The 144,179-nt window shown below is 39.4% G+C and overlaps 3 protein-coding genes and 1 pseudogene across 5 annotated transcripts; all 4 read right to left on the bottom strand.

Annotated features, from left to right (window-relative positions):
* Positions 1-5,964: 5,964 nt before the first annotated feature.
* On the bottom strand, positions 5,965-6,597 carry MBD3L1 (methyl-CpG binding domain protein 3 like 1). Its single transcript, XM_033104014.1, has one exon. The coding sequence runs from the start codon at positions 6,595-6,597 to the stop codon at positions 5,965-5,967; it is 633 nt and encodes a 210-aa protein (XP_032959905.1).
* Positions 6,598-21,790: 15,193 nt separating this feature from the next.
* GINS4 (GINS complex subunit 4) lies at positions 21,791-36,678 on the bottom strand. The gene is made up of 8 exons (XM_033103866.1): positions 36,529-36,678; positions 35,554-35,668; positions 30,584-30,670; positions 29,477-29,590; positions 27,128-27,225; positions 26,869-26,957; positions 24,683-24,773; positions 21,791-24,586 (listed from the first exon to the last, which is right to left on the bottom strand). Exons 2-8 carry the CDS (start codon positions 35,647-35,649, stop codon positions 24,490-24,492), a joined length of 672 nt encoding a protein of 223 aa, XP_032959757.1. The 5' UTR covers positions 35,650-35,668; positions 36,529-36,678; the 3' UTR covers positions 21,791-24,489.
* An 11,166-nt stretch (positions 36,679-47,844) lies between these two features.
* Positions 47,845-63,660, bottom strand: GOLGA7 (golgin A7). Of its 3 annotated transcripts, none has more exons than XM_033104713.1 (6): positions 63,542-63,660; positions 63,193-63,325; positions 57,860-58,012; positions 52,797-52,898; positions 51,693-51,755; positions 47,845-49,259 (listed from the first exon to the last, which is right to left on the bottom strand). In XM_033104713.1, exons 2-5 carry the CDS (start codon positions 63,301-63,303, stop codon positions 51,708-51,710), a joined length of 414 nt encoding a protein of 137 aa, XP_032960604.1. In that variant the 5' UTR covers positions 63,304-63,325; positions 63,542-63,660; the 3' UTR covers positions 47,845-49,259; positions 51,693-51,707. The 3 variants fall into 3 exon arrangements, with proteins under 3 accessions (XP_032960604.1, XP_032960605.1, XP_032960606.1); XM_033104715.1 differs by having other exon boundaries at positions 47,873-49,259; positions 51,693-51,760; XM_033104714.1 differs by lacking the exon at positions 63,542-63,660 and having other exon boundaries at positions 63,193-63,410.
* A 78,594-nt stretch (positions 63,661-142,254) lies between these two features.
* Positions 142,255-142,640, bottom strand: LOC117021658 (60S ribosomal protein L22-like; annotated as a pseudogene).
* Positions 142,641-144,179: the final 1,539 nt, after the last annotated feature.

Consider the following 144,179-nt stretch of genomic DNA (forward strand, 5'->3'; position numbering starts at 1 on the left):
CATTATTCCCCTCAATTCCCTCCCTCTTTCCCCTTCCACTTCTCAGGAAAAGCTCCTGAAAATTAAAAACGCTGAGCACCGAAGACCAGTAGGTGAGCATGTATAGAAGGAGGGGGAGAAAAAGGGGAAGAGAGACGGGCAGGACATGGTTTAGTTAGTCTCTTACTTAAAGCTTCTCTGAAAAATTCTAGTCTGTCTTGTCCCCGTTGACAGAAAGAGGGATGTAGTTGGTACATGGGAAGGTGGGGACGGTTTAGGGAGGCAGGACCTGGTCATGGGATATAAGGGTGTTGCTGAGCTGTTCCAGGAGGGTGAAGAACTGCCAAAATTAGCAGGTTGTGGTTTCCATGCTGGTCCGTCAGCTTGCACTCATCTGGGAACTGAGTGGATGGGGGTTCCTTTGTGCCCTAAATCAGCCGCTTCAAGAGCTGGGACATCATGCCCATCTTGGTGATGAGTGAACAGAGGCCCCGCCCGAGCCACCAGTCGAGTTTCCTGGGCTGGCCTGCTTGCAGAGCTGAGGAGGCTGTATCTGAGCTGCACTCAGACCTCCGTTAGGCCCTGCCTTCCAGGTCAGGAATGACATCTGTGGGTAAGCAGTCCTTCCTGCCTAAGGCCCAGCCTTTCCATCTGATATCAGAGAGGGTTGGATTGCAAAGTCTCTGGCCTCAGCTCCATGTCCCTCCTCGGGGTCTCAGAACCCGGGGACTCAGACAGCTGGAGTTCGGAATCCCAGTTCCCCTACCTACCAGTTCTGTGACTGGTGATTCATCTGACCTTTCTGGGACTCAGTTTCCTCCTCTGTGAAACGAGTGATGCTAAATGACTGCTCCCATGTCAGGGACAAATGGGGTGCAGTTGGTTGACTGAGCACCCAGCATAGGGCCTGGAGCACAAAATACAGTCGGGGTGGGGAGAGAGGCTGTGATTCTGAGGGAGGCCCCCCAAGATAACCTGACTCTTCTGTTCAGCCGCCAGGTCCCCAGCATAGAACCAGTGGCAGATCACACTCATGAGACCAGCTCAAGTGCAGCCCTTTCCTCAGCATCAGGACACAGCTGGGACACTCGGGGTGCGCTGGGTCATTTCCTCCCAACTCTAATGGGAAGGAGAAATTACGATTCTCCTGGTGTTCCCTGAAGCCCAAGAGGGAGGGGTGGACCCTGTCCCATTTCCCTAGTACCTATTACCACTGGGGAGAGGCAATGTTTACTTGTGGATAGTAAATGTTAGATTTCAGTATTATGTTAAAATCCTATTTCCTTTACAAATTGGGGGTTGTGGAATGCTTCTTTCACTTCCTATGCCATTGAAGTGAGATTCAGAATCTCACATTCCTCCTTGAATTAAGAAATCTTGCAAGGTCATCAGCTTATTGTATGTGGGAGAAGGGCCAGGCCCTCTCCCTGGCTCCTGAAGGACACCCCGAAGTCCCAGTTACTCAGAGGACAGGTTCATTTCAGCATCCTTAACCTGAACAAGGAGGAGAGACAGCCCCTCAGAACTCCTGGGACTTAGAGATTGAAGGTGCTTTCACAGGCTTTGACAAACCTCCTGAAATGTAGGTGCTTTAAAAATAACAATGGCCAAGACCACTTCCTGCCCCAGGAGAGTGGCTGCCTTTCTACAGCTCTAGAGGCAGCGGGAACAATTTCCTCTCCTGTTGAGGTTTCCTTTGACCAAATATTAGGAACTTGTGGTTTCTAGTTCAACCTCCGGAAGTGCATCAGCACAAGAACGGAAAATGATGTAAAAAGATCACAATGTGAACGTGAAGAGGGGGCCAGAGGAAGATCATTTGCAAATGGACTAAGGCCACAGTCTCAGGCTCCCTCTAGGGGCTCTGATTATCCTTTACCTAGATTTGAATCCTTTTGGGAGCCTTGTCCATGACTTCCAAATTCCTTTTCCTGCTTGTTTCTTAGCAGGGGAAAGCTTTGTAATACAGCTTTTAAGGCTACAGTGGGGACTTGTTCCATAAACATTACTGCTTCCTCTGACCTAGGATTCCTACCATTCCTGCACTTCCTTATACTTCCTCTTTAAGGCAGAAATTCCCTAGAAGGCCCCCAGCCTCTCCGTCTGGTATGGCCTCTCCTCCCTGGCTGGGCCTGATGGATCACCGGTGAGCTCTGGTTTGCCAGCATGAGACCATAATCCTGGCCAGTGAATGACCCCAAACTCTCCCTTGCTGCCCAGGGGGACTTCTGGGCCCTTAGGTCCATGGTTCTGAGGTCCATGGCCTTGGACAATCACCAATTTACACACTCAGTTGTGTTGTTACCAACGAGTCCTGAAGGGGCAGCTGAACGAGCGCCCAGTGTGGATGGAAAAGGGGCCACATATTAAACCTGACAAGCTCAGGAAACTGAAAATAACCACATAACATGGCATGAACATAAAAAATTTCATAACTAAGTGGGCCACGGTGAGAAGTCACATCTTTAGCTTCCTTCATAAAATTAATCTGTGCCCTTTAATTGGGCCTATTGTCGTTTTGCACCTAAGATGACATCCTTGTAATGTCAGTAATCCCTTTTTCCAGACCAGAGCAGGAAAGTACAGAATCCCTCATTATTGTTCTTGTCCCTTAACATGTCTATGTGGACTATTAACTATCCTGTACCCATCTATGTGAAAGAAGTACCTGTCTCTCCAATGTACTTTTATCCAATCCCAGAGATTTCCCCATTTTGCTTTCTCCCATCCCCTTAATCTATCACCAATGGATTTCATGTAACCTTCCTCCTTTGATTCTATGCATAAAATAAGCTTCAAACTGCCATTTTGCGGAGCATTTTCTCAATCCGTTGAGATTTTGCTTCCCAGCAAGTCATCAGTTTGGCTCAAATAAGCCCTTGTAAGCTTTCTCTTAGGCTGGATGTTTTCTGTCGACACCATAGAGCTTGTAGCCCCAGGGATGGCTGTGTTCTTTCCCAGTCTTGTATTGTGGGTATGTCATGGTGATACGGTGGGGGGCGGTTTGAACTTTTCCTGTTGGGAGTTTTGAAAGACATGGGATGAGAGGGGAGGATGTACGGAGGTCCATAAGGGGAATGCCATCTAACGTGTCATCTCTGAGCATGCATGGACACAGCTCTTACCAACTGAAATAAGGCTTTGGATCTGGGTGAAAAACACAGCCTGCTCTGAGCTCACCCCCAGTACCCACCCCAGGATCAGGAGCTAAAGGGTTCCCACCTGCATTTTCAACCTCATCCCTGGAAACATCCTGTAAGAGCAAGGGCCAGATGAATTTCTTGGCACTTCTTAGTTGCCTACCTCCTTTCTGACAGCTGCAAATGTTACCCAGACACTCAGCAGGTGGACTCTGCCAGGGAGGCCTTTTCAGGACAGCCAGAAGCTGAGGATAAATCCTGGTTCCTGGCAGCCCAGGCCCTTCCTGATATGGCACAGCCATGCAGGAGAGTGATTATCTAAAGCAGGGGTGTCAAAACTTTTTCAACGTTTTTCACCAAGGGCCATATGCGGTAAAATACACAAACAGCCGGGCCACTCACTCGAGGTGAAGTACGTATTGCCTCACCTGGTTTAAGTAAACTAAATATATTTTTGGAATTTGCTGCGGGCCAATTAACAATGGATTGCGGACCGCAGTTGGCCCATGGGCCGCAGTTTTGACACCCCTGATCTAAAGTAAAGAATGATAAGGTTATACTTTCCCTCCAAAGAGAAAGAGAAATGACAGTTCCCGGGCGAGTCCAGGCCAGAAGGAAGGCACAGTTGTCCAATGGATTTCTCCTGCAAGACTATGAGGCTCTTGAGAACCAATCCTACTTTTAGGAATATTTAATGTCTTGTGCCTACCATATGGTAGGGAGGGACAATTCATTGTATCTTTAGGCTTCCAATGGCCAAAAATGCACTGATAGTTAACAAGAAGGGACCCACATTTGCAGTAGGAGTCTAGCTCAGCAGTCTTTTTACTTTGATGTAAATGTTATATATAGATATATAAAATATTGCACTCAAACTTATTCACCACAGGATAAAGAAGAAACACTCATAACCATCAAATGTATGGTTTTTTAGAGCAGTTGACCTTTTCATAGCTGGTATTTACAACTACCTTTTTCCATTTCCCATTTCATATTCCCTTTGTCCTCATCAAGTATTTCTGCAGTCTGTGGTTGCTTGCCTAGTTGGGGGACCCTGAAGGGTCTGGGCCATTAGTCATTCTGCCTAGATTGGTTTCTTATAGTTTTCCATTGACATTAATCACAGGGCATGGTGATACTAAGAAATGTGCTCAAGAATCTCCTAAATCCCACACACAGTGGAACCTCCATTGCAGAGTAGCAGCAGGAAGCCTGAGTCCCCGAGTAATACCAAGGCTATAAAGACAGTGTCTGCTTTGGATGTAGACATGAATAAACCTCAGGGAGAAACACAGGAAGGAAAAACAGTTCAGTCTTGTTTTCATGTTTCTCTACACTGAATCCTACGAGACAGTTTTAGCAGAGGCTCCCCGACAAGCAGCCCAAAGCATCCCAGGCATGAGGCAGGTGTACTGTCCTGCTTTGGGCTTGTGGAAATAGACTGCATGATTTCTACACATTTTGCAGATGACTATAACTGAAGATACCTGAAGGCTAAGAGTTAAAATTACAGTAATGCTACCCATTCAAACATTTTTGGTGTGAGCTGCCCTTTCTCGGTCTTAAGCAGTCATTCTCCAAGAACGTACTCTTTAAAGGCTATAATAATGATAACAATAGCTATCATTCTGAGTACTTAATATCTGCTAAGCAACATGACTGGCAAGCTCCACATGTGTAATCTCAGTTATACTCACTGTCCTTGAGGGCTTTATTCCCATTTTATAGCTACAGATTTAGAAGCTCAGAAATATTAAATAACAAGGAAGGAAAGTAATTACTAAGAATCTAAATTAAATACCTAGCTAAATTATCTGTCAAAGAAAGAGATCAAGACATTTTTAGACATACGGACAGACGTAAAGTTCACCTCCCACAAGCCTTCAGTGAAAGAACCAGTAAAGAATGTACATCAGGAAGAAGAAATGAGAAACTAGGAAAATGTAACAAAAATAATGAGGAAAAGAAGAAAATTAGCATATCTAGATTAGTATTAGTTTTAAAATAAGACATTAAAACAAATTCTAACTAAAATTCCAGATGATTACCCCATGGGAGAATAGAGAAGATTCAATTAAAAATAACTTATTTTTAGGCACGTTATAATTATTATAGATACTCTATTATTGTTTAGTGCATCGCTCTCAGAAATTGATGTCAGACAAAAGTAAGTCTGACTTACTTTTATGATATATAGGATTTGATAATACAACATGCTTGATCAGGCAAATAGACAAATAAATCCCAATAAGCCATAGCTTATTGTTAGATCAGTGATGCTGAAAATGGTCTCTCTTGATATTATGATCCCCCAAAAGGCATGTCAATCTTCATGAATCAAATTTAAACACATATAGATTTTTTAAAAAATGAAAGAAAGCTGGTATTTCATTATATGCCACTTGGAATTAACATGCAACAAAGAACAGAAAAATAAAGACCTAGAAATATATATCTTATTTGAGAATATAAACGTAAAAGCTCTTTAATAAAATATTATTTTGGAATCTGCTAGAATATTACACAAAAGGAATAATTCATTCTGATTAGGTAGGTGTTACTCTGCGACTGTGAGGGCCAAACACTAAATAATCCCATGACTTTGATTACTCTGTTGAATTTATAATACAAATAAGTAACATACATAGTAAAGGAAAATGAGAGTACAACATGAAAAGGAAAGATCTCTTTTCTCTCTTCACCTAAAACCAAAATTGTCACCTCAAAAAAGATCACTGTCTACATATTCTATATCACACAAGAAAGTTTAATAAAGAAAAGTATTGATATATGTTAAAGTTTCACGAGCTCAAAGCAAGAAAACATTATGGACACTGCAGAGACATTAATAAAGTGCTGTGCTCCATTTCCTCTGCACCATCTTCTCTTTTTTGCCATCGTGTTTTCCAGAATGTTCTTCTTGGTCCCTCACTTTCTCTGCCTCACTTGCCAGTCTGTCTGCAATCAATACTATTGCCAGTCTCTCTCTTGCCATCTTCATTTTCCTTTCCTGCTTCCTGATATCTTTCTCAGTCACCAGAAACTGTTTGCAGAGGAGCTGTGGGATACCCAGGCCAGCTCCTGGAATCATCTCTGCCATATGTGAGGACCAGGCAGGGGTGGGCATGGAGCTGCAGTGCGGACCACCTGCGAGAACACCTGACAGGGATTCACTTGTGCAATGAGGCACAAGTTTGGGCAAGGCTTTGGCAAGATCGAAAGGACTTAACAGTTGTCCTGTGCTGCTGCAGGCCTGGAGTCCTTGCAGTCTCTTCTGCCAGCATACCTGCTGGGGCTTGTCCAAGGTTTCCTCCCATTGATGGCATCTGACCTCATTGCCAGGGTGGGATGTGATTCTAGTCACTGGACTCTTGAATATGTAACTGGACATTCTCAAAGGGATGGATATGCTTAAATCAGGCTTCGGTTTACATTGGTTTACCCAATCACGATGCTTCCTCTGTGAGGTCTTGACCATTATTCTTTTCCTTTTACTCTGTAACAATAAATCGTGAAATTGGATCCAAGTGATAAACGAAGCCTGCCTTCTTAGGATAATTACCTTGGCTGTCTTGTACTTCCACCCTACCTCTGTCCCTCTGATGGATATGACCTGCATCCTGGGACATCATCAAGCCGATTTAGGTCAGGAACAGAAAGCTTGAGGTCAAAACTCAGAACCGTCTTTAGATCATTTCTCCTCCAACATTTTGTAAGACCCTCTACTTTATGAGTATGATTTTATTTTATTTTGTTCTTGTCACTCAACTGCACAAGTCCTGGTACTCTCTCATGATACACAGTCCCTAGTCTTTTTCTAAATCCCAAATCCTACCATTTTTCTGCGTTACGTGGTTAACCCATTGACCACCTGGTTTTTATAGCTTCTTTAGAGCTTAAATCAAAAGCGACATTACCAACCAACCCAATCTTAGTAACTCACTCCCATTTCCCGGAAGTTGACATCAACCCAAAAGGTCATATTCAAAATAAATAATTCAGAAAACATATTCACCCACTACAAATTTCTGATTTCCAATGTTTTTTTTCAAACACTCATGTAATAGATACCTGTTCCTCAAGATTGCAAGTTATGCCAGATCACTGTATTCTTATCTTAATTTCTCCTCTCTTAATCTTAACAATGATAAGACAGGGTTCTTGGGAAAAGACAATACTGCTGGCAAAAATAGAAGGCAGCAGGAAAAAAGGAAGACCAAATTTGAGATGGATTGACTTCATGAAAGAAGCCATAGGCATGAGTCTCCAAGAGCTGAGCAGGGCTGTTGAGGACAGGACATCACTGGTGGACATCACTCATTCATAGGGTCGTCAGGAGCCGACTCAATGGCATGTAACACATTTGTAAAATCCTGGATTCCATGGACTATGATCTCAATAATCCCCCTGGAATCATCCAAAATTCCTTACCACTCATCATGTCTGCCTTGTAAAACTTCAAACCCAAAGATCCTGATTATCCGCCCTGCCATAGCTACTGCTGGTCTTATCATAACTGCATGATATTTGAGTACCCCTGTAAATACGAAATTATTTGTACCCCCTGGGAAGCATCCATAATGCCTGGAAATTGTCCTTTCTTTTTATGTGTTGGCATATTTACTTCTTGATTTTTCCCAAAGCCTGTTTCAAATTTTGTCCACTTTCCTTTTCCTTTCATATATATTCAGTATCCTTTAATTTGTCTGATATTTGACAGAGAAATTGTGAAATACTTCTAGACTGAAATTTTACTGCTGTAGATGCCAAATCTGCAAATATTTCTGATAAACTCCCATTGTTTCTCAACTCCTTCTAATCATATTTAAAGACATTTCTTTTATCCTCCACTGGTGATCCGGATCTCATCCCTTCTTCATTCTTATTAAGTTCATCTCCCCAATATTCCAGTATCACCCCTTTACTTTCAACCTCTTTATGAACTGAATCCTTCCTTCAGCATTTACATATCTAAAAGTCTTTCCTAACTACACAGAAATCTCTCACCTGGACCCCTCCTCAACTACTGTGTTCTACTCCCTCCCCTTGGTTGTGAACCATTGGGAATGGTCATCTGTATCATGTGTCCCTGTGGCCTCACCTTCAACCACCTCCTCAGACCATCCCACACTGCCATCTGCCTTCACCATTCTAGGGTAAGGTCACAATGACTCCTTTGTTACTAGGCCCAACAGGAACTTTCCATTGTTCATCTGACATGAGCTTTAAGAGGAAAACTTAAATATATTGGGACAACTTATTTATGTGAATACTATTTTACAGCTGTGAATATTATAGAATCTAAATACAGAGCAGGTATATATGATAAAATTCAACTTACAAAGCGAGAGTGAGCTGTAAGTGGAAAGTCCAAACTGGATTTCTGGAACTCAGTACAAAGAGAAAAGAATGTAAAATAACTCATTAATTTTTACATTGACTGTATTCAGAAATAAGATCTTGGTTCGAATGAGTTAAAATATACAATTAAAATTACTTTCATCCCCTTTATTTGATGTGGCTACTAAAAAAATTAAATTCCATAATAAAGAGTGCTTAATGCTTCTATTGGACAGTGCTGGTCAGGCCAGGAGTGAAAATAAAGCCCACAGAAAGTGGTCGGGGAAAATTTTTCCCAAGAAAAGGAGTCTCCAGTCTCCCTTGACCTCCACAGCTAGATGAAGCAAACACTCTCATATTCTCTCTCTCTCTCTAACAAAACCAACCCAACAGTATCCCACAGTCCCACTACTACTTCTCAAATGCCATGAAGCTGCACTCCTACATCGTCCTAACTGGACTGATCTCAAGAGAGAAGTCAGAAGTCTATATAATTTACCAATTAGGAAAAGCCAAAACCGGAGACTAAGGGTCAAGATTATTTGTGAACTCCCCTCTCTTTAGATTCTGTTAAACATTCAACACATTTGGAAAACTTTCTCAGGGAGGGTTGTTTTAAAAATCAATTTATCTTTTCTATGTATATACATGTATATACATCTTTTCTAAAAATGTACAAGATATGCAAGGAATAATCACTTTAGCCAATACATGAAAAGGAGGTGATAGAACACAAACATCATTATGTCTAAATCACTACTAGATTAGTGAATCAGTCAGGGGGCAGGTGATATTGGATTAATTTGGACCTTATCAGGCTGATCCTGATTAGAGACCATCGTATTGACTATTTTATGCTAGGACCTCTGAAACATGCCGGCCCCTCCTACTATTTAACCACCAAGGTCCAGCAACCAGACCAGTCACTGCTGACAAATCCCCTGGCTCCACCCCTTCTGATGACACCTGGAGGATTTTCCCAAATCCCACTTTGTGAAGGCACTCTTCTACTTGCCACGGGCCAGGGAAACATTTTCTCCACGGCTCATGCTCTGTGTGACACTTCTCCGTGGGTGAAGGGAAGATCAGGGTGCAGACCCTGTGAGCTGCAGGAATTAGCACAGGACTGTGGTTTACTGACAGAGAACCTTTAGTGCGCACAGCTACTAGGGTCCACGAAGCCCCAGTGATTCCTAGATAGCATCAAAGAACAGGATGCAGGACAGAGCAGTATGTTTGCAGGTGAGTGTGCTTGGGAATGCCTGTAGCATGACATATGTGACACTGGTAATGCATTCACCAATGTAGTTCCTTCACTGACTCACTCTATGTTATGGAGTGTTTTCTACATACATTTACGTGCTAAGTACCCACACTTTGGAGCCTATAATGTCAGAAGAATTTTTAAATTTGATTGTAATATATAGATACAGCATCTGTGGTATACCAGTTGTTCCAAGAATTTTTCAAACATTAGCTGCTGCTGCTTCTTTTTTTCTTTTTTTTTTAAAGATTTTATTGGGGAAGGGGAACAGGACTTTATTGGGGAACAGTGTGTACTCCCAGGACTTTTTCAAGTCAAGTTGTTGTCCTTTCAGTCTTAGTTGTGGAGGGTGCCGTTCAGCTTCAAGTTGTTGTCCTTTCAGTCCTAGTTGTGCAGGGCGCAGCTCAGCTCCAGGTCCAGTCGCCATGTTAGTTGCAGGGGGCACAGCCCACCATCCCTTGCGGGACTCGAGGAATCAAACTGGCAACCTTGTGGTTGAGAGCCCACTGGCCCATGTGGGAATCGAACCGGCAGCCTTCGGCATTAGGAGCATGGAGCTCCAACTGCCTCAGACACCAGGCCAGCCCCAAACATTAACTTCTTTAATACTCTGCATAACCTTATAAAGAAGGTACGCTTATTATAATATTATTGCCAACTGACAGAGAAATTGAGACACCATCAAGAGAAATAACTTGCCCAAGGTAAAGCATCTAGTAAGTGGTTGAGATGGAATTTGAACATCAGCTATAAGCTCCATATTCTATGCTCTTAACCATGATATTTACTCTCTAAAGACTTCACTTCAGTTTGGACTGAGAGTCTGAGTTCCTTTCTGTCTGTTGGCTGGGCACTCCCTCCCACATTGTTCTCTTCTGGGGCCTCTACATAGAGCAGTCCAAAATATCAGCATTCACTCTCCCAGTTCCAGCAATATGAGAGAGGAGGGAGAGAAAACAGTTGGAGAGTAAGAAAGAGAACACCAGAAAGTGAGTAAGATAAAAGTGACAGGTTTTTGTTAATGAAAACTTGGATGTGACATCCCGTCACGTGGCTGTATGCTGTTGTTCAGAAGCCAGTTACTAACCACTTAGTGGTTACACAAGATGTGTACACAGGAGGCTGGGACCACCGTGAAGGCTGCTCACCACACAGGCCGACATGAGGCACTGGGGTCTGATTCTGAGTATAACAGGAGACCACCGGAAGGTTTTATGCCAGTGCATAAAATATCTGAATTTCCTTTCATTTCAACCCCTTAAGGTGAAGACCTAAAAATGAGGCCAAGAGGAGCAGTGACTTTCCCAAGATCACATGCTGGAACCCAGGCCTGGTTTGAGTGGTATTCGATGCTACGTCCCACCAACTCCTTTTTGTAATTCATCCATCTTTGAGTTTGTGCATCAGACATATGACACCAGCCCACAGGTGTTGTAGGTATTATCTCATATAGAGTAGTTCCCCCCTTTATCCACCGTTTCACTTTCCACTGTTTAAGTTACCCATGGTCAATCATGATCGGAAAATATTAAATAGAAAATTCCAGAAATAATTCATAAGTTTTAAATCTCATGCCATTCTCAATCATGTTTTGAAATCTCCTGCCACTCTGCCCCCTCCACCCCAGGACGTGAATCATCCCTTAGTCCAGCATATCCACGCTGTATATGTTCCCTGCCTGTGGTTGTCTTGGTTCTCAGACCCACTGACTGTCATAGTATCGTAGCGCTTATGTTCAAGTGACCCTTAGTTTACTTAATAATGGCCCCAAAGAGCAAGAGTAGTGATCCTGGCAATTTGAATATGCCAAAGAGAAGCTGTAAAGTGCTTCCTTTACTGAGTTAACCACAACACCCAGGCGTAGGATGTTATCTTTCCTCAGAGATGGTTTTAGTTCTGCTAGGTGTCAGTAGTCTGGATTGCTTTAATCCGATTTTATGTATAAGTTTGAGATTTTCAGGATCATCCATCAACGTGATTCAAAGCCTGAAATCTGTGTGCGAGGGCTTGGCTGACTTCTAGTTCACTTTTACTCCTAGAGCCCCAATCGTGAATGCGGGGTTGTTTTCTAGAACTCTCACCCTTCAAAGGCACTGAACTCCAATTCTGTCCCACTGGTCCCACTAGGCCAGAGGTGCTTAACCTTGTGTTCCACACAGATCCCTCTGGCAGTCTGATGAAACTATGGACTCCCTTTCAGAATACTGCTTTTAAAAACATAAAATATATAGGATTACAAAGGAAACTTGTATTGAAATACAATTATCAAAACATTAAAAAAATTTTGTGATATAGTAATTCATGTGCTTCTTTATTAATGTATTAAATAGCAAGTTCTAGCAGTAGGACCAATAGCAACTGTAATTTAGAAAGTGATGAATGTAAATGACATTTTGAGATATCTGCGATAACTGTAAACGTGGTATGAAAATATCTGATTTCTGTTGGTGACAGAAAGTCACAAGTAGTACTGCTAATATTACTAGGGCTTGTGGCCTAGATTCTTGATAGAAGGAAAGTCTAAGCTTCATTTAGAGGTTAGTGAAAAAGGAAGATATAATTTTTTTCTCAACCAAGTTCACAGACACCCCTGAATTGAACAGTCTGTGAAACCCAGATTTAGGATTGCTGCATTTGGCTGTTGGAAGTGCTGCTCCATCTTGGCTACCACTTTGCCCGGGCAAATGCTGGACTCACTTCTCCTGAACTCCCTCTTCTCCTAGATCTTGGAGCAACAATTCCTCACTAGTTCATCAGCTCTTTGAAGTCTTTAGAAAAATGCTTTTTACATTTCATCGCATTTTTTAATTGTCTCCAGTGGAAGAGTTGACCTAAATTGCCTAGCCCCCCCATTACAGGAAGCGGCGGTGCCTGTCTGGTCCACGTTATCTCCACTTTTATGTTCATAAGGTCCTTATTTCTTCTCACCTGGATTGCCAGCATAGCCATTGGTTTCTAACCCTCTAGTCTGGCCTCCATTCTTCAGTCACCAAAGGGATTTTTCTAGATGTAAATCAGATTTCTAAAATGTAAATCTGACCGTATTAGATCTTAGCTCATTCAGAGGCTTCCAAATGTTTTAGTGCAAAATCCGAATTCTTTAGTAAACCAGTCTCCTATAAGACGTAAGTCTTGTAAGTCTGCTATAAGACTTACAAAATCCTTCCTCAAGATGGGAAGTGGCTCTCTTCCCACACCCCAAGACTCATCCTATGCTCCTGCCTTGCCCAACTCCTTGGAGTGCCCAGAATGCTGTATGCGTCCTATACCTTCTGTGCCTTCTTCGCACATGGTATTTCTGCCCCAAATAGCCATCCCCTTTTGCCTCCTTGGCCTGGTTAACTCCTCTAGTGTTTTAAGTGTCAGCTCAGGGACCACCCCCTTTGGGAAGCTTTTGTGAGTTCTTTGTCTTTGGAGTCCTTCCTAAGGTTCTTTCGGAACACCCCACGCCCATTCCTACTTTTATATTATAAAAGCATATTATTCTGTGATTTGAGTTCTTGTTGGTCTCCTTCACTAGACAATACACTGCTTCAAGTCAGAGGCTTTCTTCTTCTGAATGCCCAGCACATACCACAGTGCCTGACCCTCTATGTTCGTTTACAAGTTGAATGGAGCTATGCTTGGCATGCTATTTTTTAAAAATATACATATAAAGAATAAAAAGCATTTCTTTGAGCAAAAGGAACTGCAGACCACGAGACAGATTCAGGTAGTAATCCAAGTTGTGTTCCCACTACTATTTTTATTGTATTGTTTACTTGACATATTCATTCTTTTCAAAATGGTAGATAGGGCACAACCCTTGCCTTCATTACCACTTTTGTTTATGTGCCTCAGTTAGGAATTTGTATTCTGTGAAATGGCTCTTTCCCATACATGTTTTAAAAACTGGGAACTCCAGGTTACTAATATGTGTCCAAGTTTCTACTATATACTTATTTATCCTTTACTTAATTCTTACCAAAATGTGGGGTAGTTTTTCAAATTAAGACAAAATGAAATTGTAAAACTAGGATAAAGGAGGTCAGAGACTATTTAAGGAAAGCCCCAGGGCAATATTATAGGAGGCTGGGGTAAGGCAGTGAGCCTCGTAATTGGCTCTGAGCTCCCTTTTAGGAGCTAAACAGGGGAACAAATAGGGACTCATCCATCTGAGAAGATGACTCACAGAAGTTTGAAGAGACGAACTTGCACTAAATTCTGAGAAAAGTTTATTACATGGATCTTTATAAAGAAAACAATAGGTAATGCAATTGATAATGTCTTCAATTGTAATTTTTGGAAGACATGGAGATGTTATTTACATGGCTGTTTTTGCTAAAAGCAAGGAACTAATACATTTGTCCAGGGATACTGCTTTCTGGGATCAAGTTTGATACAGAAATAAAACTTGGGGAGACAAGAGAAATGGACTGATGATATACCCTCAGTTTTTCTCATTTCATTTATTTGCTATAGTTAGAAGCCTATTCATGACTGAGTTCACTGAAGTGTAGACATGTGATGTTGACTGGAGATCAGAAAGCTTGAGATACCACGAGATGGCAGAGTTGATGATCTATTATAAAAATGAAGGAGGCAGACTACAGTTTGACTTAGACTGAAAGTCAACTGACTGTCTGGAGGTTGAGGGGAGCCAGGCCTGCAAACACAGCCGAGTGGGGAGCAAACACGTTGCATTTGTTAACAAATGAAGTTAGATGTGGCATATGCCATTTTTCACTGTTGTTTTCATGATCTACTTTGGAAATTAGATTGCAGGCACACCCATATGACCTTGTTTGCTCTAGTGTTACAAATATGAAATTATGTAGTTTACTTAATTCTCCAATGAATTTTGATGGGGTATTAATCAAGATAAAATAGTAAAACTGTAAGTAAAATAGTAAAATAGTAAAACTGTAAGTATAAAAAGGAGATTAGAAGCCATTTAGGGAAAGAGAAAGGACAATGTGACCAAGAAGCTGGGGTAAATGGTGAGACTAGTGCTTCCCTGTTTTCTTATCTATAGGGTTGTTATGAGGATTAAACAAGATAATTCATGGAGAGCAATTTGCCTATTCATTGTCCAGGACAGAGATGCTTAATGAATATTAATCTCCTTTACCCCCTTAATTTTCTACAGGCAAAGGGTTGGCCACTGAAGCTTTTGAAGAGAGACAATGAAATGGTCAGGATTATACTTGAAAAAAACTGTAGGTTTAGCAATAACAGAAGCATCAATTAGAAGTTTTAAAAAATTTACATTTGAGGTGGAACAACTTTGGGACCCAAGGAGCACCCCACTTAAGAGGCTTAAAACATTCTCTCATACAAAGCTTTGAATCCAAGAAAAAAATTTCCTTTTGGCCTTCTTCGTCTAGCTGTTAAAAGACAATTTTTTAGTGAGCCAAACGATCTCATATTTTTAGATTTATACTTAGGGAGTCTTGTTAGGATTCACTGTAAATTCCTTTGAGGCAGTAGTTTTACTTGTGTTCTTATTCATAGAACCTAACAGCACTGGGCAAGAAGGAATGCTTAGGTAATTGTGTGCTGTATTTTGAAGGGTTTTCCTTGCCTTAACCAGTCAGGTATTATTTGTAAGCATTGTGGTATGCAGAGCATGATCTGTTTAAAGTAGAAAATACTCCTATGTTAAGAAAAATGTGACCTCCTCTAAAGTAATGTGAATGGTAGTGGTTACTTCCTCTAAGTCTTTTTGGAAGACCGGAACTTACTCCAGTGAAGCTGATCAAAACATTTCTGGATCTTTTTTCCTTTTGTGGTACTTACTTGCAGAGTACTACAAGGTAATCCAGAGGACGATTCTGGAGCTCTAGACTCATTGGGGTTTGAATCCCATCTCCTCTATCTAGTAGCTATATGGCCGTGAATAGATTAGTCTGTTTTCTTATCTATAAAATGAGGATATCAATATTAACTACCTTATAAATGTATCAAAAGTTTATTCGTAAACACCTATATGGTAGGAACTGTTGACTCTCATGCAGACATAAAATTAACACGTGCCAAAGATTTTATTTAACTTACTATTCAATGACAGAACCAGGAAAGTGTTAAAAGCAGTTCAAATGAAGATCTGGCTTTATTCTCTACAGGACAAAATTCATTTGCATTGCCCCCATGGATAGGAATCATTTAGAGTGACAGCCGGGAAATAGTCTCACTATTATCAGTTTTCTGTAAATTAACTTCTACCGCTAGAGTTGTAAAATATCCTTTTCAAGGACAGGGCACATACTCTACATGGATAAAGCATCCCATTGAAGTGATTACAGTAATCTTTTTCACTCATTCTAAGTCTTTCTTTAGTTTTTCCTTGCATAGGGTTGTTGTGAAGATCGATAAGCTTACCTACTTAAAGTATAGAACCGTCTATATTTTTTACCGAGTTCATAGCAAATACTCGGTAAACATTAGACATTATTATCATTGACTTCAGGATCTATAGTATGTTCCTTTGAATACCCTCAGTAGTTGTTTTCTAGCCAAGGAAGGGATATTCAATTTTTTAGAAACAGCTAAGTCATTTGAAATCAAAGCTGTTAAATAAGAATACTATTTTGCTTTCAAAAAAAATGAAGTTTTTTTGACAAGATGAGAGTACTTTCAGTTGATTAAATTAAAAAAAAAAAATTCTTGAGGATTCTGGGAAAATGGTAGAGTAGGAAGCACCAGGAATCTGTATCTATACCTAGACAACAATCACACTGGCAGAATCTGTCTGATATAACTATTTTGGAACTCTAGAGTCTGTTGAAAGCTTGCAACTTCCAGGGGGAAGATGTGGATGGCAAATTGCATTTAATTTTGGTCAATTTCAGCTCTTAGCCGAATAGCAGCTATCCATCCTCTACCCCTAACCATATGGCAAGTGTTCCTGAAGCAGCTTGTACACAGCTTGTGGGAGCCAGGCTGGGCATAAAGAACTCTGTCCTCCAAGTATTGGGGATCTATGCTCTGATTACTGACTGCTTCTAATCACAGAGGTGGGCAGCCGTCATTGCTGTGCCTCCCCCCACTGTTGCAAGCTGGTTCGCCTCTAGTTGAAGTGACTTCCAAGGGATTTAAAGGGCTGGTGTCCTTTTTCTCTCCTTTATTTTTCAATTTTTCCCCTTTCAGGAGCCAGACTGAAAGACTAGGACATTCAAAACCAACTGAATATAGAGAAAATTAGAGATTGACTGTGCATGCCCAGAGAAAGGCTCAGATAAGACCTGAGAAGACATTAAGTTCACACCTAAGGCTGACCTTGGCACTGAGATAGTATACAACAATCAGAAAAAACAAAAACAATAAACAACAACAACAAAAAAAACCCAAAACACAGCAAACACCAGAGAAGGGGGAGAATCTGATTTCCAGAGTTATTGTATTATTAAATTCAAATGTTCAGTGTTCAACACTTAATCACAAGGCATACAAACAGGAAACTGTGACCCATTCAAAGGAAAAAAAATCAACAGAAACTGTCTCTGAAAAAGAACTAATGGTAGATATGCCTGACAAAGACTTTAAAACAACTATATTAAAGATGCTCAAAGAAGTAAAGAAAGATGTGGAAAGTCAAGAAAATGATGTATGAACAAAATGGAAATATCAATATATGGAAAACCTAAAAAGAAACCAAAAAGAAATTCTGTCTTATACCATATACAAAAATAAACTCAAAATGGATTAAAGACTTAAATGTAAGACCTGAAACCATAAAACTCCTAGAAGAAAAAATAAGCAGCAAACTCTCTGACTTTGCCCTTAGTGATATTTTTTCATATACATATATGTGTGTGTGTATATATATATCCTTGGGTAAGGGTAATAAAAGAAAAAACAAACAAATGGCACTACATCAAACTAAAGTTTTTGCACAGGAAAGGAAATCATCAAAAAAATGAAAAGACAACCTACTGAATGGGAGAAGACATCTGCCAATGAAACATCTGATAAGGTTTAGTAAATTTATAAAGAACTCATACAACTCAACACACACAAAAAAACAATCAAATTTAAAAAATCGGCAGAGGACCTGGACAGATATTTCTCCAAAGAGGAACTACAAATGGCCAACAGACATATGAAAAGATGTTAAACATCACTAATCATCAGAGAAATGCAAATTAAAACCACAAGAGATATCACCTCACACCTGTCAGAATGGCTATCATCAATAAATCAAAAAACAACAAGTGTTGGCAAGGATGTGGAGAAAAGGGAACCTTTGTTCACTGTTAGTGGGATTACAAATTGGTGCAATCATTATGGAAAAGTTTGGAGGTTCCTCAAAAAATTAAAAAATAGAACTACCTCATGATCCAGCAATTCCACTGCTGGGTATTTATCTAAAGAAATCCAAAACACTAATTCCAAAAGATATATGCACCCCTCTGTTCACTGCAGCACTATTTACAATAGTCAAGATATGGAAGCAACCTAAGTGCCCATCAACAGATGACTGGGTAAAGACGTGGTACATATATACAATGGAATATTACTAGGCCATAAAAAGAAAAAAATGAAATGTTACCATTTGTGACAACATGGATAGACCTAGAGGGTATTATGCTAATGAAATAAGTCAGACAAAGACAAATACCATATGATTTCACTTACATGTGGAATCTAATGAACAAAACAAACATACAAAACAGAAACAAACTCAGATACAGAGAACAAACTGATGTCTGCCAGATGAAGGGGGGAGGGAGACTAGATGAAAAAGGTGAACGGATTAAGAAGTACAAACTGGTAGTTACAAAATAATCACAGGGATGTAAAGTATAGCATAGGGAATATAGTCAATAATATTGTAATAAATGTATAGTGCCAGGTGGGTACTAATCGGGGGGATCACTTTGTAAATTATATAAATGTCTAACCACTATGCTGTACATCTGAAAGTCATATAAAATAATACTGAATGTCAACTGTAATTGAAAAATAAAAAAAATTATTCAGGTTATAATTATTTTAAAATGTATCCTTTTATTTGCTTTAGGCACAGCAGAATCTCAAGAAAACTTAGAGCAATTAAGAGAGAATAATAATGCTTCAATAAGAAGTCAAATGGAACTCAGAATTAAAGATCTGGAATCTGAACTCTCCAAAATAAAAATTTCTCAAGAAGATTCTAATAAAATAGAATTGGAAAAATATAAGCAATTCTACCTAGAGGAATTAAAAGTTAGAAAGGCATTGGCAAACAAACTAAACAAGACTAATGAAAAACTAGCAGAGATCAGTACCAAACTTCTTGTGAAGAAACAACAGAACAAATCTTTACTCAGCACTCTTATTATGAGGCCAGTCTTGGAGCCACCTTATGTTGGAAACCTCAATAAAAATTCTGTGCTTAATAGAAATGTTGCTCCAAGAGAAAACTTGGTGATTCCTACCTCAATCCCATAGACTTCAAATAATAGCGTGGAGACTTACTTGACCAGGATGCAGCAGGAGTTGGAAAAAATGTACCTAGAGAACTAAAAGAAGTTGCTACTGAATTTGAATCTGAATCCTATAGAACTTCTCCTCCAGGTTCTATTAATAAGTCTATACCAAGATATAGTTTTGAAAATATCAGAATAATATGTATACAGTTTGAAGAAAAATTGTGTGATATGAAACATAAATAGTAAAAATTTGTTTACTGGAATGTATACATAACATTTTGTTTCCCATTAAACGTATGACATGTGAAATCTTTATTAAAGAAAAATATTTTTGTATCAAAAAAAGAAATTCTGGAGCTGAGAAGTTTAATAATTGAAATATAAAAATTCACTACTCAAAGACAGATTTCAGCAGGCAAAGGCAATATTCAGTGAACTTGAAGACAGAGCAATAAAAATTATCAAGGCTGAGTAACAGAAAGAAAAAAGGTTGAAGAAAAGTGAAGAGAGCCTCAGGGACCTGTGGGATTCAACACAATCAAGAGGACCAACATATTCATTGTGGGAGTCCTAGAGGAGAAGAGAGACAGAAAAGGGCAGAGAGAATATTTGAAGACATAATGGCTGAAACCTTCCCTAACTTGATGAAAGACATATAAATGTCCAAGAAGCTCAACAAACTCCAAAGATGAATTCAAAGAGAGCCACACTGAAGACACATTATGATCAAACTTTCAAAAGCCAAAGACAGAGAATCTTGAAAGCAGAAAAAGAGAAGGGCATTATAACATACAAGGGATCCTCAGTAAGATTATCATCAGATTTCTTATCAGAAACTTTGGAGGCCAGAAGGCACTGGGTCAATATAGTCAAAGTGCTAAAAGAAAACTGTCAACCAAGAATTCTATATCCAGCAGAACTGTTCATCAAGTAAGGGAGAAATGAAGACATTTCCAGATAAACAAAAGTTGAGGGAGTTCGTGATCACTAGACACGCCCTGCTAGAAATGTTCAAGGGACTCCTGCAAGGTAAAATGAAAGGACACTTGACAGTAACTTTGTACATAAACAATCTGAAAAGGAAATTACAAAAAGTTTCACTTATAATAGCATCAAAAAGAATAAAATACTTAGGAATTCACTTAACCAAGGAGATTAAAGACTTGTACAATGAAAGCTATTAAACATTGTTGGAAGACATTAAAGACATAAATAGATAAAACACATCCCATGTTCATGGACTAGAAGACTTAATATTGTCAAAACATTAATACTTCCCAAAGCAATCTACAGATTCAGTGCAACCTCTATCAAAATCCCAAGGACTTTTTTGCAGAAATAGAAGAAAACCCATCCTAAAATTCATGTGTAATATCAAGAGACCCCAAATAGCAAAATCTATCTTGAAAAAGAACAAAATTGGAGGACTCACACTTTCTGATTTCAAAATTTATTACGAAGCTTCGGTAATCAGAACAGTGATAAAGTGATAAAGACAGACCTAAAGACCAATGGAACAGAATAGAGAACTCATATACCTTCACGTATATGGTCAAATGATTTTTGACAAGGGTGTCAAGACCATTCAGTGGGGGAAACACAGTCTTTTCAACAAATGGTGCTAGGAAAACTGGATATCTACAGACAAATGAATGAAGTTGAACGCTTACCTAATACCACATACAAAAATTTACCCAAAATGCATCAAGGACTTAAAACAAAACTCTTAGAAGAAAACATTACTACAAAAACTTCACAACATTGGGTTTGTTAATTTCTCTTGGATATGACACCAAAGGCACACGTGACAAAAGAGAGGGTTGACAAAGTGGACTTTATGAAAGTTAAAAAAAAAAAAATTTGTGCATCAAAAGATACTATCCACTGAGTAAAAAGGCAATCCACAGAATGGGAGAAAATATTTGCAAATCATGTATCTGATAAGGGCTTAATGTCCAGAATATATAGAGAACTCCTAAAACTCAACAACAGCTACAAAACAACCCAATTAAAAAATGGGTAAAGGACTTGAATAGACATTTCTCCAAAGAGATACAGGAATAGCCAATAAGCACATGAAGAGATGCTCAACATCACTAACCATTACGGAAATGCAAATCAAAACTAGAATGAGATACAACCTCATACCCATCAGGATGGGTACTATCACAATAATAGAAAACAAGTGTAGTCAAGGATATAGAGGAACTGGAACCCATGTGCACTGTTTGTGGGAATATAAAATGGTACAGTTGCTGTGGAAAACAATATGATGGTTCCTCAAAAAACTAAAAATAGAATTACCATGTGATACAACAATTCTACTTCTGGGTATATACTTATAAGAATTAAAAACAGTCTTGAAGAGATACTTGTATACCTATGTGTATAGTAGCATTATTCACTAGAGCCAAAAGGTGGAAGCAACCCAAGTTTCCATTGACAGATGAATGGATACACAAAATGTGGTGTATATATATATATATATATACAATGTAATATTATTCAGCCTTAAAAAGGAAGGAAATTCTGACACATGCTACAACATGGATAAACCCTAAAGAGAATTGTGCTAAGGGAAATAAACCAATCACAAAGAGAAATCCTGTATGATTCCACTTATATGAGATATTTGTAGTATTCAAAATCATTAAGACAGAAAGAATGGTGGCTGGGGGTAGGGGAAATGGAAAATTGTTTAATAGGTAAAGAGTTTCAAATTTACAAGATGAAAAGAGTTATGGGGATGGATGGTGGTGATGGTTACACAACTGTGAATGTATTTAATACCACTGAACTGTACACTTAAAAATGGCTAAGATGGCACTTATCTCACAACACAAAAAAAGGAAAAAAATCAATTCTTGAAGAATTCCAAATGTTTGAAATGTTTAGCCTTCCATGATAAATTACTTAAAGAGCATTACATGAAAAATTGATAATGTGCTTGCTTAACAATTCACTCTGAAAGCTTTGACTCATGAAGATCACAGAAGGAAGTTCGATGCATACAAGGATGGCACTACAGCCTCAGTGCCTGCTGGGACCTGGGCACAGATTAAACACAAATCTGTGGGGTCTTGTTGCAAAGTCACAGCTGATACATGATTCCTGCAGCTCGGAAAACCCAGATATGAACCTGTAAGCATGTTTCAGGAATAGCCATTTGGGGCGACAAGCTTATGACAAAGTATGATGCAACTATGTGAAGAAAATGTGTTGTCATGCTTCCAGTGTTGAGTTTTTCACAATAAAACAAAATACCACAAACTGAAAAAGTTCACATCACACTAATCCACAGTACTTCCCTTTCTACTTGGTTTTGAAATTCAATTTCCCCTTTATTTTAAAATGACACACTAATACTTAAACCAGTCTTCCTTTGAAGAGGTGACCAGCAAATGGGACAATTTATTCTGTGGTTTTAGTAGAGACCCTGAACTCCTCCATGTAGCCTGGCATGCACAGGACAGGCGCTGGCAACATGAAGATGTGAGCCCGGCCACTTGAAGTGTGGTCCTTGGGTCAGCAGCAACTGCACAGCCTGGGATCTCTGCAGAATGCTGGGCCCAACCCAGAACTCCTGAATCAGAATCTGCACCTGAACAAGATCTCCAGGCAATTGGAGTGCACAGTAAGGCTTAGGAAGCACTTACAACAGCGTGATAGCCCTCATCCCTCTCCTGGCCGCTCAGCAGCACGATGGAGGAAATGCATGCGTACTTGTGACTAGGAGGAAGGAAATGGAGGCTCCAGTCTTAAGACTTGTCACTGAATATCCGCTTTGTTTCCCACTTATTACATACTACCAGCCCTGCCTACTGCTAGCACTGCTGTGAGGACCAAACGGGGTCCTTGCTAACAAAGCTGGAAGTGATCTGGGCTCAGCCCGCCTCTCAGACCTTATCCTGTACCATTTTCCAAGTTGCTCATTGCTTTCTAGCCACACTGACAGCAGGCAGAGCTCGTTTCTACTTCAGGGCCTTTGCACAGGCTGCTTTCTCTGCCTTGAATGCTCTTCCTTTTGATCTCTGTGTATCTCGCTCCTTCTTGGTTCTTCAGATCCCAGCCTAATACAGTGAGATTCACTGAACTCAGTGAGAACCTCTCAGACTACCCAATCTAGTCACTCCCCGGTGAGTCAACCTGTCCAAATTCTCTGCCAGGCACTTATCACCACGTGAGTAGGCACACTTATTATCTTACTCTGGGTTGGTGTCTCAGTGCCTTGAACTGTGCCTGTCACACTGAATGCTCAATACATATTTATTAGATGAATGGCTAAAGAAGGTAAAAGTACTCTTGAAAAAAAATGGTACTATATGAATATAAAATGCATAAAACCTTCCTTGCTTTCATCTAGCGATTTCTCTTGGAAATGACAACAATATTACATCAATTACTCTACAGCCTATGACGTGTAAGTGAAAATCTCCTGCCTTTTTATTAAGCAAGAAAAGACTGGAATCCAGGCTGCTTGTTATGTTTGAAAGAAAGATGGTTCATTCACTGTTCACATCCCTCCTTTGGGTATTGGTGATAGTCTCTATTCACACATTAGTTTAATTTCATCCATTTCCCTTGAGAAAGCGAAGTGCTTAAAAAAGAAAAGTTGCTACTGAGGTCACAATATAGGATATCAATGTTGCTGTGCTAAGAGCTCTGGAAAAGGATGGCCAGATGGCATGGAGGCTGGCTTGGCCACGCTCTGAGATTCAGGGAAGGCTGCAGGTCAGCAGCAGGGAGGACATACTGCATTAGACTACAAGTCAACAACTCTCCCGAGGTTTTTTCTGCCACAAAACTGAAACTTAATAATGGTTATTGGTTTAGTTGTGACTCCCAGTTAAGCATGAGAGGAGTTGGTTTTAAGTCCTATTCAGAACTTCCAAAAGGTTAGTTTACACAAGTTAGTGACACGGCATAGAAGAAGACTGCAGTTGTTTTCCTTAACCTATTTAGACTCTTCCTACTAGGATGGTTAAATGAACTCTCCTGCCAGTATCAGGTCAGGGCTAATGACTGTCTCCTAATCACAGGCAGTGATATCTCTGTATGAACTACCTTCGCCTCACTTTCCTTAGTTCAAAAAATAACCACCAAGGGGAGGCGCACAAAGCGAAAGTCTCCATGTAACCGCCCAGCGTGCAGAATCAACAGAGTAAGGGCCCCATCTGCTGGTTCTGGCTAAAACAGCGGAAAGTTAGGACACGCAGCCAGTTAGGAATCTGCCCTGAGCACCTTCTCAGGGCCCAAATGATCCACAGCACTGCTGAGAAAAGTCTCTTGTCTTTAGGCACAAAGTGATATGAGGGGTATCTAAATATTTTCTCTCAGGTTCCATGTCTTCATTCTTCCTTGTTCATTTTTGGTTTTAAATTAGCTGTACTGCTCCAGAAGCAACCAGAGGTGCAATGGTTTTATATCGGATCAAGTGCTGCGAGCCTTCCTCCAAGTCAATCACATAATCCCTGAAGAAGGAGGAAAAAAAAGGTATCTGCAGAGCTTAGCTGATGCTCTATCAGGATGAATTATTTCCCACTGCCAAAGACACAGATGTCACTCACCTCTGCTCGTCTGTTTCTGGCTCTACCAATATGTTTTCTTGTCGTTCTTTCACTCTCAAAAACACGTATGAATCTAGATCCGGCTTGGGAACTGCCAGAAAACAGTAACGTCATCAAAAAACGCTCAGCTAACAACATCAATATGCGAAAAGTTGCTGTTGTTAATTATGTTGAGCACTAGGGATCCCTGACATAAAAGCATTTTAGGGGTAAGGTGGTTTGAGGAGAGACCTGGCTCCTCCTTGAAACAGCATACTTCCCACCCAGGGTTTCACACAACAACCACTCATTCGACAAATGATGAGTTGTTCAGACATGCAGAGAACTCTGCTACACATTTCAGAGGATCCCCGGACTTTGGGCTAACTAAGTGAGACTCAGATTTCACTAGGGCAGGCTACTCCTGCCCCCTCCCCGGCCCGCCCCACCAGCTTCCAATTCCAGGAGCCCGGATGTTGTCTTTGTCGGGGATCCAGGACAAGTGATATGTGAGTGCTTTTTTGTTGTTGTTTTTGTTTTTTAAGGAGGGCGCAGCTCACAGTGGCCCATGTGGGGATCAAACCAGCAAACTTGGTGTTATTAGCATTAAATGTGAGTGTTTTAGGAGGTGTCCACCAGTGTCAAGTACAAGCTCTGAAACAATGTCCTAGATCCAGTTCCAGGAATTCAAATGCATGCCCGTGGCTGCTTTAATCAACTGGATACAACAGCACTGGACATGATTAGGGATACGGTGCTTGCTCTATTCCAATTCTTCTACGCTGCAGACAAAACTGGCTGAACTGGACATGGTTTCGGCCTTCTGTTTCCCTCAGGCAGGTTTGCCAAAATGACCAATTGAGAGTTCCACAAATCTGGTACGGGTTTGGCTTTGATTTGCTCCTGGTGTTGTAGGCTGCACTGGTACTCTTCCCCCACTCCTAGCCCCCAATTCATATATTGACACCCTAACTCCTAGTACTTTAGAAGGTATTGGAGGTAGGATGTTTAAAAAGGTAATTAAATTAAAATGAGGCTGTTAGGGCAAGGCCTACTCTGAATGGTGTCCTTATAAGAGGAAGAGACACTGAGATACTTGTGCACAGAGGGGCAACCATGTGAAAAGGCAGCAAGAGAGTGGCCATGTGCAAGCCAAGGAGGGAGGCCTCGGAAGAAACCAACCCTGCAGCACCTTGATCATGGACTTCTGGCGTCCAGAACTGTGAAAAAATAAATGCCTGCTATGTGAGCCCCCCAGTCTGTGGTACTTTGTTATGGCAGCCTGAGCTGACTAAGACACCTGGTGAACCACATCACCACCATCCTGTTCTAGCTCTTCCACCTGCCACAGGGGTCACAATTAGCTGGGGGGGGGAGATGAACTCTCAGGGCTCAGTTGTACTTGAACTTGTGGCTTCAGCACACTAAGCTTAGCTTGGGAACAAAGTGGATTCCAGTCCCTGGAGCATTGCTGGATTTGGTCTAGCAATCTTACCTGACAAGGTCCTGCTTGGATATGGCAAGCTGTGACAAGATCGTATGAGGGGTATGGACTTTAACCTATTTGCTTGGGGTCCCCATTTAGTTGATCCAATGTTAGGAGTTACCACCAGAAGTCCCTCCCCTCAGCTCAGCAGAATTTTAAGGGGACTCTGTGAAGAGGGTGAGAGGTGGAGGCACTGGCCATGCTTTTCTTCCCCCACACTCTCAGTCCTGTTCCCCCTTTCCATAATGAGAGAAACTCCTCACGACAAAAAGATCAGGAGCCCTTACTACAGGTAACAAGAAATCATTAAAGGTTTCCTTAGCCTCCTATATAAATCCTCCTTGGTAGCTAGTCTCCTGCACAGTCTGAAATCTGTGAAGAAAAGATTGCTCCCTACCTGAGAGCAGAGACTAGACAGAAGAGCCTGGCACGGTGCAGATGTCATAACTGCTGAAGGAACAAATGGCTGAACACCTGAATAAGTTTACATTTATAAGAATGTAAACCTAACCTGAAGAACAAATAGCTACCCTTACACCTACTTTTAATGATCTTTTGTTTTTAACTCAGAGCCCTTCCACTCTCTCTCTTTTTTCCCCTGCTTATCTACACACTTATTTCTTCATTTTTGAGAGAAAAAGAGTACAGACAAATATCTGAAGATTCTTGGGATGTAAACTATGGCCCCTCGGGATATCTGAAAAGAGAATGTTTTGCTTACCTGACCTCAAGAGGTCCACTTTTTGTAAATTAGGAGGCATGTGTTTTAAGGCAACATTCTTTAGGTAGGTCTCTGTGTTAGTCATGTACCTGAAATACATAAATTCAAATCGCTATGAGAACATGACCGGTACTAGGAGCCCCAGGATTCTCAGACAGACAACAATGGCTCTGAGATCGGCTTCATGAATACAACCACCAAACCTCATGCTGATGAGCCAGAGAGAGAAAGGCAGTTCCCACACTTACTGCTCACTTACTCTTTGGCAAAGGCAAACTCTTCCGGAGAAAGGCTAGAAGGGTCCCCCTCATGGCGTGTTTTCTCCTTCTCAAGGATATGAGGAAAAAACTTCTCTATCTGGGAGCATAAATAAAAACCATCATGAAAACATCTGTCAAGATTCAAGGGTCAAACATACTAGTTTTCGGAAATAGGTTGAGATTAATATAGAAATTGACTTCAAATATGGCAAGTCTTTGTGATCAAGACTGTTTTTTAATAACAACCTACACTGTGGACTTCAAGAAGGCAGGTTTCAAAGAATTCAGAGGAAAGGTCAGGGTCCTAAAAAGGAAGTTTAAAAAGGATGAGAGGCTTTCATAAAAGGTAATCTGAAAATACAACTGTAAATGATACTTAAGAGGAAGAGAAGGGGATATTAACATATCGATGTAATTGTACAGGGTGTTCTCCTATGAGATGAAACATACAGAAGCCAGAAAGATGCATACAGAATACAGAAGCAGATAGAATAGTGCACTTAATTGTAAGAATATAACCAGCAAGGACAAAGCCCAGAATGAGGTGAGGCTTGGAAAAAATGCTAAGAACTAACAGGGAAAAAAAGTTAAAAGCTACAAAAAGACAAAACGGTGTGTGATTAGAAACCTGGGAGGGATTGGTCTGTTGTTTGAAGTCAATGGTCATGGTTATCTCTGTCGGGGAAACGCTCCTTGTAAGCAGGGAAATGACACTAGTAAGGAGGAATTGAAGGCCAAGACAAAAGAACACTTACCTCCTTAAAGGAGTTTACGCCTTTTGGCTTGGCCTAATTATGTTCCAGCACAAATTGACATTTGTATGGAGTTTAAGTGTATGAAGCACTTTCTCCTCTTTTATGTAAACTGCTACTACTACACTATCACTTAGTGTATTAAAAATATATGTAGTTCCATAATCTCAGAAGAATTAGTTCAAAAGAGGTGTGAAAGATTAGAGATAGGCAAATTTCCCAATTTTCAAAAATACAGAAGGTAAGGAATCTTCAAATGCTGATTAGTTTCCTTAACATTGATATGTGGCATTAGAATAGATAATTTAAAAGATGGTTTGTGAACTCAAAGAAAAGTACATGGTTAACATGACAAGGATTTACGCTAACAACAACAAAAAATAATTGAGGGTGGGTGGAGAGGCATATCGTGTGTCTCAATTTTTTTCAAAACATTGGTAACGTCTTCATGACACCTTCATGGACATAAACGTGGGGCTGGGTGATAATATAGATTGGGAGACTCATAAACAGTTGAATAAAGCATAATGATTCAATGGATAGATGTCAATCTGTAGGGAAGTCTCTGGTGGAATAGTCTATCATTGGCCCAATCCTTTTGAACGAGTCAGCTAAGACCTTTGATGACACACTCATCAAACTTGCTGATGACATAAAGTCTTAAGAGACAGCTAATTATTAGGTGACAAGATCAGGAACCAGAGACCAGGAAAATGGCTCAATTTAATAGGATGAAGTTTAAGAGGGATAAATATCAAGCACTATACTTAGGGGTCAAAAATCCAGCCATACAAATACAGGATGGTAACAGGATGCGGTAATAACTTAAAAACTTCAGATAAGGTTAGAATTAACAGTGAGGGCAGAATGAGTTAGTGTGATGTGTCTGACAAATCCACTAAGGTGATGCTAGGTGGCCTTACTACCATTTTAATATCCAGAATAAGGGAAGTGATCATCCTATTTTCCACAAACATGACCAAACCACAACTGGAATATTGTATTCAGTTGAGGCGGTATAATTAAAGAAGGATATTGACAAACTAGAACCTTTGTAGGGAAGCGACCAGGAGAGTAAATAGAAATAAATGGTTGAAATGTTTAGCTGGGAGGACTTCAATGAGACTTAGGAGCTGTCTTCAGATATCTGAACTATTCTCACATAGAAGAAGGTATTTGTTTTGTAATAACTAAGGGACAAGTGGAATCAAATGAGAAGAAACTTCAAGGAAGTAAGAACTTTACAAGGCTAAAACAGATACCATACAAAATAGGAATGTCTTACAATTTCATTTTATAAGTTAGATGGCCACAGAGCTAGTTAAATGTCAAGTGAGCACTGCCACACTGTAACTCCAGGGGGCACCATTCACACAGCAAATAAATAGACTAAAAATGTGTTCCCAGAAGTGTGCAACATATGTTCCATCTACGCTTCTCCAGAACAATCTCTTGCCCTCCTGATATCGGGCCTCAGCAGCCCTCCCAGGACCCAGCCCAATGTCTCCCCAGGACCCAGCCCAATGTCTCCCCAAGACGCTCACACTATACTACAGACTGCATTGCTTAACGCCTACAGGTATCTCCATGTCAAACCTTCATGAGCCGACACCGCAAGTAGCTGCTAAGGACATAGCGGATCCTCTCCATCTCCATTCGATGGATACTGACCTTCAGATCCCCCTTCTTTGCTCTCTTGAGATTTTCTTCCTATTAAACGGAAAAATGAAGTTTATAAAAAAATATGATATTCAAATACTAAGAACCTTCTTTGTTTAACCTACACACTCCCCACAAAGACCACTATCATTGGCAACACCGAGGACTCAAACACTACAGTTAGGTCAAAGGAGAACAAAATACTCATCGCGTAAGAGTTCCCATTGTCTTTTAATTTCATAATTACACAAATATATGACTACAGTCTCATTATAGAAAGTTCAAACAATACTCACTTACAGGCATACCTCAGATATGTTGCGGGTTTTGTTCCAGACCACCGCAACAAAGCAAGTAGTAATCTTTTTGCTGGTGGAGGGTCTTGCTTTCAATTTGTAAAAAACACAACATCTGTGAAGCACAATAAAACGAGGTATGCCTGTACTTTTATAAAACGACCATTTGAATAGAATCTGAATATGACTGGTCAGAAGGGCCTAGAAGAACTCCAGCCTAATTATGAAGGAGGTAATACAGCACACAGAAGAAATGTCTACAGGGTCTAAAAAGTAGTATTAAAACACCCGTTGAGAAACTGTAAAATATCAATGTTTTTTAAAGCTACTCTGAGGCTGATAATGACTTAAGCCTAGCTCATTTAAAACAAGGGCCACAAACTCAAATGTCTGCGGGGACTAGGCAGGTAAAGACATATGAGAAAGGCGGGCAGTCAGGGACTGTGGGGAACTGGAGCACAGTGAAAGGGGGTGACCTTTACCCTGCTCTGGTCAACTGTTCTCATGTAAAACTGTGGGGCTGGGGATGACAGGGTTTTAGACTTTTCATGGGAAGCTGAGATCCAGATATTCACAGGAACTCTCATGCTTTGTAAATGTAGATAACTAATTCAATATTAAAAAACAAACAAACAAACAAAAACATAGTCTGGCCCAACAAAACAGATTTGCTCTCAGGCCTCTTACTACACTGACAAATCATTTTAATGTTCTCTTCCTTTGTAATCCTGGGATAAGCAACTCTTACCATGTGATCTAGTTGTTCCATGACACATTCTATAATTTCAGGCTTGCTTTCCAGCAGATCAGGGGCAAACTTTTCATTCATCCAGGCCTAAAAAACAATGCCCCCCCCCGCACCAAATTTATGTATCAATCACTCACAACAAAGCAAAATAACCCTGTAAGTCTGTACATACCCCATGAAAATCATAGCCATCTCAGACAAAGAAAACTGTTTGCCTACCAGTTGGAAATACTGCAAATGTGTTGAAGACAAGCTGTGTTTAATAATGGCTTTTCTATTTCTCAAATGTTTTCAGTTATGATACCTGTTGCTGAGAGTAACACCGCTGGTATTCAAACAGTACCTTTCACCAAGTAGCGTTAACACATTTCAACTTCTTTACGAGCTATTTCCCACCAGGGGGCACCAGCACCTTTTTATTTTGAGAGATGAAAGACCACTTTACGTAAGTCTATACATCTTTTCATTCCTGAAGCTCAGAGCACTTTACAAATACTTTTCCATTCATCATCATAATATCTGAGATGAAACGGATATAGTTATCCTCATTTTATTGATGAGAAAGCACAGATGAAGTTATTTACTAACTGCCCTAGAATATAAAGGATCACAATACAAGTGGACACTCATCTGTTAAACAGTTTTGGAACACGAGGTTAAATCCCTAATAAACGACACAGGCCCAGAGGCTTGATACATTTCAGAAATTATCAAAGTTTAGAAAACTGAAAATTCAACAGGTGACTAAGGAAAACTATACTCATCTTTCAGTAACAGAAAATTTAGTTTTAGCATAGCTCAGCACTACCTGCCAACCAGGCTCAAGTGATTCCTTCTGACATCCTTGACTGTCTGGTCTGCTTCTCCAATTATCACCATCAAGACATTATTAAATACTGGGTGTTGCTACTACATTAATTTTTTGAGGTGCTCAAGCTTCTGCACTAGTGTTGCAGAAATTAACGAGGAGAACTTGTAATTTCAAGTAGCATCATGAGTGAGAAAAGATTAAATTGTCATAGAGAACTTATAAAGCAGTTTTAACTGACATTATTAAATATTAATAGAAACAAAAATATTTATGAAATACATATTAACATGAAGAATAGTGACATAAATACCTGTGAACACATAACATCATTAACAAATATTAGCATTTTAAAAGTCCCCGTGTGTCTCTGCCTCCTCAGATATAATCATTAGCCTGAATTTAGTGTTAATTTTCTGTACAGTTTGGTCACTACATTTGTTTGTATCTCTATAATTGCTTCCGAACCTTTTCATGACAGGCATTCAAAGAAAATGACAGCATTTATATGGCACATGGAAATAAAATGGAGTAGATTTGGGGGGAATTTCTCATTTACATTATGCAATTATGATACAATATAAAAACACTAGGGGAAAACTTATACTAATATAAAACTTTCAAATAAAATCTTTTTAAAATAGATTTTGTGTTTAAATCTATGGTGTTTTTAAAATAATCATGTTCTATATTTGAAATGGCTACCTCTGGTTCCTGATCAAAATTTTTTTTTTTTTAATTTATTGGGGTGACAATGGTTAATAAAATTACATAGGTTTCAAGTGTACAATTCTGTAATACATCATTGATGTATCACATTGCTAATTAAAAGTTTTAATGACAATGTGTTTATCACATTACACGCTAAACTGTAATAGCCTGTAAACTGTGTCCCCCGCCACCCCGCAATTCATATTGAAGTTCTAATTCCTAGCACTTCAGGATGTGACTGTATTTGGAGAAAGGGTCTTCAAAGAGGTGATATTCGTCAAGTTAAAATGAGAGTAGGTGGGCCTTTGGCCAGTATGACTGGTGCCCTTATAAGAGGAAGAAATTTGAACACAGACACACAGAAAGACCATGTGAAGACACCGTGAGAACACGGTCATCTACAAGCCCAGGAAAGAGGCCTCGGAAGAAACCAAACTATGTTGGCACCTTCATTTCAGACTTCTAACCTCCAGAGTTGAAAAAATAAATTTCTGTTCTTTAAGCCACCCAGTCTTTGATATGCAGCCTTAACAAACTAATACAATCATTAAAATGAGGAACTTCGCACTGTAGGCAATAACTTCTAAATTAATTTTTATAGGCAATCAAGAATATCCTATATGTGCTTCTAGAGCTGTGTTTATCAGGGGCCCTTGTCAGGTTGCTCATCAGGCAGTCCCATGCAGCCCGAGTCTGTGTCCAGCTGCAGCAGCTGTCCAGGTGATAGACCAACTTCTTGGCTGCATTCAGGACACTGCAAGAGAGCATCAGGCACGAGATGCAACTCATGCTTACCCACTGCCAAGCTGAGGCTGTGCTGTCAGATCCTACTGTCTTCAGGCTGCCTTCCAAGGAGCCCCTGACGACACCCACAAAAGGCAATGAGTCTGGGGGCTCTGGCTGCCCCAGAGAGTGGAGGGTAAACATCACCGAGGCGTTTGCAGTGCACTAGTTTGTGCCGTATCACCCAAGCTGGCAAGCTCTGCCTTCACAATAGTTTTGCAAGTGTTTGAGCTTTACATAAATGGTTTCTTTAGAAACATATATTTTTTTGTTCTGCGTTATATTCCTGAGTTATCCATGCTGTTGCAGGAACTATCTTTTACTCATTTTATTGCTGTTCCCCACCCCTTGTGTGTATATGCCACCATTTTTTATCCGTTCTATTGTTGAAGGATATCTGAGTAGTTGCAGTTTTTAACTGTTGTGAACAATGCTCTGAACATTCTGTGCATGTCTCCTGGAGTACACGTGAACTTGAACGTGGGTGTGTACTGGGCAGTAGAATCACTGGGCCACAAGATGTGTATGCCTTCAACTTGACTAGACAATAACAAATTATTTTCTAAAGTGACTGAACCAATTACATGCCCCCCACAGTATACATGCTCTCCATCTCTACGTCCTTGCCAATACTTTATATTGTTCATCTTTTCCATTTCTGCCAATCTGATGGGTGGGTATGCAGTGCTATCTCATTGCGATTTAAATTTTCAGTTTCCTGATTAGCAAAAAGGTTGGATGTTATTTTGATATGGTGATGGGCCATCCTGGTTTCCACTTTTGGGAGATTCCTATTAAGACTTTCATTTTTCTCCTGGTCAATTTATAAAGTTTGTGTATTATGTATACTAATCTTTTGCCAGTTATATATTTTGCAAATATTTTCCCCCAGTTCTGTGGCACGTCTTTTTATTCTCAGGAAGATGTAAAAACAGAGTTCTTAATTTTAATGTAGTTGAATATATCAGTTTTGTCCTTCATGCTTTATGCTTTTTGATTTCCATTTAATAAACCCTCTCCTAATAAAGCAGGGGCTCTTAAACTAGGGTCCCCAGACTAGGTAGGCAGATTTCAGGGTGTCTGTGAAACTCCTGAAATTAGATGTAAAATTCTATATGGGTTGTTCCTTTGATTTTGTTAGTCTTGATGGCGTGTACGTTAGAAAAGAATGAAGAACACTAAAGTAACAAACATGAGAGAATTCTGGAAAGGGGCAGTTAAAGGGAGACAACAAGGGGCCGGCCCAGTGGCTCAGGTGGTTGGAGCGCCGTGCTCCTAATGCCGAAGTTGCCAGTTCGATTCCCACATGGGCCAGTGAGCTGCGCCCTCTACAGCTAAGATTGTGAACAACGGCTCTCCCTGGAGCTGGGCTGCCGTGGGCAGGGCTGCTGCGTGCTGCCCTGTGCTGCCAGGAGTGGCCAGTGGCCAGCGTGAGCAGCCGTGGGCTGCTGTGGGCCATGAGCAGCCGACAGACAACCAGCAACCGACAGCCTCAGCCGGGGGAGTGCAAGGCTCATTAATATCAGCGTGGGCAGGGAGCTGTGTCCTACACAACTAGACTGAGAAACAACGGCTTGAACTGGAGTGGGGGGGGGAGGCGAGAAAAAGTGGGGGATAAAAAGGGGAGACAACAAGAATAAGGCAGTAATGTGTAGTGGATTAAGAGCATGAGTTTTGGAGTCAAAGAAACCTGGTTCATATCCCAGCTCTGCTGCCATTGTGTGACCTTGGGCATGTTACTTTATATCTCTAAGCTTCAGTTTCCTCATCTGTAAAATGTAGATAACAATAATACTTGCCTCACTGGGTTGTTGTAAGGATTATTACTACTCACAGCTAACATTCAGTGAGTGCTTGTCATGTCAAACAATATGCTAAGCACTTTATATATATATATATATATATATATATATATATATATAAAATCTCACTTAATCCTCACAACTCTATGAGGTAGCCACTATTATTAACTTCATTTTATAGTCAAGAAAGTGCTTGAGACAAGCTATATAACTTGCCTAAGGTTGCATAACAGACTAGTGGCATGGAGGGGTTTAAATACAGAGTCTGAACTAACTACCAGAGCTTCACAGTTAATTGTAAATAACAGTTATTAGCACACAGGAAATACTCAAACCATAGCTCTTATGACTAAAAAGAGAGACAGCCTAGAAATGATTTTAGATAAGCAATGGAAATATAGAGAATAGTTGACAAAAGAAAGTACCTGGGAGGAAAAGGAAGAGTAAGACCAGTTTAATCCTAAAAAAGGTGTTTCAGCTCTTTCTTGCTAACCCAAGCATTCTATAAGTAAACAGCAGGTGTTTCAAGGGACTAAGGCATAAAATTTACAAGTCTCCACTACAACACTTCTGTAGTCCATGAAACTACCAAGTAGCAAATCTTTGCTCTGTGAACTGTTCTACTCAATGTATCCAAAGCTGTCCCTTACTGGCCCCACTGGAGAAGTTTGTGTTTGACATGAGTTCTCTAACAAAGACTGTTCCCCCCACTTCTTATTTCTGGGCAGATGGTAAGACCCAGTCACTCTTCTCTTGAAATAAGCCTTGAATCCCATTTCATCGTTTCCTGATTCCCGACATTTGCACAGTTGGACTAAATAAAAAGGCTAAGATTGGCGCAAGGGGATTCTATTTGGGACTCTTACCTGCTCCAGCTTTTCAATGAGCTCTGCAGGAGTTAGGACCACTTCTTCACTGCCCGCATCAGAGTCCTGTGCCGTGAGATCCAGTTCCTCTGTCATCTTACCTGAAACTGGGAACCTATTAAGAATAAAAGAACCCATACCTTTCTATATGTTTTCCATTTATTTGCAAGAATAGGCAACTACATACTACAACAGGTTGTAAAGGCTCATTGGCAGTGGCTAGAGAATTCATAGGCTTTGATATTTTCAATTCTTTGCCTCCTTCAAACCTTAGGTTAGGTTATCAGTTCTCACCTCTTGTGCTTCCAGGCACAACTCTAACTGAGCACCTGTCACACCATGCAATAATTATTCGTCTTTCTGGTAGAGATCCTCTCCTCAGGGTCCTTGTTCACTTCAGTTTAAAGATGAATTACTCTGTGCCTGGCACTTGTAAGAACTGGGGACATACCATGTTTCCTGAAAATAAGACCTAGCCGGATCATCAGCTCTACTGCGTCTTTTGCAGCAAATATTAATATAAGACCTGGTCTTATTTTAATATAAGACCCGGTATAATATAATATGTAATATAAGACCGGGTCTTATATTAATTTTTGCTCCAAAAGACACATTAGAACTGATGGTCCGGCTCGGTCTTATTTTCCGGGACACACGGTAATTGCCTGTGTAGTCCCTGCGCTTAGCACAGTGCTTAACTCATAGCAGGCACTTAAAATTGTTGGGAGAACCAATCAGTGTTGCAAGGCCCAGCAACATCAGACTAGACAGCGATCCCAAAGCCCTAAGAAGATGGGTGGCAGGGACGAGAAGTCGTCCCCGGAGCCTCAGGGAAACAGAGCATATTCCTCTCCCTCCTCTCCTCTCTCGGTGCCACGAGTCTGGGTAACCACCTCCTCTAACACACACACACACACACACACAGCGCACGCGCACACACATACACACTATCAAAGGTCACACTCGGATGCTCACCTGGTCACCTAGGAGGCAGAGAGGCACCCCAAAGTAGCAGGAGATTAGGACGGGAAGCTCGTGGGGGGAGCAGCACCACTCTCCCAAGGAGAACCTGGGGGCAATTTTCTCTCCCGGACGTAATCAACCCTTCACTTCTCAGCTCCCGCGCTCCTCTTAGAAACGTTCCACCTAGCTAAACGTCACCGCGCACGAGCGGCACTGACCAATCACGACCCGGTGTCCTGGTGGCCCCCCCCAGGGGGCGGGGACTCGAGGCACTGCCGGGTGTTTTCCCTCCTTAAGACGCGGCGGGAGGCTGGTCCGAGTTAGCTCCGCCCACCTCGGCTAGCCGCGCTTGTGTGCGGTCCCGGCTAACATCCCCGAGGGACGGTCGGGAGGGGGCGCCACGCTACCGCGGCTGAGGGGACGAGGCCGTGTCTGTCTTCCGGCCATCGGGGAGCATCATCACCCGAGTATGCCCTGTCCCGTAGGGGGGACAACAGAGAAATGGCCTCTGTTAAAATCAGGTCACTTAGTGTGCTGGGTCATCTTCACCCACCAATCTTGGGCCCTTCTGGTTCCTTCATCTTTGCCGGCGCTTCAGTTATGCTACTACTTCCACGTCTAAAAACTTTTAGGCTAGTGGTTCTTAAAGTGTAGTACCAGATCACCAGCATCAAGGTTGTCTTGGAACTCGTGAGCAATGCGGATTTTCAGGCCCCACCCAGACCTGCTGAATCAGAAACTATGGGAGGTGGTTAAACAGACTCTCCAGGTGAGTCTGAAACAGATGAGGTTGGAGAACCACTGCTTTAGGCAATGCTTCCATCTCAGCTACTTGAGTCTAGGTTATTTTGACATTTACTCTTTATGCCGTCTCTACTTTAATGTAGGGCAAAACTATATACTATCTTTATCTTTTTCTTTGTGTGATGTCAGTTTTTCTTCTCTTAATTGCTGATGCTTTTCTCTCTGCTGTCTGTTTTCTGGAGAAAGTGTCACCTCTGACTCTCCTCGAAATGTGTTTTCCCTATTAGTCTGAAGACTCTTTTCTTTGCGGTGTTTCCTATGCCATATTGTTTGATTAGAAAAAAAAGTTTGGCTAAATGATAGGTTGATAGTACCTGCCTGATTGCAATCATGGTATAAAAATAATTACAATAGAATATAACTGAGTGAGAGAGTGGGCATATTTGCAAAGGGCTATGGAAGCTGGAGGACATCAAAGATGGACTCCAAAAGGAAGAAACATTTGAGTTGTGCCTTGCAAAATGAGTTTTGTTAATGACAAATAGATGGTCTTTTAAGGTCTATTTCTTTCAGCTCTGCATTTCAGTGATTTGGTAATCCAACGGTTTTTAGTTGTGGCAGATTGTATTTTCCAAAGATAGCTACTCTTATAAAGATCTCACCCCAGTACTCTTCTTACAATATGGCGTTGACACTCCTACATCGAGAGGTGGGGTCTATGTTTTTGCCTCTTTAATCTGGGAAGATCTTGGTAACTGCCTCTACCAAGAGAAGGTGGCAGAAGTGATGCTGTGTGACTTTTGGAGCTAAGTCATGAAAGGTGGTGCAGCTTCAGCCTGGCTCTCTTTCTTGAGCTACACCCTTTGGAAGCAATGAGCTGATATGTAAGAAGTCTGGCTAGCCTGTAGCTGCCATGCTGAAGGGTCCATGTGGAAAGGTCACACAGAGATAGAAAGTGATGTTCAAGGAGCCCCAGCAGCCCCAACTGTTCTGTCTTTCAGATGTCTGAGTTGAATGCACCTTCAGATGATTCTAGCTCTCAGACTTTCAGCAATCCCAGCTAACATGGAGGGAGCTGTCCCTGCAGAACTCTACCCAGATTGCAGGTCGGTAAAATATTGTTGTTTTAAGCCCCTAAGTTTTGGGATGCTTTGTTATGCAGCATTAGATGATTGGAACATTAGTATTTGAGCACAGTCCCGTTCTGTAATTCTCATTACTATCTAGCTTTTCAATGGTCTTTATTAAGATTCTTTAAGTGTTGTAGATTTGAATCTAAGCACCAATAACTACTCCACACAAGTACCAGTTACTTAGTTTACTTACTCAAACTTCCTTTCTTTGGTGCTGTCTTCTCCAATCTCCCACTGCAACTTTCTTGGGGAGGTGGAGTCTAGCTTCTGCTTCCTTATTTAATAGAGGTGCTGCCTGACACAAGTCACTTGTCTGGGCTTCAGTTGCACTGCCTATTAAGTGAGAACAATATGTACCTTCCTGCAGGTCAAAAATTGGGGATGGTGGTCTTCTTTCACTTCTAAGATCATTGATTCCAACTAACATTCATCAGACAAAACCACTTGAGAGTAAAATGAGTTTGCAGAGAAGGATTTCTGCTAGGTAAGGAAGGAGAATTTAAGGCAATGTCCAAAAACAATATATAGAGCTACCTGGGGGAGGCAGCTCAAACTTTTTGTGAAACTGTTGGTCAAGTGGCACTGTAAAGTTCAGGAAGGTGGGAGAAAAGACAGGTCATAAGTTACATTATGTAGAATGAAGAGAAAAATCCAGAAGACCTGGTTGTTGTGCACTCACTGTTAAGAAGTTTTAGAAAATAATTACATGGCGATATAAATGGCCATTCATTAAAATAATCACATAGAAAAGAGAATTACATAGGTTATGATAGGAAGATGAAGTTTGATGGTGATAAATAAAACTGTAGGACAGAATTTGTAGGCAAGTTATGATGATTAAACGAGCAAAATGAACATGCTAACATGAATTCAAACAAGCAAAACATGAAGCTACAAACATAGCAAAAAGAAAAGGCTTCTGCCCAAAGTTGAAGAGGATACATAAAATAGGACCCTATGCAATTGAAGAAGGTGAAAAGTCAATGTAATTTCCAGATAATTCTCAATGAAGAAATTTATTTCCGTTAAAGATGCAGCAAATAGAAACAGCCAAAATATTTGTGGATAGCTATGGAAATATACAATAATAAGAATGAACGTATTTTTTTTCAATCACCAAGGATAAAGATAAAGTATACATATCCATATGATATTGTGAGTCTTTTTACAGAAAGATACTTTTGAAATACAAGATAATATCATCATTATTGTTTTCATATCATCACTGCCCTTGCTCATTTGGTCAACAGCTGTTTCTCACTGTTTCCTTTCTTTGACTTTCATCACATTTTTGGTTTCACTATCCTAAGAACCAAAGAATTAAGCTTTGGGGAGTGTAGTACTTAAGCAAAGTTTAACCCCAAGTTGTTCTGAAGGAATGAAAATTTGGACTAAAGATAGGAAACTAAGAGGGCAACTTGGATTTTTTAAGGAAGGCAGAAAAGTACTCTATGAATATTTTCTTTGGCCTCACAAGAAAAGCTATTGTCTGGTGAAATTGCAAGTATTTTTCTGGCCAGTGGTAAAACGCTATACTGCTCGTGTGCCTGAGATGCTGCGAAACTCAAGAGGTCAGGGCCAGGTTTGGGTCTCTCTGACAAATGCAATATCTGGGCAACTCCTGATAGTCCTCATTCCTTTTTTCCTTTCAGACTTTAGCTGCTCATCCCTTACTCAAAGCCCATCTTTATTTCAAGCACGTTTAATTAACCCATAAATGTCCCCCATAAAGATACAAACTTTACAAATCTAAGGTTTGAGATCATCGTTTCAAGAGAGTTTACAGGTAAAGGTGAATTATGTAGCTTTGTAATATTGTTTAACTAGAAAACGTCTGTCCAAATCTTTGGTACCATGTTCTCTATTTTCTCTACCTGCTCCTTTATAGGAACATAGTGTGACTCTCCTTCCCTAAGTTTGGTCTTAATATGTTCCTAGTTTCTGGCACAGACACATAAACCTGACCTCCACCTCTGTATTTTGTCTTCTCGTGGTTAATAGGAGGATGCTTTCTTCTCATGACTGCAGTATCAGCCTTGAGAATAACAAAAAAGAGTCAGTTTGCTATGGAGGGGTCCTCATATCTTCTGAAAAGAAAGCTGACCCAGACCCCTGACTTCAAACTCTGCTCTAACCAAAGCTTCCCGAGCCTGGACAAAGACTTGTAGATGCCGTCTCCCCTCTTTGCCTCAACTTTGTCAATAGGGAAGCAGAGGCACCGATACCTGCCAAAGGCGGCTGCCTCCTCGAGCAAAGAGTAAGATGATATTCTCTCATTCCAGTGTTATTATTTTACACTCTTGAGATTTTCCTTGGCAGAGAGTAAACAGAGCACCTGTAAGCTAGTACCTCATTGTCCTCAGGCTTAGACAGCTGCACTGAAGAAGGCTGTTGGAGGATGGAGTAAATTCCCTTAAGAGAAGTAGGGAGGACATCAGGTGCTGGGGTGATTTCAGTCACTCTCTGAAAACAGTGCTGCTGATTTTCTTGTAGTTTCGGGCTTCCTCCCTTACACTATCTGCTCCAGTCGTGTCAAACTACTTTAGGACACGAGGTGTTTTGTCTCCTTTCTTTGCACATGCTGTTCCCTCTTCCTAGGCTTCTCTCTTTCCATTGAACCACCTGATGAACTCCTATTCATCCTTCAAGACTCAGCCAAGGTAACTCTTCCTCTGTGAAACCATCCTTAACATACTACCCCTTATTTAGGTCACCAGTATACCTTATACTATTCTGATATAACGTTTATCACGCTATATTGCAGTTTTAACGTGTCTGTTTCTCCCATTAGATTATGAATTCCCCGAAGGTATCCTCCAAATTGATCGCAGTGCCTGTCATTCATGCACACATTTATTTCTTCATTCAACAAATATTTCTTGAGCATCTAGTGATATTTGAGTGTCTACTACCAGGTCCTGTGTAGGTGCTAAAAACAAAGCAGTTGATGGGAAATACACACCCTGTGGAGGGAGATAGATAATAAACACGTAACAATTCTTTGTCAGGTGGTGATAAAATAAAATTGGGTAACAGAGAGTGTTGGGGTTCGGGACATTTAAATGGTTGGGATAGGCACCTGTCTTCATCCATTCGGGCTGCTATAACAAAATGCTAGCGATTAGGTGATTTATAAACAACAGAAATTTATTTCTCCCAGTTTTGGAAGCTGGATGTGCAAGATCATGGCGCTGACGGAGTCAGGGTCTGGTGAGGCCCACTTCCTGGGTGGCTGTCTTTTCACTGTAACCTCACACTGTGGAAGGGGCAAGAGAGTTTCCTGGGTCAAGTTTATAAGGGCACTAATCTCATTCATGGGGGTTCCGCCTTCATGACTTAGTCACTTCCCAAAGGCCCCGCCTCCTAATACCATCAACTAGGGGGTTAGAATTTCGATACTACATGAATTGGGGGACACAAACATTCAGCCTATAGCAGCCTCCATGAGGAGGTGACATGTGACATAGTTTTCTGGAATAAATAAATATCCAAGAAAGGTGGATGTGAAACACTGAGGAGATACAAAAACTGTACTGTCATTTGCTCACCGCAGAATAAGCAATGAGCATGAATTCTCCTTTTTTTAAAAAAAATAATCTTCTGAAAAACTATGGCAATACAGCATTTAACAGGTTAAGTAAAATGATTTTCTTAATGATTTTCTGGGTAAGAGTCAAGTAAAGAGAAATGTGACCTTTCCGTCAAGAAATTCATGTGCCTTTATTTCATGAGCATCTGATGAAAAGCTCATGTGTCTAAGTGCTGGGCAGGTCTTCATGTTTATTAGGGTCCATGTAATTTACTCTAGGGAACTGTCTTTAGGTTTAAATGAAAACCAGGCCAAACTCGGTATTTCTAAATCCTTACAGGTTAGGGCAAGCTCTTTTTTGTTTTTAAATATATAGCCGTAGGGAACGGTTTGACTATACTCAGAGGAAAAGGATAAAGGATAGCCTTGCTCAACAGTGTATCAAAATTCCACTCATTGTTTTTCATTTTAATCCTTACCTTTCTTTGTGTTAGTGGATCATAGACATGTTTTGGGCACCATTTTGAGAATGTCATATAACTAATGAAATGGGTCATTCCACTTCAGACTAAAGTTTATTACGATAATTTTTCTGTGTAGGGACAACTCTTAGAATACAATCAAGATTCATCTATACCTAGGTGGTGGTTTCCTTGAGCTGACAGATACAATGAGATTTATTTTTAAATTTCTTAAATTCCAAGCTTTCTAATTAGAGGTAGAAATGGAATTGCATTGTAATTGTTCCCATTTTAATTTCTACACGGAGCATCTATAAATTATACATCTGTTGAGGTGTCCATACTTGGAGTAATACTGTGTTTTGCCATGTATAACGTGCACTTACTTCTTTGCCCAAATTTGTGAGGGAAAAATAAGGATGCACATTTTATACGGGAAGTACTAATTATGTATCTATATAAATGTTTTAATTCTTTTATTTATGCTTATGAGTTAAAAATGTAACTCTAGAAATCAATAACGATATCTGTATGCAAAATAATACCCTGGAATACAACAATCGGTTTTGTTGAACTTACGACAAACTTGCAACAACAAAGAGTTCTTGGCCTTCTATGATATGTGAATATCGTAAATTTGTTACCAGTACATAAAATTTCTGATACCTTGTATCTGCTCTTGTGTTTTGTAATTCGTTACATAAAATTTCTTGTACCATAATATGTTTAAAAATAAATGCTAAAATTCCTTTATAACAAGTACCTAAATGTAAACAAATAAAAATTTGAATTAAAAAATTAAAACAAAAGATTTTTCCCTGAAAATTTGGGCCAAAAATGTGGGTGCGCATTATACACAGCAAAATATGGTGATGAGGCATGGGTTAACATAAAAATGTGAAATTTAAAATTTTTTGACATCTTAAGAACTTCTGGCATTATGTCTAGGTTTCTTCATCTGAACACTTCTTACAGCTTTCTCACTGGTGAAACTAAACATCTTAATTGAATTAAATATTCACCCTCTACCAGAACGCTAAAGAATGGGATGGTTAATTATGTTCCATGTTACATAACATTATTTGGGTATTTTACTATAAAACTAACTAGAACAGATAATCCCCAAGTGACGGGAACTATTAAATTTGTTTATGTTCAATTCAGTTATGAAAATATTTTCAGCTGAAAATAGTGAAATCTGGTTATGAAATCATGTTAATTGGTATTTTTGAGCCAAGAACCAGAAACCTTGGGTCATTTGGTCTATCATAGCTGATCGTGCTGTGAGCAGCTGCCATTCTTTGAGTTGCTAACGCGTTAGAATCAGTAAGATTTGGATGTGACGCATGGAGCTCTGTGAAGGCTGAAATTTCTTTGGACTTTCCCCAGTTTGTGGGGAAGTGAGATCATAAGTTTCCCAGTTATCCTCTCTTTGTTTCATCTTAGACATGTTTACTCTAAATGAGAAATTCAGCTTGACCCTGAACTTTACCCTTGGCTATATGCTGCTTCTAAGCTGGAAGTTGATTCACTTATTTAGAGGTCTACTCACATACCTGAATGCAGGAATCCATTTGTTCACATTTTTCGTGTTTGTGTGTGTGTGTGTAATGAGAACAAGCAGAGCTCAGAGGCTAGTGCCTCTTGACAATCAATGAGACCAACAAGACAAATAGGCCTGAATGCTTAGAGGAAATTGAAAATAGAGACCTGAGTGAAATCCCAGGTGGTGGTGGGTATTGTGTCCGGATTGTCAAAGCTTGTCATAACATGCATAATATTTAGACATGGTCATTCATATTGACAAAGACATGTGGTTGTTTTTATAATAAAAAATTTTGGGGCATTTCAAAAAGCATGGGAAATAATAAGCCATTTATTCAATCTAAGCTGTGTGCTCCTCTTTCTGACCCCATTCCTCTTCCCCACTCTCCAGAGGTAACCACAACTTGGTGTTTATTGTTCCCGGGCATATTTACATATTTTACTACATATGTGTATGTCCAAAAATAATAAGATGGTAATAATATATGAATTGTGTGTATATGTGTGTATGTATATCAATTAGGATAACTCATGGAACGTAATCATAAGGCAACTTCATTTTTGTCTACAACTTTTTTTGTCCATTAACATTTATTTATTTATTGGGTATAGTTCTTCCTGTCTCAAGATGAAAACTGAGGAAGGTCCATGATTACTCTTGTCATTCTTTGGTTGGGAAAAAAAAAAAAAGTCCCATGAGCTCTTTAAGTTAGAAAACACAGTCCCAATTCAGTAATTAAAACATCCAGTTTTGTTATAATAAAAAAAAGAAACCTCTCTGGAGAATGGTGCCATATAGGTTGTCAATACGGTTGCTGTTGGGAATTCTGGGTACTTACAAGATGATTTTTTCTATCCTGAAGTAGTCCCGCCATATCATTAGATATTAAGTAAAGATATCTTTCTGCAATAAAAGTGCCCAAAACATGCTGTTAGGCCTTTCCTTTTCTAGTTGTTTAACTGAAGCATTCCTCATTTTAAAATTAGACAACATCTACATTATGTTGCTTTTTAAGCACATAATCCTTCGAACATCTAAATTAGGAACTGGACTAAATAAAACATTTGCACATTGTATGAGATGCACAAAGGATGTGCAGAAGTCATGTGCACCGATCCTTTAACTGGGAAAAGGTCATATGACATCTGTTTCTGAGTACTTGTATATCACAGAATCTGAGCTTCTACAGTTATGTTGTTTGGCATTTGGTTGTTCCAAAAAGACTAATTGCCAAAACATTTTGAATACAAATTATTATGTTCATTTCCTGGCAATAAACTTGTCTGTGAAAATATGAGGTAAGAGAATATATACATGAACAGGAACATTAAGATCAAGAACAGATCGCAACCAATGGACTGATTTTTAGCGCCACCTCTCTCATCATATTTTAAAGAAAAAACTCTATTGTAAGTGAAACAAAATTTTTCAAAGACAAGGTAATTTATTAATCTGAAGAGTAAAGATTTCACTACCAAGGTAGAAAGTGACCGCACAAAGTTAAATGAGTTCTGACAAGGTCAATACTTACATTGCTCAGATACTATTTTAAAAAATCAGAAAATTTTGTTGGCATAAAGTTGTTTTAATTTGACAATGACCCTTAACAAAAAATCTTTGGTTGTGTCTGATTTATAAAATTAGTTCTTTATGCAAAGAATTTTAGGCATAAAGTTTTTTGAAGTAGGTATTAAGTTCCTATAGAGCTGCGTGGTTTTAGGCAGAATTTCACATCTGCACCACTTGAAGTATATGGAAAGAACTTAGGATACAATATAGAAGAGCAATAACCTTTATTATGGTCATCTAATTCTATGTTTACTCATTTTGGAGCAAAATACATGTAAGGTTGTACTCCTAAACTATCTTAGAACTTAGGTGGTGTGGGACCTACATTTTGGCATTCACAACTCACAGCAAGTAAGACGTTCATCAGACGCTTGTTGTCTTCTCCATGTTTCTAGTTTTTGTGTACTGTGGAGTAATATTGTTAAACCATTTACTCCAGCTCTTGTGGGAGGAAGAATAAAACCCTTGACATCTTACACATTTGCAGATTAAAGTTGGTCACTGGTTAATGGGTATATTGATGTTTATCCTCCAACCAAGCACCAGTGAAGGTGGGGATCACTTTGGCTTATTTCCATTAGTATTCATACTATAAAATAGTCTCTGGTGATTAGCTTACAAGCCTGTTTGATTGATTTTAGCTGCTAAATGGGTGACAAATACATTTTCCACAGTATCTTGTAACTTTGTCCAGAGAAATCTAATAAGGACTTCAATGAGTACAAACTATCGTTCACACTTTATTAGGTCCTAGAGAACTTTGAAAAATGAAACTTTCTAAAAGTGAACTTCTATCTGAAGATTAAATGAGTCAACAAAATTAAAGGAGAAATATAGTTTAAAATGTTTCTTAGCTTTAATCATATCTAGATTTAATGTCACCTATTGGCAATGTCAGTCAGTGATACCCATTTGAATGAAAGGACAAAATATGCGTTAAGAAACTTATTCATTATTATTTATATTACCTACCTACTTCAGAGGTTTTGAATGCAATTCATTTCCTTTCTCTGGGAATTCCTGATCTAGAGAATGGTCATTTAAATACTCAATAGTTATCTGTAGGCAAAAATCCACTCTAATGGAGTTTGAGCCACAGATATCATCTCTTTCCAGTCTTAGAACAAGACTTTAAAAGGGGAGTATACAATTCACTATCTTATCAAGTCAAGCACCTGACTAATCAAGATGCAGTAAAGTAACTGTTACTGACCTGTCAACTTATATCTTATTTATTCACTTTACAAATATGTGAGTGCTAAATGTATGTAGTACCATGCATGATAATGCTTGGAATTAGGGATGGATGTAAGGACAAGTAGAAACAATCTCTGCTCTTATAGAATTCTCAGTTTCCATTGTTGGGCTGAGGGGTTGGGGTGGGAGAAGAGAGAAGCATGGCAAAGGGAAGGGGAGATAAGCATATAAATCAAATATAACACTAATACTCTCATCTCCTTTGTATGAAATTAAAACAAACAACAAAGCAAGAAACAAAGCATGTTTACTCCTGAGAAACTATAACTTGAGCTTTTGCTAGGAGCCAGGGCCAAGTGGAATATGGAAGGAACTTAATTCAGGTCTTACTACTTCTTTTTATTTGGGTAAGAAAAAAAAAGCTAAAAATCTTACAAAGAAAAATAATCTCACAAAAGAAAAGTTGGGGGGGGGGGGTTGCCGGATGGCTCAGTTGGTTAGAGTGCGAGTTCTTAACAGGGTTGCTGGTTCAATTCTGGCTTGGGATGGTGGGCTGTGTCCCCCGCAACTCGATTGAAAATGGTGACTGGACCACTTGGAGCTGAGCTGCGCCCTCCACAACCAGATTGAAGGACAACGACTTGGAGCTGATGGGCCCTGGAGAAACACACTGTTCCCCAATAAAAATTAAAAAAAAAAAAAAAAGTGCTCTGCAGCAGGAGCGAGGGGAAGAAGTTTAAAAAAAAAAGTTGGATTACAAACTGTGTTTTATAAGCTGTTAATATCTATAAATGCAATTCATTAAAAACAACAATGAAGTAATCAGATGATTCAAGACATTAACAATAACTGATCATTTTTTTCCTAATGAAACATCTCAATCTCTCATTTCTTTAATTGAATACATTTTTGACTGTTAGGGACTATTTCTTGGTTTTTATCTATTTAGCTAACATACCTGCTCTTATGAAATGAAGCATGTAAAACACTGAAAAGTGTGACACACTATATAAATGTGAGATAATCTGTTCAAAAATACAAAGCTATACTGCACCGGTAATTCTAGTACTGCATATTGTCTAACTGCCAAATTTAATGCCACATCATTTATCACATTACCGAATCACACCAAACATGACACAGAGACAATTTGTTTAAGAAAAGTTTTACTAATATGTTAATATTTCAGCAAAGTTATTGCAACCGGTTTAAAAGGCAGACAGACATTATTATTACAGGCTATAAAGTAACAAAGGAATTTTATACAATTAAAATATTACACAGACCTAAGGGATTTATTGAATAACTAACAGATCCATAAAAGAAATTAAATCTGAAAGATTAAACCAGTATTATTAGCACCTACAATATCTCTGAAAGTAAAACTTTTAACTGTTTCATTCTCTCCTAATATACTTAACTCTCCCAAATATGGTACTCTCAAACCCCATATATGAATGAAGGGCATAAGAAGCCCTGATACCAAGAACATACAACCAAAAGAACAACTAGAAATACTGACTCGGACTTGAGAGTTTTAGTTGGAAATTACTTAACTTACTGTACTTGAACCAATCATAAGATTTCTGTGCACTGAATACTGTATATGAGGAAAGTCTATGAATCATAAGGTTTGCCAGTAGGGATAGTCAAAAATTAGCAATATACAGTATTATTCCTATCAAATTTTTTTCTCGTAAGTTATATTTATAACAAAACTATAATTAAAATATTTGTTACACTTGCTTGTTACACTTTCAGGGACACAGCAGGGATATTTATGTGTTTGATGGTTTAGCATCCACTTTATTGTGCTTACTTATTTTTGTAAGGAACAAACAATAATACATACCACATTTTCCCAACATTTAAGGTAATACAATAATAATAAAATTCTCCAAAAAAAAAATAACTGGAAATTGCATTAAATACTGCTTTAATTAGGAATTGCTATAATAAAACAAGTAACATTGTACATTATTTTTCCAATGAACTTCAGTTTTGAACTGAACAGCAGAAACAGATCTTTAAGATAAAAATCATGGAAAAACTGGTAGTTCTTTGAAATTTGGGAGATGCATTAATAAAACCACAGACACAGTCTACCTTTCACCAAAACCCTGGAGAAAAGCATTTTATTAATTTGGGGGAATAAGACTGAATACTGGCTAACATCCCTTTGAAGTCTACAGCCACCTGGGAAGCTGGCCCTAGGAATGAAGAGAACCATTGGTACTGGTGGCAGATAAGAAATAAACTTTGCGTTGGGCTGACCAACTGCATTATTTTATTAATGGCTTTGAATAAAAAAAGTGAAATGCTTCACTGCATTTTCTCAGAAACTAATCAAAAGATTACAGAGTCCTGCATAATTTGGAGACACAAAGTGGATGCTGAGCGACTAGAGGTCACTCCAGGTGTGGAATTTTAGAAAGTTAGTCCTTGGAGTAAATGGCACCGTGGCTCTGGCAGCAGTTACAAAGGAATGATGCTCTGGAGAGGAGGTAGGGGACACTCTGCGATTGGCCAGTGGATAGATGAAGGGTCCCAGCTGGAGCTGGGATCTATAGTCAGAGGGGAAAAGTAAAGGTTTTAGAAAAGGATGCTAAAAATCACCTCTAAACCATCTCTCTTATACCAACTGATATGAGTGCCCAATATGTGGGCTACGTTCTATTACCCAGGATTCTATCTATAAAATACTTGAATCTGTACTACGTGCCTAAGTGAGTACATAGTTCAATAGTTATAGAGATCCAAGCCCTGTGTAGCTGGCTGTTTCACCAATCATGTCATGAGAGGTTGTATAGCACGGGGTTAAGAGGCAAATCTGGGGCCAGGCTGCCTTGATTTAGTTTTCAGCCTTGGACAAGTAACTTAAGTTCTCTATGCCCGAGTTTCCTCATCTGAAAAATTGGGATAACAGTATGTACCTCTTAGGGTTGTTGTGATGATTAAAATTAACCATTTACAACAGTGAAGGCACATAATAAATGCTAACAAATGCTAGCTATTTTTATTATCATGAAGGTATTGTGATAGAATAATGATATATCCCACAGAATGATATATTCCATTTTTTGAACTAAAGACGATCTTAATCCAAAAAAAGAAAAACACAATCATCAGTCTATTTAATAATAAAGATATTTAAAAAATTAAAAAGAGCAAAATATTTTTGTTTAAAGATCCTTTTTAAATAAAGACCATCTCCATGATTTGCGTCCTCTTTTGTTAAATCATTAGTTTAATTCTCATATAGTGCTTCAACCTGCAGACACCTTGTAGACTTAAGAAAAATGGTAGAATTGAATTTTAGTTTTCTCCCCTCCTCCAAGAGTTTAGCCCACACTGGATCCTGGGCCTGAGGAACATATAGCTCTGAAAATTAAATTGTGTTAAACAAAAATATTTGCATTCATGAAACTATCCAGAAGTCTCTAATGTAAATCTTTACCATTTCAAAATTTCACAGTTGTTTGAATATTGATAGATTAGTCTCTAGTGTGTAATTGCTTAAAACCCTACACCACTTCAGAAAAGCATTATATTTAGCAATAATAGCTGCAAAATGAGTCATGACAAATGTTGTGCCAAGTCAATGCAGCTGCAATTGATAAAACAAACTTATTCTAATGGCATAAAACAAAAACCACACATAAGGTTCCTGACTGCTCGTCTGAGAAATATCAGTTTGGAAACTGTACATGAGAAAGTGTATGGACAAATAATACTAAGTTTTCAAAAACAAAGCCTTTTTTAAAGAAATAAAAGATACGGCAGATGATGTCCTCATTTAGGTCTTTGGCTCTAGAGACAGGTGACACATTCACTTGTGCTTAAAGAAGACCGCTTTGGAATGTTACTTGGTCTGTAGGATTCAATAAATGGTACAGGAGCATACAGAATGTATTTTTTAAAAAGTATTGAGAAAGAAGAGAATAAATACTTAGAATAATCTGATGAACTCTTCCTATTCTCCATATTCTTATTGCTACAAGTACTTACAGGAATTATGGTATAAAAAAACAGAGGTTTTATGGTCAATCAGACTTGAGTTCATATTCCAATACTCATTAACTGTGTGACTTTGAGAACATCATTTAATCTATTTGTACCTTGGTTTGCACATCTGTAAAATGGAGAAATACTTGGCAGAATTCTTATAAGAACTCGAAGTACCATTTGTATAGTACCTGGCACATAGCAGGTAACCTGAGAGTAGCTATTATTATTGTTGCCCTAGGAAGGAATATGTTTGCTTTGGTAGATTCTATCTCTGTGCTGCCTGTTAATTAGTGATAGATACCTGTAAACAAAGTTAATTAGGAAAGCACAGCAGCAGAACATTATTTGTAGAAAGAGTAAATGACTGAAATTGGCAGAAACAGTAAAGTACAATTTTCTGTGACTATGCTAATGTATTATGGATTCTACATGATTTTGCCTATAGATTTCTATTAGTATTACCTAATTTATTTTTCACTTAAGATCATTTGATGAATATATAAGAACATAAACATTTGAAATAAAAGAATAAAATTTATGGTTCTGCCCACTAGAGGTAAGGTGTCTTTTACAGGGCTATGAAATATTCATAATTTCCCCACTCCACTATAAAATGTTTTTTTGTTTTTTAAAGCCATTTGTCATAAAGGCAGGGAAATATTTGAACTGATTCTTATATGCAAAACTCAACTATTTAAATGCCTATGATAGCTTTGAAATATAAAGATACCCCCCACAAAATAAGCAAAATCCAAAAAACAAAGTAACAAAAAAAAAAAAACCCAGTATGAAAACAATACAGGGGGAAAAAAATCCTGATTAAATTCTGTATCAACAAATAGAACTTGAGTTAAATACACACCTTAAATGTTAAGCCAATACAGAGAATATGCCACTATTTAACGGCTTATTTACCTTTCAGGGAAGAAAATTCATGCATCCTATAAAATTACAAAAATTTCATGTAAATCATATAATTTCACATTTACCTTTAATTCTATGGTTTATCTTCCACTGCTCATGCCTCTGTCTTCATAAATGGTAATTTCAATCTAAACAGCATGGCTGTTAAGAAAACACACTATAGAATATAACATAGAAACTGGGACTATGGCAAGATAATGTGCATGATCTGCACAGACTTTTCCTTCAATTGGCCTTGTTTATTTTTAAATTATGAAAAACTTCTACTTAAGTTAAATACGATGCTTTTCCCACATTGCTGAAAAATTTAAGAAACGTAATTGCTTGTAGTATTCTACCTGTAGCTCCTCCCTAAACATTATTTATTTTTTGAAAAAAAGTTCTTAAAAAGAATATTGTAGAACTAGGTGGTTCTTAACTGAGAATCTATGGAGGTAATAAATTCAGGGGTTCAAAATGCTCTGAAATTATATGCAAACTTTTTTTCTTGGGAAAGAGTTCATGACCTCCAAAAATGTTAAGAACCATCGCTGCAGAGTATAATAAAACTGCTGAAATTATCAACAGGAAGGCCTGGGATTATCTGACCTAGGTTTTTAAAAAAATTTATTTTATCCATTACTCCAGTTATCAAGCTAAATTAGCTTTTTGCAATTTTATTTACCAAATTCACTTAGTGATTTTCAAAGCTTACTGCCTCTAAAAATATGCACAGTATGTCAAAGGTAATGAAATTATACATCTGGCAGCTGCAACTGATTTCAACTAGTCAGATGAACCCATGGAACTGCAATTCATTTGGATGACAAGTCTCACCACACATTATGAGTTTATGCATTTCAAAGGGGCTTTAGGTTCAGAGTTTCTGCAGCTGAAATGCATTACTCATACCACCCCCATTATTACTACAAGATGCCCTCAAAACCACCAAGAAAGACAATAACCAGAATACTAAACAATCCACAGAGACCTGCACAGCGCAAAGGACAGAGAGACGCTTTAAGAAAAAATGTTGGCGATAGGAGGCTTATGGTCGCTATGCCATTCACAAAGACAATCCCTCCGGCAAACACAAGACAAGGGAGTTAAATTTAGCCAACGCCAAATAGCACCATTGAAATTTTCTCTTTATAGATATTTAGATCTTACGATCTGGTCTAAAAAGATACAACTCGAAGTCCTCTCTCAATAGGATCTGTCAGGAGGAGGCCTTGGGGAGCATATATCTTCTCATTCTGCTCTTGAATGTATTTGGAGACTTTTTTCAGAACCTGACAGAAAGAAACACCACCAGCTTGTTACAAATTTCATCAGATTCCCCTTTAGGTATCAGCTGAATCTCAAAATGTTCAGGCTGTGGAATTAGTTTTCAAAACAAGTCATAGCTATTCATATGGGGGGATACAGCTCTGATTATTTGGCTCACACCAGTCACATACAACATAGCACAGCATGACGGACTCTTTAGTCTCAAGTATTTTCAATGCAATGTAAGTACAAATGCAAACAAAATCATGAGAACCAATCCCCCTCCTTCTTACCTCCTAGTCACCTCAATCCTGCATATATAGACGATTATATACACAACACTTAGTTAAGCTTTTCTCTTTCCCTACTCATCAAGTGTTGTTCATGTGACATCCTCTAATATCAAGGGTACTCCTTGGCCTTCCCCTTTAATACTTAAGAACTGCTTCTTCTCTCCTTTGTACGTTCTCATTAATTTTAAGTAATGATACAAAGTGGGCTTATAACAAAAGGTAGCCCAGTTAATTTGAAAGTGAACAGTTTATTTCCTTTGTAAAGCATGTGGGCATTAGCTGCCGTGGAGTTTGTGATGACTACAAGCATCTTATATCATTTCCATGACTGCATGTAATGCTACTTGTAGTTTTCTCTTGTGTCCTAGACGGAACTTCAATTTATAAGTTTTGTATTCAGGTTGTAAAAGTCAAAGCAAATGTAGACAAAAACCAGATAGGATACAAAGGAACTTCTGGAAATTGCCAAATCTCCAGCTTTAATAAGGGCAATTCTGAGACAGATAAGCTAGAAGAAAATAAATCTTAATAACTATATACAAAATCAAAGAGTTACATGTTTTATTTCAGATTCAAAGTCATCAGAACCCTTTTCTGGCTCTAATGTTCAAAGAGGCTTTGATCCGGTTCTTTAATTACTATATATTTTCTTAAATTCACACTATCAGCATATGATAGTCACAGATAAATGTGATCACAACTTAAAGGGAAAAAAGAACTTATGAAAATAAAGTTGGAAATTAAGAAATGATTTAAGTGTGGGTCTATAATGTACCAGGCCAAACAATTTAGGATGTTACAATTTAGGTGCTTTAGTATAAACTGATTTAGAATTTAAAACTCTATTTGGTTTGTATAACAAATTTTCTTATTGAAGGAAAATAACTTAAATAGTTTATTCAGGTTACATCTTTGGGAGTAATACAGTCTCATATTTTAAGCTTTTTAAAAAGAGCATGATGTTATTAAAAGAGCAAGCTGCAGGGTTCTTACGTAAAAAATTAAGAATGCTATTTCTAAAGAAAAGATTTTTTTTCACCCAATTAACTGAAGTAATACACATATCGTTCTCCTACATTCAACTCTCAAAGAATTTGAGCAGTGCTTGGTCTTTATGGACAAACAACAACAACAACAAAAACCTTCAGGCACTATCTGAGTTTGTCAATCATGCTAAAATAATGAATTTCAGAAGGATGTAGCCCCTAAACTCAGGACTCTCAATCTTCTCTCCAATTTCCTTCTCGGCTCACCTGCCAGAATTGGAAATTGGAGAGTCAGTCTCCCCTCACCGAGGTCCATTTATACTAGGGGGACACTCAGAAAAATGCTTGCATGGCTGGTTTCAAAGAAAGGATTCCTTCAGAACAGCTTTCCTCCCTCTCTCCTTGTGTACAGGTTACTAGCTAAGAAACAGCATTCCTGTATTTTATTCAAGCACAACTTTGTTATGCAGGTTTTTCTTTAAACTTCTAATAACAATCATGTGCACTTGGGTATCAGTTCAGAAAGAGTTTTTTGTATAAGCTCCAAATCCTCTTGCACTATTTTGGTGAAGGCAGCACTGTCCTAAACAAGATGTTTTTAAACTCTTAGTCTCTCTAGCAATAGGAAAGCATTCTATGAGTAAACTCAAACTGCATCGCAGACAGGACAAAGCACCATTCTCACCCCCAAGATACCTTATGTTTAGATTCCACTCATACTTTACTATTTTTGGTAAGTCAATGTCAAAACAAACTACAATACTGAACTTATCTCTTATCCCCAAACCCTCAATAACATCTCAATGTGTATAGTATGTACAAAGCATAACATTTATAAAGCTAAACACAATCAAACCTCAGGAAAGACTGTTATCCTCCTCAAGAATATTCAACCAGAGAAAGCCTACTAGACCCTTAAGAAAAAGTATCCTAAATGAGGCTAAGTGAGAACACCAGGATCATAATATTTTTAGAAAATATCTAAGTTCCTTCTAACCAAGTTTTTGTTACAGAAAACAGCACTTAGGCAGAAGGCATGTTTTTTAGTTGATAAACAAGGCAGACAGCTACTGAGAGAACCTCTACAAGCCCATTTGTTCCCTAATTATAATGGGCAGCAACAAAGAGCAATAACACTGAAGTCTTTATCTTCATTTTAAATCAATAAATAGCACATTATAGGAAAAAAAAATGCATGATTGTTCTAGTGAGTTTTCAAAGGCCTATTTACAATTTCAAAAAATTTAAGCCACATGACAAAGTGTAAGCCCTATTACATTTGGCTGACTGTGGACTAGAAATTTTAGTGCCTAAAACAATAAAGACTAAATGACTCAATCCTGTCCTTTCATGAAGTCAAAAATAATAGCACGGAAATTCAAAAAGAACAAACTAGAGAGAGGGAGAGGGTGGTTGTTTTTATACTTTTATCATTCTATCAAATACAAATACACATTTAAAAAGTTTCTTTTAAAAGCATAAATACATTGTATCTTAATTATGACCATTTCAATTATTCACTTTCCATGATCTAGTTATTTATGTCCAGTTTCTAAAATAAAATGACCTATTTAAAAAAAGGTGGCCATGCCTTAAATTTTGGTTTCTTGACCAATTTTATTTGTTCTTTACTTGCTTTACAATACTCTGTAAAGAGACCTTGATTAGACTTATAATGTAGTACTTTATATACTGCCTATGAACCCAACTTAAAACATATATCAGGATCAATCAATTTCCATTGTATTTCTGACACTGAGAACTACCTTCCAAGATTAACAATCAAAAGAATTTTAAATTAAGGGCTGCTAAATGTTTTAGCAGCTAAATAAACTAGCAGCTGCTAAAAAAGATTACTTGTACTTGAAATAAAAAAGGCCTTTACATATAGTGCCTCTCTGTTTGAATGGTCCCAGGCTTTTCATCCTTTACATAAGCAGCTAATTACCACTTCAGAGGCCTTATCACAGGAGGGTTTGTTTTCTTCAAGGCACTTACCATAATTTACAATTTTGTTGGTTTTGTTTCCTTATTAGCAGTGATTATGCACTACATTATAAACTCCACAAGGTCTGCCCCATTCAGTTTCATCCCCTGCATATTGCTTACCACATTGACTCCCCTGTCCCTGCACTCAGCAAATGTATTATTAAAGAGAAGCTGCTATGACAAACCAGACTGAAAGCTGATAGTGATTTTTTATAACTTATGATTTTGAATGTTAAACAGGAATGAAAGCTGCTTCTCGGTATGATATGTAGAAGGATATAAACTACTAATTTATTTATTTAAACATACCCTTTTTGCAACGCTAGCTCCGAATATTTTAGCTTCAACAGTATCTGCTTTCTACTACATGGAGTACAAGACAATCACGGGGACATTTCTATTACGTACATGGGGTATAATATAGGTATCCTTACAGCATTTCATTTTCTAAAACATGGTCAGAATTTAATGGATATAGGGGGTTCACTGTGATTAACTTAAATTCATTCCTTTAACATACATTCAGTGAGTGCCTAACATATCTACAAAATGGTGTTGGCATGAAGAGGACACAAAATGATTAAGGCACTGTCCTCGATCTCAAGAAAAATACACATTTGACAGGGAAGATAAGGATGTAAACTGCTACATTTCAGAGCAGACGGTGATAGTGCCAGAAAACAGATACAAATAAAATGTTGTGGGGTACAAAGGGGAGAAACACTCTTGATTAGAAGAGCAAGGAAAAGTTAGATGAAAGTGGGACGTAAGGGACTGATGAGAACTGAACACAGGAAGAATGGCATCTAGGTGGAGGAAAACTTTGGGGGGTACATTTGGTGACCAGTGAGTAACAGAGTTTGGCTGAAAGATAAAGTGAGGAAGGGGAGGGAGATAGAGCCGAAAAGGTAAGCTGGACGTCGGCCTCAGAAGGGGCTTGAACTTTACTCAGCGGCAATAAATGGGAAGTCAGGGAAGGCCCGACTTAGCAGGAGTGGTAAGAGAAGTGGAGAAGTAGGCTGTGTCGTATGAAGACAGCAGCAGACTGGCTGGAAAAGTAAAAGAATGGAAGAAATGAGTCTTGTTAGGAGACTATTTCAATAGTGTAGGAGAGAGGTAAAAAGGACATAAATTAGGATAGTAGCAGAGGAAATGATGAAAAGTTAATGAATGGAAAAATGGAAGATATTTCAATCTCTGACAACTGATAAAGTTTTCCCCCTCCTTCATCCCCCACACTTAACAATGGTACTGAAAAAGGGTGCTATTAAACAAAATGGGGAGGTGTGAGGTTTGATTTTGGACATCTAAGTTGAGAAGCTAGTAACTCTGGGTCTAGCAGGCAGCTGGACAGAGAAGACAAAAACTCAGGTGGGAAGATAAGCCTGAAGATAGAAATTTGGAAATAAAGTAAAAGGATTCTCAGAAAGCTAGGTAGAATGAAAACACAGATTTTATACATTCTTCTTAAGTATAAGCCAATTTGAACATTTATACATCAACTCCAAGTAGATATATCAATTTTGACCTGTTTCTGAAAGACCCAGGACTCTTTTCTATTGTGTTCTGGACATCGGTGCAACAACAATATTCAAATTATTATTAGTATAAACGTCTCTTTCACTTTTATGGCATTTGCCATCTTGTAAACATAAACATGTAATAAATTCACCTTCATGATTTTAAGAGATTTTGTGAAAACAAACGTATTCTTACCTTCTCATAATGAGTTTCCATGCATAAGAAGATGGTGTATGCTGTTAAACAAGCCAAACAGCCTTCAAGATATGACTGACCCCCAAGCTTCTCTGCTTCTGCGTAAAGGTTATTTAAAGTTCGAACTGTTTCTTCAAACTGCTGCCTATCAATCTGTATGGAAAAAAGAATTTATAAATAAGTTTCGGAAAAAAAGATCTGCAACTCACTAATGCTTGCTATCACTAATTTATTTTGCAGTTTTGTCAAAATTCTTATCTAATAGTTGGCAAATATCTTAGGTAATTAAATCTGGACCTAAGTTACTGAAACTGCTTAGTGTTTATCTGTATTGTGAACACTGGATATTTTTTTTCCCCCTTCTTCCACCCCTGCCACTCCAGTTCAAGCTGTTGTTTCTCAGTCTAGTTGTGTAGGACACAGCTCCCTGGCCCATGCTGGTATTATGAGCCTCGTGCTTCCTCCGGCTGAGGCAGTCGGTTGCTGGTCATGGCCACGGGCTGCTCATGGCAGCAAGTGGTAGCCCACGGCAGCCCAGCTCCAGGGAGAGCTGTTGTAAACAACCTTAGCTGTAGAGGGCACAGCTCACTGGCCCATGTGGGAATCGAACCGGCGACCTCAGCAATAGGAGTACGGCTCTCCAACCACCTGAGGCACTGGGCAGGCCCAAACACTGGCTATTTTCAAGGCTCAATATGGTGTTTCCTTATTCTCTATACTGAATTTTACGTAAATTAAATCATACAATTCTTCGATCATTTTTTTTTTTAATTGGGGAATATTGGAACAGTGTGGTTTTCCAGGACCCATCAGCTCCATGTCAAGTCGTTGTTTTCAATCTAGTTGTGGAGGGCGCATCTCACTGGCCCATGTGGGAATCGAACCAGTGACCTTGGTGTTATGAGCGTTCTAACCACTGAGCCAACCATGTCCCCCCGTCTTTCCTTTTATTCACGTTCACATTTACTGAGCACCTACCGGTACATATTACTATAGTTCTTAGAGAAAGATGAATAAGACACTGTGTCCATCCTCAAGGAGTTCACCGTCATGCAAACAGAACAAACATGTAAACATAAAAATGCAATAAACTGACAGAGTACTACAATAGAGGCATATGTACAGTATGGCGGGGGGAAAAAGAGGCAGAAGTTCCCTTCATCTGGAAAGAGCAGGTGATCCTAAACACTGGAATTTACTAGGCAAAAAAAAGGGAAGGAAGGCCATTTTAAGCAGAAAGATCAAAGGTACAAGTTTTGTATTCTATTTAGTCAAAAGTGATGGGACTCACTTTTACAGTAGCTATTTGGTACTAAAGCTCACATTGAACAAGGCAAAATCTCAAACTACTGCATAACTCTACACACTAAGTCGTTCCTATTACCTCTTTCTATTCAGTGACGCCATTATCTTACATTTACACTAATACCGTACTACTGTCATCCGTTTTTCAGTCTAATCACCTACTTTTACTTTCTTCTTCCAATATCACTTAATTTTCTAACAGTACTCTGTAGATTTTAAATCTTAATACTTTACTCTAGGATTTTCAAGCCCCATTAGTAGAGAATTTCATCCCATACTATCATTCTTGGTAACAAAGCACAATTTATCTGTCCTTACTCTAAGGCTTCTCTCACATATTTTCCTTATTCCTGAAACTAATAACTACTTACAAATGAATTCTCTTTTATGAAGACTTATATAGAGATACTCAGAAAAAAGTCAAAGCACCTCAATATTCAGTGGACAAAATAATCTCAAGAACATGATATTTTGAAAGTATAAAACAATTTATGAACATAATTCTTAAGCTATTAAAATCTTTTAGGTTTGAGTCAGTTGTAATCATTTTGTCCTTCGTGTGAAAACTCTGAGGATACAATAAGCCAATGTCATGGAAAAGTTGAATGTAACTTTAAAGTGGTGGTGGCTCTACCTGTTTTTCAAAAGGAGCTACTTTTAATTTCCCAGAATATTAGCGTTTCTGACAAGGGTTGGGTGGGTGGAGATTGTGCTGAGAGCCAGGGCACTGCTCCTTCACGGAGCCACCACTTGACGATGTGGTGTGTCAAGAATGGTCATCTGTAGAACCTATGTCAGAGTTCTCATTCCCTGAAAACAGACTTAGGAGAATAGTTTAGCGAAGAAATATTACAAGTAAACTGTAATCTTCACCTAATTACGCCTGAATTAATGCCTTCAGTTTGTCTATCAGTAAATTCACAAAAGTCTAAATAATTTCAAACATATTTAATTTACCTACAATGTTACGATCTGATAAAGAAAGTTCTTTGAATTAGTTAACACTTCTTTGGACACAATATGATTCAAAACCATGGGATCCAAACCAGAAACATTTTATTTCTTTCAGATCAGAATGACCGATCATACCAGCAACACTAATGCTTAAAAGTTATTTCAAGATTGCAGTGCTTTACAGGATGAAGGCAAATCACAGATCATTAAACAAATAAACAAAAAAACACGGTGAAGGAGTATTTTTATTATTTTTGTTGTTAGTTTTAATTGACTTGTGTTTTACAGGATTTTTTTAAAAGGTTAAGAAAGAAAGAAATAAAGATTTTTAAAAAGCCAAGAATTTCTTTGAAAGGTTATTTTAAAAAGGAGAAAAAAGGTAAAAAGCATCATAGGCAGCAGTAAAGGCAAAGAACCTACTTAACATGCAAGAGCTCGACAGAACAAATGTGAGCATTTCATCTGACTCCCGTTAGGTGCTATGAAGAATGGCTGTTAGCATCCTCCCCTAGGTACTTAGACATTGAAATAGGAACTACTTCAAAATTTAGATATATCCGAAGTTGGAGCCAAACACAAAATCAGATCAATAAATATTGAAAGTCACAATGGAAACAGGAATCGAACTCATTTTCCCAGAATTTATTTCTTGTACAACTGCATGGTAGAAAGCATAGGGCTGAAGCTTAAAGCGATCACAAGTCAAAGGTAATTTCTACTGACCAGATGTAGAGATACATTTTTAAAAGTATGTAGGGTAACAAATGCCTCAATAATAGTTGTTGCATTTCTCTTCTGCTCAGACCAAAGATGCTTAAGATGCCTGTATTTTGGCTAAAGTAAGAATAAAGCTTCCTTTAAAGAACTGTCCTGGCAACAAAGCACTTTAGCATTAAAGTACTACATTTTAACAGGCAGTGGAGAAGGTAAACTTGTTAATAGACAGAACTTGTCCTCACTCCCAAATTAAAGGGTACAAATGTGTGTGTGTTTTTAATGCTTTAAAGTAATACAAAACACTCGTGTATTAGTTTCTTCCTCTATTAAGTTGCCAAGTGTGATGTTTTCACAAAAAGAAAATCAGCCTTAGTGGCAGAGCAATCAGTACAATTTCTAAGGTTAGTTGAGAAACAAAGAGAGAAACCTTTCAATTTTCCATCAAGCAAGGAAAATTTAAACCTGTAATTTAAATTTAATCTAACACAGAAAAAAGAAATCAAAGCTTTCCCAAGCAGTTTAAATATAAGCTAGTGTTTTAACCCAAACATTTAAAAAGAAAAAAAATTCAAAGGCACAATTGGCAGCACCATATAACATTCCATACAGTACTCAGAATTACAAGAAGTTCTGGGCTGTAAGAAGTCAAAGAAATAAAAGGACTCCAGAATTTAGAAACAACACTTTCCTGTAAGAAACAGTGGAGTTCTGTAACTACATTATGATTCTGTATTCTGACTATAAAATAAAGGCTCTACCACACACAGAGTGGAAGGCTAATGTCTGATTCTGCATACATATATTTGGCTCAACTATGAGTTTGTAGTTTGAGAAAGGAATCTTGTAACATCCAAGTAAGTGTGGGGGAAAAAGAATAGTTTACATTCTGATTTGAAAGCATGTAAGTAGTTTAAGTCAGAGTTGCTATGAGAGGCTTAAAAAGAAAACATTTGATCCATTTCATATAAGTCCTAACATGTAAAACATGTTAAGTGTGATGTTAAATTATTTTAAAAACAACATTTAGTAGCGTTAGCCAATAGGCAACTTGCTCAATTTCTACCTCTTCAAACCATTGTGGCAATGACCTCGTAGTGTCAGGCTGAGTTAACTCATAACATCGTGACAGCAAATTGCAGCATTCATATGGCATTTCATAAACGAGCTAATCTACAAACCATCTTTACAAGACAAGTTTGATCTTTAATTTGCATTTAAAGAAAACATACTTGGGCCACTAACCTGCCCAAGGTTATAAATCAAGCTGAAGGACACTATAATTGATCATTGTTGATTTTCAACCTTGGCCATCAGGTAGAACAACCTACCTTGCTACAAGCTGGTTTTAAATGACTGCTACACATTTCTCTATCACAGACTCATCTACACCCACTTATTCCATGACCAGCATTTCTTAGACGCACACCCATAGCATGCCTAATCACCTCTCTGTCCCTCACCCTCCTGGTCAAAGAGGGACGAGCCACAAAACTTGCTTCCATCTGACCAGAAATTGACCTCTGAACAGTAAATATATGTAAGGTAATATGGCTCAAGACCAAGAGTCTCTCTTTGGGTGGATGAACATATGTAGGCACAAGAAAACACACACATTCACATGGCTCACTTCACTGGATCTTTAAAATATGATTATTTTACTTAGTCTGGAGAAAGGGGAAACATCCCATACCTCCATTTCTGTATGCAGGGTTGCCCAAAGCACCTATGTCCTGATGACAATTTTGGTATGCAAACCAACACAACACAGGTGGCTCCTAGTGATTGTAACTGGGAATGACAAATTTAAAGCCTTGTTCTTAATATTTCCCTGTCCAGGCCCATCTAATGACCTATGTTTTTCAGGTTCCAAGAAGGCCTGTCTGCACTGCCTGGCACAGCACTTAATAAACCCTTCCTGCCGACACAGTGGCCACAAACGCCCGTCATGAGCATGATGACTCCTCTTGGGTGGTGAGGTAGGAAGATACAGCTCACAACATGATGAGTTAGGTGGCCCGGAGCCCCAGGAATTAGTTCCTCATCACTGCTGTCAATACCCCGGGGTGGTGGAGGAGAACAGCCGGGGAAGACTCCGGGGTACAGATTTCCCGGTACTGAACATCAGAGTTCTGTAAGGTCACACACCTGGGGGCTTGGCCTTATTCTCCCTCCACCCAATACCAGGTCTTGCTTAGTGGCCCTCTTCGTACAGCTGTGGCCAACGCCCCCTCTACGTCTGCTCCTTCCCTGAGCCGCGAGACACTCCGCGGCCAGGGTTGCAGCCCATGCCCCTCTGGCTTCCCTGAGAAGTCTCCCTCCCTCGCCCCAGGGCAGGTGCGGGGAGCCAAGCAGCATACCCGGTTCTCCAGCTCCGCGGGGAACTTGGTCTGGAACTGGCAGCGTGTGCCACTGCTGTAGTCTCGCTGAATGAATACCTTCCCGGACACCGGCGCCTGCTGCGGCCTCATGGCGAGGACAAGATGGGCCGCGCTGCGGGTTCGTGGGACACCAACCACGGGTCAGATCCCCGGCCTGGACCCAGGACTCCAGCCCGCCAGCCCCTCAAACCCACCCACCGCCCCAAGCAGCCCAGGGCCACCCCTGCCCCACTCCCCTTCATCCATGCTGTCACCGCGGGCCTTTAGCCAAGGCCCCTGCCCAGGACCCGCGCCCCCCACAGCCCGGTTCGGCCCGGGAAACACGAACCCGCCTCTCCCTTCCAGCTGCTGTCGCGCCGCCTGCACCGTCACTTACGTCCTGCCGCAAAAGGCCTCTTTCCCCGCCCCTCAGCTCGGCCTTCTACCTTAAGTCTAGGACCCACCCTCGTCTCCGGCCGTAAAGCGACTCTGCCTGGGTTGCGCGCTGCGGTGCGGGGACGCGCGCCGTGGGCGGGGCCCGGGCCGAGTCGGCTTCCCGCCCCGCCCCGAGGAGCCTATCCAGCAGGAAAGGGCCGGGCGGGGCTGGAGGGAGGGGCGGGGAAGAACTGTGGAAGCCGGGTCCGACCCGAGGTTGCAGAAGTTTGGGACGTGGGATTTCCCGGTTACGTCATTTCTCTACTGATGGTAGTGAGATAATTTCTGATCACTGATTCTAAGGGCTTACTTTCACTGCTGGGACACCACCCAATTTTATCTGTAGGAAACAAACTGCTCACACAAATTTAAAAATACAAAGCAGGCTACTGGGGATCCATTTGACAACAGGGCGGAAGTAAGGGAGGACGAAGAACCTTCCTGGGCTAGACTGTCAAGCAACCTTCCCTCCAACTGTTCTCTGAGGTGTTATCGTTCCTCCTACACCAGAGATTTTCATGTAGTACCCCAGCCCACACCCCTCAGCTTACCTGAGAGAACAAGCAGTTCTGCTTCTCTCCATGCCCACTGGTGCCCTCACTTAACCCAGCATACTTTTGCAAGGCAGTCAAAGAACCCTACCTTACCCTTATCTGCTGGTGGCTAATAAAAGTTGTTAGCACCACTGTCTGATCCTGCCTTCTATATATTTCTAAAATTTTCTTTTATTTTAAAAAGAGCTTTATGGAGGCATAAATAGCATATAATAAACAACATTTAAAGTGGACAAATTGATAAGTTCTGACATGTGTATACTACCATGAAACCCAAGATAGTGGACATTTATCACTTTCAAAAGGCTCCTCATGCTCCTTTGTAATGCCTCCTTCCTGCCCCTCTCCAGCCCCTTTCCCCAGGCACTGATCTGCTTTCTGTCACTATACATTAGTTTGCATTTCCTTAAATTGTATAAACAATGAATCATACAGTATTTACTCTTTTTGTCTGACTTCTTTCGTATAGACTGTTTTGAGATTCATCCATTGTTCTGTTATCAAGAATTCCTTCCTTTTCATTGCTGGATAGTATTTCATTACATGAGCATCCACAGTTTGTTTATTCACTCACCTGTTGATGGACATTTGAGTTACTTACAATTTGGGGCTATTACAAATAAAGCTGCTATTGGACATTCATCTAAAAGTCTTTGTACAGGCATATGTTTTCATTTCTCTTGGGCAAATATCTTGGAATAGAATGGCTGGGTCATAGGGTAACGTTTTAGGAAACTGCCAAACTATTTTTCAAAGTTGTTGTACCATTTTACATTCCTATAAGCGGTGTATGAGAATTCCAGTTGCTCCATCTCATTACCAGCACTTGTGTTATATCTCCTTGTGGTTATAACTTTTCATTTTTTCTGTGACTAATGCTTTTGAACATCTTTTCATGTTTTTATTTGCCATTCACATACCTTCTTTGGTAAAGTGTCCAAATCTTTTGCCATTTTTTTGTTTATGTTTGTTTTGCTATTTATTACTGAGTGTTGAGAGTTCTTTATATATTCTAGAGAAAAGTCTTATGTCAAATACATGATGTGTTAATATTTTTTCCCTAGTCTGTCGTTTGTCTTTTCATTCTCTTAACATACTCGTGGATTTTGGGGGATGAGGGTGTGGACATTTTGGGGAGGGCATTATCCTACCTACCACAGGTATGGATTGAAGTTCATGTTCCCTTATATGGTTATCTGATTGTTCCAGCACCGTTTGTTGAAAAGACTCCCCTTTCTCCACTGCATTGCCTTTGTGCCTGTGCCAAACATCAGTTGTGTGTGTGTGTCTATTTCTGGATTTTCTACTGTGTTCCATCATCTGATCCTGTTTTTCATTAAATGTCTACTAGTGTTTGTCCCTGTAGTTAATGTTTCCTTACTGACTCAGTAATCTTCTAAGAGTTGTTTTCCTGTAAGATATACATGTATGTACATACATACAAGATATAGAGATATGTACATATGTAACGAACATATGCTTTTTAATATATATAGCATTTTCTTTACCGATTCATCCATTGATGGATGCTTTGATTATTTCTGTATCTTGGTTATTTTGAATAAAGCTGCAATGACACTGGAATACAGATATCGCTTGGAAATACTGATTGAATTTCCTTCAGATGGGTACCCAGAAGTAGGATTGCTGAATTATATAGTAGTTCTATTTTTAATTTTTTGAGGAATCTCGATACTATTTCCCATGGTGGTTGTACCAATTTATATTCCCACCAACTGTGCACAGGGGTTCCCTTTTTCCATATCCTCACTACCACTTGTTATCTGTTGTCTTTATGATAAAAGACATTCTGACAAGTGTGAGTTGATATCTCATTGTGGTTTTGATTTGCATTTCCTGGATTATTAGAGATGCTGAGCAACTTTCCTCATACCTGTTGACTGTATATCTTCTTTGGAAAGATATGTATTAAGGTCCTTTGCCCACTTTTAAATCAGATTATTATTATTATTTGTTATTGAGTTGCATGAGTTCTTTATACAATTTTTGTATTGTCTAGTTCTCCCTTCAGATATGTTAGTATTTGCTTAATATATTTAGGTGCTCCAATGTTGGGTGCATATATATTTATGATTGTCATAGCCTCTTGATGAATTGACCCCTCTATCATCATATAATGACCTTCTTTTGCATTTGTTACAGTTTTTAACTTACAGTCTATATTGTCTGATATAGGTATAGCTCCCCCTGTTCTCTTGGTTTCCATTTGCATGGAATATCTTTTTTCATCCTTTCACTTTGAGCCTATGTGTGTCCTTAAAGCTGAAGTGAATCTCTTGTAGGCACATATAATTATATCTTTTAAAATATATATCCATCCAGCCACTGTATGCTTTTTGATTGGAGAATTTAAACCATTTACACTTAAAGTAATTACTGAAAGGTAAGGACTTACTAATGCTATCTTGTTAAATGTTTTCTGGCTGTTTTGAAGTACCTTTGTTCCTGTTTCACTTTCTTCTTTTGTGAATTGATTTTCCATATTGGTATGTTTTGATTCCCTTCTCTTTATCTTCTGTGTATCTACTGTAGGATTTTGCTTTGTGGTTAACCTGAAGCTTACTTAGCAAATCTTATAGATATTACAGTCTATTTTAAGTTGATAACAGTATAACTTTGAACACATAAAAAGGTCTACCCCTTTATTCCCCCACCCACATTTTATATTTTTGATGTCATAATTTACATCGTTTTACCTTATGTAGCCATTAACAAATTATTGTAGCTATAGTAATTTTTAATACTTTTGTACTTTAACATTTATACTCAAGTTAAGTGATTTACACACCATCTTACAGTATTAGAGTATTCTGAACTTCAGTATATATTTAACTTTATGGGTGTGTTTTGTATTTTCACATGACTTCATGTTACTAATTAACACTCTTCCATATCAGTCTGAAGAACTCTTTTCAAAATTTCTTGTAAGGCATGTCTAGAGGTGATGAATTCCCTTAGCTTTTGTTTTTCTGGGAAATTCTTTATGTGTCCTTCATCTGAAGGACAGCTTTGCTGTGTAAAGTATTTTTTGTTGGCAGGTTTTTTGGTCTTTCAGCACTGAATATATCATCTTACTTTCTCCTGGCCTGCAAGGTTTTTGCTTAGAAATCTTCTGATAGCCTTATGGAGGTTCCCTTGTATGTAAAAAAAAAAAAAAAAAAAAAAAAAAAAAGTGTTTTTTCTCTTTCTGTGTTAGGATTATCTCTTTGTGTTTGATTTTAGACTGTTTACTTATAATGGTCTTAGAGAAGATCTTTTGGGGTTGAATCTTTTTGGGCACATGAACTTCATGAATTTGGCTATTCAAATTTCTCCCCTATTTTGGTAAGTTCTCAGCCAGTGTTTCTTTAAATAAACTTTCTGTCCCTTTCTTCCTTTCTTCTTCTGGGACTCTAATACTGCATAGATTGTTTCACTTGATAGTATCCTATAATTCAGATAAGCTTTCTCCACTCTTTTTTATTCTTTTTTGATTTGTTCTCCTCTGACTGTGTAATTTCAAATGACTTGTCTATGAGTTCACTGAATATTTCTTCTGCTTGATCAAGTCTATTGTTGATGCTCTCTATTTTTTTTAAATTTAATTAATTGTCTTCTTCAGCTTTAGAGTTTCTGCTTGGTTCTTTTTTTATGATTTTTGTCTCTCTCTTGAACTTCTCATTTTGATCATATATTATTTTTATGATTTTATTGAAATTTTTTCTGTTTTCTTGTAGTTAACTGAACTTACTTAAAAAACTATTTTGAATTCTTTGTTAGGCAAAACATAGATCTCCATTTTATTGGGGGTTGGTTACTGGGAAATTATTGTTTTCTTTTGGTAGTGTCATGTTTCCTTGATTTTTTATGTGTCTTGAAGCCTTATGTTGTTTTGTCTTTTCATTTCAAGAAGGAGTGACTTTTTGCAGTCTTTACTGACTTGCTTCAGGAGAGAATTACCTTCTCTCAGCTCTGCCAGGGATTCTAAAGCTTTCTCAGACTTTCCATGGATATGCCTGCTTCACACTTCTTGTTTTTTCTTGGGGGAAAATTCTTAATTGTCTGCCTTCTCTCAGTCTTGCAAAGCCAGACTGAGTGCTGACAACCTTCTGTTTGCTTTCTATAGGGTGGTGTTGAATGCTCAAGTTTGTATACTTTCTCCCAATCCCGCAGATTCAGGCTAGCTTTCTGCAGGCGTTCAGTAGCTATCTGCAAAGGTTCACACTTTCTGCCCTTGGAGGTGTGCACAGGAAACCAGCCACCGTGTGTGTGGGTGAGGTGTGTAGAGCACTGGGGGTGCCTATAGGTCAGTTGGGGGATCCACAGGTATGGTGTCCCCAGTGGTTTGTGAGCAGGCTACCTGATGGAGTCTGTTTCCCTTCGATGCCCTCTGAGAGTCATGGCTGTCCAACCTCACCTTGTCATGAAGCACACTTCAGTATTCTGGAGGGGTGAGAAAAATGTGGGCGTGTTTGCCCATGTTCCACAGAGCTGGGAAAGCTGGGTGCTCGCTCACTATCACTTTCCCCTGAAAGAGAAATCACAGGCCAAGAAGGTCTCTCCTGGCACTTTCTGTGACTCCTTGGGGGTGGGGGGCGATGCGGTAATGCTGGTAAAGCAAAGGTGTTCCTCTTATCCTCTTCAGAGCATCCAACTTCGGATTTTTTTTTTTTCTCCAATGGTGTGCTGGAACTTCTCTGTGGGACTCCCAGACTTCCCCAAAGACACCCTTGTCCATGGGTGATTGTCAAAATTGGCGTTCTTTGGAAGGAAGATGGTAGAAAATTTCTATTCTGCCATTTTGCTGATGTCACTTCTCTCCCATAGGTATTTTAAAGTGAGTGAAAACATAGCCGGTAAAGCAATTTGAAGTCCAGCTGTGGTTATTACCTGGGCCCTATAACCTCTAAATTTAAAATCTTACAGTAGGTTTCTCTGATTTCTGAGGGTTGGGCTTAATTTAGATGAATGCCTAAAGCACCAACCTACTTGGCAACCATAGAGAATCACATGGAGATACCCAAAGGCTTCTACAAGAATGAACGGTTGGTGATACATCAAATGACAAGCAATCTTGCCTAATTGGAATTTCCTTTCTGGTCAGAAAAATGGGGATGTGGAAGGAGCAAAGATTTCTTTGACTGTCCTTTCTATTCTAATACGGTCTCCAGCTGAAAATTATGATGTTCTTTCTGAAATTGGTGTGCATCTTATAACCAACAGTATCTTGCAATTACTGTCTTATGTCCTACCTGTCACTGCCTGTGCATGCAGCCCTTGGTTACTATTCCTGGTGTAGGACTGGGCAACTGCAGCCTTAAACGCTGCGGACAACCTCACCTACCTGATCTTTATTAACACCTATGCCGTGCTAGTTACCATGCCAAGCCTTGGGATACAGTTATGGTTAAAAGACACCTTTGAGCTATTTGCAGCCTAGCAGTGAAGAATACCAGAAACCAAATTTCTTTAAAATTGTGGGATAACCAGTAGACCAACAGGGATTGAAAATTATTTGATGACTGTCAATTTTAAAATCCATTAATAAAATATAATATACTAATGATAAAAAAATAAATTGTGGGGTAAATACAATAGCAGACAAATCCTTCCTAACTAAACTCTACCCTATCAAGAACGTTCCTTCTTTTGAGTTCCCCTGAGCACTTCTGAATACCATGTGTGCTGCATAATCTTACACTCTCTGTCATGCAGTGTCTCTGGTCCCACTCCCTGTACAAGAATGCAGGATATGGTGAGGCCACAAAGGAACACCAATGGAGCCATAGATAGGGGAGTCATACCACTATATTCTCGCTGGCAAGTGGATTACATTGGACCCCTGCCTAAGGCCCCCAATGCGATGTATGTGTTCACAGCAGTGGATACTGCTATGGGATTGATGTTTGCTTGGCTGTGTCCAGCTGCAGATCAGTGGCATACAGTGGTCACTCTTACACGGCTGTGCAGCCTCTATGGGCGCCCCCAAGTCATTGAAAGTGACAGGGGTACCCATTTTATGGGGCAAGAAGTGCAGCGCTGGGCTGTCAGGATGGACATACAATGGTTGTTTCATACCCCGTACAATCCACAAGCAGCTGGCATGATTGAATGCTACAATGGACTTTTGAAGCAAGGACTCCGAGTGTCAAAACACCCTCCCACGATGCATGACTGAGCCTCGCGTCTGTGGGATGTCTTGAGAATCCTGAATGAGAGACCATGGAAGGGAGGGCCCGCACCAGTAGAAACTCTGGTACATCGAACGGCTATTCCCATTCAGTTACGGGTTACCACCAGTGAGACTCTGTTAAAGCCAGGCTATGACAGAAATGGAAACATTTTCCTGCCAGCACCCATATGCTTAAAAGCAGGGGAACAGCAGCAATGGACTTGGCCCTGGCAGGTCAAAAGCGCCCACTGTCAGTGGTTGGGCCTGATCGCCACATGGGGGACTGGTTTGACCCATGCTTTGCAAGTGACATCAGGGGTGTTGGCCAAGTGGCCACCGCAAGTGACTGTGGTATATGGAGGTCCCGATACCGGGATGATTTTGCAGGGAACCTATGTGCTCTCACTATGGCCTATTATGGGGTCCCCTGTTCTGTTACATGCTGAAACTATGCAAAGGAACCCAAGCACTGCCATAAACGTCTGGTACCACAAACCGGGAAAGGTGCCGGTGGCAGCGACCCTCCTTTTCCAGGACAAAAAGCTGGTATGTATCCTCCCAGATGGAAGGGATTTGCCATTGTTGGTTCCTATGACTACTATTTCTTTCTGCCTGTAGGTGCCTATAGGCTAATATGGCACAGGGCTCCTCGAGGAAGACTAAGAGGCAAGACCCTGTAAGGGAGGAGTGTTGGAGGGAGTCCCAGAGAGCAGTTTCCAGGCTGTCAGCCTCACATGAAAAGGTGCTGGCTCGGCTAGTAGATGGCCATCAGCTGTGACTAGTTGGCCATCAGCTGTAACCAGTTAGCCATTAGGCACTAATATAACTGCCGTGGCTACACTAGGGGGTTGGTTGGTTGGCAGAGAAGCAGACTGCAGATTGCAGATCATGTGGATCCTGCTTCCTGTGTCTCCAACCCAGCCACCAGAGAGAATACAGTAGTATGAACCCCCTATCCATGGCTCCGTTGGTGTTCCTTTTTGGCCTCACCATACTCTGTATCCACCCTCAGGGAGCGGGACCCGAGACCCTTCATGGCATTCTCTTTCGTGACATTTTTTTGGATTACTTTTTTAAAAAAAAAAAATACAATTTTTAAGTTTGGGAGTGGACACTGTTATAGAAATAATAGAATTCTAGAGTGAGAAAGACGATATTAGATGTTACCTGCCTACCTTCCCCTTTTTGCAGAAATTCCTCTACAAAGTTTGCTTAAGCACTAATTTTAGAGACTGCTGGACTACAGCTTTGTAATCTGGATCCATTTCTTTGTTAGAAAGATAACCTTTTACTGGCTGGAAATTTGTTCCCCTGTAACATCTATAATGGTATGTTAGAATGAAACTATTTCTTAGAATTCCCCAAGGCTCTAAATGCTGAGAACAGTAGCTGGAGCTGGCTGCTTCACTACCTATGTGGACATATTAAGAAGATTGTAAAACCTGTCCTATCTGCATTAGCTCATTATCCATTTCTCTCTGCCAGCCTGAGATCCTTCTTTCTTTGAAGGATTATTGGAGTGCTGCGGCATTTCCCCTCAAACCAAATTAGAAGGAATTCAAGAAAACTGTCCTGAGAGCTTCCAGTATGTCCCTTGGAGTTTGAGGAACTCATACCTGTAATGTGTCAAGGATGGAGGCTATGCCTGTAGCTTCCCGCTCCTGGTAACCTAGAGAAGAGGCTGAATTGGAAGGGAGCTGTGCTTTTTCTGATGGTGCATCACAGGTACATGTTTTCCAAGGATCCAGTGATCATGCAGAAGGGAGCTCGTCTGGGTCTTCTGAAAAGGGATCCTATGAAAGAGGAACTCCTGGACAGGCAAAGCGATCCCAATAGGTAGATAAGTGGCCAGAGGAAAGCTGTTGAGCTGCGAATGGGAGAGATGCATTGCCTCAGTCATGGTAGCCTAGGCTGACTCCTGGAGGAAGCCCCTAGTTGTCCTGCCCCCAAGAGGGCACTACCACCTCCTACAACCATATCTACCTCTTTGTCCTTTTCCTCTAATCTCCTCTCTCCTTGGGTTTGATCTTGAACGAATCAAACATGTTGACTGATAATCTGGGGAAAGAGATGGAGCAAGGAGGTGGGACTAAGCCAACCATACCTCCTTCCCCAAACTTCCCCTCTGTTGGTTTCCAAGCTCGGGGAGGAGAGAAGCCTCAAGTTTAGCTGAGCTTGGAGTGTTGATGTTATGCTGGAGGGATATTTTAATGAGTGAAATAAAACTGTTCAATTGATTGAAAGGGTCCAGAAAACTATGGGACCTGCTGGAGATTTCATCGAGAGGTGGGAAAGGACAGGTCCAGAGGACAGGCTGGGAGGGGCCGTGGGAAAAAGAGAAAAGTATTTCTTCTTCCGCCCAGTAAAACTGTTGGACTTCTAATCACTGATCCCTATCTTCTCCCCAAACTATCAAAGAAGGAATCTACTTCCTCTGCAACTTTTTGACAAATCATTAGGTATTTTGAGAGTTCACAGACTCGTGCGCCTCCCCACCCCAGTTAGAGGAAATATTCTTCCTTTCTCATGTAGTAGAACTTTTCTATGACATGTTCTGTTCCGGTTTATCCGCGTCCCTCTAATCATGCCACATATAGCAGCACAACAGACCCTAGTGAATGTGGCATTCCATAGTTGATTTTTACTCAGTTTCATTTCTTTAAAACCCCTCTTCATTTTTCACATGAGCTGCTTTTAAGTTAAGACTCCCCTATTTTTTAGGTGTTTTAAAAACTCAGATGCAGGACTTTATTTTTTTCCCGTGAAGTTTTATCTTGTAGAGCAATAGACTTTGGGTGATGCCTGTTGAGAGGATTCTGAATCTTGATTCTCTAATCTGTGGTAATTAGTCATCCCTCCTGGCTTCGTGTCTGTCATTGACAATCTTATAAGCAATCTTTCTGTGATTTTTGTGGAAGTGATCGAGAGGCCGGATATAGTGGTGGTTATGAGAATGGATTCTGGAGCCGGATTCCTTACGTTGAATTCCTGGCCCTGACACTTTTCAGCTCTATCACCTTGGAGTATTACTAAACCCCTCTGGACCTCAGTTTCTTCATATATAAAATGGGAAACTAATAACAATACACTATTATTATTGTACCTACCTGTGTCCTTTAGCTAACAAACCATGTTGAAACTTAGTAGCTTAAGACAATAATCATTTATTAACTTAGTTTATAATTTGCAGGTTGGCAATTTGAGCTGGGCTCTGCTGGTCAGCTTTTCTGGTCTGACGGAGGCTTTTTCATTTGTTTGAGATCAGCTATGGGATAAGTAGGCAGCTCTGTTTCTGGGGTAGGCTAGCCATTAGTTGAAAGACATCAGATCCTTCTCCAGCAAGCCGACCTGGGCTTGTTTTCATGGTATGGAGAGGGAAAGCATGCAGGGCCTCTTGGCGTCTGGCGCAGTCACTTCCACTGCTTTGTTGGCCAAAGTAAGTCACAGGGTTGACCCAGATCCAAGGGGTAAGGAAGATGCTCCATCCCTTCTTCACGGGAGGAGCTGCCAAGACACGCTGCAGAGGCATGGGAATGGTGAGAGGGGAAGAATTAGGGCCTTCACAATGTAATCAGCCTTCACTTTGCCTCATATGGAGTTGTTTGGAAAATAAATGTGTTGATATACGTAAGGTGCTTAAGTCATGCTTGGCACATAGTAAATGCTACATAAATATTAGCTACTTGATAATATTCACTAATAAGTGAACTGAGGCTGGGATAAGCCCCTTCCTCACCTCTACAAACATGAAGGAATAAATGGACGAGTGAATATCATTAGAGAACTTTTCAGGGTGACATCAATATATTGATTAACATTCTTGGATGGCAAAAGATAAACCTACTGTTTATTTGTGGGCCAGTTTACATGTTAAGAGCATGGGCTTTGGAGTCTGACAGACTCGTGTTGGAATCTGGGTTCTGCAATTTCCTAGCTTTCTGTCCTTGCATATGATATGTAATCTCTCTACATCTCAGTTTCCTCATTGTAAATAAATATAATAATGCCTACTGTGTTAGTTTCCTAGGTTGCCATAATAAATTACCACAAACTGGATGGCATATAACAACAAAAATTTATTCTCTTACAGTTTTGTAAGTTAGAAGTCCAAAATCAAGGTGTTGGCAGGGCCATGCTCCTTTTGAAGGCTCTAGGGAAGACTCCTTTGTGGTCTTTCCTAGATCCTGGTGATTGCTGACAATCCTTGGCATTCCTTGGCTTGTGGCAACATAAGTCCACCCTCCATATCCACACAGTCTGATTCCCTGTGTGTCTTCCCTGTGTTCAAATCTCTTTCTCCTTAGAGACACCAGGCATTGACTTAGGATGCACCCTAACCCAGTATGACCTCATTTTCACTTGATCACATCTGCAAAGACCTTATTTCTAAATGAGGTCACATTCTGTAGATGAAAAAAGGGGTTCTATGGAAAGTAACCTCACAGGGTGATCTGATCATAAATTCCTAACAGGGTGGGTCATGGTGGGTAGTCATGCCCCAGGCCTATACCTTCTTTAGTGAAAGGTATCAAGCCAGCCCTGTCCATTGTTCTTATGCATCTAGGTTAACACATTTTTGAAATGCCAGAAGTAAAACCATGTATTACCTCGAAGGGGGTATTAACCCTCAAGAGAGCACATAATTTTGTTAACTATCCTGTAATCTAATCCCTGCCTTGCTTTCTCCCACCTTCATGTATGTTTCCTCCTTAATTTCAAATGCGTGAAAGAAGCTGCAAAACTATTACACTCTAGAGCATTTGAGATCTTGTTATCCAGCAATGTCATAAGTTTTGCTCAGATAAACTCTTATAAAAATTCTCTACAGGTTTGGATGTTTCTTACATCAGCATTCTGAGATTCCCAATGGACGTGGATATATAGGGACACTTACCTTGTGAGGCTTCAATGTAATATTGTATGTAAAGCACTTAAGATGTGTTTGGCACATAATAAATACTCAATGGTAGTAATTGTTTTTATTAACTGTTATATCATTAGAGTCCAATGCTTTGCTAAATCAACATAATAATACCAGTGGCTATCATTATTGAGCTATTAGTGTTGAGAGCTAGGCTGTATTGTTTATATGCATTATCTCATATAACCCCTACTATGTCTATTAATCTAGTAACCCCAGCCACATGATGATGATGATATGAATCAGACACAATCTAAGATTCATGAACTTATGCTACCTCCAAAAGATCATCTGATTCTTTTATATATTTTCAAAAATCATTGAAGGATTTTATTATTAAAGATTTTATGGGATTGAAGTCAAGCTACTGGCCTGTGGTTTTGAAAATTCATTCTTTCCTCCTTGAAATTTGAGTCCTTTGTGTCGAGGTTCTCTGCACCCTGCATATTATCTGTTATACTACTATGTCCATGATAGATGCTCAAGAAGTGCTTTTAAAATAAATTAGTTCAACAAATATTGAGCACTTACTCATAAGAGCCAGGGATGAAAGGATAAATAAAGCATGGAGCAGGTCCTAGCGAGGCTCACGTTCTTGCAGAGGGCCAGCAGGGTGAGAGGACAGAGATTATAACAAGTAGGTAAGCTTGAAGGAGAAGAGGGATTTTAATAGATGGAGAGTTAATGGGACATTGCAGCTCCTGTGTCCGGGGAATGAGGAGTATACCTGATGTGATGGTTAATTTTCTGTATCCCCTTGATTGGGCTAAGGGATGACCAGATAGCTGGTTAAACATTAATTTGGGGTGTGCCTGTGATGATACTCCTGGAAGAGATTAGCATTTGAGTTGGTGAACCAAGTAAAGCAGATTTCCCTCCTCAATGTATGTGGGTAACACCCAATCTACTGAGGGCCTGCATGGAACAAAAAGGTGGAAGAAAGTTGAATTTGCTCTCTGCCTGACTGGTTGAACTGGGACATTGACCTTGATCTGCTTTCAGCACTCCTGGTTCTCAGGCCTTTAGACCCAGAATGGAATCTACAACATTGGCTCTCTAGCTCTGAAGCCATCAAACTATACCACCAGCTTTCCTGGGTCTCTAATTTGTAGGCAGTAGATTGTGGAACTTTTCAGCCTCCATAATTGCATGAGTCAATACCTTATAATATCTCTCTATATGTACCAGGGGAGCCAAAAAAATGTATACAAGTGGACACGTTGGTCAATGTTGTTCAAACAGTAATCAGAAGTGTCTGGACGCTGATGGTAACCACTTTGAGCACCTGTTGTATAATAATTTCAGAAGTCAAATGTGACTGTATTCATGTAAAATGTATTCATCTTTTGTTACCAGTATATATTGAGTATTACAATTTTAATACAATTTTCCTTTCTTAAAATGTGTATACATTTTTTTGGTACCCTCTGTACACACACACACACACACACACACACACATTGTTTCTCTGACAAATACTCCTGGAGTGACCAGAGTTTGGTATTTGCTTGGGTGATGGCAAGATGGGGGAGGGTGGTGTAAAAGATATTTAATAGAGAAGAGAGATAGTAGTAAAAATCTCACATCCTTTTACATACACCTTTATTGTCTCTTCTTTAAGGTAAATGAGCCAGTTCCCTTTGTCTTGTATGGTAGGATCTCTTTTCCAAAGTTTCAGTCTTTTTTGTATGAATCTTGGGACCTCCCGGTGTTTAGAACTAGATACAGAACTCTAAGAAGAGCAGTAATCTGTGCTGAATATTATCAGAGGCTGGCCTTTAGTCCTTTCATTTTAAACTCTGTTTTTCTGATCAGAGTAAAGTGAGTTTTTCAATACAGAGTCCTATTCTGTATCACTGAGTTGTATTTAACTTTTGACCCAGAGGTCTTTTCCTGCCCTGCTTACAAACAGCTTCCCAGGCTGCAGTGTATTCTTCTCTTCAGCTCTGGTCCCTCCTGAGCTTTGTTCTGTTGTGTCCAACCACTTCCTCCCTGGTCCTTCACAAAGATTTGAATTGAATTGAAAGATGTACTCATACTACAGACATTTTAAACCATTCTCCTTGGCCGTGCTTATGTTGCTAAGCCCCCCATTTCATTTAACATTGCTTTTTGTTGTTTTCCTTCTATGCTGTAGTGGCAGAACTAGATGGGCAGATCAGATCCATTTTCTTAGTTTTTGTTTCTTATTTCTAGGGTGCACTCACACAGTGGACAGACCTCTAAGGATCATTGTCTGTTTTCATGCATTTGTCGGTAATTTCGAGTCAGCTTCTATTTCAGAAGCTTGTATGTCTTTATTGCATTTTGAGATAACATTATTATTGTACCTGAGTTGACAGCATCTGTTCCTTTCCATTTAAATCCCACCATCCAAAGCAACATGTGTCCCAGTTTTAGGAAACAGGCTGAACAGATGCCTAACAGTTGTACTGAACACTTACCTCACGAAAGAGCTGTTCTTGCCTGCATTTTTTGTTTCTTTCATTGTGAGGGAGAAGAGTGGATTGAACAATGTCATTACTAGGGGTCCTTTGCCTTAACTGTCTGGGCTCATATTGCAGACCTCTTATATCTGAAGTGGCTGGTGGTAGCAGAGGGTTTGGAGATTTCAGATTCTCTCTTCACCAGCACAGCTCAGGATCAGAGAGCTGAAAGCAAGGTTGGCTTTCTGGGTCTTTGGGCCTGTGCAGTTGCACGGGGCTCTGTACTTACAGGGACTCCATGTTTGGCTTAATGTTTTGCTGTCGTCATCCTGAAATGCTTAATTTTTGAACATGGATGTCCACATTTTCATTGTGCACTGGGCCTCACATATTGTTAACTAGTCATGGCTAAGAAGAATAAGCAGGCATCTGGTGGGAACATGCCATCACTGTCTGAGATAGATGATTGAGCTTCCATGTCTCTGTTGAACCTGATTCAATGTGAGTTTTGGCAAAAGTAAAATCAAAATAATTTTCCTTAAAATTGCATCTTTCGAGAGTTGGAAGGGCCTGGCACGTATCTGTTTCAAGTATCCTTCTTCGAATAAGGCACTATTTAAACTATCTTTGTGATTTCTAGGGTTGAAGACTTATAACTCTGCCACGAGGTCCTTTCAAGTCCACTGCAGGTCATGTCTAGTTTTCTTAAAGGACAAATATCCGTCAAACACGTAGGATTAATCACTACAGTATCTTTATAGTAATCTGTATTCCAGGGCATTGGCAAATAGGAATTGAGGCTGTCTGTAAATTAAAGAACATATTATCCTGTGAGAATTAGCATTGTTGAAGAAGTGATGCATACTTAGATCTTTGTTTTTTGGGGGAGTGGAATTACTTTCTTGATATTTGGCCATGGAGATTCATTTATAGAGAGGGAAGGAGTTGAACAACTCAGGGCTAGAGAAGAATCAAATGGAATGAATGAAGTGAAGAACCCCCTGAAAAAGAAAAGAGAAGATGGAAGACTTTGTAGAGGGTGGTTTTTGAGAAGGTCTATGTAAGTGGCCACAGGCTCAGAATTCTGCTGAGTATGTTGTAGAATCATTTCTGCTTTCTAAAGCATCCATCCACACATATTATTGAACCCTGCTCTGTATAAAGAACTGCGCTGCATGTTCAACTCACCCTCTGAACCCCTCATACTTTTCCTGCTGGGCGATGCTGAACCATGTGATCTCCATATTGTTTGTGGTATGTTTTTAGTTCTTTAATGTAAGACTCGCATACTGTCCCTATTAAGCTCCATCTTACCCTTGAAAATCAGTATCACTTGTGCCTTGTCTAATTGAGTGAATCCCCTGCATTTAACCAGCAGGATTTCTACCCCATCATTTAAGTCACTGATGGTCAGGGTCATTGAGGATTAGAGGGGGAAAAAAAATCACTGTGTAACTGAAGAAATGGCCCAAGGCCCTCCTACCAAAAATACATCTCCACTATTAGATTCGCCTCTGTGATCTCTAACCTCTTAACCAGGAAGCCACAACCAATGAAATGCAAATTTCTTATGGAGGCATTTTTATATTCATCAATGTGTTTGCCTAGACTGATTCTCCTTTTCCTAGAAGCCTGGGGGGGGGGGCCTTGGTGGATACAATAGGATACCAATGAGTTTTCTTTCTGTGGAGAAGTGTGGAAGGAAATAGTTGGGGCACAGAAAATAGCCCAGGGGCCTTGCCAGAGTGTTTCCTGAGGGTCCCAAAGCTGCCTAAATGCCAAGGATGCCTGGGAAAGGGCAGGGATTGGTGGGAGTGGATGCTTATCTGGGATGTCATCACACATTCGCAATTTTGCTAGGAGCTAATCCAGGACAAGACAAGCCTTATATTGTGTTGAATCTGCAGAGAAGTTACATTTCACCACTGTCTCTTAATAGCTAGCTCTCAGATTAGTCAGCTACCAGGTAGGGCCATGAAGAACAGGACAAAGTCCAGATGAGCCTGGACTAGGCAGAGGAAGAAGAATTCTGAAGTAGCGTGGGCCTTGGTGTGATGATTTCCTACAGGTATTTAGGGCGTGGACAGGGGTAGAGAAAATAGTGGGTGGGAGCTCTTAAGACAGATTTTTTTCCTACTTTGATTGGCATATTGCTACAACTCATAGGATTTCTTTTAAAGTGAGCAGATTGTAAGAACCACTGCTTTAGAATTTAACGGAATTGAAAAGGGTGATCAGGTTCGCAAGTGTTAAAAACCAGGTGTTCTCTGGTATGTGGTATGTTCTGCCAGGTGAGATGTGTCCCTGAGAAAAATGGGCCCTTCATCTCATGCTCCTCAGGAGAAGGAGAGCGCTTCCCGTAATCTGTCTTTAAGCTATACCTATACCTTGAGATTTGTCTTTCTTACTTTTCTTTCCAATCCATCCAGCATGTTTTAATGAGCAAAAACTCTATACCCTCTTGTATGAAATCAGGGATAATTAATTGCTGGCCTCACAGGTTGCAATGCAGATGAAATGAGTTAACTTAGATAAAGTTCCTAATTCAGCTTTCGGCAACTCAGTGGATGTTAATATACTTCCCCTTCTAACGTTACTTTTCATTTATTCATTCTTTCACAAGTAATTATTGAGTGCCTACTATGTGTCAGGCACTGTTCTGAATTTCTTTAAATAATTATTGCCTTGAAAAAAATCTAAAGTACTGTATTGCCTGTGGACTGGTTAATATTATGTGTCAATATTAATCATATAACCAGTTCATAATACAATTATTAATTATATTAATAGTATTAAGTGACACTATTAGTAGTATGATAGATAATTACACTATGATTCTGTAAAATGGTAGCTTTTGAGAAAGCTAGGTGAAGGATATATAAGATTTTTTTAAAAACAACATGTAACTATTTCAAAATAAAAAGTTAAAAAATTATGAGAAATACTAGGTCTCTTTGTTAAATAGCATTCCACATGTACTTATCCCTTTGTCATTGGATGATACTGGATGTGGGCACTGTCAATAATCCTGCATTTTTTGAATGTGTTGAGATCCAGGCAGACAGATACTGGGGTGAAAGTTACCTCAAACTCTGCAAGCTGAAAATTGAGCTAATTCTTTTCTTCTTTTACCTACTCCCCTTTCTGCAATTCTCTAAATAAGTAACAAGAATCCCCTCTGTAATTAGTCACCAGTTTGTCATCCGTCTTTGCCTGTCTACGACTATATATGCGCATACTAGAATATAGATACTGAGACAGGACTGACTATGCACTACGTTCCCCTACTCCCCCTACTGGCCACCCTTCCCTTATGTTCCCTTTAGGGGGTATGCTTTGTGCTTTATTTTGCCCTTCAAAGTTGACCTTATTCATTTTAACCAGATGTCAACTATTTAAAAAACATGGTCAAGAGAATGGGAAGACAAGCTGCAGACTGGGAGAAAATATTTGCAAAAGACACATCTGATAAAAGACTTATCCAAAATTTATAAATAACTCTTAAAACTCAACAATAAGAAAATGAATATACTGATGTAAAAATGGGCAAAAGCTCTGAATAGATACCTCTCCAAAGAAGATACGCAGATGGTGAGTAAGCATATGAAAAGATGTTCAACATCATATGTCATTAGGAAATTAAAACAACGAAATATTGTACAATTAGTAGAATGGCCAAAATCCAAAACACCGACAACACCAAATGCTGACGAGGGTGTGGAGCAACAGGAATTTTCATTCACTGCTTGTGAGAATGCAAAGTGATACGGCCACTCTGGAAGATAGTTCCAAAGTTTCCTACAAAACTCACCGTCCTCTTACCATATGATCCAGTAATCATACTCCTTGATATTTACCCAAATGAATTGAAAACTTATGTTCATACAAAAACCTGCACATGGATGTTTATAGCAGCTTTATTCATAATTGCCAAAATTTGGAAGCAACCAAGATGTCCCTTAGTAGGCCAATGGATAAACTGTTCTACATCCAGACAATAAATATTATTCAGTGCTAAAAAGAAATGAACTCTCAAGCTTAAATGCACGTCACTAAGTGAAAAAAGCCCATATGAAAAGAGTACATACTGTATGATTCCAACTCTATGACATTCTGGAAAGTCAAACTATAGAGACACTGGAAAGATCAGTGGTTGCCACAAGTGAGTGGAGACGGGGGTTGAATAGGTGGAACACGGGATTTTCAGGACAGTGAAACTATTCTGTACGGTACAATAATGGTGGATACATGTCACTATATATTTTTCAAAAACCAGCAGAACGTACACCAGGAGTGAGCCCTAATGTAAACTATGGACTGTGTGTGGGTAATAATGGTGTGTCAGTGTAGGTTCATTAGTTGTAACAAATGCACCATTCTGGTGTAGGATGTTGATATTGAGGGAGGTTGTACTTGTGTGGGAACAGAGGGCAGATAGGAATTCTGTACTTTCTGCTCAATTTTGCCGGGAACCTAAATCTGTTCTAAAAAATAATGTTTGTTGATTTAAAAAACAAAAATCAAAGCCAAAACCCATAGGTAAATGTGAATCGTGGGTAGGAATTGTCCTCTGCTCCAGGTTTTGTGTCTCTTCCTCCCACTCCACTTCCCCATGGGTGACGTTCCCAACCATTTCTCCTATTTCACCTCTGGCTTCTGTTTTCTTATTTTCCTTACTTTCTTTTACTATGTCAGAGGCCGTGGAATGTCAGTTTCCCATAATGATGTTCTGCTAACATCCGATTTCCATTGAAAATACTCTCTTACTTTTTTGATGCCCAATAAACTTTAACTCCCTCCTCAAATCTCTGAAAGCACAGGCTTCCTGGTTCTCACCAGTCACTGGTTTAATTCTATTTAATTGGGTCTGTCCTTTATATATTGCCATATGGCTTCAATATGTATGTTTTCAGTATCTCCTAATATGTTATCTTCTAGACCCAGAGCATTTATAAAGATGTCTCAAATGGAATTTAATTAAAAACAGATGGATCCTCTTTGAACTGCTTCCTTATCAATTAACAATACCAGCTGTCTCACTAAAGCAATCCCAGAGAGAAACCATCTAACCTAACTCCCTCTTGTAAATGAAGAAACTGGGGGCCAGAGGTGCTTACGTGACTTTCCAAAGGTCACACATCCAGATAATGACAACACTGTGCTTTGAGTAAGAAAACCTGAGTTCCAGTCCCAGTTAGTTTCTATCAGCTTAGGCTGCTCTGCTCTTGTGGTAAGTGTTTGCAGGGACCCCGTTGTCGAATGCTCCCCTCATAGGCTGCTCCAGGCACCGTTGGGGCAGTGCTTGCATGGTGAAAAGTTCATTCATTTCCTGCTGGTTTCGCCCTCCTTCTTCCTCCTCCTTCACCTCTTCCTTCTTCTCTGTCAGAGAGATAAGACTGAAATGCATTTTTCAAGATCTCATATCTGTTCCTTTTAAAAAATAAGAATACTTTTTCCTTTAAAAAAATAAGTCATTGCACAAACTTATGACGTCACTGAGTCTCACCCTGTCGATTTACAGATGAGAAAACTGAGGCCCAGAGAGTTGAATTAACTTACCCCAAATCACGCAGAAGGTAGTAAATCTGAAATTATAACCCAATTTTGCAGGCTTCTGATGGCCTGGACCTCCACAGTATCCTACTGTGTTTCCCCAAAAATAAGACCTAGCCAGACAATCAGCTCTAATGCGTCTTTTGGAGCAAAAATTAATATAAGACCCAGTCTTATTTTACTATAATCTTATATTAATTTTTGGTCCAAAAGACGCATTAGAGCTGATTGTCTGCCTAGGTCTTATTTTCGGGGAAATACGGTAGGGCGGCCGGATTTTGCAGAACCTCCTCATCTAGCAAGCTGTGGGTGGAAGTAGGGTTAGGAGCATCGGGGAGGGGGCACTTAGGAAAGATTTAAAAAAACACCGTTAATTAATTTCTTGTGAAGAGGATCCAGTGTTCTAAAAACATGTCCGTGGGTCAGAGATAGCACTACTGCCCTGCCCAGTTCCAAGATGAAAAGCAGAAGTTTGTACTGGGTCAGTCCTCTTCAGTCCACAAAAGAAGGAAAAATGTCGTTTTGTGTGTGTGCAAAGACTATACGGATTGTCAATTTCATTGTGTTTTCCTAGGAATTTGAGACACTGATAACAGATTGGCCTTTACTCACACATTATTTCTCAGTTTATTTTGCTGATAAACATATTAACATTTCTAGACCAATTAACCCTTGACCTCCAGAATCCTGCCTTCACAAAACACAAGCAAGGTCAAAGGTTATTGTGTTCAATGAAACAGTAAGATGGCTGTTATTCCACCAACTTGTGCTCCAAATGTGGTGTTTTTTATTCCCCTTCTTATATCTATTTTTAGACATTTCCTTTTTAAAACCAGACTTTTATAAAGAGAGGCAATAGTAATTATTTGTGAATTATAGCATTCTTTGATAATAAATTTGAACACAGATTTTAAGCTCTTAGTCTTAAAAAAAGCATTTCTTAGGAACTTTGCATTAATAAACTCAAAAGATATTTCAAAGCATTAAAAATGCTTAATTAATATTAAACTTGAAAGCTTAATTTTTATATCCTAATTACCTTGATTTTCATCTAAATCAAGTAGCAGTTCAGAGAGTGTTATGAATTGTGTCTTCCTAAAATTCATATGTTGAAGTCCTAACCCCCAGTACCTTAGAAGCGACTGGGTTTGGAGATTGGATCTTTAAAGAGGTAATTAAGTTAAAATAAAGTTCTATGGTTGGGCCTTCATCCCTTGTGACTGGTGGGTGTCCTTATAAGAAGAGGAGACCAGGAGAACACACGAAGGACCATGTGAGGACACAGTGAGAAGTGGTCACGGACAGCGTTCTCATCAGAAACCAACACTGCCAACACCTTGATCTTGTAGCCTCTAGGACTGTGAAAGAACACATTTCTTCGTTTAAGTTGCCCACTCTGTGGTACTTTGTTAGCTCTAGCAAGCTAATATGAGGAAGGTGCTTAGAGAGCACAAAAGACTCTTTTCTCTCTTCCAGAAAGAGTAGGACATGCGGCTTCTCACTTACCTTACAGGGCTCATAAGAGGCCCAGTGTGATAATAGGTGTGAATTTGATTAGGAAGCTGTAAATCACTGACTAGCTGTATGACCCTGGGTAAGTCTCTTGTGTCCCTGGGAATCAGTCTTCTGTCCTGGAGAGACCCTTGATACTCTGTCAGTGGCTCCACACTGCTTCCCCGTGCACCCCCTCCAGCTGGGGCCAAGGAGGCTTGGTAAAAATAGATTCCCAGGCTGTTCTGCAGAACCACTGAACCGAAATCTCTGTAAGTGGTGCACAGGAATTTTTATTTTTAACAAACTTTTCTGCAGATTCCAATGGGAGGCCGGGTTTGGGAACCATTGGATGAGATCATCTCCAAGCTTTCTGCTTGATCTAGCATTCTGTGCTTCTACACAAAAGGTTTTGATCCCCGTCCTCCAACAAAGAGGATGGAACCTGGAAGAAAGTGGGCAATGGAATCTTTTCCCCATCAAACACAGATTAGGGCCTCCTTTTATTGCCTGCACGCTTCCCTGCCAGTCTCCAGAAGTTTTGAAGCTTCACAGGACAGCCTGGGTTTGAGGAGAGCTGGTGGCATGCAGCTGATGGTGCGCAGAGTGGATTTGGTCTGGGGTTTAGGTAGGTCCGGATGAGGTGACGATGAATGTGAGGCCCATGGCTGTGGTGACACACAGCCTGACGGGCCGAATCCTGTTCCCAGCTTTGTAATGTTCTTGTTACGCAGCCTTGGCCGGGAGAGTCTGAGTCTCCGTGTATTCATAAAATTCATTTATTTTCTGCTCTACCTATCTCATGGCACTATTGGGACGATCAACTGAGATGACGATTGTCAAAGGGCCTTGAAAAATAGAAATCCTTCATACCAACCTCTGGTTCTGTAGTTAGAATATAGTCATGATAATGTGCAGGGCTGGGTGGGGTTGAAGTCGAGTGTGGCTGAAGCAAAGCACAGGTCTTTGGAAAGCTAGAAATTTTCTAGAAAATGTCCACATTTTCTGATATATATGTGAATAAATTATGCAGCTTTGGTTAATGCCTCGCCAAGACTTGTGATAAAATGAAATGACTCTGAATCCAACACAGGGAAAATGGGTTACTATTCCAGATCCTGGTTCAGAGGCTCCAGGCCAAAAATGTGGCAGAGGTAGGATATTCATCCAGGTCTTCTGACTCTGTAATTTTATGCTCCTTCCCCACATCACGTGGCCTCTCTCTGAGGGTAAATGTTGTGCACTGGCAGGGGTCTCACTCCCCGGTCATACTCTTTGAAGGGCAAGTTCCAAAGAGAACCTCACAAGAGTCACCACTGATATTAAATCCTTTGAACACGCACACCCTGATATGTAGAAGACCCATCCTGGTTTCTCTGCATACCTCAGGCATGTGTTGATATTGGCACATCTGATTTTCATAATGCTTTTCAGCCTCACAATATTTACAGATGTTAACTAGTGAAGCTTCAGAGAGTTCCTATGTGAGGCTGGCAGTTCTAATTTCAATTTTATGAAAAGGGCAATTCAGAAGTGATGGGACTTCCTCCATGTTTCTGTTAGAAGGGAGACCCAGTTCTAGAAGATTGATTGTTTTAGCTCAGACTACACCAACTCATCGCTCTCTGGAGTATCATCTAGTCCCTTAGTCACCTCTCAGGTGGCTTTGGATTGGTTGGAAAGATCAGTCGAAATAGTCGCTTTATCTATTTTATGTAATTCTTTGTGTGTGTGTATGTGTGCGTGTGTAGATATCTACACACGCACACACACACATATAAATAAAAAATTTATACAAGTATGTATTTTCCCTCAATCATCCCAATGATGTCTTTTGTTGGTTATTTTTGAACCAGGATGTAATCACAATTAACACATTGCTTTTGGTTTTTATGTCTCTTTAGTCCTGTTAATCTAGGACAGTCTCATCACTTGCTCTTTTTTCATGACATTGACTTTTTCAGGAATCCAGTTCAGATATTTTATAGAATATTCTACATTCTAGATTTGTTTATCTTTTTATGGTGTTTTTAACCTACTCCTCTGTCTCCTGCCTTTCCTGTAAACTAAGAATTGGGACCAAGCCTTCATTAGGTTCAGGTTAAACATTTTTTGTAAAAAAAAATCATTGGTGATGCTTTGTTCCTCGGCATGTTCCACATCGGAGACACATGGTAGCAGGTTGTCCCCTGTTAGTGATGTTGTGTGTGATCAGTTAGTTAAAGGTGGTGACTGACAGGCCTTGCAAGTATGAGACACATTTCCACTCTTGCAATCTGAAGGGTGATACTTTGGGACCCTGCACATCTCCCACTCCCAACAATATCTCACCAAATGGTTTTAGCATCTTTTGTTGAGCCTTGCCTGACTCATTGATTCCTTTGGAGGTTGCACAGTGATTTTCTAAGTTTATCATTCCTTCAATATTATCTGGCCTTGTATAAAGAATAGCTTTCCTCTAAAGCTCCCCTCCCCTTCCTCCGTCTTTGAGGATCACTGTGGATTTGCGCATTTTATTTTTTTAATATGTTACAATAAATTACCGTCACTTTTGATGCTTGAGTTTACCCAAATTCAGACAGTGGGAGTGCCTCCACATTGGCTCCTGTGTCCTTCTGATCTGACCTGAATGGTCTTTGAGTGCTTCCCTCCCTTATTTTCTGGCACATCATCATGTTCCTGTTTCCCTTATTCTTTTTTTTGCCCCAGACCTGACATCAGCCATTTCTCAGAGAGCCCTGATTTCTTTTAATGGGGCATGGTATTAAAAACCAAGGTCTGTTTTAACAATACTGAACTGTACACTTAAAATTGGTTAGGATGTTAAATGTTATGTTATGTGTATTTTACCACAGTTAAAAGAAAAACCGGCCAAGACTCACATGCTAGTTATGTTCATTGTTACTGTCCTAGTTTCTAGAGCCTTTCAGTGGGCAGAGCTAGGAAAGAATCCTTTGAAAATGAATTTATGTTCATATTCTCAAATCTACCTTGTAGATTTTCTACATGGAGAAAAAAATCATGTAGGTTTTTCCTTCACTTTATGTATGTATCTCTGCTCTTTTATTCTGAAAAAACTTGGTTTATACAATAACTTATTTTAACTTATTTATCTTATACAGGAAGTAGTTTCATGATTATAGTCACAATATGTCTATTAATAATAAGTTTACCGAATGAAGGATTTTGTATCCTCAGAATGTAGTTGTAGAGAGAGAATAGAGGCATTAAAGATGTACAGAGGATAGTGTTCAAAAGTTATTCAAAATAATACAGTCTCACATAATACAGTTATGTTGTTAATTTGATAACCAGTTACGTTAATTTGTTGGTGTTCCCTTTAAGGTTGTAGGGTTTTCTTCCCCCTTTCGATTTAATTTTAGCTTTTGAATATGTAAAATATATATAAAGCTTAAAGGTCAAAATAATGGAACAATTATGCTTGGAAAATCCTTGATCCCTTTTCTAGCTCCCCATTCCACACCCCGCCACCTGACCCCACAGGCAGTCATTTTCATTTATTTCTGGTTTAGATTTCCTTTGTTTCTTTTTTAAACAGCTATAACAACAAAAACATGTATATGTATCTCCCTTTCTTTCACAAAAGGAAGTATATTTTACCTTTCCCCCGTTTTTTTCTTTCATAAAAGGAAGTATACATTATGTACTAAGTGTATCATTTACATTATTCTTGATTTTTTTTCTTACTGAAGATGTTGGAAATCATTCCATATCCATTCATTAGAGATCTTCGTTTCTTTAAAGTTGCATAAAACTACACTGGACAGGTGTACCATTGTTTATTTAACCAGTCTCCTTTTGGTAGACATTTGGATTGTTTCCAGTGTTTTGCTATTATAGATAATTTCATAATGTGTAAATGTGTTTATGTGTCGTACATGTATTTGTCGAGTTGTATCTTCAGGGTAGATTCCTAGGAGACCCAATTTTCCTTCTTAAATGTTTTTGCCACCCTTTAGCTAATATCTGTTTCCTCCTTCAAGTGCTTAGTTTGTCAAAATCAAAGCAAAAAGTAATAATGGGATAAGGAAGAGAGTTTTGGATCGTTATCAGTGAACATAGTAACTGAACAAAGAATTTTTAATGTTAAACCCTGCATAAAAACTTACACTATCCAAAGCAATCATTCGTAGACCTCATAGTTTGTACTTATAATTAAAATTATCTTAGACTGTACATAGCAATTATAGTCCAGTGCTGTTTCAATTCATATCCTCTTTTTTGGCCTGTGTTCTCTTCCTGTGCTTGGGTCTTCGCTATTCTGTGTTCCTGAATTCTAAGCACATCTTAGACACTGGACTTTATTTTTTAAAAATTTGACTCGGAGTGGTTATACTTCATGCAAGCATAGTTCTGCTGAACGGAGTATGAATTTTTACTAACTTGGGCAGCTCCCTTATTTTCCAGGGTCACTGCTCAGGCGTTCAATCAAGTACCCATGCTAACTCCCTGACATCTTGGTAATTAAAGTCCCCCTGCTTAGATATGAGTTGGTAGTGTATACAGTTGACTTTTGAACAATGTGGGAGAGGTTCGGGGTACTGACTCCCCCACCCCCCGGCCCCCCGGCAGTCGAAAATCGGTATGTAACTTTTGACTCTCCCAGAACTTAGCTACAGTCTGCCCTCAGTATCTGCGGGGAATCTGTTCCAGAACCTCCTGCAGGAACCAAAATCCGGAGATGCTCAAGTCCCTTATATAAAGTGGCGTAGGACAATGCATACAGTTTGTCCTCTGCATTCATGGATTCCCAGCTGCAGATTGAAAATCCTGTTTTCAATCCATGGTTGGTTGAATCCAGGGATACTGAAACCCACAGATATGGAGGGCTCATTGTATTCATTGAAAAAAATCTGCATATAAATGGACCCCCTCAGTTCAAACCCATGTTGTTCAAGGGTCAACTGTAAACCCTTTACTCACCTGCATGTATAGCATTATCCTAACTAAGACCAAGGTTAGAAATCATTGACTTCTTGTCATAAAACTCTTGCATTCTGAAATTAATTTTAACTCTATGCCACATTGCTGATCCAGTTTCTGAATCATGTAATTCTTCTTTAATTTTTTTATATCTTCTACTTCCCTTCCCTCTATGAACATTTGGTTCAGGGAAGAATATGATTGATTCATCCATGGGGAACAAGTGAATTGCTATTTCCTTTGTGCTTCCATAGTGTTTTATACTTATGATTTATATCTCTTTTATAGCACTTAGACATGTGGACACAAAATGATGGCAATGCAATGTGAGATTTCCCCAGTAAACTGTGAGTTCTTCAAGGGTGCCTTGAGAGTAAAGTCCGCATCCTTACGCTGTCACACTATGAGCATAAATGAATGAACGATAATGCCCTAAACTTATTCCTCCTGGGGCATTCATACTTACCCACTGAGGCAAACTGTAACATTTCAGGATCACTCAAACAGAAAAAAGGACCATCAGCAAGAATCCAATATGCATATCTGTGAGGAGGTTGACATGCGAGGAAAAAAGCGAACAGTCATTTTGATAAATATGGGCTAAAGAAAGCATTCTCATCCAAATCATAAAGGGAATACCATAGAACCACAAGAAATGCAAAATGTAAGCTAGCTAGTTCCATCCTATTTTCTATATCTTTTTTTTTTTTTTTTTTTTTACCCAGCAACCTTGGTGTTATTAGCTCCATGCTCTAACCAACTGAGCTAACTGGCCACCCCCTATTTTCCATATCTTTATAGTCTAACTCACAAATGACCACAAATGAACCTTTGCTTAGGTCATCCCAAATGTCCCAGTTACTCTAGCTTTCCAGGGTCATCTTTTCCTTTACCACCCGTTAAAGTGATGTGGCCAACAAGAATTCTTAGGCTCCTACAGGGACCAAGTGTACTAATTAAACAAATGTCTTCTGGGAAACTATCTGGGCCATCTTTCCTTTTGAAGTTATTCAGAGATGGTCTGTCCATTCCAGGATCCAGATGTCCTCCGTCTGGTTTGGAGACACAGCTGGCAGTGGTGGAGACTCATCTCTCACCTGACATGCAGGATAGGTTTAGACACTGGGTATGCTCCCATTTGGGGTGCCCAGAGCCCACTCTTTGGGGGAAGTTCTGGATAGCGCTGGGATTTGCAGAAAGCTGTGGAGGTTTCCTTGCAGCCTGGAGACTTCACCAAGAGAACAATAGTGGAAAGGATAAGAAAATGACTAGTCTGACTTGTGTGGGCACCTGATGATTGCCATTTGGGCTGAGATTTTGGAGTCCTATTGACTTGGGAGAGGCAGAAAAGAGAAGTGGAGGGAGGTGCAGAGTCGGTCATGCCTAGGGGGTTATTTCTCTGGCCCTTTCTTTCTCCAAGTGCTTGGAGACTTGGAGAAATAAATTGACCAATTATGGGGGGAGATGAGCATATAAAGGCAACAATAATACAAAGTAGAGAGTTCTGTGAGAGGAAGCCAATTTCCATCAGCTAGAAAGGTCAGGAATGCTAGCCAAGCAGAACTGGCCATGAACTAGGTCTTGTGGAAAGCAAAACTTAGATAAGTAGCGAAGCGGTGGACTGGCTCGATGTGCAGATTGGAAGATGGGAGGCACGCGACATGTTCCAGGAGCATGCAGAAGGTCCAGCTGAGCCACGGGGTGGGCTCAGGTAGGTGACATGTGAGAGATGAATTTGAAGAGATAGGTTGAGGTTGGGTGGCAGCGTGCTTTGACTGTTCAACGAAGAACTTTATATTTTACCCTAAAGGCAGGGGCAGATTCAAGTTTTGTGTTTTTTGAAGCATGTACTATTTAGGAGTCTCACTCTAGGAATAAGAATACAAAATCATGAAAACAAAATTGCCAGGGCTCATTGCAGGGGCCAATGAAAATGACAGGTCATAAAGCTCAGGATGCATTAGTTTCACTAGTAAAGGGGAGCCCTGGAATGTTTTTGAGCAAAGGGTGTTCACTGGCTGCCATGTGTGGCCAATACTATTGGGTTCAGGACTGGATGCAGACACAATTTTTTGGAGTGCCCATGTTGGTTCCAGATGAGCTGACAAGCTTGAGGGGGGCTGTGTTAGTTTCGTAGGCCTGCCAGAACAAATCACCGCAAACTGAGTGGCTTAAAACAACAGAACTTGATACTCACCGTCCAGGAAGCCAGAATTCTGAAATCAAGGTGTTTCAGAGTTGGTTCCTACTGGATGCTCTGAGGGAGAAACTGATCCATGCCTCTCTCCTGGCTTCTGGTGGCTGTTGGCAGTCCTTGGTGTTCCTTGGCTTGTAGACATATTACTCCAGTCTCTGCCCCCATCTTCACAGTGCCTTCTCTGTGCTTTCTTATTTTCTCATAAGGACATTCATCACTGGATTTAGGGTCCACTCTAAATCCAAGATGATCACATTTCAAGATCTGCAAAAACCTTATTTCCAAATAAAGTCAGGTTAGGACTTGGACATATTTTTTTTTCGGGGGGCAGGGGAGCCGAGGGGAACACTATACAACCCACTACATGCACTAACAAAAATATACTGCACAAGTCAGTGCTTGTGTCTCTACCATGGACCTAAGCTCTCTTGCCATCATGCACTTAAACCCAATCTGAGTCTTGATGGTGAGACCTTGGATGAGTCACTTGACTCCCCAGGCTTCAGTTTGTTTTGCAGAAAAAGAGGTGATTGGCCTGGAGTCCCACATTTGACTCTACATTAGAATTTAAAAATCTTATTGCTCAGGCCACATCTCACATCAAGTAAACCAGAATCTTGGGATGGAGCTTAGGCACTGATGTTTGTTTGTTTTAAAAAACCTCTTTAGGTGATTCCAGTGCACAATATAGTTGAGACCAGTGCTTCTCAGTTTTGAATGTGCATGTGGATCACCAGGGGAATTTGGTGAAAATGCAGATTTCAACTCAGCAGGTCCAGGGTGGGGCCTGAGACTCTGCATTTCCAACAAACTCCCTCTTGATATCAGTGTTGCTGGTCTAGGGACCACACTGAGTATTAAGGGCCTGCAGGAACCCCCCAAACACTCCCAAGCTCTTACATGATCCCACTCACTCTCCTATTGTGGTATGTTTCCAGTCTGTTATGGAGTGAGGTGGAAACAACATCTGTAACAGGAAATAGCTTTTGTTGAGAGATGGTTCTGTTTGGAAATGGTTTATATGTTGGGAAAATCCATATGCTACGCATAAATGGGCTCTGAATCTAATGACATTATTTAGAACTAGTTTAAATGAAACTGAGCAGCCAGCTGTGTGTGTGCTCCACTCTGGGCTGTGGAATGCTTGTTATAATATAACAAGGTCCTTGAGACCTCTGAAAAGGGACAGCTCCCTTTCAGCAAACAGTTGCCAGAAAAACAGTAGGAAGGATGTAAACAGTCTCCAACTTCAGATTTTAATTTGTCAAGTGTTGGTACTGTAAAAGCAAACCTCTCCTCAGGCTGGCCCTAAGCATTTACATGTCACACAGAGCAGGTGGGGAAGGTCGGAGAGGTGCGCTCAAGGTTCAGGCTTTCTGCTCTGCACTGAGTCTGCTGGACCACACCTGAAATGCTCACCTGCTCTGAGACTGGTTCCGGATTTTCAGCAGTGATTCTTACTTGTGGCAGGATCTTAGAACCTGGGAAAATCTAGCTGGTACTCATGCCCAGACAATCACCAGGCCAATTGAAAACAGTTTTTCTGGGGTAAGGCTTGGGCAAGGGTATGTTTTAAGTCTCTTCAGATAATTTCAATGTGTGCTGGGGATGCTTCGCATGTTCTCTGGATATCCAGGTTATAATAGACTTCAGTTTATTCAGCACGTTTATTAAGAGTCCTGTAAGGAAGGCACTGTACTCAGCCCCAGGCTATGACAAAGAGCACGATGGCTTCTATTCTGGCTGAGAGGGCAGATGGAAAACAACAAGCTGTGGAATTTATAAACTTTAGTTGTGATCAAGAGGATGAAATAGTTGTAATACAGGATGAAGTACAGGCTGCTCCAAAAGCATAACATAGAAATCAACCAGACTGAGAAGGTGTCCTTGGAGAAATGACATTTGGGCGTAGTTCTGGAAGACAAGTCGGAATCATCTAGAAAAAGAAATGAGGAGGTTGGGGAGAAACTGTTTCAGATCGAGGTTGCAGCCTGTCCCAAAGCCTGGAAAAAGGAAGAGCATGGTGTTTTAGAGGAACTGAGAGAAGGCCTGGGAGGGGGTGATGCAGCCGGAGGGAGAGAGCCCAGCCACTTGAACGAGGAGGAGCCCGGGCCTTGGAGGCCATGTTGAAGCTTTGGTATTTACTAGTTTGTAAATGTATAAATAGCTTCAAAGTTTTTATGTTCGCTCTCTCCCAAGAAAACTCCAGGGCAGAGCGCATGTGCCTTCTAATTTATTTTTTTCCTTCTTTTTCTTTCTTCACCATCTTCCAACACCTTTACTATACTGTTACTAAAGTCTCCAAAGAGCCCTCTCCTACATACTATTCTTTTGTTTTTTACAAGGTATAAGATTACATCATTGTTTGTTGAAGAGGGAGCTTAGATTTAGAGAAGTTATGCTACTCGTTGAAGGTTACATACAGGGTGAGTAGGGACTCTGTCCTTCTCTCTGTCCTTCTGTGTCCCTCCTTCCCTCTCTAACTTTTTTATTTTTTTCCTTCCTTTTTCTTGTCTTTCTTTTTTTATGAAGTGGAATCTGAGTATATATGCTGCTTTATAACCTGCCTTATTTGTGGAACACAATTTCTCAGTATTTTATTCACATTCTTAAATATTCTTCAAGAATGTGATTTTAAAAAAATGGCTGCTGATATTCTGTTATTGGAATATATCAGAATCCAATTAGTCGATCCTATATTACTGGGTATTTGTTTTCTCTGATTTTTCTAAATGTTCATTGTTTTCTGTAATGAAGATCTTTATACACAAATCTTGAAGGACACTTTTGATCATTTTTTTAAAATTTCTTAAAAAAATTTTTTTGGTGGGTGGTGGATATTGGGGAACAGTGTGTTTCTCCAGGGCCCATCAGCTCCAAGTAGTTGTCCTTCAGTCTAGTTGTGGAAGGCACAGCTCAGCTCCAAGTCCAGTCGTTTTCAATCTTTAGTTGCAGGGGGTGCAGCCACCGTCCTGTGCGGGGAATAGAAGCAGCAACCTTGTTGTTGAGAGCTTGCACTCTAACCAACTGAGCCATCCGGCCACCCCTGATAATTTCTTTAAGAAAAAAATTTATAGGTGGAATTACGGGGTCAAAGTCTATGTACAATTTAAACATTTCTTACACATATTGCTAAATTGCCTTCTAGACTGATTGAACAGATTTAAATTCTCATCAGCAATGTATGAGACTGCCCAAGGGAAAATGTTTCACTTAAGCAAGGCCGATCGATCTGTAGCACTTTGGTTGCTGTGAATATTTCAATCAAAGCAAAACAAGGGAAGCAAAATGTTTCACAATGGAGCTCTTCATAACATGGACGCATCCATTTACCCTTGGTTAATGCTCACTTTTCCCCCAGTCTACCTTGGGTGTTAAGGGTCCAACATGGATTTTCTCATGTTTTTGTGGCTCTATTTTCCCCCTTGCTCTCCTCCTCCTCAATCCGTCTTATTTTTCTAGATGAGCTTGGGTCTCACTTTATATACAGAAGGTGCCAAAAAAATGTATACGTGTTTTAAGAAAGGAAAAAACTGTATTAAAATTGTAATACTCAATATATACCGATAACAAAAGATGAATACGAGTCATGTGTATGCATATTTTTGGCACCCCCCGGTATTTATAAGACACACAAACACAGGTTCACCATTGTCCCTTAAAACTTAGATTTGTTACTGTAAATCTGTCCCCAATTTCAGGAATTCTAGTGATGTAGTCACAGAAATCAGGATTTTTAGTGTTGAACGGGACATTGGAGGTCATCAGGCCCATCGCTCCATTCACATCAACCAGCTGGTGATGGTGACATCGCTGGGTGTCCATCACCTGGGGAAGTGGCTGGTGGTTACATTGAAAGCAAGTTACTTTCATTAGAAATTTAAAAAATTGTAAAATATTCCAAACTTACAAAAATACAGAAAATAATGTGACACCCATGTTTCTACCATGTGTATTTACCAAATGTTAATATTCTGTTATATTTGCTGTAGAAATCTCTTTCAAAAAGAATAGAGCTCTAATACAGTTAACATAATTTCTCTTCTTCAAGATTTTGTTGACTATTCTAGGCCCTCTCATTTCAATATAAATTATAGAATAAAATTGTCCTCTGATTTTTAAAGCTAATCCCCATTTTTGGATATTTTCCTCAATATTTCACTACTATGAATCGTGCTTGGATAAATATTTGTACACAAATACTTAGGTACATTCTCAATTTCTTAGTATAAATTTCTAGAAATTGTCTTGTGAGTCAATAAACATATTTAAAGGCTTTTCATACAAATTGTCAAACTGCCCACCTGAAGTGTATGAGAGTGCACCTTTTCTTGAGTCCTTGACAACACTGGATATTATCTTTAATCTTTTTCAACAATAGGCTAGATATAAAATGTTAGTTTCTTGTAGTTCTAATTTGCATCTTATTGACTGCTAAGGACAATAAAAATTTAATCATGTTTATTGATCCTTGAAAGTGTTTTGTGAATTGCCATCTTATATTCTTTGCTCATTTTTGTATTGGAATGTTAGTATTTTGCTTTTAATTTCTAAGTGCTCTTTATTTTTATACACATTGCAAATATATTTATATAGACCACTGCTTTTTTTGTATATTTATTTTATGATTGGTCACATTACTCAACCTTATTTGTAATTATGAGAATTTTAGCTATTTCTCTTGTGCTTTATATAATTATGCTATTGATATAGATTATTTTTCTCTTTTCTGATACCTATACTGATTTTATTTTTATATAGGAAAGTTAAAATATAACAACTACTTGTGTACTTTCTATATAGAAATAACAATAATGGTTGTATTACTCATATTTTTTCCTTATCTTGTTGCAAAGGTTAAAATTTCTAGAACAATATGAAATAATGGCTAAACGGGCATATTTGTTTTGATTCTTTTTTTTCTTTTACTGACAGGACATACAAGGATATTGGGTTGGTCCTTAAAGCTGCATTATTTTTCTAAACATAATACTTTTTCATTTGGAATATTTTTATACTTACAGAAAATCTGCAAAAATAGTATAGAGAGTTCCTATATACCCACATCCTGCTTCCTCTATTGTTAACACCTTACATAACCATCAAAAATAAGAAATCAACATCGGTACATTATTATTAACTAAACTCTAGATTTTATTTGAATTTCAATATTTCTTTTCTATTTCAGCATCCAGTCTAGAATACCACCTTGCATTTACTTGTCATATCTCATTAGTCTCAATCTGGTCTGTGACAATTTCTTAGTCTTTCCTTATTTTTGATGGGGTATTAGTCAAGTATTGTGTAGAATGCTCTTCAATTTGAATTTCTCTGACATTTCCTCATGATTAGACTGTGGAATCAGTTTTGGGGAAGAAGACTACAGAGGTGATGTTTCCTTCTCATCAGATCATATCAGGGGGTACCAACTTGGTCACCTGGCCTAGGTAGTTTGCGAGGGTTCTACTTTGTAAAGTTACTTTTATTCCCTTTCATACATTTTTCTTGGAAAGCAAGTCACTAAGTCCATTCCATACTTAAAGGAGGTGGGGTTTGATTCTAACTAAATTAGAATATTTCTAGTGTTCTGTTGTTATGTCATCAACTTTTGGCTTTGACATAGATATTCTTTATCATGTTAGAGATGTATCTAAGATAAAGGTATTTTTACATGAGTTAGCAGCTACCTAAATTATAATTTAGGAAAGAAAATGAAAATATCGAGTGTAGGAGAAAGAGAAGGGCTTTGAAGAAATGAAAACAAATATTCAATAGAAAGAAGTCCCGCTACCTGTATTAATTCAGAGGTAGCTCATTTGAACTAGTGAAAAGTCTGAGATATATATATATATATATTTATGCAAAGTAGTTAAACTTTAATTAAAGCCAGAAAAACAAGTGGTTGTCCCCTCCCCTATGGGTACTCTGCATTCTCTGCCTCTGCTCTCTCCATGTCTCATGGACTTTGAAATGAAGTCTTATGGTTCAGTCTCTCTTGAGTATCCCTTATCAATTAGTAAGTGGGCCTCATGTTTTTCACGTCTTTGGCTCACATCTGAATTCTACAATTTTTGCAGCCCTCTTAGAGGTATTAAATTATTAAATTGTTCACTCATTTCCCTTATCCTTTTGACCATCCTTCGGTACCACACTGCTGTTTGAAGAGAACTGTTTCCTGCCTTGATTGTGTCCTTGGAATTACTAATGAGATAAATCTCTTTCAAGGTCCAGTCAACAGGCAGTACTTCAGATTCTTATTCAACTCCAAGCTGTACCTGGCTCCATGCCATGGTTCATGACCCTCTCAGCTCAGCATCCCAGGGATTGCTGTTACAAAAATACATTTTACATGTTGATCCAAATTGCTTGCAATAGCTTGAAGGTTAGCCACATACCACTATGTCATAGTACACTGACCCAGAACCACTGCGCTGCACAACACACACACACACACGTGCTCACTGTGTTGTGGTGACCAGTTTAGGATTAGGTTCCCTTCTGTCTTATATTAAACCTGTATTATTTTACTCATAAGCAAAGCTGGACTTGCATCTTTCAGCAAGTCTCTTCCCTTCTCTGGATTTCAGGATTCTTATCTTTAAAAAAAGGGAACTGAATCTCTGCGTTTTTTCTGCTCTCTATGACAATGATTTAAGATCAGAGAGTGGTCTCCTTGAGTTTGGAGATGCTAAATTATATTTTAAGGCTTTTCCCTTCTATAATTCCTACAGTAGGGATATATTGCAGTTGAGTAGAGGAGGAAGAAAGAGAGTATTTTCAAGCTACCCCCTACTTTCAGAATTAAAAAAAAAACACATTCTCCTGGTTGAGAACCACTAATGTAGTTCTTCTCTGGGCCCAAAGGAATTGGTCAGTAAGGTAGCCATTGATTAATTGATTGACTGATCAATTTTTACGCTGTGTATTCATATTATTTTGCACCATGTGTGCCTCTGAAATTTTCTTTGGTAACTCTTTGGTTGTGAGCTTTGGCTTTTCTTTCTAGTTTGCATCGAATAATGGAGATCCAGCCCCCCCCCAAATCCCCATTCTTTAGTTTCCTCTCTTTGTCTTGGGAAGCCTGAAATGCTGGCAGATATCTCCATTTGGCAGCTGAGTATCTGGGAGACACTTAGGGCCCATTAGTGCAGTGGCAGAAGAAAGTGGTCTAGCATGCTGGCCACAACCACGTCTAATTGCATAGGGATCAGAGGGATCATGCCCCCTCTGGTAATTGCTGTGGAAGGGGTCAGCAGGGCAGAGGCTTCCTTCTGTTGGGGCTCCCTCCCCCACCAAATTCCCTCTTGGTGAAGGCAAGTCGGCCATCCCATGACACCCCATCTGTCTGACTCATCCTTCCCTCCCTGCTCTCATGCCACTGTCCCATTCTGAGAGCATGGGCTCAATCAATCTCTTCTGACACCAGGGCCAGGCAGAGAAATGGAAATCAGACAGTGGGACTAATGGCTTAGCTCCCCGAGCACCTGGACTACCTCCAGGGCTCTGGACGCATTTCATGGGGGGCTGTCCATCTCCTTCTGGAGTACTTTTGCTAGCCCAAACATCTGAGCAAGATGATTCTTCTTACCCTACTCCCCAAGATGTAAACTAACTGGAGCACTGTTTCCACAGCGCTACCTGATAAGAGCCAGCTGGGAGCTAATCACCAGTGGATGACCTGGGCAGCAGCAGAGAGGGAGTGAAGGAGTCTGATATTCATGAAAATCTACTCTGTGTTCAAATCAGCCCAAACACTTATAGAAAACCTACTTTAGCCTCAGAGCTGTCCCCTCAACTCCAAATGTGCAAGGTTTGCATGAAGCTCATTAACTTTATACAGCAAAGATATTGTACTTTTGGGGATAGAGGTAGGATGTTGGGAGGAACAGTAGGAGGTGGGTAGAGCTTGGTAGGAGTGGAGCTTGGGGTTTCTTTCCCATGGCTCTTTTGCAAGACTTCTTCTGGATGTCTCTTTGGCTGGGGAGCCCTTAGTTAGAAGGGCCAATGATTCTGCAGGCTGTGCCCACGCAGTGTGCGCTTCCTAGTAAGGCCTCCTTTCCTTCCTCTCTCTTCTCTTCAAACGCTTACACTGGCTTTGGAGTGCAAAACAGAGGACACAGCCCCTGTCCTTAAGGAACTCAATTCTGAAAGGAAAAGAAAGAGACTGCACAGCTAATGGAAAAAACTATGGGCTTTGGAGTCAAAAATCGTTGGTTCTGTGTCAAGTTCTACCACTTATGAGCTGCGTTTTAAGGCAAGTTACTTAACACTTAATTTCCCTGACCTCTGTCCTCAACTAAATATTAAAGAATAAGAAACAATGTGTTCATGTATAATACAGGAGTTCAACAAGTGATAGCTTTATTGTATAATATATAATAACATGTATATTATTATATATTTTTATAATACATAGGTTATTTACATATTATCATATATTATTATATAATATATAATATAGTAATATTATATAATAAATAATTATATATTATATAATTATTACATAATGTATAATAATATATTTTTCTATATTTATTATATAATATATTTTATTATATAATATGTAACATATAGTATATAATATTATATAATATATAATACATAACATATTATTATATAATTATGATATATATTATATATATAATTTTTAAATATGAAAATATTATACATAATTATTATATGTAATAATTATATTATATAATATATATTGTATACATTTAATGATATATAATAATTATACAATAACTCAAATACAAGCCAGAACGTGACAAAGGACACAAACGAAAGACTGACGTTGTCACACAGCTAGCGAAAGGTGAAGCTCAGAATCCTAACCCAACTGATTACATTCTACAGTTTGAGGACTTTGGGCTTAATTTTCAGATGTCCTGCTGGCCACTCTGGTGGTTACTCTTAGGTTCCCAACAAGGCTCCTCCATTTACCTTTGGGAAAGTTGCTCTTGGAGGATCTGTGGATCCACAAACCTGTTCTGTATTCCTGGCTACATTCTGAGCTTCTTTACTGAAGGAATTCAAGGCAGGACTTTCATATTGATGAGGGGACTGGGCCCAGAGCAGGAAGTGCAAGCCAAAGCTTTGTTGTACGCTCTGGATGCACACCGGAGTTTAGGAAAACCCTATTTCAGAGGAGCACAGGTACCCAGCACTGATACCAGGACCAGGCACCAGGTGCCCTGACCAGACCTTGTTGGTTGGGGGCCCAGTGAAGTCTTGGTCAGAATAAAATTGGTGACTGGGAAAGGCCTATGAACCTGTACTGAGGATGGAAAAGTGCCCTGACTTTTCTGTGGGAGCAAAGCAGAGGCAACATGACGAGGTAGAAATAGCCCAGGGATTGGTATCAAGTAGATGTGGGTTTGAATCTTCCTTCTAGATTTAATAGCTGTAACCTTGGGTAAGTTACTAACTCTTCCAAGTCTTAATTTCTTTATCTGTACAATGGGGATTATCCCAAGGTAGAGATTAAATGACATCTGATTCACCAAGTGCCCGCACAGCACCTAGCATAACGCAAACATGCTCCTTCCTTTCTCTTCTGCCTACTTCATTCCTACCATCTGCTCTCTTAGCCAATACCACCTGGTACCACCTGGTGACCCATTGTCAATGGTTTCTGCTTATTTCCTTGATCTACACGGCTGGACTTGGACCTCTGGGCAAGGCAGTAGCAGAGGCTGTGGTGAGGGTCCCAGGTGAGCTCAGGTGGCAGCATCAGTCTCTGCTGCTGTGTGTCCCTCTGCAGCACAATGAAAGGATACCCATAGTGTCCTGTGGTGTAGGGACATGAGGGTGGGCTATGAGACAAGCCGGGGTCTCCGTTAGCAGGGAACAGGGAGGTGGCAGTTACTCAGCGTGTCTCTGTGACCAGGATCTACGTTGCCTGGGTAAGGCAGTGGAGGTGGCTTGGGATTTGACCTGCATGGGATAGTGGTGGAGAAATACAGGGTTAGGTTCTTGTGAGCCTCTGGTAATGTTTTGTCAACCAATCAATACATCACCTTGTTTTATGTGTGTTTCTGTTTAAGGACAGCTTATTTAATATATATTGTTGATTCATTAACATTGATTTCATGACCAATAGCGCTGTAGCTCATACCTGAATGCACTTGGCTAACCCAAGTAATTTTCTCCGTAAGTCCCATTCTAGCATTGTGCCTAGAGCACTAGACAGTGCTTTGCTTGGGAGCCACAGTGAAATCACCAACAAAAAGCACAAACAGTGTGACACTAAAGGCCATTTGAAACGAGTATGAAAGCAGAAGGCAGAGTTTTGCTTTGTTCAGTCTCATCTGGGAATGTGCATACAGGACGACTCAAATTTTCACCCCACTACATGTGTTCGTGAATGACCATGAACGCACTGCACTATTGATTTTGGATTTACAAGTACATTTTAGTGAATTGGCAAATTCGTCAATATGGGATCTGTGAATAATGAGGATCAACTACTTTGCTTCTCCCTCCTCCTTACCTCTCTCCTACATCTCCAAATGCTTTTAACAGAGCCAGCGTTTTAAGGAAGATAATCACAGAATAGACAGGATTCTTTCTCTCTGGAACTTGGCTGGTGACTTAGCACTTATTTGCCTCAACTTTAACTTTAATTTTGAATTGATGAATAATTTAAACCATTCTCTGTCCTCAGGTCTAGGTATAAGGCATACAGGGACCTATGAGGTCTGACCCTCTGTCACCTTTCTTCCTTATCTTCCTCCAGGCCCTTCACAATGGAGCTCCAGCATATGGAACTCCACATAGTTTCCTCTTAGGCACATATGTGTTTGTACGTTCTGATGTCTGTGCCCACGCCCTTTCCTGCCTGGCTGGCTTCTCAAGCATTACCTCCCCATGAAGTCTGACAGTGAGGCCCTTCTCTTTCTGTTCTGCTTGACATCCTAAGCATGTAAACCTATTAGTCCCATTTTATCTAATTATTTCCCTACCTGTTTGTTTTCCCCATAAAAATGTGAGACCTTTGAGGGAAAGGACCCTCTCTCATCTTTGGCAAGCAGCTTCATGGAAGGATAGTGGATCAATAGATGGAAGGATGGATGGATGGATGGATGGATGGATGGATGGATGGATGATGAAGGAGGGAAACTGTATTCTCAGATGTTGAAATGACAGATTGCTTATGGTGATTGAAAACACAGGTATATGCTGATCAGAGAGGGAAAGCAAGATCATTTATTTTTTTCTATATTTATGTAACTATGTCCATGGGGTTAATAAATCTCTGATCTTGGTCACAAAAGTTGAAACAAGTAAGAAGCAATTTTTTGGAACTCATTGTGTGCAGTGAAATATCGTGTAAATTATAGAACTTTCACTTCAAATTTCACATGTCTATAAAACATATGTGACAGATAGCAGAGCGCAATCAAGCAGAAGTAGGAAGAACACTAGATAGAGAGTCCTAACCTGTGTCTAAGTAGTAATTGCTACAAACCATTCGTTTTAAGTCATTTCACCCTCAGTTTCTGCACCTGAAAAATAAAAGGATTTTAAGAGATTGTACCAGAGTGCTAGAGTTCTACTATTGTCAACTTCTGCTGTTGTCATCAAAATTTATTTTGGCAGTATACTGGATTCTGTTGTTCGTATCTGCCCAGCATCTTTCCGTGTTTCCTTTCTCTCTAGGATCAGGCATGGCCATGAGAATCAGACCTGGTAAATCAGTATATTCTTTCTATCGGGTCAAAAATATTGGTTCAGAGTTGGGCACATGACTAAAGCCCAACCTATAAGACTCTGTTAGTCTTCCTACAATATCCATTTTCTCTGTCTTCTTTAGTAGTAGAACTCCTAATTTTTAGATGGGCTTCTTAATACAAGGAATAAATGTTAACATTTCCAGCCTGCCTTAGAGCTAGTTGTGGGTGTATGATTAAATTTAGCCAATGGGATATAAGAGTAAATATCATATAATATGTTTCCAAAGTGTTCTTAAGGGAAAGGGTATAAGCTCTATTTCTTCCCTTCCTCTTTTATGCTGGTTGGAATACAGACAAGATGGCTGGAGCCCAAGCAGACACATTGGGCCGTGAATTAGAAGTCACTTATGGCAGATAGCAAAACAACAAAAAAGAAGCTGATGACTGTGGAGCAACAAGCATTCATCCCTGGACTGCATACCTCTGGACTTTCTTTATATAAGAGAGAATAAACTTCTTGTTTAAACAGTTGTCATTTTGAGTTTGGCAGACTAACAAGATCCTAAGTGATGGAGAGTTACTAGGGAAGAGAACCATCGGATGTGTGAGATGACAGGGGAAGCTGAATCTTGCCAGTGCAAGGGCAGTGTTGCCGGAATGAAGCCTACATAGGAGGAAGCAAGGTAAGAAATCAAGAGTGCCTCAGTGCTGCCGACATGATTTCAGTCACTGTCTGGCTGTGCTTGAAGCCCACAGCCTTTGTTGATGTGTGTCACTACTCTTACCTAAATCTATATTTGTGTAAAGCAGGGGCTCTGTCTTTTGCGATTTAAAGAGTCCTAGCTGACACAAGCAGCAACACTACTTCTTCAAACAAAATCTTACTCAGAACCCCAGTCGTATTCAACAGATGCAAGTGGAGCTACTTCTGCCAAAGCAAGGCCTGAATCTCTCTGGAATTCCTTGTTTGCTTCACAGCACAGTTTGGAAACCACCCAATTATAGGAGTCTGTGACTCTGTGGAAGAACATAGCAAATTCTATACCAAATATCTGCCCCTTTTCTAGATTCACCGCCAAGCCAGTTATTATATCATTGCTGCTTTTCAGCACGTTTTTCCTCCTCTGTTAGTCATGTTAACAAGAGGGCGGACACCTTGTTTGAGACAGGCAGGCTCAGTTCTCCCTCAGCTATTGCAGCACATTCAGTATCCTTATCTAATTCTTAATCAAGATTTGGCAATCAGGCCCATTAGCCCTCAATTATTCATTTACATTTCCACTGGTGAGTCTTGGCCTTAGGGTTAGTTAGACCCACAGGGACTTTACCCTCCCTCGAATTAATTCTGCCATCATTTGAATCTTTGGCATTTGGGATCGGTCCAGTTGGTTGCCTTTTAGAACCAAGTTTAATTTTCAAGTGCTTGCTGAGATCTAGGAAGTGGGGTCAGATTCTAAACCTGGATGCCAAGTTTCCATCGCTGCCAGAGAGACTTGGAATATGGGACCCAGACCAACTGTCCCCTCTAAGGATCCATGTGGGAGAAAAAGGGCATCACCTCTTCTCCCTCTGCTCCCTCTCCAGCCTCTCGGGAGCAGGCCCACTCACTAACCACACTGGGTCTCGGATGGGGAAGGGAGGTGTGTTCTCTCCCTGTGCCCAGCAAAGGATGTCTCGGACCACCATTGATTGATTGGAATGTCGGTGCTCTTTGCCAGTGGAACGAGCACTTCCCTCTTCATGTGCGCCTTGTTGACATTTTCATCAGCAGCCCAGGCTCTAAAAGCCACATCTTGGCAAGAGAAGAGGTGAAATCTTACTGAAGCCTTTGCTCCAGGCGATCACTCCGGATTCAGGGTTGAGTCTTTTCATCAGAGGCACAGAAGCACTGGGATCAAAGCACGTAATTCTTTCCAGCTTCAGGGAAGATAGATGCAGCAATAATAAACTGTGTTTTCCTTTTCCTAGGGCTGATGTATGCCCTAGCTGCTGACCCAGGGAATTTTTAAAACTAGATTCTGGTGTCAGATCACAGGCTTGATAAAGTTTCCCACTCCTCGTGTGAGAAAAGTGGCATCAGTGTCACCATCTTAAAAACTGCCTTGGAGTCTGGCCTAACCTGGTCAACTTGCTGTTGCTTTTTCAGGAGTTGATGTTACCCAAAGACAGGGAGTGGCCTAGCGAAAACTGGTGAGTCTTAAAGGGAACAGAATTAGACCAGCACAAATGCTCCTCTCCCCAGAGGCAGAAAAATAAAGTTCACATTTACAACAGCCCTAGAGCTGACAAGCATCGGTACCCTTTCTATTGTTTGTAAGTTTCTTTGCATAGTCAGTAACTATACAAGTATTAATTGGGTCCTTGTTTTGCGCCTAGAATCATACTTGATACTAAGGGAAGTGTGGAGAAAGATGAGGGGTGTGGTGTCTGTCATCGGAGGTCCCATGGTTTAGTGGAACAGAGACACTGATGTATTGTGAGCCCCAGACCACAGTAGACATGGGAAAGCAGGTAGGGGATTTGGTTGCTGAGGGGACAAGCAATAAAGTGAGATTCACAAGATCTCAAAGTTTATTCTAAGTCAGTACACCCTAGGTATGATCTCATCGCTGAATGAAGGCTTGCCAGACTTTCCAGCGGGAATTTCAGTTTCAGGAGAACAGCATCTTTCTTGGGCTTATTTACAGTTTTGTGTCCAATGGAATGTCCAAGGAGTGGTAGACATTTGATAAATATTTTCTAAATCAAAGAATTAATGACAGATCGAGGTGGACACTGGTCCACACTCCCCTCCTTTCCCATGGACTGTCTTTACACTTGTTTCTGAACAAGTTTTGGGGTGAGGATGACCTTTTCTGCCCTGTCTCTAGCAACTGGGTGAGGGTTCCAGGGATGGGTAAAATGTGTCCCAGCATCTGGGAGTGTATTGCCAGAAACTCTCCCCTCAGTTGCTCATCAGAGCAGCCTTCCGAAAGCTTTCTGGAAATCTTATGAGAGAAGTCCAGCGTGCGTTTATCTTTGGGAGGCATATGCATTCCCCTTTGCTGTCTCTAACGGTTATTATCTGAGAACTGTCTAGACTTTAGATTCCAACTGGGCTAAGAATGAGAATGAAATATTTCTTCACTTGGGGATGGGGGTGGACACAATGAAATATTCCCATTCCTGACCTCTGGGGCTGACTCCTGCACAGTCAGCTAGAGGCCCCACAACTTGGGGAATGGGATTTGTCAGTGTCTAAGTGATGTCCCATCACAAGGAGACTATATATTGCTTGGCTTGCACAAAGAGTTTTCGCAATAAACTTTTCCATTTGGGTGAAAAGGGAGCAGGAAAAGCCTTTAATCTTGCCTTTTGCGTGGTATCTGTGATAGGGTTATAGGGTGATTGCTCCCAACTGCTTAGAGAGCCTTTTGGTGGGATGGTGGGAGGGGGATCCCAACCCCCTTTTGGATTTATGTTTAACTTTCTTAAAAAAAAAAAAATCCCCTTTTATCCCAAAGCTCATCATGCAAGCATCTAGCCAAAAGTACATTTTTTTTTGCAGTTTATTAAGCATGGTACCTCTTAGATCTTGTATTAAAATCTATTTCCTTTCTGTAGGGGACAAGTTGAAACCAGAAAAGTTGCCTTGTAATTTTTTCCACTTTGATTCTGCTGTTTGCAAAGGGTACCTCCGGTTCTCTAGTTGCAGTAGGGAGCTGCTCTCTGGGGGAGGATGGGAGTTAACTCTAGACTTTTGGCCTCGTTGAGGGTGGGGGAAAGCGCTGGCTTTCCTCCACCACCTGAGTGGGCCAGGTTCCTCCTCACCACTCAGCTTTGACTTGGCATCAGCAGAGTGAGATAGGGCAGCACGTCACTGTGAAAATAAGTTAAATCAAACTCTTCTTAACCAACTCCACAATCAAATAGAAACTATTATCTACAGTTGTAGACTCCAAGGGGATTTCTCCTCTCTGTGGGGTCTTCCAGCCTTCAGTGATGTCTCTTTTGATCTTTTAGAGCATTTGTCTGATAGCAATGGACGATTCACGGTCAGAAGGGTCTTAATACCCTGCCTGAGTCTAGAAATCTCCACTGAGAAAATAACTCACTTTCTTCCAAGACAGCCTGCCTCATTGAAGGCCCCTCTAATTGTTAAGATGTTCCTCCTTGGGTTGGGTTGAAGTTTGAAGTTTGTCCTGCTCCCGTGCACTGGTTTCTGCCCTGAAAGACTTGAGAATCCCATTTAATCAAAAGCACTCTCCCATGAGGAAGAGTGGAGACACTGGTCTGAGACTCAGGACAGGAGCTGTGAGCTCAGATGCTCTCAAGAGCCTCAGAGGAGACCTAAGCTGGTCAGTAAGCTGGTTGGACAGTAAGTGGCCAGTGACAGACTTAAAGCTGGTGAGACACAAGAGTAACAAGAGTTCCATTTCCAAAAGGGACAGCCACTTCTCCTGCCAATCACTGCTGTGTGAAAAATATGGGCCCAGTGTGGGCAGAGCCTGCAATTTTTTTTAAGAGAAGCTCCAAATCAAGATTTATAAATGAAATCTCTCACTTCCTAAATCCCGGCAATGAATTAAATACAATTAGCATAGAACGGCAAAACCAAACAAATCAATCTTCAGGCCAGGAGCAGCCCTCGTGTCTTCACTTTGCGATGGAAGAATGAAGGTCCGGAACTGCAGGTGTGAGAACAGTGTACAGTTCTGAAAGCTTTAGGACTCTGCACCCCATCCGCCTGTTACTTTTGCTATTCTCTGTTTCCCAGGAATGATTAGCAGGCAGCCCTTAAGTGTTCACATTCAGGGATAGCAAAGACAGGGACAGACTGTGTCCCATCTACAAGCAGGTGATGGGGAGGCAGCTTCAAGCGATGTGTGAATGGCAGGGGTGGTAATAGGAGAGAAAGCAGGCAGAGAACCGGCGCCTGTAGCAGGGAACAGGGAGAACTCACAGAACCGCTTGGCTAGAGCAGAGAGAGGTCCCCGACATTCCTTGATGCCAGAAACTCCTGGGTCCCTCCAGAGTCTTGAAAAATTCATTCCCCTGGGGAAGCGAACAATAGTTTAACTGTTGGGGTAGGTAGACAGAAACTGACTGGGCAGAGCTCTGGGGTAGGGACCAAGCGGTGGGTTTCTTGGGCAGGAGGTGGAGGTAGAATGAGCCGAAAGGGGAGGTAGGAGGGCACTAACACGGGCTTCTCTGAATTCAGAGCCCAAGGAGGTAGCTCTGTTATGGGGGCTCAGGAGGGTTAATTTTTGTTTCCTTCTGGTGACTTGGTTAAGATCTCTCTCTTTCTCTCTCTCTATTATATATTATCTATTATCTATCTATTATCTATTATATAGATGCGGACCTTTCTACTTTGTCTCTGTGTACCCTGCACCAGGAAGCCCTTAATGAATGTTTGATGAATGAATACACTGTGTATGTACCTGTGTGTAAAACCTGTGGTGCTGGTCATGGTGGAGGTCTGTCACTCCCCTCAGGAAACCTGGATGTGAACCCAGGCTCCAGGAGTCCATGATGATGCACGGAGGCAGTCATGAGCTGTCAGTCTGGCCTTGGGCTTCCTGGGCTTAACAACTCCTAAACAAACAGGAGAAACTCTGTCCTTCCTGGGCTTTCCCGGGGAGAAAGTAGACAGGTAGGAAAAATTTATTCTGAAGTCATGGAATGCATACCACCTTTGGAGAGAGCTGAAAGGCATGGTGGATTCTTGCTGGCCAGTATGGGGACAGGGTGTTGTTAGCCCAATCCCTAGGGAATTTTCTAAAGTTCTCAAAGGGAATGGAGAAGCAAAGAGGAAGACCTGACTGTCCTAGTGGGCTGAAAAAACTGTAATCACTCGGAAAGATTCTGTTGGGCCTTACAGCAGTGACAGGGGTGGAAAGGAGGAGAGGAGGAGAATAACAGGAGGAGAGGAGGAAGGAATGACACCACTGGCTATTCTGCTGCCCAGGTAGCCAGCTTTCGAGTTCTTGTGGCCTCTCTGACTGGAGGCAGAGCCCATAGTCTCAGGTTATGCCCAGAGCTTGTGAGTGAAGGAAACAAACAAGTCTATTAGTACCTGATAGTCTATCAATATCTATCTACCTATTAGCTATCTATCTATCTATCTATCTATCTATCTATCTATCTATCTATCTATCTATCTATCTATCTCTCTATCATCTATCTATCTCCTATCTATCCACAATATATATTTATGTATAAATATACATTATGTGTATGAAATGAATATATTCAAAATTCAAAACGTTCATGCCTATTTGATCACATTCCAGAAAATGCTGAAGTGATGAGGCCTAGAATGAAAAAATCTAGATTTTTTTCACTGACTTGGGGGTACTCTTCGGATTTCTTCCACTTCTGCTTCCCATTCTCTAATCAGTCTTCTTACTTCTGAGAAAAGCATTGCTAAATCTACAGTCCATTCTTAAATTATTTTAATTTAAAAGAAGATGGTGCTAAAAGACAGAGGGAGGAGCATTCTCCCACAGAAGTTATCTATTTCAAGGGCATTTGAAATTCCAGATGTTGATATTGAAATGTGGCTTTGTAGTCATGTGTTTGGAGGGAGAAGCTGCTTCAGAACTGCCAGCCCGGCCTTAGCTGAGTCAGTGGTTCATCTTTTGTGTTCATCTTCAGTGCCTGCCCACCTTGGGCACTGAGCGGGCAGCTGCTGGGACAGGGACAGGACCTCGGGAATAGAGTCCTTCCTTCTCCTCAAGACAGCTGGCTGTGAGCACATCAAATCAACCATGTCTGCTTTCTAAGAAAGGGAAAAGGAAATTCCCTTGGGAAGAAGCCATGGAAGTTGTGCAAAAGAATCCCGGTCCACAGGGACCAGTGGGGCAGAGCTCAGTAACAAAATGTGGGTTTTGAAAGAAAAAAAACCCTCAAAACAATGTAGTTTCAAGAATATTATTTGCCAGTGACCCCAGAAATTCCATAATTGTGTCTCCTCCCTAAGGCAAGAAATAGAAACCTTGAAATGAAGGGAGTGACGTGTAGCCTTCTTGGACAAATTGGCATCTACTGGTCTCTCCTCTTGCCCACAGCAGACAGCACTCATCTGCACCACATATTTTGGCATTTAATTCTACTGTTTCAAATTATTCTCTAGTTGTTTCATGCTTAGTTGTCTTGTCTTTCCACATAAGTTGGTGTCAGTTCTTCCGTTTCAGTATCGTCACTAGTGGGTTCTTTCTGAAATCTGCTGTGGGCAAGAGGAGAGACCAGTCGATGCCAATTTGTCCAAGGAGAATACTAGGTTGTGTCTCTCCACCTGGTGTCTGGGGAGCATTGGGGGCCGTGGGAGCCCATGTGAACTCTATGGTCAGCTAGATCACCATGCTGCCACCTCCTTCCTGTAAGCTCCTTGCTGTGTTTGCATCCCCTTTCTGGTGTCTTGCCTTGACCTCCACAGGCCTTCACATCCACGTTTCTGCTTCTTGCCTGATGCTGAGAAGTACTGTTGCTTCCAAGATGGTGCCATATCACTGTGCTCTGCTGTCTGAGATCCAATCGTTGGGCATCCACTCAACTCAGATCTAACTGGAGTTGATGATGCTCCGTGGACTTGGTAGTTCTGACTCCAGCCCCACCTTGGCAAGGGTCAGACCTCCTATTCTGGTTAGTTTTCTCCTCCAGTTCCCCCCCCCCCACACACACACACCCATGCCATTAAGAACACTTGCAATTCATGGGAAGAAGTCAAAACATTAACAGGAGTTGGGAAGAAGTTGGGCAGAAAGCAAGAATATGGATTTCAGCTGAGGCAAGATCCTTTTGGATTAGCCATGTGTGAAGCTGGTTGTCACAGCAAAGATGGGATAAACGTGGGCCAAGAGGATGTGGAGACAAGAGGTTCCTTTTCATCCCCTCATCCTTCCCTTCTCTCCTTCCTCAGTTTAATTCTTTGTATGTGCAAGATAATATGTTGGTTATTTTGCACTGGCCTTTTTCAATGCCTGGAGTTTCTACCACTAGATTTACAATGGTTGCCGAAAATTACAGTGGTTATTAGTCAGTAGGAATGTTTGAGCACGAGGAAGGAGATCAAGACGCATCAAGAGCAGTGGCTTCCAAACATGGTTGGGCAGATTGAGACCAGACTGTCATGATGTTTTCACTTATCCTGGGAAAATGAAAAAAATAAGGGCAATGGAGTGAGTTATTCATGAAGTGAAAAGTGGGTCATTTAAAAGAACGCACTGATTCTGAGATCACACTTAACTATTCTAGGATAGATATATTTGTTTTGAAAGATTAAGTGATGTAAGTCGATAGTAGGTTTTTTTCTTTTTTGTTTAGGTTTATATATGACAAAACAGTTGGCAACTCCAACTCAGCCTCTTTGTTTCTTATTTATCTTTTTTAAAAAATGTACTGGTTCACAAGATCCCTAATTTTGATAAAACCCCTAATGTAGAGCATGGGGTCCCATTAGAGAGCAAGCCTGGGTGGAGTCCAGGGGAAAAAGAGACCTGGAGAGGCAGGGTTTGCTCCAGGAGCATCAGGGGCTTGGGTCTGAGAGAGATTCAAAGCCTATAGAACCTGTCCACCTTGTGCCCAAAGCCAGCCCTGGTGCCAGGTTGGTAGACGCACAGGAAGGATGGACCGAGAGTAATTCTGCCTGAGCTAGAACTCTTCCTTCTTCTCTTGCCTCAGCAAGAAGGCTATCAAGTTGCCAGAGAAACTCTCTTTCATTTCTTATCTAGATGAGTGCTGTGATCCATCAGGAGACTGAGATGGGTTAGGGAAATTGCTGTCTGCATTTCAGCACTGGCTGGCTTTGTGTTTTGGTGAAATGCCTAACCCAAGCTCTGCAATCAAAGTCCAGTGTGTAGTAATGCGAGTAACAGTCATGTTACCAAGTTAAGCAATCACATCATGGAGACACACATACATACACACAGAAGAGTACATGAACTATTCCATAAAACTTTGGTTTTTTATTTGTTTGTTTTTACATTGAGTTTAAAGGCCTTGTAGGGGAAAGATAAATTCATCCTGGAGTCAGGATGCTGGGGCATCCATCTCCAGCCCCACCATTATCTTACTGTGGTTTCTAAGGAAGCACAATTTTCAGAAAAAATGGAAGCTAGGAAAGCAAAATGGAAAATTTGAGAAGATTAAAATATAAGCAATGTTTTTTAAATGACTCTTATAGTTCTGAAGTGACTTTGTTAGTTTAAAATAGAAAAATGTAGTATGTATAAGTTGTTTTGTTCAGAATTACCACATATTTGCTATATTAGTTTCATAACTATAGGTTATTCAGAAGTCATACATTTTAGATTTAATCCTCTTACGAGTATTGAAAATTTTTATCACCAATGTAGTTATAGTTTACTGATCTTTAAATAAGCTAGATTTCATTGTTTAGTTTTTCATTATTTAAATAATGTAAACAACTTATCTTCCCTGGCTTTTAAAAAATTTCCTAAAGATTGCAAAAAGTCATTGTAGTTGTTATACTTTGGGGAACTTAACCATTTCTCACAATGTCAAGTAAATTCAGAAAGCTTTTCTATTCAGAAAGGGAACTAAGAAATAAAGTTATCTTACAATTCTCTCATCTGTATCATTGAGTTCAGCCTTTGACAAGATTTGTCTAATGTATCTCATTTCTCAGGTGTCACCATCAGTAGTTTCTCTTTCCTAAAGCTTATTTTTTATTCTGTCAATAAACTTCTGCAAAGACATTGTCCCAATCTTTTCCATTTTTTAAAATCCTAGATTATTTTTCTTTATTTCCAAATTATCTATGAATATCACAAACATAGACCAGCTTTTTTCACACAATGCAGATGATGGAGAAATGCAAAGCAGGTGGAAAGACATAAGAAAGAGGGACAGAGCATGTGACACACAAAAGCTACAGAGCAGAAAGAACAAATTCATCAGCAACTCAGGCCTCTCCTTACATCACTCACATGTTCTCAATTCAAAAGATACAGAAATATCTTCTCCGACATCAAATTCTTGGTTTTCTAATCTTGTCATGATCGATCTGGGCAAAGTAAATTAAAAACCTTCTGGAAAGGATTCATCATTCTAGATGCCATTAGGAACATTTGTGATTCCTGGAAAGAGGTCAAAATATCAACATTATTAGGAATTTGGAAGAAGTTGGTTCCAACCCTCATGAATGCCTTAGAGGGATTTAAGGCTTTGGTGGAGGAAGTAACTACAGATGTGGTGAAAATAGCAAGAGAACTACAATTAGAAGTGGAGCCTAAGGATGTGACTGAACTGCTGCAATCTCATGATAAAACTAACAGGTGAGGAGTTGCTTCTTGTGGATGAGCAAAGAAAGTGATTTCTTGAGATGCTGTCTACTCCTGGTGAAGATGCTGTGATGATTGTTGAAATGACAACCAAGTATTTAGAATATGACATAAACTTGGTTGATGAAGCAGCGGCAGGGTTTGAGAGGTTTGACTCTCAAGAAGCTCTACTGTGGGCAAAATGCTATAGAACAGCATCACAAGCTATGGAAAAATTGTTCGTGAAAGGAAGAGTCCATCGATGAGACAAATTTCATTGTTGTCTTATTTTAAGAAATTGTCACAGCCACTCAACCTTCAGCAACCACCACCCTGATCACTCAGCAGGCAGTCACACTGAGGCAAGACCCTCCATCAGCAAAAAGATTATGACTTGCTGAAGGCTCAGATGATGGTTAGCATTTTTTAACAATAAAATATTTTTAATTAAGGCACGCACATTGCGTTTTTAAACATAGTGCTATTGAACACTTAATAGACTACAGTATGGTGTAAACATAACTTTTATATGCACTGGGAAAGCAAAAAATTAGTGCGACTTGCTTTATTGCGATATTCGCTTTATTGTGGCGGTCTGGACCTGAACTTGAAATACCTCCAAGGTATGCCTGTAATGGAATGAAAGTATACAACGAAACCTCCAAATTGTCAAGATTAAAAAAAAAGTAGCAACTTCATCAAACCAGAAAAAAATGAAAAGTAGAAGAAAGATAAAACAATCTAAAGTGTAACATATTTATTATATATACATATATATAACATATAATTAAATAAGATGTATTAGTTATTTTAAATGTAATCATCTGAGACCACTTATTAAGATATAATACCCATTATATTAGGTTAAAAGGGAAAACTCAAATATATGCTATTTAGAAGAAACACACTTAAAGAAAGCAACAGGGATAATAAAAGGAATGGGTAAATATGACAAATGCAAACCAAAAAATATGAGACAGAATATTATTATTTGATATTAATATCAAGTGACATGGAATTTAGGATTAAAGCACTAGAGGTACTCTGTGGTAGTAAAATACACAATTGATGAAAAAGAATAGTCATAAATGTATACGCACCAAACTGCTTAATGGCTACAGTAATAAATCCAAATAAAAAGAGAACTTGATAAAAAAAAAATTTAGTGCAAGATTTAATTACCTGTCTTTAGATTTGAGTCATGTAAGAGGCCATGAGCACACACCACTGGTTCCTCATGCTGCAGATATAACATCAGGTTGATTGGGAAAAACAAGCAGGAAAGTAGCTGAGTGGTGTTGCCCTGGATTCTCATTATTCCACAGCAGAGTCTGCGTACACATATTTCAGGTGCACCACGGTCAGCGGGCTAGGTGTGCCACTCAGAGCCCTCCAGGAGAGAACAAGCCCCACATCCACACCACATTACATATTTATGGGTTAGCCTAAGAGAGCCTGGGAAACCTGGTTTCTCCAAGTAACTAGAAATGTCTCTAGAGATCTTCTCAGTCCAAGACCAATGCTAGGGGTCTGCACAGGGAGGGGTCTGGGCATAGCCTTGCATGCCAGGAATGATGACAACAACCTGGCTCTCAGCAGATTGGCTCAGTCCAGTTGAGGCAATCTTAAAAGGGAGGAGAAATGAACCTCCAGGGCATCCATATTTGTCTCTCATCAATTTGACTCTAAGTAGTAGATTTTAAAAGAACATCGAGGTATTGAATAACATAAATACCCTCGATACAATCAACACATAATCTTGACTCTTTTAAATAAAGAACATACATTATATTTTTATTGAGATATAATTGACATATAACATTAGTTTCAGGTATACAAAATAATGATTTGATATGTCTATACTGTGATATGATCACTGCAATAAGTCTAGTTAACATCCATTATCACAGTTACATTTTTTTCTTCTGATGAGAACTTTAAGATTTGCTCTCTTAGCAACTTTTAAATGTACAATACAATATTGTTAACTATAGTCACCTTGCTGTACATTACATCCCAGGACTTATTTATTTCATAATTTGAAGTTAGTACATTTTGACTTTCAGCCATTTCACCCATCCCCCAACCCCTGACTCTGGCAACCACCAATCTGTTCTCGGTATCTATGAGTTTGATTTTTCTTTTTTTAGACTCCACATATAAGTGAGATAATACAGTATTTGTCTTTCTGACTTATTTTACTTAGCATAATGCCCTCAGGGTCCATCCATATTGTTGCAAATGGCAGGATTGCCTTCTTTTTATGGCTGAATAATATTCCATTGTACACATATCACATTTTCTTTACCCATTCATCTATCAATGGGCACTTAGGTTGTTTCCCATACATTATTTTTTTATAAGGTCATAAAACCTTCATAAAAATTGACCTAAATAAAAACAGTAGGACTTTTATAGGACACATCCCCTAGTCATGAATGAATAAAATTAGAAATAAACAATAAAAAGGGTACTAGCAATATGAACTATTTGGAAATAAGAACACAATTCTAGATAACACTAGTATCAAAAAGGAAATTTATAAAGATTTTTTAATTTAGAAACAAAGAAAAGGAGAATTACTGAAGTAGAAAATCAACAAAAACAGAACAGCAAATGAGCTCATCAATAAGTTAGAAGAGGAAAAACATCTGAACACAATAGTAAATGCCAGAAAGGCATTGGATTAAATTTATCAATCATTATTAACACAAATAAGAATGAAAAGAATGAAACTCTTGAACATAAAGACCACCAGAAAACAACAGCAAATATCCCAAAGTGAAAGATGAGGCTAAGACAATTTCAATTACGATAAAAAACTAGAGAGAAGGATACTTACAGTCAGTATTATTATTTAACATTATTTTGGAGTTTTTAGAAAATGGAATAGGCAACAAAATTAAATATCAGGAATAAATATTGGGAAAGAATAGGTAAAACCATCTCTTCCTGCTACTAATAAGACTGTATGTATGAAATCCAAGTAATCTTGGGGACAAACCTACTGGATTTAATAAACAAACTTGGATGCAAGATAATTGTATAAAAACAATATTTTTCACTATCCTAACAATAAACACCTAGTAATGGAAAATCATATCATTTAAAATAGTGAAAAAAAAATTAACAGTGAAGACCCAGAGTCCATATACAAATATCTTACTAAAAGACATAAGATCTGAATAAATAGAGGGCACATTATTTCTTGGATGGGAGGATAATATAATAAAAATGTCAATCTTTTGAAATTGACATAAAGTTTTGCAATTTCATTTTAAAACTTTGATTTTTTTCTTAGAACTGGATGAAAAGATCTTAAATTTCATATAGAATATTCAAGAATAAGAATATTATGAGAAAGGAGAACAATAAGGAATGACTTGACTCATATACAATGTATACTATAAAGCTTCTATAATAAAACCAATATGGTATTTATGGAAGAATAGACAAGTAGGTCATTGGAACAGAATTAGCAATCCAGAATTAAATGTCAGAATAAATGAGAATTTAACATAAGACAAGTGTGGTGGTTTAATTCAGGGAAAATAATGGACTCTTTAATAAATGGCACTAGCATAACTGGATATCCATCTGGAAGAAAAAAATGGACCTCATTCTTATATCAAACACAAAAATAAATTCCAGATGGATTAAAGACAAATGTAAGACAAATGTAAAAAGAAAAACATTAAAATGTTGCAAGAAAATGTAGACTATAGGAGTTAGGGAGATCCTATCAACCAAGTTTGGAAACACAGAAGTAATAAAAATAAGACTTATTTGGTTACAAAAAAACTTAAAGTTTTTGTATAGGAAACATTTCCGTATACAAAGTCTATAAATTAATAATAGATCTTGGGAAATATTTGTAATGCAGACGTCAAAGAATTAATTTCTTTAATACACAAAGAGCTCTAACAAAATGACAAAAGATATACCAAGCAGCAGAAAATTAGGCAGCGTGTTTGAATAGACAGTTTACAGAATGAACAGTAAAAGACTATATTAAAAGAGCTCAAATTCATTAGTAATCAGGGAAATGCAAAATAAAGCAACAATAAAGTATCAGTTTACACCTATTAGACCAGCAAGATTAAAAAGACACTTATGCTTATGAAAATGTAAAGTGTTACATCCTTTTGTGAAAACAGCGGGAACATCTATTAAAATTTAAAATATACACCTTTTGAGGACGAGCATTACACTTCCAGGAATTTATTGCATAAAAAAATGTACACAATTTTTAAGGACATATACGCTTCTTGCAGCATTGTTTGTAGTGGCCATGCACTGGAAAAAATGAATTCCTTGTCAATAGGGAAATGGTTGAATAAATAATGATACATCCACACCATGAAATATTATGAAACCATTAAAAAAAAAAACATATTTAGAGCCATACCAGATGACTTGGAGCGATTTCCCTTAGGAAATGTTTGCATGAGTAATGCAAGATGCAGAAAAGTGTGTATAAAACAAATGATACCAGAAAAAAGTCCTGTGTATGTATGTATTTGTGAACGCTCGCGCTCGCGCGCTTGCGCGCGCATGTGTATGCGCGTGCGTGTGTGTGTGTGTGTGTGTGTGTGTGTGTGTGTGTGTGTGTGTGTGTGTGTGTAGGATTATCTGATTATGGAGAAAATTTATCCACTCACTTTATGAAACTCCCATTCAGGATGTCTTTCTTTCTCATAAGACCTGTTCTTTTCCTTCATAGTCTTTATTACAATTTGTTATTTTATTTAAAACATCTTTGTACTATACTATACTATACATTAGGTTTTGTATAGATTTGTTTGTGGGATTATTTGTTTGTATTTGTCTCTCGCACTAGATAAGATCAGGGCCATGTTTGTTTTTGTCTTCCTTCTGTAGGCTCTGCAGCCCCAGCACCTGGGACAGTCCCTGGCCCACAATAGGTGTTCAGTGAATATTTGTTACACTAATGACTGTGACTCCAAATCTGGCATGCATCTAGGGAAGGGCACACACTTAGCTAAAAATGAAGACAGCTCCCCGTGTGTCTTAAATAGACATTGTAATGTATCTTCTAGCTAAGGGCTGAATGATGCAGCAGAAGGCTCTGTCCTCATCACCAGATTGGGATCACCTTTAGAATGGGGACGTTTTCATCATCTTTATATTCTTCTCCAGGTGGCATATTGTTCAGCCCAGAACTTCACAATGTGTACAGAGTAATACTGATGTAAATGCTATTTGTTGGTTGTCAGCATTCAGAGTTATCAAAGTATGGAAGGTGTCGGTGTGGCTGCTGAGTGGATGGGGCAGCTCTGTTTGTCAAAGCCAAGTCAGAGTCATTTGACCAAAAGGTGAAATGTGAATGAGCTGGGACAGTGGTGGGTGCTGATGCCCTCGCAGCACAAGGGCCAAGGCAAGAGATAGTGTTCAGAGGTAATGGAACAAGAATCAGTGTTTATGTTATTTAAAGATACAAAGGGAACAAATACAGAATTAAAATCATAGCATAAATGTCAAACATCGGGAGGAGACGAACAGGAGAGGATGGGAATAAATGAGTTAAAGCCTCCTTGCTCATATGGCTCCAATGGGTGGTCAACAGACTAGTTAGCAATTGATACATTAAGACATACTGGCCTTAATGAAACATTTTGTTTAGAATTATTTATAAGGTAACCACCAGAAGAACAAACCAGAGACTTTAAAAGAGATTGCCTCAGGAAGTGGCACCATGGGTGATATAGGGTGGAAAGGGACAGTGAGACTTTTCATTACAAACCTTTCTATGCTATTTATTGTGTTACCCATATGCACATATTTTTATAAGAAAAAAAATCTCCCCTGTTTCATCACAGGTGATTCACAGTAAACCTCAAAGTTGGCAATCCTATAGTGAAGTAGCCAGTGTTTTTGACTATCCTATCAGTGTCAGCTTCTCTTGGGGTCCGAGTCACAGCATCTTCTCACCAGGTTCCCTCTCCTCAGGAATCCTCTTTTTGTTTTAAGCTATCAGCTCTCATTCCCTCCTCAGAAAAAGTAACTGACCCCTTGTCCCTAACCTCACATTTTCCCTATCTTTTTTTCAGGCTCCAGCAGGCTGGCCTGATCAGGATTAAGTGGGAATACGAAAAGAAGGCCTTTCCTTGGTGAGTACTAGCTACCACCACCCATTTCTGTGGATTGTTTGTCCAGCAGTTCCCACATCCCTCCAAACACTGAGCAGTGGACAATGGGAGGATGGAGGCTCCAGGGCACCACTGAAAGTCAAACTCAGACTCCTCAGTCTTGTCAATGAGAGCCACGATTTTACAGAACCTGTGAGATTTTGAACAGGCAAAGTGCAGTGTGTTAGAAAGAGCATGCCTTTAGGAGTAAGAGCATATCAGTTCTAGCTTGTTATTGGCGTTCACTTAGCCAATTAAGTCCTTAACTGTAAGATGTACAGGTGATACCTGTCCAGCTACCTCATGATGAAGATGGAAAGAGAGGAGGCACGTGGAAGTGTTTTATAAATAAAACAAAAATCTCTATAATTTAATATCATTCACTACGTAACATGAGCTTTATAGTCATCATCTCTTACTGTAGCAACCATGAGGCTCAGAGATAGCAAATGGTCATTCACTCATTAATTCCTTCATCAAAAATTCATGAAGTCCTTACTATGTGACATGCCTTATAGGTGTTGACATATATTATCTCATTTAATTTATTATTAACTCACACCCAGTGTTATGCTGAGCCATACTAGGACCTACGGTAAAAGGAAAAATAAGTAACAATGATCCTATTTTGTTTATCATGGATCTCTTTTCATTGATTTTTATTTTTAAAAATATTGCATTGAAATGTTATGTGTCTTCATTATTGAGTTTTTTGGCACCTCTTTAAATTTTATGCCTCAGGCAAGTGCTTCACCCCCACTCTGGTCTTAGTTCTGCTTATATCCCTATGAAGTAGGTATTATCCTAATCCTGTTACAGAGAAAGAAATTTCAGTTCAGGGATATTAGCTAACTTGCAGAAGGATACAAAACTAATAAGTAGTAGAACAATAATTTAGATCCAGGTCTGTATGAGTTTATGCCATAGTATCATGCTATCTTTCAATTGATGGAATGGACAGGAAAATTCCTTTAAGATCTACAAAGTGCTATTTAGTATTACCATTTTAAAGCTTCTTTATATTCTCAATGTGTTTTATTTTGGGTTAAAGTCTCCTGTAATTTAGAGACTGTCATTTTCTTTGTATGACACAGCATTATGTACAGATAGGAGTTTGATTAATAACAATAATATAGTCATATACAGTGTGCTTGCACATATGTTATCTGTTCGTTCTTCACAAGCCAGTGAAATAGAACAGATGAATAAATTTCTCCATTTCTTGAATGAGGAAACTAAGGTTTTTAGAGAGATAATGACTTGTGGAATTCCACACTCACTTTGAGATGGTATGATTTCCTCAATGCTCTTCATTTTTTATTTTTTGGATGCTGATAATGGTGGGAGTGTCTATAGTTCTGGAGGGTTTTGACCTGAAGGTAAAACTTAGTGTATTAAATCAACAATGAGATGATGCAAGAGGAGTCTGAGCACTCAGGACGGAGTGGGGACAGGGGCTTGAGATCCATGTCAACCTCATATTCATAGATAATCACGGAAACCTCTAACAAGTAGCAAGTCTACGGATTTTCCTGTGGATTAGTCATCTATGGAAACTTCTCAGAGGCAACTTGCATCTGGAAAATGGTGTGTTTATTTTCAGTTTGTACGGGATTATCATTACTTACCCTTGGTCAAGAATCCCTCCACCAGGGAAGAGTCAATGTGTCTTCTCTTTCCCCACTTCTTACAAGTTGTGCGGTATGTGAATATCCAGACCAGTAGAGGGCGCTCAGCTAGTTGGCATACCGTCCAGTGGTTGATAGGCCCGGTGAACCAAAGAGGAGTTACTTCTTGAACACCAGTCGGGTTCACGAAGATCAGCACGATGACAAGGCCTTTGGGCACAGATCTCACAGGGGTTTGAGGAGAGAAATTACTACAACAACCTCCTCACTGGACTCTCTGTCTCCCTCTGGCTTTTCTGGAACTCATTCTCCTCACGAAACCTAGAATAATCTTAGTCTCCTTCAGTGACTTCCCACTTTCCCTTAGATAAAATCCAAACCAGAATAGCTCGTTACAAATATTTCCAGACCCATTTCTCACAACCCTCATCTTCACATGTTATGGTCAACAATTTTGAGCCATTTTCAAGACCCAAATTCACTGGTCTGTCTCTCAGGAACTATGCACAAGTTACATTTTCTGCCAAAGTTCTCTTTCCCCTGGATGCTCTTTGCTTGACTAACTTCTCCCAGTTTAGATGTTGTATTTTCTGAGAAACCTTCCCTACCCCCTCAGATGGGATTATGGGTTCTTCCCACATGTTTCCACTTACCCTGTCTTGACTAGGTGTGGCACTCCGGATAGCGTGCAGTAATCGTGTGTTACCCTGAGGCTTCCTCCTCTACACTGCAAGCTCTGAGATCCTCCAGCCTATGTGGTCTCTAAGTTCCTCGATCTCTCCTTCGGCTCACGACCCTATTTCAGCCACTCACTTCCATGTGGCTCACTCCTTATGGCTCCTTGCCCTGAACTCAGCAGAGACTATTTGGTGAGTGAAATATTTATTAAACAATTTGTTCTATAGCACTATCTCTTAATGTGTCATTCATGAAACTCCTATGGCCTTTGTTATGATGCAGATCCCTGGGCACACTCTCAGAGATTCTAGAGGTGGGGTGGGGCCTAAGAGTCTGCACTTTAACAGATTTTGAGGTGATTCTTATATGTATTGAAAATTGAGAGCTACCACTGTATTTATCAATAATGGAGAAAATCCTCTTCGTGTTTGTATTGCCCCCAGCACAGTCAAACTCCCTGTCCAGTAGTCCCTCAGGCAATAGATCTCCTTCTGAGGAGGGCGAATGGGATCTGGTGGCCTTTCTAGGATAGTTTCTCCATGCTGTCTGACCTTTCTGGCCTGAGACCCCTGTCCTCCAGGGAGAAATCCTCTTTGCATTTGGCCTTGTCCTGGTGGGGCTGTTCCCACCAGGTACGGATGTGACTGTGGAGACATTGGCTTTGTTCTTCTAGGGTGAGGGCCTCTCTGGGTGGGGGCCAGCTTCTCATAACATCCTTGACTCTCCCTCTACAGGTTATTTCTCCCTGTGTGTGCCAAGCACTTTGTAAATGTGATAATGAGGGGTCCAATTTGCTGTGCTAACAGATAAAACAGAGGAGCTGAGTGGCAGGGCTTCCCGGGAAAGCAAATGTCAGCTGTTGCTTGGATTCTTCACTCATTTCCCCGGCTTCTGCCACCTTCTACTCAGCTTGAACTGATTAGGCCACTAGCACTTCATAATGAAAGCTAATAATCACCTAATGGATAGTCTTGATCAAACAAGCTCTAGGGGTAGATCAAAACCCGGTTTTCTTATTTCCAGGACCTTGGGAATTAGGCCAGACAGGTGAAATGACTGTCAGGAGTCTCAGGTGCCAAAATCTGAGCCATGGGGACCACACAACCGACGCTTTCTTTGTACATCCTCCTAGAAGATTCACCATAATAGCTAAGGCTCCTGGATTGCCAGACCTTAGTTTGGAGAGAGTCAGGAAACAGCTGCCCCCTGTGAGACTCCTGTCTTCCACTCACCCCCATGTCACCTGATAACAGGAGTTGGGAGAGGGCAGTGTCAAAGTCCCCTGAGGCCCTCTTTTATGCTCTCAGAATAATCGAGTTTCAAAGAAGAGAACAGATGGATTGCATTTTCCTAACTTTTAGCTGCTTCCAATGTGCAAACAGTTAAGATCATAATGTTAACATTTTCTCGATGTTTTATGTGCATATAAAATATTTGTGAAGAATGTGCTTTTGAATGCAAAGTTTGATCCAATTATAATTTTATAGAGTTTATAAAAACATAAAAAGTATGTTTTCTGGGTGTCTGAGACCCTTTTGGCCTTTACAGTAAACTTGGAAGCTCACAGGGAAACATAATTGCCACCATGTCAGAGAGGGCCCTATGGAGCTTAAAATGATGAGCCCATTATGTAAATATGGAAACATCCCATAGTCTCTTGGGGTGAATGAGATACTGATGAATGGAATTAAAAACAATCCTGTGGGCTTGGATCAGATTGGAAATGGTTGTTGGTTTTTTTAAAATCTTTAAAGAGCCGTAAGAAAAAAAATTAAGGAAAAGAATCTTGCAAACTTAACTTCTGTGGTTTAGAAGACATAAGGTTACCGTGCAAAACCAGGCAGCATCCCCATTAGCAGGGCAGAAGCAAGAGCTCCCCAGCAAAAAGCACAGATCAGAAGACCCCATTTCAGCATGAACTCTAAAGTCAGCAGAACGTGCAGGGGCCTTACACTTGAGGATGACGTGTAAGGGGATGTTCCAGGGAACGGAGGCAGGGTCTTTCCAGTCTTATTTCCACTGTGTCTGGGCAGATAACTGGCAATCTGAGCCTTGATACCTTGCAAAAAGAGAGGACTGGGTTGAGGATCTCTTTTGTAGCTCTACAATGCTAGAATAACCTACCCAAGCTAATTTCAAGCTGGTGGAATACATGAGACAACCATTAGTAGCATGTCTGGAAGAGGTATCCATCTAATTAAAGGATGTCCAAAACCGAGTTCCCAATCAGAGGGCTTGGTTCTTGGAAAATATAGTTGCATAACAAGCCTGCGTCTGAGTCGATTGGCTTGCTGTATTTTCTGGTTCCATGTGTAAGTAGTTCATAACATTACCAGCCCATTCCCGTTCAGAGATGTTGATTAGGAGTAGTTCTTGGTACAATACTAAGAGCATGCACAGGATTGTAAGAAATAGTTCTGTTAAGCAAATGTGGACTGGATTTCTTTCCAGGGACTGGTCCAGCTCTAGCAGCTTTCCTGTGGCATTCAGGTGCCTTATGAGGGTGAGAATCTTTCCACTGCACACATCTGGGGCAGGTCTCCTAGTCTGAGACCCAAGGTCGTCTAATGAGAATTGTTCTCAGTGCACTGATCTGAGTCTGTATCATTGATCAGGAGAATTCTCTGCTCCCAGAACTAGAGGAAATGGAGAGATTATCTTGTCTTATTCATAAGATAAGAGACTTGGGCAAAGTCACATGTTACCCAGGTCAGGATTCCTGCCATTTTAATATAATCTGCTGGCATCTTCCTTATCCATATGGGGAGTTTGAGGAAACTCATATGGCTGGAAACAAATGAGGAAGGGAGAGAGTATGAATTTCTTAGGGCTGCCATAACCAATTACCATAAACTTGGTGGCTTAAAACAATGGACATTTATTCTCTCAGAGTCACAGTTCTGGAGGCTAGAAGTCTAAAATCAAGGTGTCAGCAGGGCCAGGCTCCCACTAAAGGGACATTCAGGATATCAAGTGTAATACGATGACAGCTCTGATGGCCATTCCACAAAAAGCGTTTCAAAATTGCTTTGAAGGGTGGACTAGGCGCTGGCATCGGTGCATAGCTTCCCAAGGGCAGTACTTCGAAGGTGACCGTAGTGATAGTCAGCAATGAGGTATGTAGCACTTTTTCTAGGATGAGTTTGCATACTTAGTTGTCTGACCTTGCTAATTATATTTCCAAATAAGGTCACATTTTGAGGTTCTCAGTAGATGTGCATTTTGGGGAACACAACTCAACCCACTATAAGTAAGTGGTAGGAAAGTAAGTCAGAGAGAAGAGCAGGGTACCACGTATCTGAAACATGCGAAGCACATTCTCTCCTCACTGTTTTCTCTAGGTGTCTTCCCCCAGATGGCTATGTGGTATGTCCCCTCACTGCCCTCACATCATCCCTTCCTTTGCTTCTTTCAGGCCTTCTTGATTATGTGGGGCCTTACAGTCCATTTGTAAAAATTTTGGCTTTTATTCTATGTGAAAAGAAGTTGGAAGATTTTGAGTAAAAGAGCCACATGATCTGCCTTAAGTTTCAGAAGATTCACTCTGGTTGCTGTAGGAAAATTGGCTGTAGGAGGTAAGAGTAAAAGGAGAGAGTAATGTGGCTTTTGCGGTAGATTAGAGGAAGAATGTTCAGGGTTGGAAGTGGTGGAAATGTAGGATGTGATCAGATTCTGAATATATTTTGAAAGTATGTTTGGAGTTTTGGCCACTAAAGTTTGAGATGCCTCAGATAGACATCCAAATGCAGATGTTGATTAAGCAGTCAGATTTATAGGTCTGGAATTAAGGGGAGAGGAACACATTAGAGATAAATATTTGAGAGTCACAGCAGTTAGATAGTATTTAAAGCCATGTTACCAGGTAAGCTCACCTGAGGAGTAGTATGAAGATAAAGAAAAAAAGAGGTCTAAAGACTGTGCCCTGGGACTCTGCATCATTTAAGGATTAGAAAGATCAGGAGGATCCAGCAAAGGAAACTGAGATGAAATGGCCAATGAGAGAAGAAGAGAACAAGAGAACGTGGTGTCCTGGAAGCCAGGTGGAGGAAGTGGAAGGAGTGATCACCTGTGTCAAGGCTGGCTGAGAGGTCACAAAGCATGAGGCCTAAGGACAATGGTGTGTGTGTGTGTGTGTGTGCACGTGCGTGTCCCTGGTGACTTTGACAAGAGTGGTTGTGATGAGGATAAAGCATGGTTAAATGACTGTCCTGTGAGAACTCTGGGTCGGGTGGAAAACAGCTGTGATGGCACCCACCCACCCCCATTCCAGGGTGGATCCTGAGTGGTCTAACCAATCAGCAATCTCACTCCACTTGCTAGTGGCAGCTTTAGGGGCCATATGATCTGGGCAATGAGACCAGAGGGGAGGTTGGCTGAGGGGAGTAGGAGAAAATGTATCCTTATGCCTAGGAAGGAAAACCTGGAAGAGCTATGCTCTTCTTCTCTCTCTTAGTCTCTGGAGATGACACGTGAATGATCTATGTGCAGTCCAGCAGAGGAGTGCCCTTTCCTTCTGAGTCCAGAGAGGCCTATCATGCTCTCTCCCAGACTACCTGAGGAAGGAGGCAAGAGAAGGGCCTGGCCCAGGCCTGATACAATCTTGTCTCCTAGGTTTGGGGCATCACTGTATGGCAACCTTCCCAGCAAACCTACAGCTTCCCTTCTGGTCTCTGTTCTCTGAGTCTCCTCTAGTCTCAGACACCCCTCATCTCCTGTCCTAGTCCCTTATATATGCTCTCACTTCCTGCCACTGAGTTGCGCCTCACAACCTCTTTGCAGTTTAAACAGAGGGGCTTCTAAGGTCACAAAAATCTTCCTGGCCAAAGCATTGAGACTAGAATTGAAGATTCTTAGGTCTCAGGGTGGCCCCAGGAAACTTACATTGGAGCAAAGGGGCCTCACCTAGGGGCCTCACACATAGCACATTGAGAATGAGCCAGTCTTCATTTTTTTCAGGCTTTTCCTCTCCCAGGCAGGCTCCCCGGGGGCTCTTTAGACCAAAGCACTTCATAGGAAGCTAGAAAAGGAGCCCTTGGAAACATACAGAGGCCAACTACGTGGGGGTGAGCAAGAGGTAAAAGATTTTTGTTCCAAAGGAAGGAAGCATAATGAAGGATGCTTTCATTTAGCCCGTGATGACAAGATAAGGAATTAATAGCTTTAAGCTGCATTGAGGAACGCTGAGATAACAGCGGGTGATAAACCTCCCAACCAGATGGTGCTCCGGACAACATGGGCAGATCCCTGGGCTCCAGCCCAGCCTCCCTCGGAGTTCCAGGGCTTTTAGGATGTTAGCAAGGCCAGCCTGTGGCCTTGGGAGTGTCTGGAAAGTGGACAAAGCCACCTGTCGAGAGCTGAACAAGGAACACATGCAACGGGGTAGGTCTGTTCCAGCCTGGGGAAGCATAGGACTGGGCCAGCACTGACCTTGTGGAGATTTGTTAATTCTCTTCAGGAGACTGAACCACGCCCAGGTTCCACGTCAGGAATCCAGGATTTCCCAAAGTGGATTTCCAAGGAAGTGACACAATTTACTAAAAGTCTGTGGAATTACCCTACCTGGTCTTGAGAGTTATGGGGCCAGTGTGAAAAAGGAAAGTGGAGAGAATTACACTCTCTGAAGCTGGACACGTGCAACCTTCAGTTCAGCTGCCTTGTGAGCAGAACATGGTGAAGATGTGGATCTGCTCTCTAGAAGAAAGGATGGGGAGTCCCTGTCTGTCTCAGTACTTGTAGGACACAAGTTCTGGTCACTTGTGACAGTCACTCTTCGGATTCACGCTTCTCCTATCTAGAATGGGTTATTTTGGCTAAATTCTGTCTCTCTTTGCACCCCACCAAAAATAGGAAAGAAAAAAAATTAAGGAAAAGCCAAACAAATGAAGTAAGTGGATTTACAGGATGTGTTTGGCAGCAGCCAGCATCTCAAGAAGCTGTCAAAGCGAGTGTCTTTATGGAGTAGCACAGACCCTACTGGGGCCAGAGCAACTCACCAGAATTCTTTTTCCTCAAAGGTCTGAGGGAGGCTCCCTACTCCAGCTGCTCTTTCTTCCTCTCTTGATCAGAGTCAGGCCCCCATTCCCCCAACCGTCACCCCCACTGGATCTTCCTTCTTCATCACTGCTATTCCCTCCTCCTGATGCATCATCACCCTGCAGTTTGCAGGGGGAAGCTGGTGAGATGCAAACTGTCACTCCATCCAGTTATTCTTCTGAAGCCCCCCTCCAGACCCCCACACCAAGCTGTGGAACACGAGGGTAATTTGAAGCTGCATCTGTGGATAGCTTCATCTGTGTTTAGAGACAGAAGACAAGCTGCAAGAAACAGGATTGGATTTGTTGTTTATAAGTCAAACCAGCTGTGTTCTCAGGTCTATGGCTGCTTCCTTTGCAAATGCCAAATGTCACTTGTGGTTGGGACACTTTTCTTCCCAGAGAGTTGTTTTCCCCTCATGCAGCCAACTTTCCTTCTGTGCCTCTTCCTCCACCAGCTGCTCCCCTGCAAGGTGTCATTGTGCTGGGTCAGCCCGTGCACCGCCCCCAGCCTGGCTCCTGAGAGAGAGCTCCATCTCAGGAGTCAGCATGCATCTCTTGGAAGGCTCTTTGCTGGGTGGGGATGAGGTTGTAAGCTCTTCTCTGACTTGTATTTACCAGTTGCTTGACATACCTGATTATTGAAAACAAATAATTTGTTCACATTTTATTATTATAATCTGGGAAAGGATTCCCCAAGTACTTCACTCCGTCATCACTGGAAGCAGGTTTGTGTAATAGTACTATAGTCTTTGTGAATTTTCCTGTCTTCTCCATGACTTCGAAAGTTTTTCTGTGGCATAAAAGGACCCCTTAGATCTTACTCTGCAGTCCTCCTTCTGATTCCCTCCTCTTTCTTTCCTTCAGTCCCCGCTGAATACTCATGAAAATCAGTAACTTGTTTTTTATTTTATATATGATATTTTTTCACATAAAGAAGTCTGACATTTGGTTATAATAATTCTTAATCTTTTTCTTTCTTTGTTTTCTTTTGCTTTAATCCCTTCTCAAACCCCAAGTTGTATAAATATTAACCTATATATTAATCAATTTACAATATAATTCCTTGCCATTTAACACTCTAATCCATATGTAATTTATTTGAGTGTATGGCATGAGGTAGGGATAGAATTTTGTTGTTTTCAATTAGGTAACCCTTTTTCCAAGCACTGTTTTATTGGTTAGCATATCCCTCTACCATGGAGATTTCTGAAGGGCATTTCTCTCCTCCATATTGGTTCTGAGGAAACTGAAATGATGGGGGCCAGCCTTTATTAAGTTGGATGATGCAGTTTAGCATGAAAGCCAACTGAACCTTGATGGACTCAGGCAGATGGACTCGCCCACTGAATGGAAACACCAGATCAGGGCAGCCCTCCTAGCATGTGGGGAGCACCTGCCCTGGAAATAGGGGAGAATGCCTGTTCCCTGTGGGCAGTTCACTCTCAAGTGGAAGAACAGTCCGGTTAATCATACCCAAATGTACCAACGGATGCATGTTGCTTCACGTCCCTAGAAGAGGAGTGCTTAAAGTGGTGGATAGAGGCCAGACAGGTTTACGCAGTGCAGCTTCTTCCAGGAAATGTTAGGAGTAGAAAAATCACAGATACACACACATTTCTTAGGTTGGTGAAAAAGTAATTGCGATCGGATCGTTTGTTTTTTTGGAGTCCAATAAATTAAAAATAAATTAAAAAAAAAAGTTTAAAAAAAGTAATTGCGGTTTTTGCAATTATTTTTCACCTTTTAAACTGCAATTACTTTTGCACCGACCGAATATTTCTGAGCTTGCTTTTAGGTTTTGTTGGTTTGTGTATCTATTATTGCACCAGAACCATTCTTTTAAAGGATTGGAGCTTCATAATACTAGTTAATATTTGGCAGACTGAGTCATTCTTTATTAATTTTTCCAGTATTTTTGGTAATTCTTGAAAAAATTATGTTTTAGAATAATTTTGTAATTTAAAAAATCTTGGTACTTTTTATTGAAAGTGTATTATGTTAATCTAAGGAGAATTTACGTTTTTTTAATACTGAATTTCTCATTTAGGAAAGTGTGTTTCTCTTGATATTTAAAATTTAAAAAATTTTGATATTTAAAATTTCCAATAAAATTTTGTACTTTTACTTATAGATAACCTGTACATATTTTTTGTTTTAAAAAATTGAGGGATTTCTTTTTCATTATAAGCACACTTACAGAAATCAGCGGAGCTTTTGAGTTTCCCCGAGGATAGCTTTTGTGCATAGAAAAAGATTATTTGCAGGACATTAACATTAATATTTGATTTACTAAAATTATAAATTAAAAAACTAGACTTTTCTTATTAAGTTCAAGTTACAAACCTTATTATTCTATTCATAAAATGAGTAAAATACAAAAAATTTAAATTTTCCTCTGATTAAAGTTTAATGCAAGGTGAATAGAACATATCTGCTTAAACAATTAGTCCCATTTACAACTCAATTAAATTCCTTCAATCATTAAAGCTGTATTTGTAAGTTTAACAGTTGATTTTCTTTTCAACACTTCACTGCCTCTAACAACCATTGCCTTCTCAAGTACTTGAAAAACTCTATTAAGTCTGATTGAACAAACTGATAAATATGGTGAACCTTTAAAAACATTCTGGTGCTATTTAAAAACTTAGCTAAAGTCTCTTATCCCTTTCAATTTATGACAATAACATTAATTACTCAATTGCATGTTGTAAAACGGAATCAACTCTAATCTATTATATTCTCTCATTTGCCAAAACCCCTTAAACCCTACAATCATTGTAAATACCAAATACACACAGATTGTCCCAATGATTACTAAAATCTATTTTTGAAGGTAACACAGAAGTATTAATATATAGTTTGATTTATTAACTCATCTCTATATTTGATTCTAAACCTTCCTACGATTAAAAAGACATCCATGAATGAAAAAAATTTTACCATCCCAAGCCAACAAGAGTTATTACTCTAGTCAAATTGGGGGAGAGATTTTAGCAGAATAAAGTTGTTTACAGGCCAGAGATTTGGGGCCAGGCACTAGATCTGATTCTCCTGGAGCCACTCAGCAGCATGTTGACTCACTCAGTTTTTAATAGTCACTAAAAGCAGGGATTCTGAGTCCATACTCTCTGGAAGGGATTGCTCTTTTCTGAGTTTAAGACGTTTTATTACTTAACTCTACTGTCTGATATCAAGTCTGCAGCCTCCCACCCAGTTTGCTTCACAAGAGGTTCAGGTGCAGTAAATTTATTTCTTACCCAATTCAGCTCGAATTCTTTTCAGATCCTTTCTGTAGGCCACGCCTCACTTGGATGGCTGTTTAATGACACCCTGTTTAAGTCAGCATACACTTCCTGCTTGTTTCGATGTCTCAGGACTGAAGTCATCCTCACTACAGTAGAGAATATATTAGACTCCGTTGATGAAGCTTGCTCATCACCCAGCTTCATCAAATCTTAACATTTTGTTGTATTTACTTCAGGTTTTAAAAGAACATTAAAGCATTTCTGATGCAGTTGAAGCCTCCAGTGTACTCTTCCCTTATTTTCTCTCTCCCCAGAGAAACTCTTTCCGATTTTGTATTTATGATTTCCAAGTATGGTTTGATTCTCTTATAACACGAATGTGCCAATAAAATGTATTGTTTTGCATGTTCTCAAATTTTATGTAGTAAATATTATTTTGTAAGTGTAGTGCAGGGTATCCTGCCGACTACGCCAAGTGTCACGCGGGGTGTCCGGTGGGGTCTCTGGTCCCGCTCCCCACACAAGAACGCAGGATATGGCTAGGCCAAAAAGGAACACCCACGGAGCCATAGGTAGGGGAGTCATACCACTATACTCTCGCTGGCGGCTGGGTTGGAGACACAGGAACCAGGAGCCACACAATTCTCACCCCTCACTGCACCGCTTGCAGGCTCAGCCACCATCTCCTTGCTAGCCCCCTTTTCTTCTGCTAGCCTAGCCTCGGCAGTTATATTCATGGCTAATGGCTCACTGGTTACAGCTGACGGCCAACTAGCCACAGCTGCTGGCCATTTGATCACAGTCGATGGCCATTTACTACCTGAGCCAGCACCTTTCTATGTGAGGCCGAGAGCCTGGAAACTGCTTTTTGGGGCTCTGTCCCCACAGTAAGTATCATTCTGCAATTTGCATTTTTGTTAATCAGCGTTATGTGTTTGAGAATTACTAATGTTGATACATGTAGCTACATTTAATTTAACTGCTGTATACCAGGAATTAATTGAATAAATATATTACAGTTTATTTTTCCATTCATTTGGTTGGTAGAATTTTCCCCATTTTTTTGCTATTACAAATATCGTTGTAATTTATATTTTTGTACGTTTCTGTGTACACATATGAGTGTGAGTTTTCTTTGAATACATATGTGTAAGTAGAATTTCTGGGTTGAAGACATATGTTTTTGACTTAATTATTTTCAAATTGCTCTCTACTAGTTTATGAGAGTTCCCATCTCTCCCTTATTCTTGCCAACACTTGTTTGAAAACTTTTGCAGTATGATAAATGTGAAATAGTTTCATGTTGTTCTAGTTTATAATTGCCTAATTACTGGTGAGAATGAGCATTTTTCTTCCGTCTGTTGACTATTTATCTTTCCTGTTCTCTAAATTGCCTGCTCATATGTTTTATCCATTTTTCTACAGTCATTTTTTTCCCCTTAAATTGATTTGTAAGCCCTTTATAAATGCTGATTTTAATCTTTTGGTAGTTTCCTACATCAAAAACACTAAATTTTAACTTTTATTAGGGTCAGATTTATCAATATTTTCCTGATGTTTTTTGTGAAGTCATAAAGATTTTCTAAAAAAGTTTTACACTTTAAAAATATTTTTAATTAAAAACAATTTTAAGTTTTAAAAGTTTACTTTTCATAGTTGGGTCTTCATTTACTTCGAATTGATTGTTTTGTGTGGGGAATAAAATAGTATCTATTTTCCAAATGGATATCACCCATTATTAAATGATTAGTTTTTATTCAGGTATAATGCCACCTCTGTAATATATCAAATTTTCATGAAGTATGGGTCTTTTTATGGACTCTAAACAGGACGTTTGTGTGTGTGTGTGTGTGTGTGTGTGTGTGTGTGTGTATGTGTATGTAATCATCCCTAAAGCAATATTACTCTATTTTTAATTACTGTAACTTTATAATTATTTGTGATTTTTTTGTTCTTCATGTGAATTTTAGATCTGCTTATCAAATTCACAAAAATGTGTTAGGGTTTTGATTGGAATTATATTGAGTGTATAGATTTATTTGGGTAGAATTTGAATCTTTGTATTCCTGAACTTGTTACTTATTCCAGTCTTTTATTCATTATATCCTTTATTAACATTTTGTAATTTTTTTCAATAAATGTGTCATACATTTTTGTCATATTTATATAAGTATAATTATAACTATATTGATATAAACTATATACATAGCTTCTTTATAGTTTTCATTGCTATAGTAAATGGGATCTGCTTTTCTCTTATAATCTCAAATTGGTAATTATCAGTGGAGATACAAATTATTACTTTTAAAATGTTACTCATGTCTCTTATCAGTTATAATAGTTTGTAAAATTCTTAGGTTGATTCTCCATGTAGAAAATCATCATCTGAGGATAAGGACAGTTTTAAATTTTCTTTTCTAATTATCATTTGTTTTATTTTTCTATCTTATTGTATTTGCCAGGACCTCCTGTATAATGTTGAGTGTAAGCTATGATGATAGGTATCCTTGCCTCACTCTTGACTTTATTGTTAATGCTTTTCAAATTGTATTATTAATTATGTTCAGTAGATTCTTTTTTTTTTTTTGTATCACGTTTACTAACATAGGCTATAAATTAAGGAAGTTATCCCCTATTCCCAATTTCCTAAGAATTTCTTTTAGCATGAATGAGTATTGACTTTTATCAAATATTTTTTCAGCATCTATTGAAATGATCATATATATTTTCCGTTTTAATCTAATAATTTAATTAATTAATTTCCAAACGTTTGTTTCTTCAAAACTATCTTATAATTGCTTTCCAGTTTAGTTGAACCAAGATTAGAGAACATGGCTTGTGTCATATTGATTCTTTGAAATAACTTGAAACTGTCTTTGAAATCTAAGATATGTTCAAATTTTTATGTTCAGTTTTTGTTCATGTGTAATTTAAAAATTATGTTCCCCATTTTTGGGGTGGAGAAGTCTCATATGTACATGAGTTTCAAAGAAAGTTGAATTTAGTAGTTGAGATTCCAATTTTTGTAATTACTGAAAATTGGAATTTGTTTCTGCCATCTTATTTTTTTCTTTTTATCATTCTTTTCTTTGCCTTTTTTGCACCTCACATTTTCTTCCTTTGATGTAGTGATAAAGTTTTCTAACCCCCCCTTCTTCCTTTCTCAGAGGGCTTGGAAGTACTGGGTAATATAGAAACATTCATAATTAAATATAAATTGTTTAATAACAAAGTCTGTAGTTACTCATTGTGTCTACCCTCTTCTTAAACATGACAGAAAACTTATCAAATGTTGACAACTCATTAGAATAACCTTCTCTCTCCAGTCTTGCCACTCCACCATCTTGAAATTGTTATCTAGGCCAGTGCTACCGAGAGCAACATTTAAAATTTTATAGTAACCAAATTTAAAAAGTGAAAATAATTTTAGTAATATATATTTTAACTTAAATCCAAAATATTATTTTAATTTGTAATCAATAAAAAAATCATTAATGGGATATTTTACATTCTTTTCTCATACTAAGTTTTTGAAAACCAGGTGCGTTTTACACTTCATCATACCCAATTCAGATTAGCCACATTTCAAGTGCCCAGTGGTCACATATAGCTAGTGGCTACCATATTGGACAGCTCTAGAGTTCTCATTTTCACCTTATTTCAAACATAAAAATTACCTATAATTGCTAATTATAGTTAGTGTATGTAGTTAGTATATCTATATGATATATATGTAATAATTGTATTGTATATTATATTATATAGCTAATGTTAACTTTACCAACAAATGTGTCCAATTTTGTGCTCCCTATTATTTCTTTAAATCCCTGTGTTCCCCCTAGACTTGCTTTTCTTTTTGTTGAATCGCATCATTTGTATTTCTTTTATTGAGGGACTGTTGAATATAGTTAAAAATTTTTGGTAGGTCTGAAATGTTGTATTTTACCTTCACTCTTGAATAATAATTTAGCTGGTTATAATCCTATATTGACAATCATTTTCCCTTAGGGTTTTAAAGATATTACTCCATTATCTCTTCCTTTCAAGTAGTGAGCCTGGTTCCTATTCCCTGTCTTGAATAGAGCACTTCTAGGGCTCTTTGACTTTACGGAGCTGAATTCTGGAGTCATGTGGTTGCTTCTGGATGAAAGTGCAGCAGGCCCATAGCTTCAACCTTCCTCATTCCTTTGTACTTCTCTTCAGTATTTGATCTATGGTAATGATTATCTTATTTTTGAGTTGGCTATTACTTTCTAGTATTTTATTTTACATTTTGTCTATTATTGACAAGGGGTGTGTCAAAGCATGAACTGATAGATTTATCTTGTCCAGAAATCAACAACTATGTTCAAGTAGAATCTTAGGTATTTCATTTATTGTTATGTTGCACCTACATTATCTTTTCCTACATAATTTCTATCCTTTTCTTCATAGTATATAGGAAAGATACTGATTTTTTTCACGTATTTGTAATTACACAACTTCCTTTCTAATGCTTCTGCTAATTTTCCAATTGATTTTATAGGTAATAAATAGGTAAAATAATTGGCAAATAATTTATTTTATCTTCCTCTGTTTAGATATAATTTCCTTTTCTTATTTTATTGCATGGGTTAGAACTTTCATGTTAGTTAACAGTGGTGATAGCTAATATCCATCTTGTCTCTGACTTTAAAGAAGGTTTATCTAATGTCTCATCATCAAGCATGATAGTGGAATTCTATCCAAAATATTAATAAATATTCTTGATTAGGTTAAGGAAGTAGACTTTTATTTCCAGTTTACTGTCTTTAAAACAAATCAGAAATAACTGTAAAATTATTTAAAATATTTTTAGTTTCCCTCAAGTTATTCATATGTTTTGACTTATTATTTTGTTAATGTATATTGATTTAAAAAAATTGAATCATACTTCATTCCTGAAATAAACCTTATTTGGTCATGGAGTATTATTCTTTCAATATACTATTGGATTTTATTGCTAATATTTTAGTTAGACCTTTAGGTTAAAATAACAAGGGAGATTAGCATATAGCTTTCCTTTTTGGCTTTCTTAGGTTTTGATTTGAGAGTTATACAGACTTTGTAAAATTAACTGGGAAGTTTTCCATCTTTTCATGTGCTCTTGAGAAGGTTTAAATAGCATGGGAATTATCTGTTTCTCGAAAGTTTGAAAGAATTCATCTGTGAAACCATCGGATTATTGTGTCTAAATTGTTATTTTTACATTATGTATTGTCTGTTTCAGCTGTAATTTTTAACATTTGCAATTAGTTATTTAGTCAGACTATTCATACTTAACCCTTTGTTTTCTGGTGTAATTGCTCACTGTCATTTTATACAACAACTCCTCTCTTCTTAAGCTTTCGTTTAGTAAAGTGATATTTTTAAGACTCTTTAAGAAAGACTATGAGTATTATTCTTAGAGATCTTAGAAAATTTTTAACTGTATCTGATTATTGAAAAATCCTAAGCTATGCTTTAGATTTGGGCCATTACTTATTGGTTTTTACCTAAAATGTAGTTTACCTTTTCAATGTGCATTACCATCTTTTTGTGTGTGTGTGTGGCTTTTTAATATATTTTACATATATATAAAGCTTTTACTTCAGTTCTAGTTCTGATTTTTAATGAAGAATAATCATTAGACTTGATTATTTATTTGTATCTCAGATATTTGAGGGCCTACTCTGTAATGGGCTCTGATCAAGACACATGTATATAACTTGTAATTTCTCTCCTAAATCTCTTCTCTTAGATTTCCCCCTCTATATTCTGATTTGATTTGCTGATATACTTTCAGTTCATTTACAATTATTTCTTATCTCAATCATATTTATTTTCACTTCATCTTCTTATCCTTTCATGTTTTATTCTTAAGAACATTTGCATCGTTTTTACATTCTTTTGAGAATACCAAAATGTCCCATAAATTGGTTTTCTGAATCTTGCATTAAATAATTTTTAGAAGTATGTTTTGTCTCTAAATCTTTGCATTGAGGTTCCTTTCCTCTCATTCTGCTCTATTTTTTCATAGACCATATTTGGTTTATTTCCTTTACTCTGGAATCTCTATGAATAATAGCTGTGTTGACTCAGAGCTTGCCAAAGGATTTTGAGAATTGCTTCTAGTGTTCACATTCCCTCTTTAGGTCTACTGTTGGTGTGTTCAGTTCTCAGCCTGGGGTAAACATCTGTTGTTTTTCCTTCTCACTGCCCCACTTTTAGGAACTTCTCACTGCTCTTCTGGGAGCCGACTCTCCCCTATTCCACCAAAGTGCCAGGTTCATACCACATTACCCCACCTCCAGGCCTCTTTTAGAGTGCCTGGCAGAGACTAGGCCATTTACTTTTTTTATAGGAATTTTGAAAGTATACAAGGAGACATCTGTTTCTCTCTGGTTCACTGAAACTGCAATATACAATTTAGGAACTGTTCACAGTCATGTTGTCTATCATGTGGCTTGAAGAAGTGGAGAAAGATGATCTGAGATAGAAAAAAAGATGAATAAAGCAGATTAACAGGGATAAACAGAGATGAGAAGGGATTTATAGGTATGGAAAGGGGGTAGCTAAAAGGACCCTGAAATGTTGATTGGAGTTTGGAAATATCAGCATGAATTCATAAAAAAACAGTATATATGTATATGTGTGTATATATACACACATATGTATATATTATTATGTATATGTATATATATGGATATATATACACATATATATATGAAAAAACTGAATTAAAATTGTAATAATATATATATCGATAACAAATGAATACAAGTCACATTTGACTTCTGCAATTACAAGAGGTGCTCAAAGTGCATGGTTTTAATACAGTTTTTTCCTTTCTTAAAATGTGTATACATTTTTCGCTCTCTCTCCATATCTTTGTATCTATATCTATATCTATATCTATATCTATATCTATATCTATATCTATATCTATCTATCTAGATATACAGATGATTATAGATGTGTATGTATGCATCTTCTTGGAGAAATGAATGAATCCAGTAGGGGCAAGGAAAGTGCAAAATGAGCCAGAAATATTTTATTATGTTAGAAATTAAGGTAGTGCTCAAAGAATTAAGAAGATATGTCAAAAAAAGAAGGTGCCACCTTGAAGGGGTCCCACTAACCAAATTTAGGACAATACGAGCATTAAAATAAACAGTGAGAGTATTAGGTTAAAACCTATTGAATAAATAAAAAACTTCAAGTCCATGCTAGTATAAGTAAATAAGTAAATGAATAAATAAACAAATGGAGGAGAAAGGAAAGCTCTTCCAATCAGCTGAACATCAACTAATAGCAACATCATTTGGCAAGCATCATAAAGGTAGCTGACATAAGTAGGGAGTTGTCAATGGATCCTAAGGCTGGTGGGTAGAAATTTGATGATGAGGGACAGAATACTGTTATAATATCAGAATACTTACCAACAAAATACTAATAAAATACAAGAGGGGAATGGTGAGTTTTATAGTGGAGAAACCTGGCAGATACCAACTTGATTAGGTCATCAAGGTTAACATGACCAATACGGGAAGAAGTCGACATAGTTTTTCTACTGATGTGAAGTACAAAGAAGGCAACAGCATCACTTCTGTGATTATTTCTCACAGAAATAATCTGTGGAATTATGGCATTATCTTCTAGTATTTCTGTTGAGAAGTCTGATGCCAATGTCATTTGGTCCCTTATATGAAAGCTGCTTTTTCTCTATAAAGTTTTTAGCATCCAATCAGATGAACAGGAACAAAAAAGAAAGAGTGAAAATACCTTAAGGGACTTGTGAGACACCATCAAGGGGACCAATATTTGCATTATAGGGGTCATAGAAGGAGAAAAGAGAAAGAGGCAGGAAGCTTATTTAGAAAAATAATGGCTGGAAACTAGTCTTAACCTGGGGGAAGAACAGACATTAAAATTGAGGAAGCCTAGAGAGTTCCAAAGGAGAGGAGTACAAAGAGACCCACTCTGACACACATTATAATTAAATTGTGAAAAGTTAAAAACAAAGAGAGACTCAAAAGCAGCAAGAGAAAAACAACTTGTTATGTACAAGGGCACCCCCATAAGACTCACCAAATGTTTCAGCAGAAACTTTTCAGGCCAGAAGGGAATGGCATGTTATATTCAAAGTGCTGAATGAAAACCTACCAACCCAAAATTCTCTACTTAGCAAAGATGTTCTTCAAAATTGAAGAGATAAAGAGTTTCCAGACGAGCAAAAACTAAAAGAGTTAATCACCACTAGACTAACCTTCAGGAAATGTTAAAGGGACATTTTCAAGCTGAAACAAAATGGTGCTAATTAGTAACAAGAAAACATTGAAAATATAAATCTCACTGGTAAAGGTAAATATATAGTCTAAGTCAGAATACTCTAATGTTGTAATGGTGGTGGAACCAATATTGATACATTATTATGAACTGAGGTCCATAGTTTATTCAGATTCCCTTAGTTTTCTCTAATGTTCTTTTTCTGTCCCACGATCCCAGCCAGGATACAACAATGCACTTAGTGGTCATATGTCCCCATGTCCCCCTTGGCTGTTAGTTTCTCAAAAACTTTTCTTGCTTTTATGATTCTGACCATTTTGAATGTCCCTCACCTGGGATTTGTCTGATGTTTTTCTTATGACCATGTTTTTTTTCTCAGGTGCTTTAGGAAGAAAGGCCACAGAAGTAAAGCTCCTTTCTCATTATATCATCTCAAGAATACATACTGTTTATAAATTATGATTTATCACTCAACGTTAATGTTAACCTTGATCACCTGGCTGAGTTAGTGTTTGAGAGGTTTCTCCACCATGATGTTACTTTGATTACCCTCCTTTTCATACTGTATTGTTTGGAAGGAAGTTATTATGTGTAGCCCACATTTAAGAAGTGAAAACTATGTTCCACATTCTTGAGGGTGGAATATCTACATAAATGACTTGGAATTCTTCTACATGGATCCCTTTGTCTTTTTGGTCTATTTTGGGGAAAAGTTCCCAAGTTTGTATTTCAATTCTTATATTGACTTTTTCATTTCTGGGGTCATATTTTTAAATTTCCAATATCTACCTTTCTGTTCTTTCATTATTTTTATTTTTAAAAGATTTTAATTAAAAATACAGCTGACATCGCTTCTCGGCCTTTTGGCTAAGATCAAGTGTAAAAATACAGCTGACATAAATAGTATATTAGTTTTAGGGGTACACCATAGTTATTCAACATTTATATACCTAAAGAAGTAATCACCATAAATCCAGCAACCATCTGACACCATACTATCCTATCACAATATTATCGACTATTTTCCCCATGCTGTACATTACATCCCCATGACTTATTTGTTTCATACCTGGAACTTTGGGCCGCTTATTCCCCTTCACATTTTTCCCCCCTTTTAAAAAATTTCAATTACACTTGACATTCAATATTAATTTATATTAATTTCGGGCGTACAGCATAGTGGTTAGACATTTATATAAGTTAAGAAGAGTTCCTCCTAACTAGTACCCAACTAGCACTATACATAGTTATTACCATATCATTGACTATATTTCCTATGCTATACTTTACATTCCCATGACTATTTTGTAGCTACAAATTTGTACTTCTTAATCCCTTCACCTTTTTCACCCTGCCCCCCAACCCCCTCCCCTGACAAATCTATTATCCATCGGACACCATGCATAATTATTACAATATTATTGACATTATCCCTTATGCTATACCCTACATTCCCTACAACTACTTTGTAACAACCAATTTGTACTTCTTAATCCATTCCCTTTTTTTACCCACACCCCAACCTGTCCCATCTGGCACCTATCAAAATGTTCTCTGTATCTATGAGTTTGTTTCTGTTTTGTTGTTAATTTTGTTCTTTGATTCCACATATAAGTGAAATCACATTGCATCTCTCTTTCTCTGTCTGATATACAGTAGTACCTCAGTTTTCGAACATCTCCATTGACAAACATTTCAGTTTATGAATGCCATAAACCCGGAAGTAAATGCTTCGGGTTTTGAACACGCCTCGGAAGTCGAACATGTCACGCAGCTTCCACTGAGTGCAAGATCCTGAGGCCTAGCTGTCGATTGTTTTCGAATGTTTCAGAGTGGATTACGTTAGAAAACCGAGGTACCACTGTACTCTACTCCACCCTCCACATCCATCCACGCGACTGCAGATGGCAAGAACCCATTCCCTTCCAAGGCCAAGCAATATTTCATGTATATATGTACAATTTCTTTGTGCATTCATTCATTGATGAACACCTAGGCTGCCTCCACATCTTGGCCATTATAAACAATGCTGCAGTGAACATATAGATGCACACATCCCCTCGAAGTACGTTTTGGGTTTCTTTGGACAAATACCCTGAAATGGGATTACTGGGTCCTTCTTTGTCTCTTGTTACCACCTTTGTTTTAAAGTCTATTTTGTCTGGTATAAGTATTGCTACTCCAGAATTTTTATTTTTTTTTATTTTTGAGGTTTTTTTTTTTTTCATTTCCATTTTCATGAAATATCTTTTTCCATTCCTTTACTTTCTGTGTGTGTCTTCCAATCTGAAGTGAATCTCTCTCTCTCTCTCTCTCTCTCTCGCTTTCTCTCTCTCTCTCTCTGTCTCTTTTTTTGATTCCTAAATTTTATTCAAGAACTCATACAAAACATTCCAGAGTAATGAGTTTTAATCCTCATCTTCCTCCTCTTCTTCATCCTGGTTAATCTGGAAATAACACAATTCGTAACTTTCTTTGCTGTTAGCAACTATGTGCAACCAATCACGTAGATTGTTCTTCTTCAAATACTTTTTGGTGAGATATTTCAAATACCTTTTGGAAAAAGCCATCTCAGAAGTGACCGGGATCATACTCTTGCTCCTTTCAATGGTTACAACTCCTCCACCGAGATTCCCAGCTTTTCCATTCACTTTGATTTGCTCCTGAAGAAACTGCTCAAAATTGGCAGCATCCATGATTCCATCTTCTACAGGTGGGTGCAGTCAAGGGTAAACTTCAGAACCTGCTTCTTTTTATTGTCTCCCTTAGCTACAAGCTTTTTCACAGGAGCCATGGCGGCAGCCGAGACAGAAAGGGTGAAGAGAGTCTCTTGTAGGCAACATATGTAAGGATTTTGTTTTCTTATCCATTCATTATCCATCCATTTGTTTTCTTATCATATGTGTTTTGATTAGAATATTTAATCCATTTACATTTAAAGTAATTGTTGATAGATAGATATATAACTATTGCCATTTTATTATTCATAATTTTGATTTTTTTTTTTCTGTTTTAAAGAAGTCCCTCTAACATTCCTGTAATACTGGTTTGGTGGTGATGAACTCCTTTAGATTTTTCTTATCTGGGAAGCTCTTTATCTGTCCTACAATTTTAAATGATAGCCTTACTGGATAGAGTAGTCTTGGTTGGAGATCCTTACTTTTCATCACCTTGAATATTTCATGCCAATCCACTCTGGCCTGCAAAGTTTCTATTGAGAAATCAACTAACCGTCTTATGGGAGCTCCCTCATAAGTTACTAGTTGCCTTTCTCTTGCTGCTTTTAGGATTCTCTGTCTTTAACCTTTGCCATTTTAATTATAATGTGTCTTGGTGTGAGCCTGTTTTGGTTCATCTTGTTTGGGACTCTGCAATTCCTGAGCTTGTATGTCTATTTCCTTCACCACGTTAGGAAAGTTTTCAGTCATTGTTTCTTCAAATAGGTTCTCAATCTCCTGCTTTCTCTCTTTTCCTTCTGGTGCCCTTGTGAGGTGAATGTTGTTACACTTGATGTTGTCCCAGAGGTCTCTTAAACTATGCTCACTTTTGTGGATTTTTTTTTCTTTTTGCTGTTCCTATTGGTTGTTTTTGGCTACCTTGTCTTCCAAATCACTGAGTCGATCCTCTCTTCATCTAGTCTGCTTGTCCTTCTAGTATATTCTTCATTTCAGTTACTGTATTGTTCACCTCTGAATTGTTCTTTTTTAATGATTTCTGTGTCCTTTTTATGCTTGCTATCTCTTTGGTGAAGTTTTCACTAAGCTCCTTGAGCATCCTTATAACCATTGTTTTGAGCTCTGTCTCTGGCAGATTGCTTATCTCCATTTCGCTTAGTTCTTTTTCTGGATTTTTCTCCTGTTCTTTCATTTGGGACACATTTCTTTGTTTTCTCATTTTGGCTTCCTTTCTATGTTTGTTTCTATGTATTAGGTAGATCTTCTATGTCTCCAAGTCTTGGCTGGTGGCCTTATGTAGTAGGTGCCCTGTGGGGCCCAGTGGCACAGTCTCCCTGGTCATCTGCTTTGGATGCTCCAGGAGTGTCCCTTGTGTGGGTTGTGTATACCTTCCTGTTATAGTTGAGCCTTGATTTCTATTGACATGTCATTGGGTGGGACTGACCATTAGCCTTACTGGCTGTGTGTTTTGGCCACATCCACAGCTTACAGGATGCTGTGTGTGTTGGGGGGGCGGTGCAGGGGGGAGGTTTACACACTGGAGTGTGATTCACCCCAGTTGGCTCTGGTGCCTGTTGAGACCACGCTTTGAGTGTGCTGCTTGTGGGGCTAATTGGTCAGTGTTCTGTTGTGGTCTGAAGCCAACCTCCAAGTATGTT

The sequence above is a fragment of the Rhinolophus ferrumequinum genome, chromosome 4 (genome assembly GCF_004115265.2).
Source record: "Rhinolophus ferrumequinum isolate MPI-CBG mRhiFer1 chromosome 4, mRhiFer1_v1.p, whole genome shotgun sequence".
NCBI classification, from domain to species: Eukaryota; Metazoa; Chordata; class Mammalia; order Chiroptera; family Rhinolophidae; genus Rhinolophus; species Rhinolophus ferrumequinum.

Excerpts from the sequence above, each read along its gene's own strand:
- MBD3L1 (XM_033104014.1), bottom strand. The coding sequence starts at position 6,597 with ATGGTCAAGACCTCACAGAGGAAGCATCGTGATTGGGTAAACCAATGT.
- GINS4 (XM_033103866.1), bottom strand. The coding sequence starts at position 35,649 with ATGACAGAGGAACTGGATCTCACGGCACAGGACTCTGATGCGGGCAGT. Across the intron at positions 27,226-29,476 it reads TGCGGTGTCGGCTCATGAAG|ATAGAGAAGTTTTTTCCTCA; the intron begins GTTTGACATGGA and ends TTATGCTCCCAG. Across the intron at positions 24,774-26,868 it reads AGTGGACCTCTTGAGGTCAG|TTCCCAAGCCGGATCTAGAT; the intron begins GTAAGCAAAACA and ends GTTTTCTGGCAG.
- GOLGA7 (XM_033104713.1), bottom strand. The coding sequence starts at position 63,303 with ATGAGGCCGCAGCAGGCGCCGGTGTCCGGGAAGGTATTCATTCAGCGA. Across the intron at positions 58,013-63,192 it reads CCGCGGAGCTGGAGAACCGG|ATTGATAGGCAGCAGTTTGA; the intron begins GTATGCTGCTTG and ends TTTTCCATACAG. Across the intron at positions 52,899-57,859 it reads TGGAAACTCATTATGAGAAG|GTTCTGAAAAAAGTCTCCAA; the intron begins GTAAGAATACGT and ends TCTTTCTGTCAG.